Source organism: Carassius auratus, chromosome 46 (assembly GCF_003368295.1).
Source record: "Carassius auratus strain Wakin chromosome 46, ASM336829v1, whole genome shotgun sequence".
Taxonomy (NCBI): domain Eukaryota; kingdom Metazoa; phylum Chordata; class Actinopteri; order Cypriniformes; family Cyprinidae; genus Carassius; species Carassius auratus.
The window spans coordinates 1-137,500 of record NC_039288.1 but is presented as its reverse complement, the minus strand read 5'-3'; the positions used below and the strand labels follow the sequence as shown (position 1 = coordinate 137,500).

General features: G+C 38.5%; 5 protein-coding genes across 8 annotated transcripts in view; all 5 read left to right on the top strand.

Moving 5' to 3' along the window:
- The window catches only part of acsl6 (acyl-CoA synthetase long chain family member 6), a 20,466-nt gene extending 14,706 nt beyond the window's left edge, over positions 1–5,760 (top strand). For all 4 annotated transcript variants that reach the window (XM_026234103.1, XM_026234104.1, XM_026234102.1 and 1 more), the window contains exons 16-21: positions 2,220–2,308; positions 2,863–2,979; positions 3,257–3,400; positions 3,481–3,582; positions 3,656–3,727; positions 4,414–5,760. In XM_026234103.1, the coding sequence (XP_026089888.1) occupies positions 2,220–2,308; positions 2,863–2,979; positions 3,257–3,400; positions 3,481–3,582; positions 3,656–3,727; positions 4,414–4,554 (665 nt within the window). In that variant the 3' untranslated portion in view covers positions 4,555–5,760. The remainder of the gene's footprint in view (positions 1–2,219; positions 2,309–2,862; positions 2,980–3,256; positions 3,401–3,480; positions 3,583–3,655; positions 3,728–4,413) is intronic.
- A 2,060-nt stretch (positions 5,761–7,820) lies between these two features.
- LOC113063784 (polypeptide N-acetylgalactosaminyltransferase 10-like) lies at positions 7,821–32,011 on the top strand. The gene is made up of 12 exons (XM_026234100.1): positions 7,821–8,107; positions 14,765–14,849; positions 14,926–15,064; positions 16,273–16,439; positions 16,749–16,934; positions 17,075–17,258; positions 18,081–18,198; positions 22,401–22,508; positions 29,919–30,140; positions 30,478–30,594; positions 30,789–30,938; positions 31,334–32,011. Exons 1-12 carry the CDS (start codon positions 7,961–7,963, stop codon positions 31,499–31,501), a joined length of 1,791 nt encoding a protein of 596 aa, XP_026089885.1. The 5' UTR covers positions 7,821–7,960; the 3' UTR covers positions 31,502–32,011.
- A 5,314-nt stretch (positions 32,012–37,325) lies between these two features.
- On the top strand, positions 37,326–45,876 carry LOC113063783 (histone deacetylase complex subunit SAP30L). Its single transcript, XM_026234099.1, has 4 exons — positions 37,326–37,834; positions 38,176–38,298; positions 43,467–43,565; positions 44,116–45,876. The coding sequence occupies exons 1-4, from the start codon at positions 37,649–37,651 to the stop codon at positions 44,242–44,244; spliced, it is 537 nt and encodes a 178-aa protein (XP_026089884.1). The 5' UTR covers positions 37,326–37,648; the 3' UTR covers positions 44,245–45,876.
- Positions 45,877–57,741: 11,865 nt separating this feature from the next.
- slc22a4 (solute carrier family 22 member 4) lies at positions 57,742–73,667 on the top strand. The gene is made up of 10 exons (XM_026234098.1): positions 57,742–58,233; positions 64,924–65,027; positions 65,576–65,730; positions 65,816–65,987; positions 66,794–66,920; positions 67,039–67,139; positions 71,997–72,211; positions 72,743–72,925; positions 73,044–73,179; positions 73,368–73,667. The coding sequence occupies exons 1-10, from the start codon at positions 57,841–57,843 to the stop codon at positions 73,444–73,446; spliced, it is 1,665 nt and encodes a 554-aa protein (XP_026089883.1). The 5' UTR covers positions 57,742–57,840; the 3' UTR covers positions 73,447–73,667.
- A 1,438-nt stretch (positions 73,668–75,105) lies between these two features.
- Positions 75,106–121,540, top strand: slc22a21 (solute carrier family 22 member 21). The gene is made up of 10 exons (XM_026234097.1): positions 75,106–75,666; positions 76,245–76,348; positions 93,256–93,410; positions 93,871–94,042; positions 95,335–95,461; positions 109,148–109,248; positions 110,935–111,149; positions 119,414–119,596; positions 119,889–120,024; positions 120,716–121,540. Exons 1-10 carry the CDS (start codon positions 75,262–75,264, stop codon positions 120,789–120,791), a joined length of 1,674 nt encoding a protein of 557 aa, XP_026089882.1. The 5' UTR covers positions 75,106–75,261; the 3' UTR covers positions 120,792–121,540.
- The last annotated feature ends 15,960 nt before the right edge of the window (positions 121,541–137,500 follow it).

Sequence of the window (137,500 nt, the reverse complement as noted above, 5' to 3'; positions counted from 1 at the left end):
AATATTATAATTACATACACTGGATAACTTTACTGATCGCACAAACTGCACTGTAAATACCTACACGTTACCTCAAAGAGCTATTTTAACATTTAAAAACAAAAGATAGTTTTGTTGGTACAAATTTATATATAGATTGGTTCAGTTATAAATAATATAAATAAATGGGAAACACTAAACAGAAACAGGTAATTTAGATGTTAATAAATTACTAATACCAAATCAATAAAAAGCCACAATGCATTGAAAAAAATGGTTTAAAAATTATTATTAACAGTTTTTTTTCTGATGTTGTTTTGATGGTACAAAACAGAAAAATGATGCATAAGGTCTAGAAGTTGCCTCTATTTACAGTAAGTAATCCAAATTAAACTGTGACTAACAAAATATGTTTTTATTAATATAAAATCCAGTTTTAAGGATTAAACAAAACCAGGAACTAATGTAACTAATTGAAGTATGATTTATTTCAGTTTGGTATTATTATAAGGTCTAACAAAACCAAGAAAATCTTTCACTGCATCACTGCTGACTGAAGGTTTGTTTTAATTTCTGTTTTTAATTCTTCACTTAACATCAGTTCACATGACAAGAGAACCTGACTTTTGGAGCGCAGTGATCTTGTTCTTAGAGTAGCGATCAGACATAGGCCTGTAATAATCTAGATTATATCCTCCAAAGACTGAGGTGATGTGCGTTCAGTCCAGCTGTGCAGCAGAATGAAGTAATTGTGAGAAGCAGAGTGTGTCAGCGAACACAGCCCACTGTACGGAAAGCTCTCCCTCTTCTGGCTGGCTCCTATATCACACTTCATCTGAGTTTTGCTCTCAGTAATGAGTCCTCTCTGTTTTTCCACTCATTATCTCCTTTAAACAGTCATTTGCAGAATCATCTGTAACTCACACTTGTTTGTTGAGGACATGGAAACACACAAAGACAGCTATAATAAATTCAATTCTAAACTTTACAGGGAGCCAATGTAAAGACGCTAAAATTGGAGTAATGTGATCCCTCTTTTTTGTTCCAGTAAGGAGCCTCACTGCAGCATTTTGGACAATTTGCAGACCCGACATTGCTGTTTGAGGCAGGCCACAGTAAAGGGAATTACAGTGATCCAGGCCTGATGTTATGAAAGCATAGATTACAGTCTCCAGATCTTTGTGAGGCAAAAACTCTTTCAGTCTAGCAATTGATCTCAGATGGAAGACCTGCCCTTTACCTCTGTGCTAATTTGATTCTTAAACTTGAGGAATGAATCAAATGAGATTTCTTACATGGGTTTGAACATTGGCAGAGAGAGACCCTAAATTAAAAACAGATTAAGTCCTAGATTGGCCCAAAATCTGAATTGAGCTTACATTTAATTGCAAAAATATGATTAGCCATCCAAACTTTTATCTCCTCAAAAGAGTCACTGCGGTCAGTTTTTGCTGGAAGACAGAACTGTATATTGTCAGCACAGCAGTGGTATGACAACCAAGGGAAGCATGTAAACTGAGAAAAGAAGAGGGCCTAAAATGGGTCTTTGGGGGACACCGCACAATGAAGAAAACTCCCCAATGCTCACGGAGAAGGATCGATCTTTAAGATAAGAGCCGAGCACTGCAGAGCAACACCCTGAATACCCAGCAACCTCTACAACCGATGTGACACAATACTACGATACTGTATCAAAGCCGAACTTAAATCCAACACAATAAACACAGCATATGAACCAGTGTCAAGCACTTGCTAAAGCTCATTACTCACTCTCGGCAGTGCAGTTTCTCTGATCTAAAACCTGACTGGAAATATCTAAAACATTGAACATACTGATAAAGGAATTCAACTGACGATAAACAACTCTCTAATAGCTTTTAGATAAAAGGCAACTTAGAGACAGGTCTAAAGTTACTGAGGATGGGTTTCTTAAGCAGAGGGTGAACCACAGCATGTTTAACCCTAGCTGGTACAACTCCGTTTGCTAAAGAACTATTAATGATGGCCGTTACGACCGGACTGAGGTTTGCAAACACTTCAACACCAGACAAATGCTTCAGTAACAGATCAGGGCAATCAGGGAGAATCAGAACAGCTGTGGAGCTACTAAACAGATTAACAAGAGAACACAGAAACTGAACCAAAACAGAACTACACATGACAGCTAAAGCATATCCTTAGCTAACTGTGATGAAGTTATTCAGGTCTTTGGTCCTCATTCTCCCGCTGTGTTTCTGCAGGTCACGTAGGCGCTCCGCTGCCCTGTAATCTCATCAAACTGCTGGATGTGGCTGAGAAGAACTACTTTGCTGCTAAAGGAGAAGGAGAGGTGTGTTAACACGATCTGTGCTTCATTTCATGATGATCACTGAGCAAGGAGAAATCCTCTCATAAGCTACTTCACAGTAGAGAAAGAGAAAAGTACATACAGCACTGCATCAGTGTCTCATCAATGGATGCTCTGCAGTGAATGGGTGCCGTCAGAATGAGAGTCTGATAAAAACATCCCAATAATCCACAGCACTCCAGTCCATCAGTGAACATCTGGAGAAGACAAAACCTGAAACACATCCAGCATTAAGATGATTTTAACATCAGCTGTTTGGACTCTCATTCTGACGGCACCCATTCACTGCAGAGCATCCATTGATGAGACACTGATGCAGTGCTACATTTCTACAAACCTGATGAAGACACACACTCCTCCTGATCTCTGATGATCTGAGAGTGAACACAGTTTCAGCACATGGAGATGTTTGGCTGAACTCTTGCTTCCTCACCACTATACATCTGTCTCTGAGAAGAGAAGAGATCTGCTTTTCATTCACCAAACAAAACTAATAACATTCAGTATCAAACATCTCTTATTCTTTCTTGATTCAGATTTGTGTGAAGGGCCCAAACGTGTTCAAGGGTTATCTGAAGGATCCTGTGAGGACGGCTGAGACGCTGGACGCAGACGGATGGCTTCACACTGGAGACATTGGCAAATGGCTGCCGGTACGTTACATGAGAACCAGGATGAACGTGACCTTCCCTTCCCACTAAATATCTGCATTCTGTGTCCACATGTTGTGGTGTTATGATCTATCCATATAGAGATCTGACAGATACAGCTTGTGCTTCACGGCTGAAACATTAACCAGAACACCAGCCCTGAGCAGTATTTTACCAGCAGAGAGATGATCTAGAACCTAAAACATCAACACTGCACATTATGAACCATCCATGGCCCTCGGACAGCTGAATGATGGCTTCTTTCTTTTGTTCCCATCAGAACGGCACGCTGAAGATCATCGACAGGAAGAAGCACATCTTCAAGTTAGCTCAAGGAGAGTATATTTCCCCGGAGAAGATCGAGAGCATCTACATCCGCAGCGAGCCCGTGTCTCAGCTCTATGTTCACGGGGACAGCCTGCAGGTCAGTGGCTCACGCTCCGGTCACACAGAACCAGGTCACAGCGCTGACCGCTTCATAACGCCTGATGATTGTGTGTGCAGTCGTGTCTGGTGGGAGTCATCGTCCCCGATCCTGAGGTCTTACCCTCCTGGGCTCAGAAGAAGGGCTTCGTGGGAAGCTATGACGAGCTGTGTGGAAATAAAGTAAGGCTCGCTCTGAACACTTGTGGCACCACACATGCGTTTACTGACCACTGTCTCTGTTTCACGTCTGAAGGAAATTAAGAAAGCCATTCTGGAGGACATGGTGTGCTTGGGAAGAGCTAGTGGCCTCCATTCATTCGAACAGGTGCGTTTGCAACACAGATATAGCACAGGGTAGTTACAAAGTTAGAAACTTTTCATTTTGAGTTGAAAGATGAAGTGCATCAGTGCCTGCTCTTTATGAAACAGCTGAGATGCTGTGACATCTTCTAATCTTGATCAGTCATCTCTTGCTGATGATGGTTCTTCAAATGCATTTCAGATCTTCTAAGATTACTGCACACTCTTGTGTTCAACGGAGAGAGCAAAGTTACTGATTCTCTAAACCATGATCAACAGTGTAACGGCGAGACAGAGGTGTAATGACCTCAATAATCATAAAAACACACATGCTCTCGTCTAAATTGGAACATTGCATCATTACATTGTTTTAATAAACAGCTAGTTATAAATATTATATTTAACCCTTAACCACACACTCTGCATTTGTACAACTTTATTTACTTTATACCATTTTTACAATAATACCCATTAAAAATAAATGTTTTTCAAAGCAGTGCCACAGAAGAAATATATTTGGTTCCACTTTTAATGAACAGTTCTTAAAATAACTATTTTTTTTCCTGAGTGTGAATATTTTATTCTAATCTAAAGTGCACTTTTCCATTATAAAGAACCTGTTTCGATGGAGGTTAAAGGTTCTTCATGCGAACACAGAGTGTGGTCCTGCTTGACGTAATAATCCACAATGATTTCTCTGACCCCTGGCAGGTTAAAGACATCCACATCCATAAAGAAATGTTCTCCGTCCAGAACGGATTGCTGACCCCCACTTTAAAAGCCAAGAGACCGGAGCTGAAGCAGTACTTCAAGACAGAAATCGAGCAGCTGTACAGCAACATCTCCATGTAGTCGCTGGTCTCCAGCAGATGAGGACGCTCCAGCATTCCTTCACTATTTGTTCTTCTTCATTGAAAACTAGCTGGCACTAAACGCTCCGAACGAGCCACGGGCGTCAGGGCCGAGCATGAGCTTTACTCGCTATAAGAGTATTTAAACGAGCTGTGAATGTCAACGGGTGGTGTGCCTTTAGAAACGTGGCAGAGCTGCAACCAAATCCAGTCGTGCTCCGAAAGCGGAAGCGTCCCAGCTAGCATGCATGCTTCATTCATCTCCGGTGGGCCGAGGAGGGCAAAGGTCACCCGTTTCCATTCATCTTTCCTTTACAGGTCTGAAGGGAAATCCAGCACATTTCGGGCTGTAAGCCATGCATGCTGTTTGACATTCCCAGCCTCATACAGAGCTCATGCACAACAATCACATACGATGCTTGTCTAGATAGTGAAGCTCTACCTGTGTCTCACTTCATCAACGTGAGCACGTCACACAACCTTGGCCCGAGTCGATGGATCGACCAGCTTCTCAGTTCCTTTCCATCCCAAAGTTTTCAATAGTAGCTTGTTGAAGAAAACTAGATGTGAAACTATTTAAGCAACGGTTTGAAGTGTAGAGAAACCAATAAGATTTGAACCTGCTCTTGAATGATATCAGAACTTTATCTTTGTATTTCATGAGGGGATATGAATGGGGACGAATCTGCAGAGATGTTCCTTTATTCTCGGTTACCTTAGCTTTAGTTTTCTGCCATTATTTATTTCACCTGCCCCTGTTCAGACTCTGTTGTGTTTTTGTCTGTTTGCTAGAATGTTGTTGACTTATTAGCTAATTTAACGATCAGGGTTGTTCTGTTACTCGTTTATTTATTGTGATCAGAGGCTCTTCTCCATTTGGATGCTCTTTATGCTTCCAGATCAACACAAGTGTACATTTCTCCTAATTTCAGTCAGACTGAAGAATAATGACCAAAGTCTGTCTTCACATCATTATAGTGTCTTCAGTCAAACAGCTATTAGACAGAACATCTGAGCCTTACGAATCTGAAGACATTTTCCCCAGTTTTGACCAACAGTTTGTTTTTTGTGTTTATGAATCTGTTCACTTGCATCTTTTCCTGATAATAAAGTCTTTTACGCGCATGTACATCTCTGCATATACACAAAAATAGTGATGAGTGTGTGCAAAACATGTAAAAATAAAGAAAAATGATTTGTAATTCTATTGGTCTGTTTATGAAGCCTCCTTGTTCGATTGAATCTGTTGATGAGGTGCTTCTCAATCACTGTCCTCCTGTCGTCCAGCCGGAAGAATCAGATTCCTTTCTTCTAGGACGGATGCTCTGACACTTTTCATCTTTTAATAAGAACTGCTTGATTTCATCCACACTCCTGAGGCTGCTTCCCATCCATCATGGAGATATGGTGAGTGTTTTGATCCCATCATTCATAAATAAATGGGCTACAAAGTTTGAAACTATAGTGTGCAACTTTAATAATCCAATAATTGCTTTAGTAAGAGTGACTGCAGCTCTCTATGACCTCCTAAAACTATTGGAGCTGTCACATCCATGTCCTCTTGTTCAGCCGCTCGATGATGTCACCGCTGGAATGTGATTGGATGTCCAGGCATTAGTGTTTCTCCAATGGCAGGTTGGTACTGCATCTCCCCATAATAATGTCTGCCACTGCGTACATGTAATACCTGACAGATGCATAACAAGTTCTGTAGAAACCAAAGCGTGTTACAGAAGTACAGAACCTTCTTTAAATACGAGCTGTTAGTGCACTTACAGCTACAGTTTCTGGTCTCAGATTTTAGCTTCTGTATTTCCTACAGTTTATAACTTGTTGATTATGTCTGTCATGATGATTTTTTTCTTTGATAACATTTGTCTGTGTGATGGGGAAAATCCCATTCAAACCCAGTCCTAAACGGTTTACAGGGGATTCACAAACGTTATCTTCTCTTCAGAACAACATCATAAACCCCATACTATTGACTGTTGAATTGATGTAAAAAATAAAACATTCTGACATCTCAAAAACTGTTGCAACTCTATTTAAATATTGTTTTCCTTTCCTGCTGAAGTATTCTTTGAGTTATTGGTGGATGCTCTTAATTCAGAAGTTTTAAACTCATTATCCAAACCACATTTATTTCAGTTTCTCTTCCAACAGACTTGCAGAAATTTCGCCAAACTTGGCCTTCTGTACTTTTAATGATCTGCTCTTTTCCTGTAGTAATCTGTGACTTCTTCCTGTCTCTGATTGCTCTGAATAATATAATATAATATAAACATTTCTGATGTATTTTATTAAATATAAAATTATATAATATGTGAAATGTTCTTTGAATAATAGAATAGAATAGAATAGAATAGAATAGAATAGAATAGTCAAACCTCATGTCTTGAGTCTTTGCAGGGTTTTATGTCCAGTGTTGGGCTAGTTACTCAGAGAATGTAATATATTACTTGTTACTCAAAAGTAATATTGTTAATTTACTAATTATTGTCTGTCAACAGTAATTAATTACACTACTAGTTACACTACTTTTATCTTCCACATTGTAGTTTCTCCGTTACCCATATACGATTATATTTCATTATGTAGGCTATTTTATGATATAGAATCAAAAAAGTAAAAAAAAAAAAAAAAACTTTAATTTTCCAAAAAGATTTTTAATTATAGAATAATGTACCACATGCTGCTCAGAGAGATGTGGGTGGGATGTAATGACAGAGTAAAGTAAAGCCACAACTTTCACAACAGTGTTCAGATCATCTTTTTTATTGACAAAATCATATAATGCAATATTTAAATCTGATGAATGTAAACTTTTCCATATTCCTATCTTGTCTGCTGCATTGGAGACATCACATACATGTGCGAGTCGTGACAATTATGAAAATAAATATAGAAATTATTTGATTGTTTGATTTTAAATCAGCGTGGTTGAGGCATCAAAAGTAACTGTTTTATAGATAGCAACTGTAATAGTATTACTGAAATCTTCTCAATAATCAACAGGACGTACAGCTCACAGCGACCCGAGTTCGAATCCTGCCTCGAGGTCCTTCCTGATCCCGATCCCTCTCTCCTCTCCTGTCATCTCTCCACTGTCCTCTTAACATCATTAGCTCGTGTTCAGTCTGCATCTCACGTTTTACATCAAATCTATTTTACCATATTCATGTTAGGATTCTCTCGAAGTAACCGAGTATATTCTAGTTTTAAAATCCTATTAAGTGAAGCTCGTGCTGAACTTTCTCCCCCCGTCGAGGAGGCTGAAGTGGTTCAGTCCATGATAGCGGAAGTGCTGACAGCGGACTGGAGAGAGAGCAAGTAAAGTTCCAGACACTCGGTCGAGTTTGTGTTGATTTGTGTAGACGACAGCAGAAGCGCCACAGAGAGACCCCGAGATGCGGCGAAAGCAGAAGAGACTGCTGCAGATCGCGCTGCTGCTGCTGCTGGTCTTTCTGTTCCTGCCGAGCGTCGGCTTGTGGTCCGCGTCTCTGGAGCGAATGTTTGACAGCTCTGTGGACGCCGCCGCACTCTCGCGCGCACAGGTACGACAGCGCTCACTCAGCTCGCATACACTCTGTTTCTACAGTATCATAGCAGGTAATCTTTACTCGCTGCTGCATGGTAGTGCTGCGAGGCTAGAAGTGTCTTTGACTTCTTGACGCTCCGAGTGAACGACAGATGACGAACGCGACGCGACTAGAGCGGGAACGCGTTGTAGTTTTGTCGCGACACTCGCGCTGCACACAGGCTTATCAACGTGCTAGTAAGTTATTGGCTGATCAGTTATTATATGGTACTTTGGACAAATATCACAGACCGATAATAAACTGACGTAAAACATTGTTTGAGTTCTATCATGTAATTCTGCTGTGGAAATTAAAACATGCAGATCCAGTATAAAGAAATAAACACTTTCTGGTAAAACAAGCATTAAACTTTTCTGTTTTTATGGTTTTTGGGTCAAATAGAATTCTCAGTATAAACCTTGACATTAAATATGTAAATGAAAGAAAAGCATAATTTAGCTCCCTCAAAAGTGATGTGGAAATATCAGTGATTGACGTCCTTTGGTTAAACTGAGTCTGTGACTCTCTGCAGTCATACACCATCCCAGCATGTCATCAGATCAGGGGTGGGAATCACAGGGTACCTCACAATACCCATAATATCACCATACAGCAATTCTGAGATAATCAATATAATGCTAGGCGTCACATAGATGTGTGATGGGTGTGTGTGTGTTATGTTTAATGGGTGGGTGTGTGTCGGGCAGACGTGTGATGGGTGTGTGTGTGTTGGCCAGATGTGTGATGGGTGTGTGTGTGTTGGGCAGATGTTTGATGGGTGTGTTGGGCAGATGTGTGATGGGTGGGTGTGTGTTGGGCAGATGTTTGATGGGTGGGTGTGTGTTGGGCAGATGTTTGATAGGTGGGTGTGTGTCGGGCAGATGTTTGTGTTGGGCAGATGTTTGATGGGTGGGTGTGTGTTGGGCAGATGTTTGATACACTCTAAAAACTGCTGGGTTGAAAACAACCCAATTTGGGTTATTTTGACAACCCAGCGCTGGGTCAAAAAGGGACGAACCCAGCGCTGGGTTGTTTTAACCCAACCAGTTGGGTTATCATATTTAACCCAGCCTGCTGGGTTGCCTTTTTTATGGTTTAAAATGACTATATTGCAGGGTTTAAAAAAACAGAGCGGGTGTTTTTTTTAGATCACTGTATTTCAGAAGGAAAACTACTGTATTTAGAAAATGTTCGATATCATTTTGTTAGAAGAAATGCAGAAAAGGATGGCATTAACAGCTACAGAGTTCATAAAGCATTGAACATTTGATGAATATAACTTAAGATCAAATTGGACTTTGTTCAATTGTATATATTGTATAAAAATATATGAAAACACATACAATAAATTTACAATTAGTTAGTTTTTTTTCCAACTATTCTGGCATGACAGTACACAAATAAATCACATTAACTTTGATATTATAACCTTTAACAGACGCATGTGTGTGTGTGTGTGTGTGTGAAAGAATGTGAGCAGGTGTATGAATGACAGAGTGTAAACTTTTCTACTAAACAACACAGAAAAAGCATTTAACTTTTTTTTTTTAACAAATTATACACTTACAGTTTGTTTCATAGTCCATGAATACAGATCATGCATCACGGTCAATTTTCATGATCTCTTTAGCATAACTGACGTAATCATGAAGAAACCCCATCAGCACAGCATGTGACATCTTCTACATCATCCAGGCCAGCATCCTCCTTTAAAACCACCGCTGCATCAGTTTAGGGGAAAGAAGATTCTCCTCTCTGACCATGATTCATCCCAGTCACCGCCTGTTCTTCATCAGTGGCCTAAGACAAACACATTTGAAAAAATTTAACATTTAATTAAACTATCCATTTTCAGGTAGAAATATTCTCACAATATACCTCACAATATTCACGTACATGGAGGGCTGCTCTTCAAACCGTTAGTTCACCAAATAATTAAAATGTTCATAATTTACTCTCCCCATGTTTTTCCAGACTCATACAAACTCTGTTCATTTTTTGGAAAACATATGAATATATTTAATATTCTCTTTTTGTGTCCTCCATTGCTGGTCTGGGAGACCAATATTTTATTTTGAACATACATGTTTGTTTATCATATAATTTAAGATGTATTCATATATAAATATCAGAATTTACTTCTACAATAACTCTATATTTATGAAGCTTGAAAATACTGATTATCTAAACTATAAATAGATTAACAAATATTATGAGAAAACTAAAAATATATCAATTTATGTTGTAAAGACAGACAAAAGTCTTATAGGTTTGGAATGACTTGAGGGCAAGTAAACGATTTTTTGTGTGAACTTTACCTCTAAGAGCGAAGACCAAGAATAATGACTCTCCAAATCAGACAACTCCAAAGTTGGTTTGAGTTCTGCAATGAAAAACACAGACATCAATGGTCTTAATGAAATGAGCACGTAATCACACTGTTGTTGCATCAAAATGTGAAGTAAACTGGCAGGAGACAACAGAAAAATTTATTTTCTAAAAATAACTTACATAAAATCTCAAGGGAATGATGATCTCCCATGTCTCTTGCTTTTAACATCTACAAAAACAAAAAACAAACATTATTTTACTCTTAGTAAAAAAACAACAACTGATAACATGAAATTATGAAGTTTACTTGCCTTATACGATCTTTCCCTCTCTTCAGAAGAAGCTGAGAAAACCACCTCCTCACACAAGCAGACTTGTGTGTCCTTAACTCCAGTTAGTTTGAGTTCTGCAAAGAGGGACATCAATGGTTTCAATAAAATATTAACATATACATACATACATATATAAAATCACACTGTTTTTGAATCAAAATGTGAAGTTAACAGGCAGGACACAACAGAAACATAAATTTTCTAAAAAAAAAAAAAAGTAATAATAATTTAACTTACATCAGTCTCAAAAGAATGAAGTTATCTTGTCTCTGGATTTCAACATCTAAAAAAAACACACACATTATTTTAGTCTTAGTAAAAATAAAGATAACTTGATGTTATTCTGAAGTTTACTCTCCTTAAACCGTCTGTCCCTCTCTTCAGAAGAACACCTCATCCTCACACAGGTCTGTGACTCCTCACACAAACAGCTTCTGTGTCTTTAACTCTCAGCACGAGGACAATGAAGACAGGAGCTGGACAAGTCTGAAATATTACATGTAAAACATACTTTTAACAGTTACCACTTCAACAGCCTCAAAATAATTATGCTAGTCTTTACTACACAATGCCGTTTCCTTTAGGAGACAAACATACATTCAGTTTAACCGCGAAAAAAAAGACAAATTCACATGAGCGTAACCGTGACCATAACCGTCTGTTAACGCCTCAAAGAGAACAGATAATGTAAAATCTTATGTAAATATGACAAAATACATTCACAGACGTTATATTAAAAGTACATCCTCCGTTCAGTAACGTTACATGAGGCAGTTAAGACCTCCGTGTCCGAGGCGAAAACCGCGTCCGTTTTTTTTTATATAACGTTAGATATAACGTTAAGCTCCTTTGTTTCCGCCTTTCATAAAACCTTCCGCCTTTCATACAACCGGGTAAACAATAAAAGATAACTTTACATTTTGAATATTTAACGTTACTTACCATAGTCTTTCACTCGCTTCTCGCTTCTATCACGCTGAGAAAATGGAGGCTGCTCGCACTGGAGAGACGTACGATTTTGACGTGACGTGCGTGCTCTCCTTCACGTCCGCGTCCTCAACCCACCCCCGCTGGGTTAAAAAAGATAGTTATTTTCAACCCAAACTTGGGTTAAAACATCCCAAAGTCCTATCCAACGGCCTCAACCCAGCAGTTGGGTTGAAAAAACAACCCAGCGTTTTTTAGAGTGTAGGTGGGTGTGTGTCGGGCAGATGTTTGTGTTGGGCAGATGTTTGATGGGTGGGTGTGTGTTGGGCAGATGTTTGTGTTGGGCAGATGTTTGATGGGTGTGTGTGTGTTGGGCAGATGTTTGATAGGTGGGTGTGTGTTGGGCAGATGTTTGTGTTGGGCAGATGTTTGATGGGTGTGTGTGTGTTGGGCAGATGTTTGATGGGTGGGTGTGTGTTGGGCAGATGTGTGATGGGTGGGTGTGTGTCGGGCAGATGTGTGATGGGTGGGTGTGTGTTGGGCAGATGTGTGATGGGTGGGTGTGTGTCGGGCAGATGTGTGATGGGTGGGTGTGTGTTGGGCAGATGTGTGATGGGTGGGTGTGTGTCGGGCAGATGTGTGATGGGTGGGTGTGTGTTGGGCAGATGTGTGTTGGGCAGATGTTTGTGTTGGTCAGATGTTTGTGTTGGGCAGATGTTTGATGGGTGGGTGTGTGTCGGGCAGATGTTTGATGGGTGGGTGTGTTGGGCAGATGTTTGTGTCGGGCAGATGTTTGATGGGTGGGTGTGTTGGGCAGATGTTTGTGTTGGGCAGATGTTTGATGGGTGGGTGTGTGTTGGGCAGATGTTTGATGGGTGGGTGTGTTGGGCAGATGTTTGTGTTGGTCAGATGTTTGTGTTGGGCAGATGTTTGATGGGTGGGTGTGTGTCGGGCAGATGCATGATGGGCAGATGCACAATGGGTGTGTGTGTGTCAGGCAGATGTTTGATGGGTGGGTGTGTTGGGCAGATGTTTGTGTTGGTCAGATGTTTGTGTTGGGCAGATGTTTGATGGGTGGGTGTGTGTCGGGCAGATGTGTGATGGGCAGATGCACGATGGGTGTGTGTGTGATGGCAGGAGTTTGATGGTCGGATATGTTTTTAGGCAGAAGTGTGATGTGCGGGTGTGCAATGGGTGGATGTATGTTTGGTGGATGTTTTTCATCCAGGTGGACACTGCATGCTGCTGATACTTTCTCCTTCTCACAGTGCATCTAATGCACTCTGAGTGAAAAATGCTCACTGGCTACTGGAACATAATTTTAAATGATTGAACTACCTTATTTTAGTCTGACTACGTCAGTAGTTTTCATTTTGCTTCTGTACTCAGTCTGAGATAGCGACCTCAAAATAGCCAGCCTATCTTGGAACAGGGGGCGGCCTGAGAGCCGTGACGTAGACGCTAAACGCCGAATATAAGATTGTAGTTTAGGTTAGGGAAAACGACAGCGGACACGGAGACACGAGATGCTGTTCGCAGAGTGTTTGTTTTACATTATGAATGGAGGTGATGTTGTGGCCCTAATTGCGACAGGTTTTGGGAAAAGTTTAATATATCTACTGTTACCAATCGTCAGCGAGAAACTGGAGAGGCTAAAGTCCGGCAATAATTGTGATTGTGTCCCCCAGCGAAACTCGCTGTTTTTTTTTTTTTTTTTTTTCGTAACATACCTGTGTTTACTACAGAAGTTTGAGGAGACTGAGACTGCGCATAACACACATCATAACCAAACATTATGTGATTGGCCCCCAGAAAGACAACTCTGGTCAGTTATGCCATTCCAGACTCTGTCTGCGAAGCAAAGCGAAGTAGTAGAATTTGGAATTACAAGGCTAATTTCTATCAGTCTGCATTTACACATATTATGGACTGTTGACAGGAATTTCTCTCAGACAAATATCTTGACCAAGACGTGCAATCGACCACATCGCATGCATCTCACACAACCAATTTATATAGCCAAAACACATCTGGTGCTGTGAAAGGTCATATAGTTTTGGAATGATGTGAGAATTATGATTGTAATATATTTCCTTCTGGTGCCGCTGTCACATTGAGCAGTTATGATGGGAAGAGATGGTCTTCATAGGGAAAGGCTGGACGTGGTGTTGTTGAAAGGCAGCATTGTTCAGGCTCTTGGTTGGCTGTCGTCCAGGCCTCGGGTCTGATAGCGCCTCTGTTTCCCGGTGGAAGAGCCTGAGCTTAGCAGGTGCAGGAATCACACACACACACACACACACACACATTCACTGTCAGCGTGGCCTCACTCACACTCACTATTCACACCTGTAAGAACCGTTTCATATCACCTCGTGCACAGAAGCATCATTACATTCAGAATCGTCACATCTAGCTCATTCTTCTGATTTATCACAGTTTGGCTTCTTTGGCAAGAGATTTTTACAGTGAGACGTGCTTGTTGTTAAGAGAGATGCAGCTGTTTGCATTAAACATCAGACGCGTGGCAGAAGACAATGCTGTGTCCCAATTCACATGGAGTGTGTAGCAGAAGAGCAGAGGAGCTTCGTGACACACTAGCACCTCATAAAACCTGTCGTGATCCTTTCAGAAATGAGGATTCCTGATCCTGACAGCTCCATTGATGATTCTTTTAGTTTCTGTGTTGCCACATGATGAGATCATTTCACATTTCAACAGAACAGACGTAACAAATCATCTTTTTCATTCTTGCAAAGGGTTACATACAGCCCTATTATACAGGTAACATTGTTCTAATAATTAGCCCTAACTCTATATTACTTAAAGTAATGCATTTCATTCTTTCATTAATTCATTAATCAAGTTCTGGTATTTTCTAAAAGATGGTTTGTTTGGTTCTCATGTTTAGACACAAGGGTCGGTCTTTCTCTCCGTCCTCTTTTCTGTTTGCTCTGGTATTTTTGTACTGATCCATTACAGTTTAGCAAAGACTAGCACACAGTCCTCCTCATAACATCACATCACACATGCTTTGTGCTTTCAGAAAGTGAACAAGGTGCAGAATGAGGGCGTTCGGAGGAAGGACTGGCACGACCATGCCCTCATTAGGAGCGAAGCGGCACGTTCAGGTGTGTCACATGATGCATGAGGTGTAATAGAGCTGACTGTAGATGACTGTGATGGTAACGCTGTGGTGTGTTGAAGGTGTCGGCGAGCAGGGCCGGCCGTATCCGCTGACCGACTCGGACCGTGTGGACCAGGCCTACAGGGAGAACGGATTCAACATATTCGTCAGCAATCGCATCGCCCTCAACAGATCCCTGCCTGACATCAGACACCCGAAGTGAGCCGCCTCCTTCCTCCCCAATCTAAACCTGTGTCATGATTCCTGCTGCTCTTTAATGTGTCTCCATTAATTACTGCACATGAACCGTAGACATGGGTCATTCTTGAACGATTCCTTCATTTTGAATAAATCTTGAATGTGACTCAGAACGAACGAGTCATCTCGGGGAGTAACTCGTTCTGTCTCGCATGCACAACGTCCTATGGGTTCTGTACTGAAATTAGTTAACCTCTTTCGAGTCTCAAGGTTTTTTGAATCATTAAGATAACAATAAAAATAAAGATAAAGATATAGTTCTAAAAATCATTCTCAGTTTTAAAGAATAGTCCACATCACCACTATAATGATAAAGGCACGGAGAAACGATATCGCTGGACTCACTTTCAGAATGATTTTTTTCCAGCTGATGAACAGAAGAAATACTGACAGCCAATCAGAATCCTTCCTGCTGTAACGAGCTCAAGTATTTAAAGAGACAGACCTGCGTTTGATTAGAATAAACACACGATATCGCCCCACTTCAGTGTGGGTTTGATGTGCACATTATGACTTTAATAACTGGACAGCAATGTCTTTGCTATACCTATATTACACATTAATTCCTGAAAAATATAGATATAAGTCTTGAACTATGCTCTAGTCTTGAATATTTTCACTCTTAAACTTGTCTTCTAGAATACAACTTTGATTCTCATTGCACATATTAAAAAAAGATTCTGGTCAGGATGTATTCATCTAGGTAGACAGAAATGTAATGTAATATTAAAATGTTTAAAACTCACAAAAGAAATGCATTTACAGGTCAGTCTGGCTTGTTTTCCATTTCCCTGTATTGTGGTCATACTAAGATGCCTGACGTGTGTTTAATTTGACAAATAGGGTCTGGTTCCAAGTCACAATATATTTACATAGTAGAGGGCAAACCGGTTTAACCAGACATTTAGTAAAAGGTTGGGAAAAGAGAACTGGCAGTATTACTGATGACCACGGTCCTGTTCCTCACGATCCCCTCCACAGACAGAGTCCTAACACATGTTTACTAGACTAGACTGATGTGTTTAGGAAGCACTCATCAGTGTCAGAATGACTGGAACATTGTGATATAGATTTAATGCAGCGGTTAATATCCATAACTTCAGTGGGAGACTAATCCAGCTGTATCTGTCACGAGTGCTTCTGACGGACGGTTCGTTTGTGTGTCGCAGCTGTAAGACGAAGCTGTATGCAGAAGATCTTCCCAACACCAGCATCATCATCCCCTTCCACAACGAGGGCTGGTCGTCTCTGCTGCGCACCGTTCACAGCGTCCTCAACCGCTCGCCTGCGCAGCTCATCGCCGAGATCATCCTCGTGGACGACTTCAGCGACAAAGGTACGAGCCTTCAGCAGCTCGGGATGTTCTGCTGGGATCATGCTTGTATAGTGCGTGTGGACGAAGATCATCTGCCGTCAGAAACGTTAGAAACACAGTCATGATAGATCACTGTCAGCTCAGATGATCCTCGCTCGTGTCTGAACTGCGTCACACGTATGCAGCGTCAGATCATGATCATGACAGCCCTAATCTGAGATCTGGTCAAATGAAGCTGCTGAAGAGTAAAGCCATCAAACAGATTGAAGGCAGGTGTGGAGCTGCTTCTGTAAGCGTGTGATGGATGGGGGGTGTCTCTGTGTCTTCTAGAGCATCTGAAGGCTCCTCTGGAGGAGTACATGGTGCGGCTGCCGAAGGTTCGAATCCTGCGCACGAAGAAGCGTGAGGGTCTGATCCGGACCAGACTGCTGGGTGCCGCGGCGGCGAAGGGTCAGGTCATCACCTTCCTGGACTCACACTGCGAGGCCAACGTCAACTGGCTCCCGCCGTTACTGGGTGATCATGAACACTTTTATTATTATCTGTTTATTATTAAGAAGATGCTCTGCTGTGCATAAAGCGCTGTAGAAGTAAAGGAGGCATGATTGGATTGTTCAGCTCCTCAAACTGTTATTTGATTAATGATTGGTTTTCAGATCGCATCGCAGAGAACCGGAGGACGATCGTGTGTCCGATGATCGATGTGATCGACCACGATAACTTCGGCTACGAGACGCAGGCCGGCGATGCGATGCGAGGGGCTTTCGACTGGGAGATGTACTACAAACGCATCCCTATCCCAGCTCAGCTGCAGAAACCAGACCCCAGCGACCCGTTTGAGTGAGTGAGTGTGTGGGTGTGTGTGTGTGTGTGTGAGAGAGAGAGAGAGAGAGAGAGAGAGAGAGAGAGAGTGTGAGAGAGAGAGAGAGAGAGTGTGTGTGTGTGTGTGTGTGTGTGTGAGAGAGAGAGAGAGAGAGAGAGAGTGTGTGAGAGAGAGAGAGAGAGAGTGTGAGAGAGAGAGAGAGAGAGTGTGTGTGTGTGAGAGAGAGAGAGAGAGAGAGAGAGAGAGAGAGAGAGTGTGTGAGTGTGTGTGTGGGCATGTTTTTGTCTCATATCAGGATCTGTATAATGACATGGGTATGACACAGGTATTACAAGGAGAGGGTTCTTATGAGCACATAACCCATGTCCCCATTTTTCAAAACACTTATAAATCATACAGAATGAGTTTTTTTGAGAAAGTAAAAATGCACAAGAGTGTGTGTGTGTTGCGTATTGCATGCTGTTAATGTCTCCATAAAATATATTATTTCTAACAGTGGAGGGAAGAAGTTTTGAATATGCACACTTGGTGACTTCCTGCATCTTGTTCAGTCGTGTCATTATCCGATTAAGTTTAACTGACACTTCACAGACTCAGCAACACGTGTTACGTGTTACGTGTTACGTGTTACGTGTTCTGTCATCAGCGCTGCATCAGAGTGAGTCCGGAGGAGAATATTGTGCTCTGCATCTGAAGGGTTGCATGAGCAGCTGAAACAGTCGATCGTATTAATATTCTCAGTTAAGGTGTTTTTCTGTGATCTGCTCTCTGATTCAGTGCTTATGTTTTACTCTGTGTTTTGAGTTTAGTTTGAGCGGTGTCTCTTTCTTCTCTGTAAGGTCTCCGGTGATGGCAGGCGGTCTCTTCGCTGTGGACAGGAAGTGGTTCTGGGAGCTGGGAGGATATGACATGGGTCTGGAGATCTGGGGAGGAGAGCAGTACGAGATCTCCTTCAAGGTAATCACTGTGGCACAATGCACCTGCTTACCGTCGACAGCCAATCAGATCACAGCGATATGGATGTGACGGTTATAGCTCTTTTAAGAAGGAAATACTATGAATGAAACTTGATCAGCAGTTGCTGTCATTATCCTAGTGAACAGACTAGCTTTAATTAATGTGTATTCACCAGTACACTGTTATTTTGCTCTCTCACATTTCAGCCATTTGTCATCCATTAAACGCATGATAAACTCGAACACATAATCGGTTGTTTTCATAAGGAATAACAGTAGTAAAGAAACATCCTTCATCTGAGGCTGAACTGTGTGTATTATATTTCTGTGTTGTTTTTGGCCCCGTCCACACGGAGATGCATTTCGATGTATAAGCATGCATTTTGTATCATCTTTCGTCCACACTGATCTGGTGTTTCAGGAGAGTGAAACTGAGATTTTTTGAAACCGTGTCCCGGAGTGGATAAATCTGAGGCTGCGTCTACACCAGTGGTTTTCAACCTGTGGTCCACGGCCCCCTAGTGGGCCGCGGTGGTATTGCAGGTGGGCTGCCAATTATTTTCTGTTAATTTCCAGTCCATTCTAGGGCTGTGCGATTAAAAGAAAACGTCCTAAAATCACGATTTGAGCGTGCGCGATTTCTAAATCGCTTTATACCATAATTTTCCGCGGCCCTGACCTCCCGTATCCGATCCCATCAGAATGCATTTCGCCTAGCGTGAGAACAGAGACTGGGCATATGCCTAACTCCAGGTTCACACACTGTCTGTGATGCGCCTTTTTTCTGAGCCAATGTTGACGGATCAGAGCGTTCTCACTGCGGTAAAAGGCTAGAAATAAAAACGTGCGATAATTCATGTCTAACACATGAGCATAGAGTGAATTTGTTAGTGAACAGGATGCAGTTTAAGTGAGAGGAGACACATTTTAAGTGTGCACACTCTCTCCTCGAAAAGCAGCGTGTATCTGAGCAAGCACGACTGGTTATGTGACAGAGCAAAGGAAATCTGCTGCGAACAGATAGATTCACACTCGTGCATTATTTTAATGTGCTTTCGCGTTATATTTATGCGCTCTCACTGCTGAGCGCATACACATACTGTATACACACTGCAAACACCTGAGGCGCCGCTACAATTAATGAGCTCTATGAATAATGCATGGCAAAAAAGAAAAAAAAGTCCCTGTATACAGGATTTTTTTTTTTTTGCCACAAGTCTATACATTTTTTTACATCTTCACTATAGTGATAATTTTGAATTATGTCTGTTCTAGAGATGACTTTTTGATAAAGCTCTGATTGGTTTTCTTTTGGAAATATGTTTCAAATTAATCCTGAATGCATTTATGACTGTAAAAGCATATCGATGTGTGTCACAATTGCAAAATTGATAAAAAGAATTGCGATAGTTTTTTTTTTTTTTGTCCATATCGCACAGCCCTAGTTTATTCAATAAATACTGTTTAAAATCTAGCTTCGAAATACTAAGTTATTAACCCAACAATAGCGGGGTCAGTTAATTTTTTTGAAGTGGGCCGCGCAAACATATGTGTTTGGTTGTGTGGGCCGCGAGTTGAAAAAGGTTGGGAACCACTGGTCTACACGAACCCAGATCTTTCCTTATCTAATCTTTTTTTTTTCCTTCATCTCAAGAAATATCAGCGTCTACACGAAACCACAAAACTGACACGAAACGATGTAGTATATATGCCAGACCAGCATGTGGCGCTGTAATTCTGCCACAGAGATACACTAAAAACAGAGAAGAAGACTTGGACTATGCTCATAAACCTTGCTCGCTGTATACAAACGAACATGGAACAATACATTTGTTAATCAGTGTTAATGTTAGTTAATAAAAAGACAATCGTTCAGTGTTTGTTCATGTCTTTGTTGCTGTTACGTGACGTAGCGGTGTCTGATTAGGGTCGAGACGTGGGCTGATGATGTCATCGTTCAGAAAATATGGTTTCGCCATCCACAAAAAAAACACTTTTTTTTTTTTTTTTTTTTTTTACATTTATTAAAAAAATACATTATTTACATTTATTTCAAATCTATCTACTCTGTGACTCGGTTTAAAATAATATCAGTTTCACTCTCACAAAACGGCGGATCCGTGGGGATGAAACACCTGTACGATATAAAATGTATGCGTACACCGAAACACTTCTCCGTCAGTGATGCGCGGGTCAGTGTATAAAGAACCCGCACCCGACCGATGTTTTCGACTAACCCGCCCGCAGCTCGGACCGCAAAAAAAGAAAAAGAAAATATTTTACCCGACCCACTTCCTGACCCGCATTTTTTAAAAGTAGTAAATGTGTCGCCCCTTTATATTAATATGATTATTTAAATAGGCTTTAGCCTACAGGATAATAAGCGTTATGACCGCACACATAAGGCTTGCCACAAAGAACCGGTTAAAGTAATGATTATGCATGTGTCTAAATTAGCAAGGAGACATTTAATGGTTTAGTAATAAACTTGTGTTTTCTGTGTCGTTGCTAAGATGAAGTTGACGATGCAGACTCACCATGAACACCAGAGAGAAATGCACATTTCATATGGATTACATAATCAGAGAGTAGCCTATTTATTAAAAGTAAACATTTCAAGCTTTCTGTAATATATTACCTATATTTCTTTTTAAACCCACCGACTAAAAGATTAAGACACTACCTGATCCTAAATATCACCCATAGTTTCTACAGCTTTTTTCTTAGCTATTTCAGAACTTGGAAAAAGACTGGGGCAAACTTGTTACTGCAGTCATACATGGCATGATAAATGCTCGTCCCTTCTGTGGGTCATTTGGTTTATTGAAAAACGATTGCACTGATTTGTATGTTTCTTGAAGATGTGATTTTTCTCTGTGGTAGCCTACTCACATGCACCATGTCGCTTCACGTCGTATTCTCCTCCATGCCCCACAGAAAATAAGCTCTCTCTGCTTCTCCATCTACAGGTCTTAATCAAGGGTATGCTGCGGTCAATTCGCTAAAAAATATAGTGCATCTTCTCTTTTTCGTGGCCACAGCTGCTTAACCTGACCGAACAGCGCGCGCTCCTATGTGAGATTGTTCAATGTTGAGCAGGCGTTCATGCTCAGCCTATCGACTAACGCTTTTATTTCTCTCCTCTGAACTATTGGACATAAGTTAACAGTACACCTATGGACGTATCCGTGTATTTATTAGGCAGGGTCAAATGAAAAAGTGGGACAGATGCTCAATTTGTGTGAGGCGGGACAAAGGGTTAAATTGCTGTACAACGTAAAGCGGGACAGGTGGCGACTCTATATTCACGCCAGTTATTCAGCCAATAAGGTGTAGGCCTATGTATTTAAAAGTTGTGTCTAGAACTATAGAAATTGCAATGGTTTAATTGGCATCTTTATTTCAAACGACCCGACCGACCGCGACCCGAATATCATTAAAAATATTTTGGGATGACTCGTAACCGCAGGCACCCGCTCATTTCGGATCAACCCGCGCATCACTGGTCCCCGTGTGGAAGGACCGCATAACAGCAACAAAGACATAAACAAACACTGAACGATTGTCTTTTTATTAACTAACATTAACACTGATTAACACATGTATTGTTCCATGTTCGTTTGTATACAGCGAGCAAGGTTTATGAGCATAGTTCAAGACTTCTTCTACGTTTTAGTGTATCTCTGTGGCAGAATTACAGCGCCACATGCTGGTCTGGGATATATACTACATCGTTTCGTGTCAGTTTTGTGGTTTCGTGTAGACGCTGATATTTCTTGATGAAAGATTGGATAAGGAAAGCTCTGGGTTGGTGTGGACGCAGCCTCAGATCAGTGTCAGTCGCAGCATTCACAGTGAAGTCAGATACAGCGACCCCTAGTGGCTTCAGGAAAACACACTGTCAATCTAAGCAGGCTTCAGAGTGAGTTTATCAGCACTACACAGTGCACATACAGTACGTTCCTTATGGAGTGTAATAATCATTGGCTCTAAGCTGTCTGATGACGAGCGCAGGCCTGAATGTGTGACATACATTCAGTCATGTTTCATCTCTAATTGTACAAATAATTCTACAGTGTACAGAAAAACTACAAAAGCAGAACCAGAAGCACACATTTAGTTATGTGTGACCGACGGTTCAGTCTCTGTGTTTGCCGTCTGTACTTGTGTCACTGTAGAAAGACTGTTTTCATCTTCCCTGAGGTGTGGATGTGTGGAGGCCGAATGGAGGACATTCCCTGCTCACGCGTGGGTCACATCTACAGGAAATACGTTCCCTATAAAGTGCCAGGTGGAGTGAGCCTCGCCAGGGTGAGTTTGACAAACACATCCAGACCCAGATCATTTGAGTGGGTGTGTATTGCAAGGGAAGAAGTTTAGATATTTATATTGTAGATATTACTATATTCACTATATGCTGTTATATGTACACTGAAGAATAAAAATAGCTTTCATGAGCAGCCTAGAATATCATGCAGTTTCACAACAAAATAAACATTTTTCTTTATTTATAATAATAATAATAATAATAAACTCATTGTTTCTACACTGGTAATTTTTTTTCAACTAACTTTTTAATTTTTATCAAACAAGGCCATAATCATATCTAGAACATTAGGAGGACTATTGTTTTGAAAATATTAAGACCAGACCACTATGGTAATGGTAAAATAACTAAATAAGATTTTTTTTGGTAAAGTAAACATTAATGTGAACTGCAAATCATATTTTTTATTTTAAAAACAATTTAAAAGTAATGTGATCTGTATGTGTGTGATCTATATGTAGTTATTTCATGATTGTTTGGGCAGGCTCAAGATAGCTTACATTTCTTTAAAATACAGTCCACTTCAGATGAAGGATTGAGGATTGAGGGTGATCCTATGCATCCTTCAAAATAATGAAGGATGTTAAAGAAGGGCCTTTGGAGCCTGATGGCGCTGCCTTACTTTAAGGATGAGAAACACTCCTCAGTGAGCTGCCATTACACAGAGTAGAGGATTAATGACCTTAGAAAGCAGTCACACAGCATCCTTTATATGTGTGTGATCTATATGTGATCTGTGTGTGTGTGTGATCTATATGTGATCTGTGTGTGTGTGTGAGATCTATATGTGATCTGTGTGTGTGTGTGTGTGTGATCTATATGTGATCTGTGTGTGTGTGTGATCTATATGTGATCTGTGTGTGTGTGTGTGTGTGATCTATATGTGATCTGTGTGTGTGTGTGATCTGTGTGTGTGTGTGTGTGTGTGTGTGTGATCTATATGTGATCTGTGTGTGTGTGTGATCTATATGTGATCTGTGTGTGTGTGTGTGTGATCTGTATGTGATCTGTGTGTGTGTGATCTATATGTGATCTGTATGTGTGTGATCTGTATGTGATCTGTGTGTGTGTGTGATCTATATGTGATCTGTATGTGTGTGATCTATATGTGACCTGTGTGTGTGTGTGTGTGTGTGTGTGTGTGTGATCTGTGTGTGTGTGATCTGTATGAGATCTGTGTGTGTGTGATCTATATGTGATCTGTATGTGTGTGATCTATATGTGACCTGTGTGTGTGTGTGTGTGTGTGTGTGTGTGATCTGTATGTGATCTGTGTGTGTGTGATCTGTATGAGATCTGTGTGTGTGTGATCTGTATGAGATCTGTGTGTGTGTGATCTGTATGTGATCTGTGTGTGTGTGATCTATATGTGATCTGTGTGTGTGTGTGATCTATATGTGATCTGTGTGTGTGTGATCTATATGTGATCTGTGTGTGTGTGTGTGTGTGTGATCTATATGTGATCTGTGTGTGTGTGATCTATATGTGATCTGTGTGTGTGTGTGTGATCTATATGTGATCTGTGTGTGTGTGTGTGATCTATATGTGATCTGTGTGTGTGTGTGTGTGATCTATATGTGATCTGTGTGTGTGTGTGTGTGATCTATATGTGATCTGTGTGTGTGTGTGATCTATATGTGATCTGTGTGTGTGTGATCTATATGTGATCTGTGTGTGTGTGATCTATATGTGATCTGTGTGTGTGTGATCTATATGTGATCTGTGTGTGTGTGATCTATATGTGATCTGTGTGTGTGTGTGATCTATATGTGATCTGTGTGTGTGTGATCTATATGTGATCTGTGTGTGTGTGATCTATATGTGATCTGTGTGTGTGTGTGTGTGATCTATATGTGATCTGTGTGTGTGTGTGATCTATATGTGATCTGTGTGTGTGTGATCTATATGTGATCTGTATGTGTGTGATCTATATGTGATCTGTGTGTGTGTGTGATCTATATGTGATTTGTGTGTGTGTGTGATATATATGTGATCTGTGTGTGTGTGTGATCTATATGTGATCTGTGTGTGTGTGATCTATATGTGATCTGTGTGTGTGTGTGTGATCTATATGTGATCTGTGTGTGTGTGTGTGTGTGTGTGTGATCTATATGTGATCTGTGTGTGTGATCTATATGTGATCTGTGTGTGTGTGTGTGATCTATATGTGATCTGTGTGTGTGTGTGTGTGTGATCTATATGTGATCTGTGTGTGTGTGTGTGTGTGTGATCTATATGTGATCTGTGTGTGTGTGTGATCTATATGTGATCTGTGTGTGTGTGATCTATGTGTGATCTGTGTGTGTGTGTGTGTGTGTGATCTATATGTGTCTGTGTGTGTGTGTGATCTATATGTGATCTGTGTGTGTGTGTGTGATCTATATGTGATCTGTGTGTGTGTGTGTGTGATCTATATGTGATCTGTGTGTGTGTGTGTGTGTGATCTGTGTGTGTGTGTGTGATCTGTGTGTGTGTGATCTATATGTGATCTGTATGTGTGTGATCTATATGTGATCTGTGTGTGTGTGTGTGTGTGTGTGTGTGATCTGTGTGTGTGTGTGTGTGTGATCTATATGTGATCTGTGTGTGTGTGTGATCTATATGTGATCTGTGTGTGTGTGATCTATATGTGATCTGTGTGTGTGTGATCTATATGTGATCTGTGTGTGTGTGATCTGTATGTGTGTGTGTGTGTGATCTATATGTGATCTGTATGTGTGTGATCTATGTGATCTGTGTGTGTGTGTGTGTGATCTATATGTGTTCTGTGTGTGTGTGATCTATATGTGATCTGTATGTGTGTGTGTGTGTGATCTATATGTGATCTGTGTGTGTGTGATCTATATGTGATCTGTATGTGTGTGATCTATATGTGTTCTGTATGTGTGTGATCTATATGTGTTCTGTGTGTGTGTGATCTATATGTGATCTGTGTGTGTGTGTGTGTGTGTGATCTATATGTGATCTGTGTGTGTGTGTGTGATCTATATGTGATCTGTGTGTGTGTGTGATCTATATGTGATCTGTGTGTGTGTGTGATCTATATGTGATCTGTGTGTGTGTGTGTGTGTGTGATCTATATGTGATCTGTGTGTGTGTGATCTATATGTGATCTGTGTGTGTGTGATCTATATGTGATCTGTGTGTGTGTGATCTATATGTGATCTGTGTGTGTGTGATCTATATGTGATCTGTGTGTGTGATCTATATGTGATCTGTGTGTGTGTGATCTATATGTGATCTGTATGTGTGTGATCTATATGTGATCTGTGTGTGTGTGTGTGTGTGATCTATATGTGTTCTGTGTGTGTGTGATCTATATGTGATCTGTATGTGTGTGATCTATATGTGATCTGTGTGTGTGTGTGTGTGATCTGTATGTGATCTGTGTGTGTGTGATCTATATGTGATCTGTATGTGTGTGATCTGTATGTGATCTGTGTGTGTGTGTGATCTATATGTGATCTGTGTGTGTGTGTGTGTGATCTATATGTGACCTGTGTGTGTGTGTGTGTGTGTGTGTGTGTGATCTGTATGTGATCTGTGTGTGTGTGATCTGTATGAGATCTGTGTGTGTGTGATCTGTATGAGATCTGTGTGTGTGTGATCTGTATGTGATCTGTGTGTGTGTGATCTGTATGTGATCTGTGTGTGTGTGTGATCTATATGTGATCTGTGTGTGTGTGTGATCTATATGTGATCTGTGTGTGTGTGTGTGTGATCTATATGTGATCTGTGTGTGTGTGATCTATATGTGATCTGTGTGTGTGTGTGTGATCTATATGTGATCTGTGTGTGTGTGTGTGATCTATATGTGATCTGTGTGTGTGATCTATATGTGATCTGTGTGTGTGTGTGTGTGATCTATATGTGATCTGTGTGTGTGTGTGTGTGATCTATATGTGATCTGTGTGTGTGTGTGTGTGTGATCTATATGTGATCTGTGTGTGTGTGATCTATATGTGATCTGTGTGTGTGTGATCTATATGTGATCTGTGTGTGTGTGATCTATATGTGATCTGTGTGTGTGTGATCTATATGTGATCTGTGTGTGTGTGTGATCTATATGTGATCTGTGTGTGTGTGATCTATATGTGATCTGTGTGTGTGTGATCTATATGTGATCTGTGTGTGTGTGTGTGTGTGTGTGTGTGTGTGTGATCTATATGTGATCTGTGTGTGTGTGATCTATATGTGATCTGTGTGTGTGTGATCTTTATGTGATCTGTATGTGTGTGATCTATATGTGATCTGTGTGTGTGTGTGTGTGATCTATATGTGATTTGTGTGTGTGTGTGTGTGATATATATGTGATCTGTGTGTGTGTGTGATCTATATGTGATCTGTGTGTGTGTGATCTATATGTGATCTGTGTGTGTGTGTGTGTGTGTGTGTGTGATCTATATGTGATCTGTGTGTGTGTGTGTGTGTGTGTGTGTGATCTATATGTGATCTGTGTGTGTGATCTATATGTGATCTGTGTGTGTGATCTATATGTGATCTGTGTGTGTGTGTGTGTGTGTGATCTATATGTGATCTGTGTGTGTGTGTGTGATCTATATGTGATCTGTGTGTGTGTGTGATCTATATGTGATCTGTGTGTGTGTGATCTATGTGTGATCTGTGTGTGTGTGTGTGTGTGATCTATATGTGTCTGTGTGTGTGTGATCTATATGTGATCTGTGTGTGTGTGTGTGATCTATATGTGATCTGTGTGTGTGGTGTGTGATCTATATGTGATCTGTGTGTGTGTGTGTGTGTGATCTGTGTGTGTGTGTGTGTGATCTGTGTGTGTGTGATCTATATGTGATCTGTATGTGTGTGATCTATATGTGATCTGTGTGTGTGTGTGTGTGTGTGATCTGTGTGTGTGTGTGTGTGATCTATATGTGATCTGTGTGTGTGTGTGATCTATATGTGATCTGTGTGTGTGTGATCTATATGTGATCTGTGTGTGTGTGATCTATATGTGATCTGTGTGTGTGTGATCTATATGTGATCTGTGTGTGTGATCTATATGTGTTCTGTATGTGTGTGATCTATATGTGTTCTGTGTGTGTGTGATCTATATGTGATCTGTGTGTGTGTGTGTGTGATCTATATGTGATCTGTGTGTGTGTGTGTGATCTATATGTGATCTGTGTGTGTGTGTGATCTATATGTGATCTGTGTGTGTGTGTGATCTATATGTGATCTGTGTGTGTGTGTGTGTGTGTGTGATCTATATGTGATCTGTGTGTGTGTGATCTATATGTGATCTGTGTGTGTGTGATCTTTATGTGATCTGTATGTGTGTGATCTATATGTGATCTGTGTGTGTGTGATCTATATGTGATCTGTGTGTGTGTGATCTATATGTGATCTGTATGTGTGTGATCTATATGTGATCTGTGTGTGTGTGTGTGTGATCTATATGTGTTCTGTGTGTGTGTGTGATCTATATGTGATCTGTATGTGTGTGATCTATATGTGATCTGTGTGTGTGTGTGATCTATATGTGTTCTGTGTGTGTGTGATCTATATGTGATCTGTGTGTGTGTGTGTGTGATCTATATGTGATCTGTGTGTGTGTGATCTATATGTGATCTGTGTGTGTGTGATCTATATGTGATCTGTGTGTGTGTGATCTATATGTGATCTGTGTGTGTGTGTGTGTGTGATCTATATGTGATCTGTGTGTGTGTGTGATCTATATGTGATCTGTGTGTGTGTGTGATCTATATGTGATCTGTGTGTGTGTGATCTATATGTGATCTTGTGTGTGTGTGTGTGATCTATATGTGATCTGTGTGTGTGTGTGTGTGATCTATATGTGATCTGTGTGTGTGTGTGTGTGTGATCTGTGTGTGTGTGATCTATATGTGATCTGTGTGTGTGTGATTCTATATGTGATCTGTGTGTGTGTGATCTATATGTGATCTGTGTGTGTGTGTGTGTGTGATCTATATGTGATCTGTGTGTGTGTGTGTGTGATCTATATGTGATCTGTGTGTGTGTGATCTATATGTGATCTGTGTGTGTGTGATCTATATGTGTACTGTGTGTGTGATCTATATGTGATCTGTGTGTGTGTGTGTGTGTGATCTATATGTGATCTGTGTGTGTGTGATCTATATGTGATCTGTGTGTGTGTGTGTGTGATCTATATGTGATCTGTGTGTGTGTGATCTATATGTGATCTGTGTGTGTGTGATCTATATGTGATCTGTGTGTGTGTGATCTATATGTGATCTGTGTGTGTGTGATCTATATGTGATCTGTGTGTGTGTGTGTGATCTATATGTGATCTGTATGTGTGTGATCTATATGTGATCTGTGTGTGTGTGATCTATATGTGTTCTGTGTGTGTGTGATCTATATGTGATCTGTGTGTGTGTGTGATCTATATGTGATCTGTGTGTGTGTGATCTATATGTGATCTGTATGTGTGTGATCTATATGTGATCTGTGTGTGTGTGTGTGTGATCTATATGTGTTCTGTGTGTGTGTGATCTATATGTGATCTGTGTGTGTGTGTGTGATCTATATGTGATCTGTGTGTGTGTGTGTGATCTATATGTGTTCTGTGTGTGTGTGATCTATATGTGATCTGTGTGTGTGTGTGTGATCTATATGTGATCTGTGTGTGTGTGATCTATATGTGATCTATGTGTGTGTGATCTATATGTGATCTGTGTGTGTGTGATCTATATGTGATCTGTGTGTGTGTGTGTGATCTATATGTGTTATGTGTGTGTGTGATCTATATGTGATCTGTGTGTGTGATCTATATGTGATCTGTGTGTGTGTGTGTGTGTGATCTATATGTGATCTGTGTGTGTGTGATCTATATGTGATCTGTGTGTGTGTGATCTATATGTGTTCTGTGTGTGTGTGTGATCTATATGTGATCTGTGTGTGTGTGTGTGTGATCTATATGTGATCTGTGTGTGTGTGTGTGATCTATATGTGATCTGTATGTGTGTGATCTATATGTGATCTGTGTGTGTGTGTGTGATCTATATGTGTTCTGTGTGTGGGTGATCTATATGTGATCTGTGTGTGTATGTGTGTGATCTATATGTGATCTGTGTGTGTGTGTGTGATCTATATGTGATCTGTTTGTGTGTGATCTATATGTGATCTGTGTGTGTGTGATCTATATGTGATCTGTGTGTGTGTGTGTGTGATCTATATGTGATCTGTGTGTGTGTGATCTATATGTGATCTGTGTGTGTGTGATCTATATGTGATCTGTGTGTGTGTGTGTGTGTGTGTGATCTATATGTGATCTGTGTGTGTGTGATCTATATGTTATCTGTGTGTGTGTGTGTGTGTGTGTGTGATCTATATGTGATCTGTGTGTGTGTGTGATCTGAGTGTGTGTGTGTGATCTGCTGGATGTTTTTGTTTAGAATCTGAAGCGTGTGGCCGAGGTGTGGATGGATGAGTACGCAGAGTTCATCTACCAGCGGCGGCCGGAGTACAGGCACCTGTCTGCTGGAGACGTGTCCACACAGAAGGAGCTCAGGAGCCGGCTGAACTGCAGGAACTTCAAGTGGTTCATGAGGGAAGTGGCATGGGATCTGCCCAAACACTATCCTCCGGTGGAGCCTCCGGCCGCTGCGTGGGGAGAGGTGCGTGCTAATTTCCCAAAACACATTCGGCTCACAATCAGACACACTTACATCGCTTTACTAGCCACTAATTTTACACGTTACAAAGATGGTGAGACCACTCTGAGTGGCCAGGTGATTTAATCTGGTTTCAGATGTCTATGTTTAGCAGGATGGCCCAAAACCCTCTTAATCCAGCCTAACCAGGCTGAGAGACCTGTTAAGCCCTGCAAACCAGTTTAGACTGGTTTCAGATTAATTACATACATAATTTGACATAAAGCATATTTTCTTGGACAAAGCTGAAAATGAGTGGCTCTGGGTAAGTGACATGGCACTGATGTGTGCTTGCTTCCAGCTGCGTAACAGCGCCTCGGGTCTGTGCATGGAGAGCAAACACTTGTCCTCGGGTTCCCTGATCCGTTTGGAGAAATGCCTGAAGGGACGAGGCGAGCCGACCTGGAGTCATGGTCAGGTGAGAGATCCGTTCCCAGGGAATTCACTGAAGAATGTGTTTCTCTAAAGATGAAGGTAGAATCTGTCTTTCTCAATGCGTTATTTGGATGAGCTGATTTCACTTTGACAGATGTGTTATGAATGTTCAGAGGATGCAGTGTTGCTGAATGCATTAATTCAGTAACCATAATAGTCTGTGTGTATATTGTGCAGGTCTTTACGTTTGGTTGGAGAGAAGACATACGGGTGGGAGACCCGCTGCACACTAAGAAGGTCTGCTTCGACGCCGTGTCACACAACAGTCCTGTGACTCTGTATGACTGCCACGGGATGAAGGGGAACCAGCTGTGGGCCTACAGGAAGGTACAGCAGCATTACATCTGTGCAGACATGCCATTCTGTACAGAAAGAGCAATCTCAAAAGTTAAGCGTTCATAACAAAGTCTATTTTGAACTTCCTGCCCCTCCCACATCTCAACATCCAATCAACAACCAATGTTCTGAAACAAGTCCCGCCCTACATTTTTCATTTTGATGAATGACCTTTTTCACAGAAGTAAAAGTCGTCCTAGAACAGCAGACTACTTCAAATTTGAGCAAGAGAGAAACTTCACGATAGTGTTTATGACTTTCAAAAAGAGGAAAAATAGAGAAAGATTGATAACGGCAGTCAGAAGAGAGGACGACGTTAGATTTACTGTCATTTTCAGCTGAAACTGTGGCGTACTGATGTGTGTGTGTGTGTGTGTGTGTGGCAGGATAAGAGCCTCTATCACCCCATCAGTAACAGCTGCATAGACTCTGATGCTGCACAGAAGCGGATCTTCATGAACTCCTGCGATCCCTCGTCTCCCAGCCAGCGGTGGCTCTTCCAGAACACCAACACCACAGTCTTAGACTCCTTCAACAGCCATCACAATGTGTAAAGCTGCCACTATGAGCACGAGAATCCACCGGGAGAGTGCGACAGCTTCCTGATCATGGAAGTGACGCTGCTCTCTGTGCCTTTACTGAACTGATGTGCGTCTGGAAACTCTGTTCTGATCTTCTGACTCCAAACCGCTGGAAAAGCTGAAGCTCTGTCCTTCCCTGCGCTCTCTCATCATCATCACTTCTGCTGAACATGATCAGTAACAGTGTTTGCAGGGCAGCGTTTGACCGATGCTCTTCGCCTTCGGTGCATCTGAGGAACGACTCAAACACTGATGATGCAGTCTGTGATTAGATGTGCATCTGTTCATCATCATCATCATCATCATCTTCACAGAGAACTTGCAAACATGCCACAGTTTGTCCTTCAGAAATGCGAATCTGATTGAGAGGTTTATTTATTTGACTGTTCGGAGTCACATGGGGTTCCTCATGAACAACAGCAGCCTTTACTGAGCGCTGCTTTATTAAAACTTGATTTTATTATCCAGATTCTCTGTTAACAAATTTAGATGTACTTGTTGTTTTCATTTTAGAGGATGAAGTTTTATTACAAAGGCTTCAAGGCGGTTATGTGTCGACCCTGTAAAATCATATACAGTTTCTTCATTCATTGGGGAAATCTGAAAGAGTCAGTCCTGTTTCCATGATTTTTAGCGTAATGCTGTTGATTAAGGATTACTTTAGAACTGCGTTGCACAGCAGAAGACTATATCCTACTAGATACTTTTCATTTTATGCAGTTTTTTCTTTCTTTCTGTGATGTAACCAGCTGGGATCCTCTGGTTCTCAGTAAGTGCTTGCACCCAAAGACAGATCCGTTCATGTGTCTGTGACTGAATGATGCACATGAGCAACACAAGGGAAACTTGAATCTAGTCGCCGTGCCTTGCTGGAAGATGCTGAAAGCACACAGTAGTCTAGTTTTCTAGGTTCGGTGCTGCTGAGCGTTTGACCCATTTCTACCATGAAATATTTTTACAAGCACTTTGAAATGTTTCTTTGATCCGAAGGAGATTTAAAGTGGATCTGTCCAGCACTTTCAGACGTGTCTTTGTCCAGAGCCTATTTTCAGTATCAATGATTTTGTAATGTCTGCCGATTCTAAAGAGAGCCCTGGTTATTATTATGATTATTATTAATTCCCTGGGAATTATTGCTCCACTGTTATTGTGTCAAACACATGTGAATAATTGAAGAGTTTAATACCGGACTCACTTTTGAGCTGAATGTTTAAAGACCAGCTGTAGGTTTGGTGTTGTGTGAAACTCCTGCTTTGATGGGTTTCCAGAGGTGTGTGTGTGTGTGTGTGTGGAATATGAAGATATGGTAATTAGTCTCATGTTGAATCTTGGGAACCGTAGTATTTTTACACTGATGCATTAACACGGTTCGGCCATTTTTTAAACTGCTCATCATAAATGATTATTATTCAGGAACGGATGTGGTAGGTTCAGTTCTGTTATTTCTCTTTTAATTTGTATCAATAATGTTTTTGTCTCAATTCACGTTTGAATTATGGCAAAATTATGCCATCAAGAAAAACCATTACATCGTTTTTTCTTTTAGTACAAATGCTACTGTAAAACTGTTCTGGTCTTATTTTGAATAGTTTGTATTTACTTAAATAATTTATCTGAATTCAAATGGCGTTTTATAGCTTCTTTAGGAAAATGTTGAAAAAGAAGGTTCTGCAGTGATGGAGACATGTTTTACCTGAACACACAAGGAAAGGTGTTTCCTGAAATCATTCATTAGTTTTGTGTGCATGATTGTTCAGATCTGCATCTGCTGTTTGTGTGGAGAGAAAGGAGGACTGGATTCATTCAGTGAACTCCTCTTGATTTGTGTTAAATAAAGACCCTCAGAACCCACGTGTGACACATTAGCCATGTATCCTCAACAGTTTAACATCAGTGCACAGAACTCAGGAAACATACACAACACTTACTCTTCCCTTTAAAACTGCTTTATTTGACTATTTCCTGGATGTCCAGTCATCTGTTCTCTGTGTGTGTTCTGGACGAGCAGTGACCGTATCAGATGTCCAGTTTCAGATGCTGGACACTATAAAGAGCACACAGCGTCCCGTCAGCTGCCAGAAATGATTATACTCGCAAAACAATCAGAAACACAGAGATCCAAATAATACAGAGATCCGCCGCCTTTACTGTGAAACACTAAAACAATACAAACACACTCAGAACCAAAAAAACACAATACACCCAAAAACAAGTCTGTGAACTCAAACCAATTTTGGAATAACTGGAACAATCTGAAAAAGAAAAAAAAATGGATCATGGAGAATTGGCAATCCAAAATGGAGAAATTTTGAGTAATATCCAAACATTGCTTAATAAAGTACAAACTAAACAAAACTAGAAAAGCAACCAATTGGGAAAACTATATTAGCAATCAAAGATAGCCAAAACCCATTCGATTTCCCAATAACTGATAAAGAACTTAAAGAAAAAATCTAAACCCTCCAACTCAGAAAAGCATCTGGACCTGATGGGATATTAAATGAAATGATAAAACAAGTAGTGAATTTCAGTTGGACATTCTAAAACTATTCAATGTGATTCTGAGTGTAGGTCACTTCCCTGACATCTGGAATTGAGGCTTGATCACACCAATCTTTAAAAACGGAGATAAATTTGATCCTAACAACTACAGAGGCATCTGTGTGAGCAGCAACCTGGGAAAGTTATTCTGTAGCATAATAAACGCTCGACTATTAGACTTCATCACCACACACAAGGTACTGAGTAGAAGTCAAATTAGATTTTTACCAAATTACCGTACATCTGACCACATCTATACATTACATACTCTAATTGAAAAACATGTCAACCAAGAAAAAGGTAAAATATACGCATGCTTTATTGACTTTAAAAAAGCTTTTGACTTAATTTGACACCAAGGACTGTTTTACAAACTTATTAAAAGAGGCACAGGAAGTAAAACCTATGACCTTATCAAATCAATGTACACTGAAAGTAAATGTGGCGTAAAAATCGGCACCCAACGTACGAGGTATCTTTCCCAAGAGCGAGGTGTGAGACAGGGCTGCTGCTTAAGCCCAACATTATTTAACATCTACATCAACTACCTGGGTTTGAAAATCACATCCACAGGAAACTTTAATCAAGCTGTGAATGAACTGAGAGATAAAGCACGCAGGGCCTTCTACGCCATAAAACGGAAATGTCCTTTAGAAATCCCGCACTCTATGGCAGTGAGGTGTGGGGTCCACTGACCAATCCAAATCAAGATTTCACCAAATGGGAAAAACATCCAATTGAGACCCTGCATGCAGAACTGTGTAAAAATATATTACACGTGCACCGGCATACAACAAATAACGCATGCAGGGCAGAATTAGGCAAATATCCTCTAATCGTAAAGATATAAAAAAGGGCAATTAAATTCTGGAAACATCTGAAACTCAGTGACCCCCAATCTTATCATTATAAAGCCCTTCAATACCAAGAGATGAGTAAAGAAAGCAGTCCCCTCCTTCAGCTGATCCAGAGCTTCAGTCCTGATCCTTCTGCTATGACCCTGTCTGAGGTAAGATCACAACATAAACTGAAATCAACAACCAAAGATCCTTTATACACAGTACCGCCGCTCCGCAGTCTGCAGGGCACCATCACATTTTATCACTCTCAGGCACATTCCTGGTTCCCTTCAGGTTATGAAAATTACCCATGGATTTAACAATAACACCTCAAATCATCGTTCTTGTAGCCATGGTAACTGCAAATTAACCATGGATTTGTTACTTCAAATAATAATTTACAAAAGAATAATAATTTTTGTTGTTGTTGCTATAAAAACAGACCTAAGCCATCAATAGCCTTTAAAATGACTTAAAATGCATTGTGTGTATATATATATATATATATATATATATATATATATATATATATATATATATAAACAATGAGGCATAATGATTGGTTAATAATAACACTGTTAAAATACATAATGTAGGCAAATACAAAATAAACTATTTATGTACATGTTATTCCAAATGCCATGTGATTGCTGCTGTTACTCTTACAGGACGATCAAATCCTTGATTAAGCTACTGACCAAACATTTCATTCATATTTCATTCATATTGACTCAATCTTTCATTTTTGGCCACATTTCTGCTATAGATGACACCGCCTTTATAATTTCTTCAACAAAAACATGGATATCACAACCCTTACAAAAATAAACCATGGATTTATCATAGTAAAACTGCTTAATTTCCTTTTGCATTATTTCTGAATGCTTGAGAATATAAAATAAATTGGAGTCATAATAAAGTTATAGGTAATAATACAATTTATTCATTTAGTTTTTAATTTGATTAAAGTGCTATTTTCACCCTATAGTATGTGTTTATTTCCATCATCGTATTTGAGGAAGGGGGCACAACAACACAATCCTGCCCAGGACACCCATCTGGCCAGCAGCGGACCTGATTATACATTTATTACAGAAACACAGAGTAAAAGCACAACTTCAGGAGTGAGCAAAGGCCAAAACAACAAACAAACCGCAAGTCAGCTCCTAACAGAAAAGACTAGATTCCCTAACACAAGAAGAACTAAATAAAAACACAATATGCTACCCTAACTAAAAACAGGAGAAAACAATATTTGCAAAAGAAAATCACACTCACCCCCTCCAAGTGTGGAAAAGAGTATTTACAATACTTTACAAAATATACAAAGTGTCAAATGAGATTGACAACACCTTATCAACTCAAAACCAAAATCCTCACAATAGACACACAATAAACAGATGAACAGCAAGCTAAGAGCATCAACACACAACAGCACATGTACAACAGGACAACAGGAAATGACACATCCAGCAGAACAACAGGAAATGACACGTCCAGCAGAACAACAGGAAATGACACGTCCAGCAGAACAACAGGAAATGACACGTCCAGCAGAACGCCCTCCTCAGGAAGCAGATCCTTTTACTGCTGCTCCTGGGTCATTCACTGGCAAACACAAACACAAACACAACAACAGAGTCAAATGCGATGCTATCTGACTCTAAAGAGAGAGTAGAGTATGTCAGAGTATCTGTACACAGAGTCAGATCAGAAACTGAGAAGCACACTGACCAGATACAGACTCAGCGGACACAAGCTGATGATAGAGACGGCCAGACACAGAAAAACTGCTCGGTATGTGTCTGTCTGTCATGATATTAGAGAAAACACTCATCCTGATGTTTCCAGCACATGTAGATTATGTTATGCCATATTACTCTATTGTATTACTTAGATGTATATTTTGCTTCTGTAAATCTAATACTTTATCTTATTTCTAACTTATACACTTACATACACTCATTCATTATGCACTACGTTTAATACTTTTTACTATTTTTTTAATTATTACTATTATTCATTTTCTTTCTGTTAATACATATGTGCACTATTTGTAAGTGGCCCAGCTCCAGCTGTTTTGGCAATACAAATATTCAGTTTTTGTCATGACAATAAAGCCCCAAGTATCTCAATAAAGCTAACCCTGACTGAAATTGAAGTGTGTGTGAGACAGAGATAGAGAGAGAGAGTGTGTGTGTGTGTGTGAGAGAGAGACAGAGATAGAGAGAGTGTGCGTGTGCGTAAGTGTATGTGTGTGTGTGTGTGTGTGTGTGTGTGTGTGTGTGTGTGTGTGTGTGTGTGTGTGGGGCGATAGATGACATCGACGGTCAGGAAGTGGCGTTTGATGGACGCGTGCTCTGACCAACCGAAATCGAAGACTCAGCCTCGGAGGCCCGCCTTGGTGTGAAACTAACCAATGGGCTTTCAAAGCTAAAACTTCCGGTTTCTGGCAGGAGTTGTTTCATTGTGTGTACATTGTTGAAATGGGCTCGTAGTTTGTAGAGCGTCAAATCTGCAGTTTCGGCGCGGACACGGTCGGTTCTCCTGCATCGGATGTGACAGTTCGGCTGCTTCAGTCAAGTCCCGGGATCTTCAGCGAACCGGATCCGAAGCTTCGCGGAGATTCTCGTTCTGGACGCTTCGCTCGTTCATCCGCGGCGCGCTCGGCTCTTCGGAACGCATCTAGTTTGACTTCAGCTGCGTTCAGTTCGACCGCCTCTCCCTGGAAGTGCCCGTTATGAACGGGTTCAGCACGGAAGAGGACAGCCACGACGGCCCGCCCGCGCCGCCCTTCTTCGGCCAGAGCTGCTGTCTGATCGAGGACGGAGAGCGTTGCGGCCGCGCGGCGGGGAACGCGTCCTTCAGCAAGCGCATCCAGAAGAGCATCAGCCAGAGGAAGCTCAAGCTGGACATCGACAAGAGCGTAAGAGTCCGCTCCGAGGGCCTTCCGTGTGTGTGTGTGTGTGTGTTTGTGTGTGTGTGTGTGTGTGTGGTCGAGGCCCTCAGCACTGGTCTCAGATGAGAGGTGCAGTGCGCGTCAGGCCTGGGACGCGTTCGCGTTCATAACGTCTGGTTTATTGTCATGTCAGTGGCCACTAAAGCTTGTCCGATTCGTGGCCTTGTGCTTGTTTTTAGTTTGGTAAATGTCATTTTATGGGACGTAAATCAAACTGAAAACATCCGATTATATTTTCTTGATCTAGTAATGTGTTCCGTGTCCTTTTAATCTAGTATTCTGTTTTCTAACACTAGTTTCCCCCTCAGGTTCGTCATTTGTACATCTGTGATTTCCACAAGAACTTCATCCAGAGTGTTCGTAACAAGCGCAAGAGGAAGACGAGTGATGACGGAGGAGAGTCCCCGGATCATGACGTGGAGGTGCCCGAGGTAAAGCTCCAGATGTTTACTACAGTACTACAGCATTTCTGATGGATCCAGCACAACACTGTTTGCTATGCTAGAACAGGGGCGATTCTAGGATTTTTTCAACTGGGGGGCACAAGAGGGGCCACGATTAATACAGAGGGGCCAATCTTGTGTTGTTTGAACTGTATATCCAAATCATTTCAAGAGTTCAGTAACCTTTAAAATCAGTAATAAACAGTGATACCCTATTATATTTTAATAGCAGTCATTCACTGCTCTAAATAAAAAAAAAATCAAATACAATTTGTATTAACTTTTCACTTTACAAAAGTGAAAGAAAAACTGTAATAAATACAATAATCCAATGTATGAATAGTGTACAACTCACAAATAATAATAATATTATTTATTTATAATAGCCTTATATAATATATATAATAGCCTTATTTATATAAATGCAGAATAACATTAATAATTCATAGAAATAAATACACAATTAATTAATTAATATAACTAATATAAATTTAATATAATTTCATTATATGTTTTTGTTTATTATCCACATCCCATTCAATTTGCATAGCAGCAGTTGCAGTAAATTTGCATTGATAAATAAACAAAATCTACTTATGTCAAGGCTAATTCATCTTGAGCATATTGATTTAAAAATATCATATATCCATACTTTGTTAGAAAGCTCCTTGTTCAAAAAGGTAAAATGTAAAATATGTGGATCCTATAAAACAGTTTGGAATAGCTTAATTAGTCCAGTGTTATTTTAGTATTAGTTATTTATTTTGCTATTTAATCATGCATTAAATAATTATGTATGATTTTTTTGAGAATGTTTCTGGGTGTCATCAAATGACGTTTTGTCAATTCTGTGAAAAGAGGGAGAGAGAGCTAGAGAGAGAGCTTTCCAGGGTGCAGACAGCAATAGCGGAGCACCATGGTGATTTAGAACGCCAACTGAATTTATGAGAAATCTACAGACGCAAATAGACTAAAGGTGTAGAAAAATAAAGACCCATATGTGTATTTTGGAGATTTTTGACATGTTACTGAAGACAAACAGCCTCAAATCTCAAAATTGACCAGTAAAAAAACCCGATGTTTTTGCATGTGTCTCACCCATATAGACTTTAAAAAAAAAAAGTCTCAAGTGTGGAGCGTTAGATAAACATTACACGATTTGTTTCGTCACCTCACTTGAGTGAAAAAAGTCGCTAATCAGCTGCATGATTCAATAATGACTTTATTAGAATTGCTATTATAGTTTTTTTTAAAACCATTGCTTTAAATTGCGTTGTTGCCTATATCGGCGCTAGCAAACACTTCTTGCACTGCAACAACTCGCTAATCGAAAAACATAAGCTATTTAAAATAGGTGCTTTTTTCGTTGCAAAACAGCAGCTCGCTATTCTTGGTCCTCGTTGAGAAGCATCGCGACGCAATCATGAGTTATTTACTAAACTGAAAGATTATAATTTGAATTTGTGAGTGACAGACAAGTAGAAGGGTGGGGGCACACTGGGGGGCCAATCAGTTTTCAGGAGGGGCCAGTGCCCCCATGGCCCCTCCCCTGGCTACGCCACTGTGCTAGAAGATCATTATTCTTGTTCCATGCATTTCCAGATCTACTGTTTTAAAAGGTTTCGAAACGTATTGCTTTAGAAAGGATGAAAAAATGGTAAAGCACTTTTTTTATTCATCTTAAAATCCAATTACAATCTATGCAGCAAGAATGCAAGCTGTTATTGAGACCAAATGAGGACATCCAAAATATTACCTTATTATTTGTTATTATGATTTTTTTTTTTTTAAGGAAAATCAATGTTATATATTTTTGTTCAATAATATTTGTTTATTATTTATTTGAGGGAATTTTATGATAGTATGCAATATTTATACAATTTTAATTATCCATTTTCTCCAGTAGAATTTTTTATTTTCTTTTAAATATATTTACTATTTTTTAATGAATGCAATATTTCAAATTAAAATGGGGTGAAAGGCATTTAAACTCAATTTAAGTGAGAATTGGGCCATCTGGAGGCATTAAAAAGAGAGAACTTTTCTAATGTTGCATAATCTCTTTTTGTCTGTTTTTTTAGACATAATTTCTAAAAGACCTTTTTGTCAAGGTTTAGATATTTTTGGTTAGATAAGAAATAGGTTTACATTATTATTACAGTAAAACATTAAAATATTGATAATTCAAAAGACTTTACAAACATTTTGTAATTAATATTTTATTAAATGTAATTCAAAAAAATGTTTCTCACATATTTTCAATATGTGCTCTGGTGCAGTTTTACAAGTTTGTTTCTGTGTGTATGTGTGTGTATATATATATATATATATATATATATATATATATATATATATATATATATATGTATATGTGTGTGTGTACATGTGAGTGTGTGTTTGCGTGTGTGTGTGTGTGTGTGTGTGTGTGTGTATTTGCACTCCTGATATTCTGGAGAGTCACCCCTTGATTGCTGCACACGTTTCTTCGTAGTTTGAATGGTTTGAGCTGTGAATGTAGTGACTGTCTGACATCGCTTCTTCAGGGTCTTCCTCAGCTGGACTCTGGCTCTAAAACTGTCCTGGATGCTGGAATAGCATTTGAGGAAGTTACTGCTGCTGTTCGACAACTTAATTCAGGACGATCCCTGGATTAGATGGACTGCCAGCAGACTTTTATAAACGTATTTGGGACTTCATTTGACATGATTATTTTGAGGTTTTATGTGGATCTATAAGAGAAGGTGTTTTACCAACTTCCTGTCAATATGCGGTCTTATCACTGTTAGCAAAGAAGCGGGATTTAGCCCTTTTAAAGAACTGCCGTCCTGTTGCCCTTCTTACAACACAATATAAAATATTGGCAAATAGATTAAAAAATGTTTTAGGTTTGATTGTACACAAGGATCAGTCATATTGCATTCCAAAACGGTCCATTATGGATCATTTGTTTTTAGAGCGAGACATTGTAGATATTTGTAATGGTTTCAATGTAAATGTTGGGTTTATTGCCTTGGATCAAGAAAAGGCTTTTGATCGTGTGGATTATCTTTTTAATGTAGTGAAGGTATTTGGTTTTGGTGAAACTTTTTAAAATTTGATACAGATATTATATAATGGTGCATCATGCATGGTTAAGATGGGGGCACGCTGAGTCGGCCAGTTCCTATTTTAAGGGGTATTCGGCAAGGCTGTCCATTGTCTCGCCAGTTATACAGTTTAGCAATTGAGCCGCTGCTTTTTTAGACTTGGAGAAAGACTGTCAGGTTTTAATGTGCCTGGTCTATCTTTAGAGTCAAGAATGTCTCTCTCTGCCTATGCTGATGATATTACAGTTTTTGTGAACAATGCTGAAGATATTAGCTGTCTATCTGAGGTACTTAGTCTTTATGAGAAAGCTTCATCAGCTAAAGTGAACTGGGCTAAAAGTGAAGCTTTTTGGGCTGGTAAGAGGGAGTTTGAGAGTCTCCCAAAGTTACCTGGAGACCTGAAGTGGGGCAGAGATAATTATCTGAAGATAAATTGGGAGGGTCTAGTGGAGAAAGTGTGCAGCAAGTTGTCTAAATGGAAATGGAGGATTTTAGTGACCAATAATTTGGTTGCTTCTACCCTGTGGCATAAAATAACTGTGTTACAGCCACCTGTTGGACTTATTGTGGAGATTCAAAGGCAACTTGTGAATTTGTTTTGGTCTGGGCAACACTGGATGTGTGCTGCTGTGTTATACCTTCGACATCAGATCCAGAATCTGAGCTCAGAGACTTGTATCACACGGATGCTCATGGATCAAGACAGCTTCTGCTCTTCTCAGGAGGGTCAGAGGTATGGGTTTGGACAACATCAAGCTGGGACATATTTTGACCAAGAGCTTAGAGGAACTTAGTGAGAGGACTGGAGTGAGATCTCTGAGATTGCTGAAACAAGCTACAACTGGAATCTTAAAGTGTTTGCAGGCGGAACATAAGGTTTTTACAAACGACTCTATAGCAACTGATCAATGGAGAGAGGGGGTTCCTTATGTTTCCCTTCTCTGAATGTGACTGTTGCTGTGGGAGAATGGCAAGATGATGAGAACTGTCTTATGAAACCATGTGAAAGCATCCAATGCTGGTCGCTTGCGTGGACTGTAAAGAGGTTGAAACGGTTTTTCATCCATTTGTACAGTGTGCTCGGCTAAACTATTAGTTTTCATTTTTATCCCAATGGTTCATTGAAATTGGTGAAGCTTTCTCTTATGAAATGTTTAAATATGGTCCAAGGTATAGGGAGAAAAGGAAAGGTCAGTTGACTTTACTCAATGCTACACTTGCTATTTGGAAATCCAGAAAGAGTAAGTTCTGTCAGGACAGGGTTCTCTGGATCTGTTGATGATAGAGCATGTCTATTATAAAATGGTAAATTGTGAAGAATCTTTCATGTGTATTTTGAGGATAAGTGAGGTCACAGTAGATGATGATGATTTAATGCTTGCTTTTTAAAAGATTTCTCATTTTAGCATTAATAATATAGCTGTTCTTGTTTTGTGAGTGTGTAATATTATGTGAACACATTATTGTTTTAAATAAGTGTATTTTTAATAAAAACACACTCACACACACACACACACACTGAAGGTTGTTGATGGATTCAGATGATTTCTGGAAAGTGGTCTAGACACCAGCAGGACAGACTCATTTTTAAATCCCTCTTTCATTCGTTCACAGCGCTGTTGATCAGTCATCGATCAACCTAAACATATCACCAACCCTTGCTAGACGCTAGCTCTACTGAGACTAGATTACAGCGCTTGCATATTCTGTGGCTTTGGAAGCAAGCGTCTTCTGAATGAGTAGATGTAAATGTTGTCTTCCTGTCTCAAGCTGAGACCAGATCTGCTGCTGAAAACATTTCACGTATGCTTCAGTTTGTATGGAACTGGGTGCATGCAGCTGCGTGGATGTTGCTCAGTACTCGAGCATGGATTTAAGAAACTTGATCTTGAGAGAGAGTACATGATGAGGGTGAACTATCCCTTTAAACTTCATTTTATTTCCACATTTAGGGTCCAGGATTAAATGAAGTAGAATAAATGTGTGATGGACCGTGCAGCAGGTTGTTTGTGAAGTGAGGCAGCTTCAGGGCTTGATGTGAGACTGATGCTGGATCTGCTCTCTCCGCAGGTGGATCTGTTCCAGCTCCAGGTCAACACACTGAGACGCTACAAGAGGCACTACAAGATCCAGACCAGACCTGGACTCAACAAAGCCCAGCTCGCCGAGGTACAGCAGCAATCCTCCTTCACAAGTTCAAGAGTCACCTGTTCTTTCAAATACTATTTTAAAACTCATACGACACATTATTTATTTTTCCTGTGAATCTCCGCTTGATGTCCAACAGCACATCTTTCCTCCAGGTGCATATGTAAATCAAAAGCAAGCATCTGCATCTGCTTACATGTGCAAAATATAGAATATGACGTGTGTAACGCAAGTTATGGACATCAAACCCTGCACTTATGACATAAAACACACTCCTCGGGTTCAGCGGGAGCTAGTTCTCAGTCAACTGTTATTAACTAGCAGGTTAATATTGTGGACAAACCTTTGGTCTGTCAGTGTTTGGAGAATATGATTTCCTACATATTAATGGTGCTTTGGATTTCAGTAAAATAATTTAATCAGACTGAATTTTCTCGTGATGGATGTGGAGCTTCTAGACATTTGATCTCTGAACATCTGTCAGCCAATCACAGCGCAGCTCTCATCTGTTCTTGTAAAATCAATGAATTCAGTGGAGTTTTTTTAACAATCTTTCATCCTTCTTTTCCAGACCGTGAGCCGCCACTTCCGAAATATTCCAGTCAATGAGAAGGAGACGCTCACGTACTTTATTTATATGGTGAAGAGCAGTAAAAGCCGGCTGGACCAGAAACCAGACGGGAGCAAACAAGTGGAATAACGTTCTCTGGCGAGTGGAGGAAAGCCATGATTTATGACGTGCAGATGTTAGCTGGCTTTGCAGTTCCTTTTTGAATACTAACTGTGTTTTTGTCCATACGGGAGTCACTACAGTCCCACGCGTGTGTAGTGATGATGATGATGATGTGCCAAACCTCACAGTAACTCCATTAAAGCGCTAGTGTTTGAGTGACGGAGAATCCGGCGTCTCTAATGCTCTGATTTCTCTGCTTGTCCAGTGAGGACCTGATTGAAAGCATGAGAGAGACTGAAGGACTGCAGATCTGCTCTCTCGTGTCAAATGTTTCCCAGAAGAGTGCTGTCTAAGGCTCTTTGGTTTGAGTTGTGCTCATCTACTCTTTCACATCCGTCTCTGCTTTTATAAGACTGCTGCATATCTGCTCTTCATGGTGTTTATTTGTAGGTTGTAATGTTAGTTTTCTTCCTTTTTTTGTTTGAAATAATCGGTCTAAATACAGTTCTTGTGGCACTATTCCTGTTTGTAGTGATGGTGTGAATGTGTCTGATGCTGGAGGTCAGATGTGTATTAGAGAGAGTCTAGTAATCAGTCTACACTGTCTCTGTTTGATCATCAGAACTCGAGGACAGTGTCTCGTGGAAAACAGCGGAAGGGACTGAGGAAGAATGAATGATTTGCATCAAGGGCTGTATTTTCATTTATTTGTCTATATACATACTGATGAAGATATTAAAATCAAAACATTTTTAAAAATGGAAATTGTTAACATGAGCTTGTTTGGTGAGAGCTCTGAGGATGAATGTGTGGCCCTTCATCAGACATAATCAAAAGTACAACTCTCAACAATAATATTACTGTCATTGAAACAATGCATTTGAATTATAATTTATGACAATGTGCATAACGGTAACGAATCGCTCAGAAGTCTGTCAGTATGAAGTGGCATTGTTGTGAGTGTTTTGCTCGAATGAGCTCAAATTTCATCAGACAATGTGAAGTGCAGCTTTAATTTCCAGCTTTTAGTCATGAATTGGTTGAAGTATACGCAGCCACTCAGTTTTCAGTCTTTAACGAATTTGTAAAGAAAAAGTTGCATTAATTGTAAGCAATGTTTAATAATAATTTACGTAGGAACTTCAGGATGTTTCCTAACATTTTAGATTATCAGAATGTATCTTAGACAAAGGGTTCTAAAAATATGGCTTCTTATTTTAAAATAAGGTTGGGTGGCTCAGTTTGCCCCAGGGTGAGGGTAAGTTGACCCAGTCAGTGGGTAAAATGAGTCAGTGGGTAAGATGAACCGTCTGGTTGTAAACTGACCATCTGACTGAATCTGGTTTAAACACGTGTTGAATTATAAAATATATATATATAATTTACCTCTTTTTAAAAACTAATTTAAGAATCAAAATGTTCAATTCTTCAAACAGCCTTATTTATTTTCTTAAAGCTAATGTAAACAACATAAAAGCAATGAAATGAAAATTTCAATCTTCAATTGTTTGCATTTCTGAAACTGTTTAACCAACTATATAAAAAAAAAAAAGATGTATCTGATTATAATGTGATGGAAAAACAAATTGTGGTTCTTTTGAGATAATTTGGTGCGCTTGTACAATGTCCCTATCAAATAAAACTACAAATAATAATGTTTATATGATAAACTAAATCATTTGTGTCCTATCACTACTACCAGTTTATTCTTATATTTTAATATAACTTAGTATGGTAGGGTAAGATAAAGTGCTGGCTCAGTTTCCCTACAGTATTTGGCTCACTTTGCCCCATAGCTGCCATTTAAAAAAAAAAAAAAAAAAAACTTTCTTACTAATTCAGACTAATATTTAGCTAAATGATTTACATGGTTTTATACATTACTAAATCAATATGCATGTGAAGTTAAATGTTTTTATTTTATAAGTAAATTAATATTATGCACACAAGTTAAACACATTTATTTATTATTAGTTTTAACATTATTGGATTAATGTTTAAACTAGACTGAAGAGTTTGTATGCCGAATTAATTGTGGTTCATCCAGATGACGTCATTCGTCGGAAAAAGCCGAACTCAACTCATGATGAATCTATTTAAGGTTGTAGATGAATGGAGAGAGAAATTTCCTGACGGAAGATCCTTTACTTGGAGCAACAGGTCAGGATCCAGCCAGTCTCGTATTAATTTCTGGCTATTATCCAGGAACATTGATAAAGAGAAAGTTAGAGTTAATATCCATGCCACACTCCTTACTGACCATAGAGCAATTCATATAAACATTCAATTTAGTGCATCTAATACATTTTATAGATCTTGCTACTGGAAATTAAACAATTCACTGTTAAAACATGAAAAGGTTAATGCTGAAATGATTAGGTTAATAACTCGTTTTTTCAACAAGGCTAAAAAGGAAAACTCCTACAACACTAACTGGGAACTGCTTAAGTTCGAGTCAGGAATATTCTTGAGACAGAAGAAGATGAAGTCATAAATACAGTTTCCTCATTTCATCAGAGACCACCCGAGGAAGTTTCAGAGGAGGATAGACTACTTCTTTTAAAACAAATTAGACTAATTATATCGACAAGAAGCAGAGGGAGCCTTCGTAAGGTCTAGAAACAGATGGCTAGAAACAAATTCTGCTTACTTTTTCTGTCTTGAAAGATACTGATCTAAAATGAATTCCATCTACAAGTTAAATATTAATGGGGTCGTTACTGATGATGCTAAATTAATTTCAGATTTTTGTTCAAAATTCAATAGCAATTTATACAGCACAAAATATAATAAAGAAGTTACATCTCATTTTCTTAACTCAATAAATAAGGTAAGAAAGATTGATGAGGCAGACAAAGATTATTGTGACACCCCTCTTACATTGGCAGAGGTCACTGATTTGATCGCTCGACTTACAAACAATAAACCCCCCGGCACTGATGGGTTAACTGCAGAATTTTACAAGGCGTTCTCAGAGCTTTTGGCCCCATTTTTACTACAGGTTTTTATGGAGAATATAGAGAATAATTCCCTTCCTCCTAGTCTGATTCCCAAGCCTAGGAAAGATCCGCTCTTTATTGACAGATGGAGACCCAATTGTCTGCTAAACAATGATTACAAAATAATGGCGTCAATATTTGCCAATAGAATTAAAGAAACTCTTGAAACTATTATAGATGAGACACAATCAGGCTTTATGAGAAACAGGCATATCTCTAATAATATTAGACTAGTATTAGATATTCTTGACTACTCTGACTTAACATCTGAAGATGGCTTCATCCTCCTCTTAGACTTCTACAAGGCCTTTGATACAATAGAACAGCAATTTATTTTTCTATCTTTAGAGAAATTAGGTTTTGGGGACTTTTTCAGCAAAGCAATTAAAACCTTATGCTAATGGCAATAGCTCTATAAAACTGAAAAAAGGAACGAGGCATTCCTCAGGGATGCCCAATTTCCTCTTATTAGTTTCTACTTTATACACAGATTCTCACAACTTATATATGTAATAGTGCTATACAAGGAATCTCTATTGCGGGTAGGGATATCATCATTAGTCAGCTTGCTGACGATACCACAGTCTTTTTAAAAAATGCTAGCCAGATACCTGTCACCATTCGAGTAATAAACCAGTTCTCAGAGGCCTTTGGTTTATGCCTAAATATTAATAATGTGAGCTGCTGCCTTTAAAAGACTGTGATATACAAACTATTTGCTACATTCCGATCAAGAAATAAGTCATGTACTTGGGTATTATTATCTCTAAAGATTTAGATAATTAGATGTCCGTTAATTTTTTCTCCAATCATTAAAAAAACTCAGAACAAACTGAACCAGTGGTTGCAAAGGGACTTATCTCTAAAAGGCAGAGTGTTGCTTACCAAGGCTGAAGGGATATCACGGCTTACATACGCAGCTTTCTCTTTACATTTGGACAGTAAAATCTGTAAAGACATTGATAAAATGCTTTTTGACTTCATCTGGAAAAATCGTATCCACTATATCAAAAGAAGTGTTGTTATGAATAAATATGAACCTGGTGGACTCAATTCTTTGGACTTCAGTACTCTAAATAATACCTTTAAGATTAATTGGGCTAAGCATTTTCTTAAAAACCCTGTTTCCATTTGGAATTTTATTCCCCATTATATATTCTCTCGTTTTGGTGGTCTGGACTTTATTTTGAATTGTAACTACAATGTAGACAAACTCCCTGTAAAACTCCGCTTTTCACAAGCAGGTCCTTTTAGCTTGGTCTCTTATTTACAAGCATAATTTCTCACCCCACAGGTATCTTATTTGGAATAACAGAGATATTTTATATAAGAACAAGTCTTTTTATTTTGAGAGTTGGGTACATAATCAGATTCTGCTGGTGGACCAGCTATTTAATGCAGAAGGGTAACTTTTCTCCTATAGAGAATTTCTATCAGCATATAACATTCCTGTTACGCCAAAAGAATTCGCAATCGTATTTGATGCCATTCCATCATCACAATCATGCTTTTTAAGTATTCTGACAGACCTTCAGCTACTTCTGTCTCCCTCCCTGATGTGGCTGAATCACCAGTTGGAAGAATCTGTTTTTCACATCTTCCACATAATAATAAGAACATTTGTGCAGTATTTCAGAAAGAGATTGTTTCTATTCCAAATGTTACATTTTATTGGAACCGATTTGTAAATGACATTGACTGGAAAAAGGTTTGGATGATTCCTCACAGATATTTATTAGTGAACAAGGTGAAAGAAGTATCTTTCAGAATAATTCACAGATATTACCCTGCGAATCATTACATGATTAAATTTAAAAGGGACATCAATACAAACTGATCTTTTTGTGAAGACCACCCCGAAACTGTTTTGCATCTCTTTTGGTATTGCCCCCACACCAGAACATGTTGGCAAAACTTATTTAACCATATTTATTCAGACTTTGCCTTATTGTGGAAGGATTTTTATAAAAGTCAAAGTAAAGAAAAAACGTACTTCATTATAAACTTATTAATTCTTTTGGCAAAATTTCACATTCATAAATGTAAATTCAGCTCTAAAAAACCTTGTTTTGTAATTTTTATCCATTAAGTTGAACATTATATTAATCTGATTTCTGGCTCAAACAACAAAAAGGCTGTGAAAACTATCAACATATGGTCCTCCTTCAATTTGTAATGATTGTAAGCTTCCCCTGGGTATTTTATTTTATTTTCTGTTTACCTCTGTGTTTTTTGTATGTTATGTATATTTTGGCTAATCACATGTGATTTGTACCCTTTTTGCAATAAAAAAACAAAACAAAAAAACAACAACGATAATAATTATAATAATTCATTACATTTATATAGCACTTTTCTAGGCACTCAAAGTGCTTTACATAGTCAGGGGGTATCTCCTCATCCACCACCAGTGTGCAGCATCCACCTGATGATGCTCCAGAACGCCCACCCCACACCAGCTTTCTGGTGGAGAGGAGACAGAGTGATGAAGCCAATCAGCAGATATGGGGATTGTTAGGAGGCCATGATGGCCAGAGGCCGATGGGTGAATTTGGCCAGGATGCCGAGGTCACACCTCTACTCTTTTTGGAAGACATCCTGGGATTTTTAATGACCACAGAGAGTCAGGACCTTGGTTTAATGTCTCATCCGAAGGACGGTGCTTGTTGACAGTATAGTGTCCCCATCACTACACTGGGGCACTAGGACCCACACAGACCACAGGGAGAGCGCCCCCTGCTGGCCTCACTAGCACCTCTTCCAGCAGATACCTAGTTTTCTCAGAGGTCTCCCTGACCAGGCTCAGCCCTCGTTAGCTTCTGTGGGCAACCGGTCTTGGGCTCCAGGGTGATATGGCTGCCGGCTTTAGATGAACCTCACGATGAACCTCTATCAGGTGCGCTTGTAATTAGAGCATATTAAACAACAAACATGGACAGAACCAAAGAGTGAGAGCACTTGTCCTGTGGTTTATCCAACTTTTCTCCTTTTGAAGAAAAACTTTGTGACTGGAAAAAATAATGAGGTGTGAGTAAATGAGTCCAACAGGAACTGGATGCGCATCAGTGATTAATCAACCCCAGACGCTGCTGGTAGAATGACTGTTTAAAGCTAGATTAGTTGTTTTAATCCCAGTAGAAGAGCAATCCAAAATATTTGGAAGAAAGGAGTTGATTGTGACCTCTTGGATTCAAGAATTTCAAGTGGGAGGTGTGAAGAAACGCATTTATTTATTTTATAAATGAATATTAAGCACACAAGATTAGTTTAAACATTATTGAGGATGACTAAAGAGAAAATTTGTATGCCAAATTAATTGAAGCCACGAAGAGCATATTTTGATGATAGGCTATGCTAAGTGGAGATAAACTCTCAGACAAGATGACAGATGAAATATGTAACTAAATAAAAACACAATTGTGATAGAGAATAAGAAGCTGACATCTGATTTCTCCAAGTGGATGCATGTACCATGTTTACAATGGTAACGTAAATGTTTAGGGTGCATATTCTTTGACATCACTTATAAATATTTCTGCCTTGTGTAGTGATTATAATCCACATCGGATCGAGTTATTTCAAACACTCGCTGCTGACTAAGAGTGAGTTTTGAGCTCAACTTGGAGTTATAGCTGTTATCTTTCTGAAATTATCTGCAGCGCTGAGCTCTCCAGACGCGGAGGAACCCCGCCTTTGTTCATAACTCCTCCTCTAGCCCTAGCTGGCCTGCTTTGGCCCAAAGTTTTTGTTGGGCCAAAAAACCCTATCCGTTGGCCCCGAGGAAGCCCCGATGAGGCACGATCAAGCCCCGGAAGTGACTGGCCCTGGCATGCACTAGCACGCCCGGCTTAATGCCCGTTTCACACATACTCCGTCTGCAGTGCGTATGCGTTGCATATTTTTTTTACGCACCCATGTTAACGGATTCCAGCGTTCACACTGCACGCAGTTGCGGTCCGTCAGTGCGTTCCAGGAGCAGTGCGTCTGCAGCAGTGCAGCGATCGTTTACGTACCGACTCTATTTTTGCTGTTCTGCATGCGCTGAATTAAAGTGACAGCGCATTGTTCGCTGCAAAAATGAACATGGATTGACATGGAAATGCAGTCATTTCACAATAAATGTATACTAATCAAAGCCTACTGTGTTTCACACGCAACACATAAGATATCAGTCATGTTTGCAAGAAGCTGCTCTTTCAAAAGATCGTCAAAAGTTCTGCCACTGAGCTTTGCTATCCTCTTCAGTTCAGCAAAATAATGGGTTGTGGCACTCTCAGTTACTGCTGAAATATAGACATCTGATAGAAGCCTTATGTGGTAAGTAACATTGAGTGTGCTCTTGAAAGTGTAGGGCAACAGGGGTTTGAGAGCTACTATTGCAGAACAACTGCCATACTCTACGATGGCTTCTTTATGGTAAGGCGATTTGGGATGGTCTATGATAAGGTGTCTATGGATACGACCATATTTATTCAGGAAGTCAGTTAGATCTTCGTCAATTTCTGTGTCGGTCAGTCCACTTATTATTACTGAGTTTTCAATTACAACATTTTCATGCTCAGTTACTTCCATTTTGAATATTTGCACCACTTAGTTTGATTTATCTTTTTTTTTGCCCTTCAATTGTTTTTAATTTACAAACTATACCACTCCTGGCTGGCTCGCCACTTCTGTAACAAGAAGTTACTTGACACAGGGACAGGTTACTCTAAGCACCTGATATTGGACCAGTAATTAGGTTTGTTACAGGAGGGTAAGTGATCAAGGCACACAAGGACACAGATAATAGGTGGGAATGACTCACTGTATTTTGTTGGTGCACAAATAATAATAAAAGACAAATGTAATACAACAGCAACAATTGAAGAAAAATAAATAAAAACAAATGAAATAATTGTTCTTTTCAATCCCTTGTTCTTCTTTTTGGCATCTTTGAGCTTAATGATTTAAATAGTTTTTTCTATTTGCTTCTAGTTATTCAATTTATATTTCAGTTGTTTAGTTTCTATTTTGGTTTATAGATATTTAGTTTAACTAACTTTTAGTTTAATAACAGCTTTTCTTATCTTTATGTTTTTCTCTTTTTTTGTTCAAGCCTTTATATCAAAGATCATAGAAAAGATTAACCCAAATTAAAACGATTGAAATAAGAAAAATAAAAACAGTATCAAAATAGTTCATTTTGATAACAATTCCAACAATATAACCGTCAATAACTTCTCAGTCTGTGTATAAATTAATGTATCTTTGTCATCCAAAGTGGAAAAATATGTTAGTGTGTGCAATAGTCTCTTGGTGTAGATGAAAGCTTTGTTTCCACAGTCAATGGTGCAAAATAATTGCTTAAGGAAAAGTCAGATCCTACCGATCAGAATATATTCAATGAATTGGATTCCACCTGATCAGTAGAAGCACTAATCCACTGGAACACACAGGATTACTCCATCTGCATTTCTCAAATCCACAGAAGTTCGGTTTAGAAGCTCGCCATCTCTTTGTCTGAAAGGTTTGATCCAATCACACCAAAAAACCTGACCTGCTCATACAAACAGCGCCTTAAGTTTCAAAAGCATCTGCACACCATTTCCTTTAGGACAACACAATATACACACTACACATTCATCAAGTAACCATCAATCTATATGAAAATAGTATTCAAAAACCCTTTTCTCTCATATTCAACATATATAAAACCAGAGGTGGGTAGTAACGAGTTACATTTACGTCATTACATTTACTTGAGCAATTTTTTTGGGTAACTAATACTTTTGGAGTATATTTAAATATGGATACTTTTTACTCTTACTTGAGTACATTTTTGGAAAAAGATCTGTACTTTTACTTCGTTACTGCTTGCGACGCTCCTCTCGTTACTTTATCTTAATGCAATAAATGTTATAAATGGTTTAGTTTATTCCAAACGCGACGTCTACTTTTCTCTTGACAATGAGCAATGCTCATTCGCGAATGATTCATTCTTTTGAGTCAATTCTGTTCAAAGGCTTGATCAAACCAATTGGCAAACAAGTGAATTGGTTCATGAATCAGTTTGAATGATTTGTTCAGTTCACTGCGCTGAGCGTCTGAAGCGGTTCACTCAGAGTTGTAATGTTTTAACATCAGCAGCGTTGAAAACGTGGCTATGGAACTGCACTGAATTGAAAGCAAATCTGCAAAGGCTATTATTTGCTAGCGATGAAGATATTTATTAGATGAAAACCGTGTGTGCTGTCTACTGGTCAACAGGTAATAACTTGGGCTACATTCGATTACAGTACACGATACCACTGTGACATTAGTTTGTTGTACGTGTGACTTATAACAGAAGGGAACCAAGTTGAATGCAGCTTCCAAAAGACAAAAAATAGGCAATTCATATTTTATTAATTTTAATTCAACCACACCAGCGGGAGAACGTTCAGCGAGTCATATCATCAGCTGCTGAATTCAGATCTGTGTTCGCTGGCTGGTGCTGAGCCAGAGACAAATGCATTTTTACAGCACTGCACATTATAACCAATCACACAAGATTATGTTGAGCTTTTGAATGCAATGGCCAATCAGAGGTGTTCAGATGAGTCATCACTAAAATCAGGTGCTTCCTTCACTCGCTCGCTGACTGGAGACCTATTTCTGGCGAATTCTCTTGTCAGAAACGACAAAGTGCAGATGTGTGTACGAATCTATAATTAAGATATTGATTTCACAGTGTTAACAGTTTCAGTGATTTTAATGGGAGTTTCTGAGAGTGATTGAACTCTAGACTGTCAGTGAAAATTATCTTTGATAATGTAAATGTTATTTGCTCTCTTTCTGAACAATGAAAGATTAGTAGCAGTTTTTATATCACATTAATTTTCATTGTTAAATTCACATTTAATATAAAGTCAGCCGTATTAAAAATATGTTCTGGCATGACACCTATATCTGTTACTTAAGTAAACAGGCAGGGTTTTATAATAAATTACATAATTAGGCTACTATGACCATCGCATATTATCATTAATAACAATCTATGAAATGTGAGAACCGAGATATTTCATTATATACAGTAGTTCATGCATCTGGGAATGTTTCTAATAAAAAATAAAAATAATAATAATGCCTAATAATAATTTGCCAATATGCTGTTGTGGATGCTGTGTGTCACATGATGACCCCCATATGCCTAGACACAATTAATTATTTTATTTCCACAATATTTACGCTTGCAGAAATATACTTCTGCGAGCAGACAGAAGAAGATCCGTCAATGTGTATTTGGTTCGTTATGTTCAGATGTTCAGTAACTTAGCGGCCATGTTAGGAGTTTTCACTCTTCTCTGTGTCAGAGGTTATTTATACACATATAATACATACTTTAAAATATAATTTACTTTGTGATGCAAATCAGAATTTTCATCAACTGTTACTCCAGTTTTCAGAGTTATGATCCTTCAAAATATAAATCTAAAATTGATTTATTACCAGTGCTGGAAACCGTTTTGCTGATGAAATATATATATTTATACACACATACATATATTGCATACATTTTATCTATATATCTAAATAAAAATAGACTCCGTATATATGACCCAAAGTAACTATTAACTAACTACTTGAGTAGATTTTTTATCCGATACTTTTTTATTCTTACTCAAGTAACTATTCAGACTAGTACTTTTACTTTTACTTGAGTAAATATTTCTATAAGTACTTTTACTTTTACTTGAGTACAGTTTTTGGGTACTCTACCCACCTCTGCCTACAGCTGACCATAGGCAAATTCAGAGGCCTAAGCAAGGCTATTGCTTTCGATGTGGCAAGGATGGACACATTGTTTCAATTTGTGAAAATGATCCAAACCCGTCTCTTGTAACTGATAAGAGAAAGCAGTTGAAAGAACGTCAAGTCCTATGGGATAGTCAGTATGGTCCAAGTGCCTCAGTAACTTTAAATGCCACCCCGCCCTGATAGCAAAAAATACGAGGGCTGTCACCTGTCAGAATAGTCTCAAGAAACCAGTGAATATAAGCAACTTGAAGTCCCATTGTAAAAAACGTCTAGTTGGTCTATCCAAAGGATTAATTGGTACAAAAGGCACTGCTCAAGTGAACATTGAGGGAAGACCTTGTTCTTGTCTACTCCACACAAGGTCGCAAGTGACCACTATTTCCCATTCATTTTATGAGCAGAATTTGCCTGGACTAAGCATAACTTCTTTAGATGACCTACTGGAAATAGAAGCAGCTAATTGTCAAGCAGTACCCTACCTGGGGTTTGTTGAAGTAAAAATTGCATTCCCCAGAGACTTTCTTGGATCTGACATTGAAGTGTCTACTCTTGCCCTGGTTATTCCAGAAACCAGAGGCACTGCTCAACCAAAGGTGCTAATAGGCACGAACACCTTGGATCTCGCATATGAGAAACATCTTGAAACAAATTATTCTGTCTGTCGAGCCGTTCCATTTTGTTACCAAGCTGTAATCCAGACCATCGAGCACAGACGCCAGCAGAAAGTAGACAGCATCATAGGAATCGTTAGACTTCCTGATGTTACCCTTACTGTTGTTCCTCAGAAAAAAACGGGTAACCAGACGAAACGAGATGAGGAAACTGATGAATGTCAGGAAAACTATCAAAGTTCTGATGAAGATGACTATGTACCCCAATTCTCTGAAGTTCCAGCCATTCCTACACAAAGGGTAGTCAGAGAGTACAATGTGATCAGGAAACCTAAAGACGTTTCTACTAACGCTGATGCTAAAATTCAATTATCTGTCGCAAGTCATGATACAGAGACTGTGAATGCAGGAAACGTACTCAGAAGAGATGATTAATCTTAAATGGAACACTTACCTGATATTCAGTACTTACCTGAAACTCAGTCTTCATCATGTGGAACAGGACCTGTAAAGGAAAACCTGAAAGAAAGAAGCCACTTACCTCAAGTAGAGCAGCAAACACTGGATGTACCTGATGGAAACAAGAAGGACAATGTCACACAAGCTGTGCACGTTGAGGAAAGTGTACCTGATGTTCCACTGAGGAGAAGCAGAGAAGAATCCGCAGAATCTGCTGAACTTACTGAATCTGTAGAAGAAACAGATCAAAGTACAAGTGAGGATGAAATTCTGTTAAGAAGGTCCAAAAGAGTGAAGCAGAAGTCAAAAAGACTGACTTACCCGGAAATGGGAAACCCAATGATATCCATTATCCAATCCCTGCTTCAAAGACTAAACACTGCTTTTGTAGAAACACTTGCAGAACATCCCAAACCAATAAGACACCCTAAGCTTTAAGTCTTTGGTTTTAGCTATACAAAGGGACTTGCACAGATTTAAGAGGGGTGGGTGTAACACAGGTTAGAATTCAGCTATATAAGAAACAGAGAGAAAGAATATATAATTTTCAAAGAAATTATAATTTTCAAATAATTACATTTCTAATAAAATACTGAAAGTATTAAACAAAAAGCTGAATAAAGTCATTGCGGTTTAAAATAATAAAATAATAAGTTGATAAAATGACTAAATGCCAAATTAACATTCAATCTGGACGGAGACTGTGCGTGACGTCATTGAGATGTGTCCTTATTCCTTGTGTGCCTTGATCACTTACCCTCCTGTAACGAACCTAATTACTGGTCCAATATCAGGTGCTTAGAGTAACCTGTCCCTGTGTCAAGTAACTTCTTGTTACATTATGCATTAAGCAAGAAAAATAAAATACATACATAAAAAATAAAAACAATTCTCAATTATCAGAAATATTGACACAATTTTTCTATTTGAGTAGGTTACATACACGTAGGAATTTATGCAAATGAGCTGCAGCTTCCTGTCCTCTTTTCCAGAATAGGGTAGAGCCTTTACAGCTCATACCTCTTGTCTGTTTGGTTTTGATTATTATGTCTATCGTGCTGAAATAATGCATTTTAAAGCCAGATTAGTGTAAACTTGTGGTACATCGTTGCCACTTGCATGGTGGCATTGTGTGTCGAAACGTGCATATTAAGTGGCAGAGATATTATAATAAGATTCTTATCTATGTCACAGAGGGAGTGAAATCTGAAGCGCTAGTTTGTTTGTTTTGTTCAGAAAAAGCCTTACCAACACAAAGTTACTGGGTTAAACTTTTTCAGGTTGCCTGGGTTGGTAAATGCACCAGGGACCTGATTATAGCACTTAATCACGGAAAAAATAAGATTTTCATGATATGTCACATAATAGCAAATCAATTGTTTTACTATTTATTTTCATACTTTGTTAATTAGGTTCACACACACTGTTCTGTTCAGTAAGTTATAAGATTACAGTTGAATTCATCATGTCATGTTTAAATTGATCTCCAGCCACACACAAGAACACCTGATTTTTTTCCCTCTCTATTCCACTCATGGAGTTACAAAGGTCCCAGAGTTGCTCATTTCTTGAATTCAAAGATCAGTAACTGATGTAATGTTTGATAAAGGATCCCTTGGTCATCATGTGAACTTTAAACAGCCAATGAGGTGAACCTTGTCAAAGTATATCATAAACCTTATATGCCAGATTGGTGTGTTGCAATATTGTGTAAACCTGAATTATAAAAGCAAGAAGTCATTGCTAACAGTGGAGAAACTTGATGGTTTGGTCAAAAAATGAGGGACTATGATGACATCACAAGTTTTTTGGGAACATGGGGTCCATTCCAGCTGACTGTTTTCTTTGCATTAGGTATAAGTATCCTTCCAAATGGTTTTGTGGGCCTCTACATTGTTTTTGTGGGGGACACGCCATCTCATGAGTGTCTGATTCCTGAGGAGTACAACATCAGTGATGTTTGGAGAGAAGCTGCAATCCCAATGGTGATTCAAGATGGGGTTTTAAAACGCAGTTCCTGCTCCAGATACAAAATGGAAACAGTGAGGAATTTTTCTGTGCTTAACTACACCCCAAATGTGGAGGTCAATGTCAGCGAGATTGAGGTCGAGTCCTGTGTGAATGGCTGGAACTACAGTAAAGAGATTTACGAGTCTACAACAGTGACAGAGGTGAGTTGACTGCTGATGTACTATCACTCTACAGTCTAATGTCCAACTCCCCTAATGCTTCTTGAGATAAAGCTATGGAGAGGTTTGTAGATGATCATTCAGACAAATGAAAAATTGCATTAAATATTTTCTATTAAATACTCTCAGTCCAATAACGTTTAAATAAGCATTAGTATTTATTTTAAATACTCAGTGCCTATAACCTATTCTTAAATATCTTCTGTTGAAGTCACTGCCACCATTGACTCGCTAAGAACAAATTCTGATTAACAAAGGACAAGAAATTTGAAAAATAGATACACTCATAAAGAGCACAAGAAATATATGAATATAACATTACTGGTGAGAACATAAAGAACTAAAATTAACTGTAGATTAAAAAAATAAAATAATTATATCCATTAATACTTAATTGAATCCTTCACGTTAATGACATTTCTTAACTACTGTAATGTGTTTACTGGGAAGCAGATAATATTTAACTGCATACCTCCAACTTAATAAAATATTACGTGAAACGATATATAAAAAAAAAAAGGTTGCACAGACCTGCTGCTGGAAATCTAGCTCTCTGCAGACTTCAGCTCCAGTCCTGCTGTGTGCAGGGATCAAGAGCTCTTTGAAGAGCTGGTCATATGAGTTTTTGAAGTTTATAATGTAGCTATCATTAAATGAAAACAATCTGCAAAGTTGCTAATCAAAAAAAGTGCATGATAAATAAAGATATTGTCTCTCAAAAGAGAATGTTGGATCTGAATGGCCTTAACAAGTTGTTATATTTTCAAATCTTTTGCCTGTCACTGGTATACGTCACTTGGAAACACATTCTCCGTCTGACCGCGAAATACGAACACTTTGACATGCCGACAAACACTTACGCTATTTAATGTGTTTACATGATGTTGAGAAGACACTGTGTTCAAGGATACCACAGAAATAAAATTCAAATCTTTTGTTGTGTGCTTGTCATTTTACCAAGGATTTTTTCTCTAATTTTGTCTTTTATCTTCGTTGGCTTCTAATCTTTTTAAGACTACCAAGCTCTTCGAACCACAACCTGTAAGTACGATTGATACATTGTGAACATTTTAAATTGAGTGCTCAAAAAAGGTTTTGTGCTAATATGAGATGTATACCTAGTGCAGATTTAGGTTTCCAGGTAAAGCACAATATCACTGTCTTACTGAAGGATTTCTGATCATTCACAGTGAATATACTATTTGCTAAGAATGTGTCGATTATTGTAGACTGATGTTGTTCTAATTACTTAGTTTAATAATAAAGAGTATAATCATTATGAAATGTTTGTGTATTGTGCTGCATCGGCAGTTCTATGGTTAATGCTGGAGAGGTTAGGTTAGGTTGGTGCTCCTGTGATACAGCTGTTCTGTGTTCTGATTAAAAGTTAAGACTGTCTTTTGTCTGTCATTCTTCAAACATTACAGTAGACATATTTTGGTTCACAAGCTGTATTGTTTCATCAGTAAATCAGGTTAGCACTCGGCTAAAGTATCCACCAAGTGTTCACAGTTTAGCAGCTAATCTTTAGCATTGGACACGATTTGTTTGCATAAGTGTTGTATTTTATGTCATTATTATAAGAACCGATTGGAGCACTACAGGTACATCTCAATAAATAAGAATATCATAGAAAAGTTCATTTATTTCAATAATTTAACTCAAATTGTGTAACTCGTGTATTAAATAAATTCATTGCACAGAGACTGAAGTAGTTTTCAAGTCTTTGGTCATTTTAATTGTGATACATTTTGGCTCACATTTAACAAAAGTCCACCAATTCACTATCTCAGCAAATAAGAATATTTCATAAGACCAATAAAAAAAGTTGTTGGGGTTCTGGAAAGTATGTTAATTTACTGTACTCAATACTTGGTAGGGGCTCCTTTTGCTTTAATTACTGCCTCAATTCGGCATGGCATGGAGGTGATCCGTTTGTGGCACTGATGAGGTGGTATGGAAACCCAGGTTTCTTTGACAGTGGCCTTCAGCTGGTTCAGGTCTGGTGAGTTTGCTGGCCAGTCAAGCACACCGACACCATGGTCATTAATTAAACCAACTTTTGGTACTTTTGGCAGTGTGGGCAGGTGCCAAATACTGCTGGGAAATGAAATAAGCATCTTCAAAAAGCTGGTCAGCAGACTTTTTTTCAGAAAACACAATGGCCCAACACCAGCAGATGACATTGTACCCCAAACCATCAAAGACTGTGTCAAGTCAAGTCAAGTCACCTTTATTTATATAGCACATTAAACAAAATACATTGCGTCAAAGCAACTGAACAACATTCAGTTTGGTCTCCCAGAAGACCCTAACACCACACACACACACCCTAGTTCATCTCCCGTGTATGGAAGGCTTTCTTTTCTCTCATAGATGTGACCGTAAGCCTCTCTTCAGGTTACTGACCCCAACCAAATGGCCAAACAGAGCGGAAGATACAGGAGATAAGACGTTTTTTCCAGACCTTCTGCCATGGTCACCAGGACTTCTGGAACCAGTTCCTGGGCTGGGCCGAGTATGCCCAGAACTCCCTCCACCAACCATCCACAGGGCTGACACCTTTCCAATGTGTACTTGGTTACCAGTCTCCTCTCTTCCCGTGGTCATGGGACCCCTCTGATGTTCCTGTTCTTAATTACTGGTTCTGGGAGAGCGAGAGAGTCTTTGATGAGGCTCACCACTGCCTCCAATGGGCCGTGCACAGACAGAAGATGGCAGCCGACCTTCGTAGGGCACTAAAGGGCATTGTGTCTGTCAATAAATCTCACTCTTACCTTCTGTCTCAGAGTACTTGTGTTACACCGGGTTCACACACACACACATACACACACACACATATATATATATATATATATATATATATATATATATATATATATATATATATATATATATATATATATATATATATATATATATATATATACACACTCACCTAAAGGATTATTAGGAACACCATACTAATACTGTGTTTGACCCCCTTTCGCTTTCAGAACTACCTTAATTCTATGTGGCATTGATTAAACAAGGTGCTGAAAGCATTATTTAGAAATGTTGGCCCATATTGATATAATAGCATCTTGCAGTTGATGGAGATTTGTGGGATGCACATCCAGGGCACAAAGCTCCTGTTCCACCACATCCCAAAGATGCTCTATTGGGTTGAGATCTGGTGACTGTGGGGGCCATTTTAGTGCAGTGAACTCATTGTCATGTTCAAGAAACCAATTTGAAATGATTTGAGCTTTGTGAAATGGTGCATTATCCTGCTTGAAGTAGCCATCAGAGGATGGGGACATGGTGGTCATAAAGTGATGGACATGGTCAGAAACAATGCTCAGGTAGGACCATGGCATTTAAACGATGCCCAATTGGCACTAAGGGGTCAAAAGTGTGCCAAGAAAACATCCCCCACACCATTACACCACCACCACCAGCCTGCAAAGTGGTAACAAGGCATGATGGATCCATGTTCTCATTCTGTTCATGCCAAATTCTGACTCTACCATCTGAATGTCTCAACAGAAATTGAGACTCGTCAGACCAGGCAACATTTTTCCAGTCTTCAACTGTCCAATTTTGGTAAGCTTGTGCAAATAGTAGCCTCTTTTTCCTATTTGTAGTGGAGATGAGTGGTACCCGGTGGGTCTTCTGCTGTTGTAGCCCATCCGCCTCAAGGTTGTGCATGTGGTGGCTTCACAAATACTTTGCTGCATACCTCGGTTGTAACGAGTGGTTATTTCAGTCAAAGTTGCTCTTCTATCAGCTTGAACCAGTCTTTGTAAACCCTCGAAATGGTTGTGCGTAAAAATCCCAGTAACTGAGCTGATTGTGAAATACTCAGACCGGCCCGTCTGGCACCAACAAACAATGCCAAGCTCAAAATTCCTTAAATCACCTTTCTTTCCCATTCTGACATTCAGTTTGGAGTTCAGGAGATTGTCTTGACCAGGACCATACCCCTAAATGCATTGAAGCAACTGCCATGTGATTGGTTGATCAGATAATTGCATTAATGGGAAATTGAACAGGTGTTCCTAATAATCCTTTAGGTGTGTGTACACATATATAGTATATTTGATAACTATACTGTAATCTTATATACTATTGTAAGGACACTCATGTGCTGATAGCGATGAAGTAAACTAACTCTGAAACACAACATACTCTGGAGCAGGTTGTGAATTCAGGGAATCAGTTGCAATGGCTACTAACATACCCTGAGAGAAAGTTAACCTCCGTTTTTGGAACTAAAAGCTGAGATTATCCGCTTACATATAAACATACCCAGGTATATATCATAACCTGCTTTCTGGAATACTGCCCTGGTTCCCCTGTGTTTTTCCCCCATGGACTCCATAACCCACAATCCTTCACACTCCCTCACCTGTCCCTTGTTATACATCACCATCCACTCTCATCAGCTTTCTAATCACCCACAGCTGTCAGCACTCCTATAAAGCCACTGGCTGGCCTCACAGTTACAACTAGGGACATGTACTGGACACTATTTACCTTTCTGTGTTCACCTGAGCTTCTGTTGCTATCGAAAGACTCTGGTTACTCAGCTAAGCTTCCTTGTTTGCATTACTGGACTGTTGATACTTCCCTTCTCCTGGGGCCTGTACCATGATGGTAGCTGAACAAATTCAGAGTTATAGGATTAGTTTTGAGTTGACAAAACCAAACCTCTCCAATCCGGCTTTGTTGGTACCATGATGCTGTTCATCAACTTTCTTTGTCAATTCAGGCTTTGATCTTGAGTTTGTGGAGCACGTGCACATGAATGTGTGACATCACTGACGAACAGCCAATCACGTGCCTTGCAATACAAAGCAAGTTTGATTTACTTCTCGCGAGAGACCCAGCGAGATTCAAAACTAAAGGTTAAAGGTTTTGCTAAAGGTTAAGAGATTGAAGAATATGACAAATTTAAAAATCATATAAAAAATGAAGGAGGACTAATAAAATAAATGATCTTGCTCCATCAGTGTAGTCACAAGTGTAACTTGTTAACTTAGTTTATACATTTGAAAATATATAGTGATAGAGACTTGAACATGTAAGTTCAGATTTGTAATTTTTAAAATAGTTCAATATTTTGATACTACAGCTTATTTATATTACATGATCTGTATACATTAATATTTATTTAAAATAATTTATATTAACTGTTAAACTAAAATTGTTTGTGTGTAAGAGATAAATAATAATATGAATCACAATAATTCTATAAATCCTAAAATGACTCATTTATTATCATTAAAGCCAGACTTCTATTTTTTTTTTTTTTTTTTATAAGCATTAGTGACCTTTAATTTGGAGCAAGATAAACTGGAGTGAATTTGTGTCAGACATGTGTCACTTCTCTCACATCTGATTGGTTCAACTTCAGTTTGAGATCTCTAACCCAGAACATAACCTGCCCCGGAGCAGGTTAGCCGTGCAGCATAAGATACCAAGGCAACGAACACCGATTAAAGCCAAGCTACTTTCATACTACCTAAAACCCAGGGTTGGCGGAAACTAAGCTGAAACATAGCTTGCTAGCCAGCTAATCCAGCTTCATGGTACAGGCCCCTGCTGTCTCAATCCTCTGCTCCTAACCATAATAAAGCCGGTTGTCTTTGCCTCTTACCTGAGTGTTCCCTTTGTGTGTTGCTGATAATACTGAATAATACATAAGAAATTGCTGCTTTTCATACATTGAAAAATCATAATGTGTAATAAACTAAGAATACATGTCACACCTCTGTTTATCAATTTGCACTGGCTACCAATAGCTGCTTGCATAAAATTCAAGGCATTGATGTTTGCCTACAAAACCACCACTGGCTCTGCACCCATTTACCTAAATGTATTACTTCATATTTATGTGCCTCTAGAAGCTTGTGTTCTGCGAATGAACGTCTCTTGATTGTGCCATCCCAAAGAAGCATTAAAAAGTCACTTTTACAGACTTTTTAATCAAATGTTCCTCCTTGTGGAATGACCTGGCCAACTTAATCCGAGCAGCTGAGTCCTAAGCCATCTTCAAGAATCTTTCTAATCTTTTTGTATTCTATTTTCTTTTCATTTATTATACAAATATATAAAAAAGACCTTTAACCCTAGCTTGCTCTATTCTTTTTCTATTCTATCTGATCTTTTTATTTATTATATTATTTAAAAGCCCTTGCTACGTGTACTGTGTTAAGCTAACTGAGACTTGTTATAGCACTAATATATCATTGCTCTTTTTGTTGTTTTTGATTGATTCCATTGTCCTCATTTGTAAGTCGCTTTGGTTAAAGCATCTGCTAAATGACTAAATATAAATGTAATGTAATGTAAATGTAAAACTAAACTAATTTGATGTTCAATAATATCCCTCATAATATATAGAAGATGTGATAAAATACCATACTGTGTACATATATTTTAACATGTGAACGTTTGTGTTTAGCTATGTCAACCCAAGCATTAATTAATAAAAAAATACTGACTTGGCAACAGTCTGCATGAGAAATAACACAGCTTGTTTTATAGTAATATTTAATGACATACTGTATGTGCTTAGTAGACAAAAATGTTTGAAAACTCTGACACAGACCAACTTCTATCGACCGAATTTAAGCAACATATGAGTTAACTTTTATAAAGTTACTTTTCTTTGTTCATGTTTTTCAGTGGGACCTGGTATGTGAGAATGAGTACAAAGGGCCTCTGACCTCATCGATATATTTCTTTGGTGTGTTGGTGGGGACGTTCCTTTCAGGACAGATGTCTGACAGGTTAGCGCCTCCTAGAGCAGGCAACTAAGATAAACCTTTGATTTTAAATATGTGAAATTTAAATATGGCTCTAAAACGGCAGTTCTCAGTTCCAGTCCTTGCGATTCCCTGCCCTGCACATTTTGTATGTATCTCTTAAGGCTTCAGGCGTTTGTATTATTTCAATGTAAGTGCCCTGCAATGTGGACATCACAGAATATTCCACCATGATTCCAGTTCAAAGTGCATTGAAGTGTTCGAGACGTGAATTTATATTGTATTTATTTACAGAGATATATGATGTCACACTTATCCGTGTGTGAAGACATGCAGTGCAAATCCGTGAATTAATGTTCTGAAGTGAGGTAAACTTCAACAGATTTCCACTGTGTCGGGACCATGTCAATGGGAACACAGTTCATGCACAGAGCTCACTTCTAACGAGCTGATTGTCTGAACAAAGAGAGACATGCAAAATATGTAGAGCCTGGGGGTGCGAGGACTGGAATTGAGAACCGCTGCTCTAAGATGCTTCCTAATTTATGATTGTATATATCTGATATGTGCAGGTATGGCAGGAGGCCTGTACTTTTTGTCATGATGGCTATGCAGACAATAACTATCCTTATCCAGATGTTTTCTCCAAGCTGGGAAATCTTCACTGCCATCTACTTCTTTGTGGGATTCAGTGGTTTTTCTAATTATGTTGTAGCATATGTCCTAGGTTAAATAATTAATTTCCTTCCAATCATTAACACAGTTTCAGAAATCATCTGTCATGTGAATCACACATTCCTTTTGATTAACAGGCTGTGAAATTCTCAGTCCAGCCAGTCGGGTGATGTTTGGTTCTCTGGGAATCTTCATGGGGTCTGGAATCGGTCTGTTGTTCTTTCCATTAGCAGCTTATTTCATCCGTAGCTGGCGATGGCTGGTGCTTACAAACGCCCTCACTGGCCTTCTGTATCTACCATTGTGGTGGTAAGTGTGTTGAGAGACAAAATTACAGCCACAGAGTAACATCATTTTATAACAATTAAAATTGCTGAAGATTAATGTAAATTTGACAAAGGTGTGACTAATCAAGATAACACACAAATGAAGATTTATCATTGTGGTGTCATAAACTGGGTATAAACCAAGAATAGAAGACTATAATCCAGTGGTCCGAGCTGTAAAGAGTGTGGACATATTTAATCTGATTCAGAATAGTCATTAGTTGTGTACAGTTCACTTCATGTTCGGTGTCTTTAATGACTTAACCCATAAGCAAGGAAAGCGGTCGCTTAGGGCCTCGAGTATCAGGGGCCCCATCTGATTTTGGCTGCAGTCTTTGATTCCTGCCCAAAATAATTCATTTTAAATAACACAATGATTAAATATTTCATTCAATTATTAAATTAGTTGAAGATTAAATCATTTTAATTATTAACACCCACAAAAAGAATAAAAAATAAAATACTTAGGTATAGCTTACAGTATCTTATTCATTAACATGACTGTCTCAACAGAGATATTCACCGCAGAGAAGAAAGTAAACCTAAAATTTTGAAGTTTATAGTCCTCTTGTCTTGTGTTATGATTTTGTCTTGATTTCTCAAAATGAATCACTTTTGGTGCTTTTCTTGTTTTGCCGGTGACAACAGTTAAAGTTGACCCACTGTGGTGTTTTCTAAACCCCAGTGTTGGCCAACCTAAAGCCTATGTGGTACAGGTCCCAGGTTCCCAGAAACTAAACTAGTAAGATAACTAGTATTTGTGTTTTTGTTCTGTTTTTCATGCACTAGGTTCATTCCCGAGTCTCCTAGATGGCTGCTCTCTCAGGGAAGAATTGCAGAGGCTGAAGCCATACTGAGACGTGCAGCTGCACAGAACAAGGTCACCGCACCTGAAATCATCTTCACATCCTCTGAGGTAACACTTCCATGCACTTGAGGTCTGTAAAAAATATGAAATTTAGTCAAACTAGCTCTAAATAAACAGACTCGCTTCTCAATGCTCAGTTTCTTTGATGCTTTTTATGTTTCCTTAGATTGAAGAAGCAGCAAACATGAGGGAGAAAAAACATAATATTCTGGATATTTTAAGGAACTCTAATGCTGTTTTAACAATCACGATATGTTCACTTCTGTGGTATGCTCTTTGTTTTCATTTTCCTTGTTTTTTTTTTTTTTTTTTTTCTACTTGGTCACAGTTACTACCTCTGTGATGCTATAAAAACAAATCTTGCTCTTGATTGAGTGTAAATTAACGCTTCTCAATCCTGCTTCATCTGACACCACAAAGAGGTCTATAACAGCTGTTCTCAGTCCTGTTCCTGCAGTCTCAAAACTGCACATTTAGTGTGTCTGATTCAGCACATCAGTAGAGACTCCAAGACCTGACATCTCTTACCAAAAAGAAGTATAGTTCAAGTTTATTTTATTAAATATACTTAAGTAGTTCATATACATTAAAAGTATACTTTATTTAGTAAGTATACAAATATCAGTGTACTAGTAGTACATTTGTAGCTATACCTTTTCAGTACTCCTTCAGACTATATTTACCCATTTTCAAGTATAAGAAAGTATACTTTTAAGTATATTAGCAGTCAGCTACACAACTAGTTTACATCTGTTTTTAGTTTGTACTGCAATTATACTAAAAGTGAACTTCTAGATGTACTGATAGTTTACTAATTAAATACTTGTAGCATTTTAGTACACTTTGAAGTATAGTCTCAGTAAACTAGTTTAGTAGTTTTATACTGCAAGAATACTCGTAAGTTTTCCAAGTAGTCCCTATTTAGGTATTTATTTGTTTATGTTTTGTTATATATCTGAACATACAAAACATCAAAAGAAAGAACAGGTCATCTGCTTGTAAACAAAAAAAAATTATTCTAACTTCATGCATTCTTTTTTATTTTTTATTTTATATAAACAGTTCAGTATGGGTAAGTTTCATATAAAAAAATCGAAGAAATAAATTAACATTTTGAACAAAAAGCTGAACAAAAAGACTGAATTGGATTCAGAATAATAATCAAAATGTAGAAGTCGATAAACACTCCAAACCTCTTCATGGGACGACATTTTATTCCATAACGTTACACAGCTTTGATGCTGTTTTATGTCTGATGATCGTGTTAGATTACACGTGGAATCATCTGTTGTTTCAGTTTCATCTTCGCTTGTGTTTTGAAATTTATGTACAGAAGATGTGTAATAGCGCTCCTTAATGTACAACAATGAAAATATGGATTCCTAGAACACAAGTATAGATAGCTAAATATATCTATATCTAAATAAACTTTTTCTAAGTATAAGTCAAGCCATTTAAATATCATTTAAGTTTATTTCTGAGAAGTACATAAAAAAATAGAGTGGAAGTACACTGTTAAAAATCGCTGTAAAATAATTGCCAAATTTTGACAGTAACATACACTCAAAAAAATAACTCTTTGAACGAACATAAAAAAATCATGGAAAGGATTTCCACATGATTAATTTGCTTTATTTCAGCATTATGCAATTCTGTTACTCCAATTTAATGTACTTACATTGGGTCAACTTAATTTATTAAGGTTGATTCAACTTATTTACTATGGTTGGGCAAAGCTTAATTTAATAGTGTCAGCCCAACTAATCTGCAATGTTTTGGACAATGTTTTTAATAATTAAGTTCATTTTACAAAATAAGTTTAAGTAAACTTATCAACCCTTAATAGAGTCAACAAACAACAAATGAGTTAATTGTACCTGAAAATGTTAAATAATGATGACACAAAATTTGAAAAATGCCATTTTAGGAATGCCACCCCCAGCATTAGGATCATGAGCAGCTGATTAATATTACTTTTCATTAAAACCTTTCTATAATTACAGCTTATCAAGCTTATCACAAACACATTTAAATTACAAAACAACATTTCAAACGTTTGTTTCTTTGTTTGTTTTGTTCTAAAACTTATTAGAACAACTTAATTGCTATACCTTGTATTACTCATCTACCTATCTAATGGTGCTACACTTCTCCAAGAGGGTGACAGAATAACAATTACCCATAATACACTGCAGAAATCCTCAGCCAATGAGATGCAAGTCTGTGTTGGTTTCACTAATATGTTACCTTTACGCAAAAATGTTATGTTGGCTGAACAAATAATTTTTAAGTAAAGCTGACAATACAAACTTTTTTGTTGAATGAACTAGATTAAATCAAGTTCACATTGTTAAATAATTTTTTTTAAGTAATCATAACATGAATGGATTAAGTAAAATTAGCAAAGGTGAAAGTACATTTTTTTGAGTGTACTGTTTTTCATCAAAACAGTGCATTCTGGGTAATATTCATAATTTTTGAGAAGGTAGCCTGCTGCTATATATCGTAAATTAACAACATTCAAAGTTGACACTCAGCGGCTGTGTTTCAAATCACACCCTAGATGAACAGCTTTAGATGAAATCAACTGAAGATTTAAACAATCAACAAACAGCTTTACCAACTTCATTCGTTACTAACCAAACTGACATTATTTCTATCAGATCAGAGATCAGAGAGCAAAAGATTTTATTGAGAATTACAGAGATTTAGATAATAATGTTACTGTTTCGTTTGATGTCACCATTGTGGAGATCAGTGTTTGCTTTAATTCGGCTCCTGACCCTTGACTTTTGCACTTTACATTTTGTTTCATTGCCGTATTTGTATTATTATTGATAGTCAAGTGATTGTGGCTGTTTCTGTCAGGCATGATCTACTCAGCTGACTTAAAGTGTTGCTTTAGAATCAAATAATTGGTGTTGAAGTATGTGAGTGAATTACAAAATTTTTTGTTTCTTCAATTTTATAAACTTGAACAGTAATGTGATAACCAGAACATATGGATTTAACGACAGTTTGCATTTTAAATATTTTGGGCAGCAGTGTCCACAACAATCACATCACAAAGACATCAACAATCAGCATATGAATCTCAACAATGGTGACAATCAAAAGGTTCATGATGCAATGCATGCTGGGTACCAGCACAGGGTAAAAGTCATCCATGACTCCCAGCATGCATTGTGGCATGAATAAATTATGCCCCTGAATTGTTCACTTATTTGAACAATGAATGAATTCTTATTGGCTTACAATTTTGCTTTTGTCTTAAGCTTAAGCATGTTTTGTGAAGTTCAGAACTTATCTGTTTATTATTTTGTAGATTGTCACCATTGTTGTGATTCATACGCTGATTCTTGATGTTTCTGTCTAAATTTCAGCAAAGGGTTTTTTTTAATGAGTTAAATATTCTTAATAGTCTTTCCTAACTTAAGGCTCAGCAGTGTTTCTTATTTTGCCGTAGTATTAATATTCAGTAAGAGAAGGGACGCATAATTGAATCAGAAATAATAGTGTTTGTTCTTGTCAATCTATGAACAACAATACCAGATTTTTTTCTTCTGTTTACTATTTTTTATTTGCTATAACAAGTTCTAAAGATACATTGTTACAGCATGTAAAAAAAAAAAAACTTAGTTGTTGAAAAGTCATGTTCAAGAGCCCAACTAAAGTAAACACTGATCTCCATCATGGTAGTGAAAAAAACCACAACCTATTTAACTCTCAATAAGATCTTCTGTAGACATCTGACAGAAATAAAGTCAGTCTGGTTAGTAATGTGAATCTGGTGAAGCTGTTTTAGGAGTTGTTTAATTAGATCTTGTTATTTGTAGTTTTTGTGTTTCTCTTTCCTTTAGTGATTCTGTTTTTAAATAGCAGGTGTTCATCAAATAAAAGTGAATTTAACTAAAATATTTGTGAACATACATAGAAAAAAATGTATGCAAAGTCATACACTGATAATGAGAGTAAATACTGAACTCAACTGTTTTAATGTGTGTTTGCACAAGAGAGATCTGTTGTTTAATGTAGTTTTGTGGTTCACCATTGTGCTGGAGAGTAGAGCCTGTGCTTCAGTCAATGATGAGCCACAAACACTGATCTTCTGTTGCTTTATATAAAGACAGTGAATATGGAGTCGCTGATACAGTGGTGATCTCTGTGTTAAGTATTTCTGCACATACATGTGAGCTGCAGTGATCTGAGTAAAAGTCATGCGTTAGTTACTTTACTATTTCACATTAAGTGTTTGTAGTTTTATATTAAGAAATATTCCTTCTCAGTGGACTCAGATGAAATAAGTTCATAGTACTAATATTGTATGAATGCTAGCTTTTTAAGTCGAACTGTTTTAAGCAGTGGGAGTGGAGTTAATTTCCATGGTAGAATTTATGGTAAAATACTCTATAAAAAAAAAAAAAAAAAGAGTGGTAAATTAATGGTTGAAATCTGTAAATTAACAGTACTTTACTGGCACCCCTGCTGCCAGTAAATTACTGTTATGTAACGGCACAATTTTTTACAGTGTATTCTTTCCTATTTTTGAGTTTAAAAGTATACACATGCAAAATGTACAGTGCCAGGAACATGGTTGGTAGTACTGGTTTAATGCATTAATTTAGTGTGATTAATCATAAAAATATACACATATAACATTTTTTTTTTCATGTCTGACTTTCAAGCTTGAAGTTCCACCTTCATGTTTGTAATCAGCACAGTCCAGCAACTCGATGAATCACACCTGATCAAACAGTGAGACAAACTGTGTGAAATGTCAGTCTGCAAGATAGAGATAGACCAGCCATAAACATTCTCACCACCAAAGTCCATTATTGTTTTGTCAAGACAGTGATTAAATTGTCTTATCTTTTAATTATCATTTGGGGCAAATACTGATATGCAATTAATTATTATTATTAATATTATTATGATTAACTGTGATAATTGCCATATGAATGTGTCAGATGGATGTGTCCTTATTTAACCCACCTGATCCATTCCTGAATCAGATGTGTCCGGTTAGTGAGACTCCTAAAATGTATTATGAGAAGAAAAGCTCTAGCTGCAGGATGGAGAACCTAGTAAACTGAACTGATTTACAAAAGCTGTTTTCCTCTTTAGGATGGTCATCACCATGTCTTACTATGCTCTCATTCTGAACACCACAAACCTTCATGGCAATCCATACCTGAATTTGTTCCTGTCTGCAGTGGTGGAGATCCCAGCTTTCATTATAGCCATGCTGTTGCTCAGATACTGCAGCAGGAGATTCTGCCAGTCCTCCACTCTTCTCATGGGTGGAGCTATGATTTTCATTATACAGCTTATTCCCAAAGGTATCTGCATCACACATCTGACACACATATAATTAGTCCTTAGTTTGGATCATGTAGAGGGATCTGATGTGTTTTGCTGCTGTAAGATCCAAGGTCTCATTCCACTGAGAGGTTGTTCAGTTATTTGTCTTTGGGCTGGTCTTTGTCTCTCTAGGTCAATCACTTCTCTGTGTCTCAGGTCATTCTATATTCTGTATGTTGTTGTGAGTCATATTAGAGTGGTCGATGCTTTTCTAATAATTGTCCTCCTATAAGCAGAACAGGTTAAAAGAAGGGTACTGGTTAACTTCTAAAACGTGTCTGCAGGATGCTGACTAGGGATTGCTGTTGTCTTTTGCTACAATAAATATTGTCTTCAAACAAACAGGCAATGTGACCAAGCTTTTGCCAAAATAAGATCTGAACCAGAGTGGCAGATATGATAAATACATTTACAGTGTAGACTTTTTTTTATTTATTTACATTTTGTTACAATTTGTATCAGTTTTGTATGTGGTTGTTTGTTAACATTAGTTATCTGTCTATCTGCAGACCTGATGGAGTTGGCAATTTTACTGGAGATGCTGGGAAAACTTGGTGTCACAGCTGCATTCTGTGTAGTTTATGCAGTGACTTCAGAACTGTTTCCTACCGTGGTGAGAAACATGGCGATGGGAACGTGCTCCATGACCGCTCGCATAGGCAGTATAGTTTCTCCTTTCATCATATACTTGGGTACATCAGGTTTTATCTTGCTTCTATAGCTTGAACTATTCCTTTAAATATAGCCACTAGTAAATCTGAACATTGCACAAGTCTGTATTTTGATAATTGATTATTTTTCTCTGCAAAGGTAACTACTACAAATATATTCCTTATATTGTCATTGGAAGCCTGGTAGTGTTTTCTGGCTTAATTACGTTACTGTTGCCAGAAACTAAAGGAAAGCTTCTCCCTGAGACCATTGTGCAGATGCAGCGAATAAAAGGGTAAGTGCATTATTGCCCAGTCATCTTACCTGAGACAGTTACCTGGCATGTTTACCTTTAACACTGGACTCTATATTCAGTTCAGCATTTGGGGCTTTTAGATTAAATACATGTGATTAAAGTCTGATTTTCATCAGAACCACACTGAGATAAAATACAATATCTTATATATTTTTTATCTCACTTAGACTGAGGAGCCCCAAAAAACAGGATGCAATGATGTGGACAGCAGACAAAAGTAAAGTCTTCAAAGAAGTGAAACTTTAACAACTGGACAGTGAAATAAAAACATTAATGTCATGTTAATCAAATGAGTGACTCTAACCCTAAATTAATTACACTGTTGAGCTGGCATGGCAACATCAACTTGTCTTGCTTTTGTTTAACTTTTATAGGCAGATCATGTATGCAAGACAAATCCACCACATGAGGAGCTTTACTGCCTTTGATGTGTTATCATATTGTCTGCAATAAAGCTTGTGCCCCCCAGCCATACCTGACCAAACGTTTAGATCTTTCCCATGTGTTTATCAGGAACAAAAGTCACTGTATTAAAAAAAAAAAAAATGCATGTAAATAACTCTGGAGCATATTTTATGTTGGATTATCAGAGATTCTCCAGCTAGAGCAGATGCACAAAGTGTACGGCACAAAACAGTCCACAAAGACACAAGGAAAGGAAATACTATAAAAAGAGAGGGAGCCCCATGTGGAACAGACAAGGAGAACAAGACAAAAGCTGAAGGTAGAAAGAATCCTGCTCCTGGAGAACTACTGTGCAATCCTGCAGATTTCAGCTCTAGCCCTAATCAAACACACCTGAATCAGCCAATCAGTGTGTTCAGGATTGCTCAGACGTTGCTGGCCAGTGTGTCTGGGCAGTGTTGGGACTGAAGTACACATCTAAACAATAATAATACGGTCAAAAAAACAATGCATTTGAATTTTAATTAGTATGACAATACATACTGTACTAAATGGTAACGAATCACTCAAAAGTTGGAAAAAATTGTTTGTTTTTTTTACAATATGCATGCAGTACTGTTTTTCAGTGCCCATGTTCACAGGTTGCAGCATTCACACTGTACAGGGATGCAGTCCAGCGATGTGTTGCAGGAGCATTTCACCTCTTTGTGTTCTGGACAGGCTGTCAGTCAGTGTGTTAGTGCTGGTTAGTTTGCAGTGACTTCAGTTCAGGCTACATTGTTACAGCAAGCTTTTATGAGTAAATCAGTAAACCATTCATCCAACCAGTTTACTCAGAAATGCTGATTCAAGAAAGAAACAAAGTGTTGAAACTACTGAACTTTGAACAATTTTCTTATATGGCTTAAATAATGTGTAACATGGCTTTGGGGTAACGCTGAAGATCAATTTATTGGCCAGCACTGACAACTTTCATGTGAATGTACTTTCTTTAGCAGACAACTGGCAAACTGTTATTCATGCATATGTGACTGGCGCTGAAGAATGAAAGCTCTAACAGACTCAGGTAACCGTCTGATGCATCGAAGCTTGTTGTAACACTATGTTTTTGCATTAGTACCTCAGGCTTGAAGGCATACATAATTATAAAAGCTAATTTCCTCTTTTGCTCCAGAAAAATCAATATTTACAGTTAGAAATTAAATTTTAAGGTCAATGCTGAAAACGTGGTTAACAGGAAATAAACTGATGGTAACTGTTGCATAAATATTATTTAGAACCATAAAATCCCCTAAAATACAAAATATGATTAAATAAAAATAAATGTAAATATATTACATAAATAAATACATACGGTGCTTTTTCGATGAGCACAACGCCAAAGGGATTAATATATATATATATATATATATATATATATATATATATATATATATATATATATGTTGTTTATTGGACACCAACACTATCGTGTCTGCACTACAACTTTATCTACATCAGCACTGTTCAGAGAAACAGCTCCGTTACTGAAAACATGCGGAGCTGTCGGTAAACGAACAGATGCGAATCCGTGTGTTTGTCTCCTCCCTCCCATCTGAGTCTGAAAGCCGGACTGAAGCCACTGAAAGCGCATTTACTCTGAACGCTTAGACAGCCATGAACTTCCCAGACTACGATGACAGCACCGCATTCCTGGGAGACTGGGGCCCTTTTCAAAAAACAGTCTTCTTTCTCTTGTGTTTGAGTATTATTCCGAATGGCTTCACGGGTCTATCCATGGTTTTCATGGGCGACACACCCGCTCATCGCTGTCTCATCCCCGCAGCTCTGAATATCACGGACGAATGGAGAAACGCGACTATTCCTCTGGAGGAGGACGAGCAGAACCGGGATTCTCGTTTCAGTAAATGTTCTAGACACCGAATGGACGTCGTGAAAAACTATTCGGACCGAGGTTTGATCCCGTGGGTGGATGTGAATGTCTCGGATATTCCTCGAGAGGGCTGTCTGGACGGCTGGGAGTATGATACAGGAACATACATCTCCACGATCGTTTCAGAGGTTCGTTTCAAATCCAACCTATAGTGTTTTCTATTACTGTGCGAGGCGGAAGTTCAGGTTCGGATGTAGCGGCAGTTGTGACGCTTTATTCCGGTCAACATTTGCACGAGTAGCCTTTTTTATTTATTTTTTTTTCTGTATAAATGCATGCCTTAAGGTATTGAATACAAAAGCGATTGAACTTCCACTGTTGCTGACCTGGTCAGTGAAAACATGCTGACCATGATGCGTGGGGCATGTTGTCACAATGGGAACCTGCTTATTTATTCAAATGCATGCATTTAAATCAGTTATAGGGTATTGTTTTTACAGCTATATTTAAACAGTAAGTAAATTATTTGAATATAACAAGTCATAAAACAGCACAAATGTAAAGGACAACATAAAAAAAAATCAAACCATTTTTTGGAACAAATGAAAATTTATAACAAAGATAAATGTGATCGCTGTAATTTGTCACTTCCACACACATAGGCTTTCATGAGCAATACTCTTGTGCTGAAAACAGACTTCATTATATAATGTTTACTTGTTAATATTTTTTATTTACTTGTTAATATTTTTTATTTTTTTCGCAGTGGGACCTGGTGTGTTCAGATGACTGGAGGGCTCCGTTGACCTCCTCACTCTTCTTCTGTGGTGTTTTGACTGGTTCAGTGATGTCTGGGCAGATGTCGGACAGGTTAAAAACATCAAATCTTTTTTTCACATATGAATACTATAATTCATAAATGATTGGTAGAAAGATCCCATTTAACAAAGAACATCCTGATGGTGTTGTTATTTCACTAGTAGTGCTGAAATGATTAGTCGATATTATCAACAACACTGACAATAAAGAAAGAAGACTGATTTTGTCTCCTACTGTGACAGCTGCCTGTAATGAGCATCAGTAATGTTTGCACCAGACTGAAATTTCATCTAACATTTGGGGGCACAGTAGACAAAATCTCTCAAGAGCAATATTTGAATGGGACACAAATAATCCAGCAAAATTTGTACTTGTAAGGATATGTATACACAGAGGAGAGCCATACTACTATTAGTGCACCAGCAGACCATAAAACATTAGACAACTTCAAGCTGTTGTGGCCGCGCCGAGACAGCGCTCTGTGTCTGTTGTAGACAGTACTATCTGTCACAGTGTTGTTAAGTCCAGGTTTTCTCGTGGAATTGGGCTACTTTACAAGTTTTGTTGCAGGGTTTTTTCCATATCTGGCCCCGGGTTGAAGTGACCCCAATTATGTGTATTTTAGCCCCCAAAAAGCGATTGTTACTGGGGGACCCCTCTTTTAGTTTGTTTTGTTGTGAACACTTGGCAACCCTTTCTGTCAAGCAGGTACTAACGGACTCATCAAAAAATACATTGGCACCATGTATTAAAGAGAAAATAATAACTTCTTCCAATTTTTAAGTGAATAAAATAGCGATAAACAGTCTTACGTACTGGAGTTCCACAACTATTGACACCTTTCTCACCAAACATCATATATATATATATATATATATATATATATACAGGGCTGGACTGGGACAAAAAATCAGCCCTGGACTTCATCCAGACCGGCCCACCATGCATGTAAACACACACACACACACACACACTACATGTCTATACATACATTAATCTGCATGTAAAATTACCGATTAGAATGTATTACTATCAAAACCAAGAAAAAAATATTAAAATAATAAACAAAGAAAATGCAAATTATTTCATCAGGCTTTATTTTAAATATCTAAAGGTCTTTATTTATGTGCTTTTTATTAATCTAATAGTGCAGCAACATACATTTTTTTTTGTATTTATATTAATTTACACATATTACCTCTGACCTGTTAGCTGCTATAGTAGGCTAGTATTAAGACCACTGAGCTACAGTAAACGTGATTTATAAAGACCACTGATCTACAATAAAATAATAGAGTAATTAAGACAAAGATCGTTGTGTAGTGATTTATTTTAAATTGTTCTTAGTTAATATAATCAAAGGCCTTTAAAAATCCTTGAAGTACACTGGCTTATATATTCAAACGCAGAGCTCAATGCTAGGGTTCAAAACTGTACTTGCCCTGCTAAAAATAAAAACATAAAAATAAAATTGCTATTGTTTTCTTTGTAAATAAGCTGCAATCTCATTTCACAATTTCAATTTCAATACCACAATAAACACTATTAACACTATTACAACTATTAGGTTCAAACATTAATGAAGACAAGTGAACAGTCAGTAATAAAATAAGAAAAAAAGATCATAAATAGCACCATTTTCAGGTACATATACTGCATATCCAAATATAAAATACTTCACTTAACAAACACACACACACACACACACACACACACACACACACACATACATACATTTCTATATATATATATATATATATATATATATATATATATATATACTTGTTAAAGCTGTTATTCAAGAGCAGTGAGTTATTTCTCTTTGTCTTATGTTCACAATGACACAGACCAAAAGTAGGTATAAGGTTTCTCCCTGGCACTTTAAGAGATTTTTTTCTCAATTGATTACAAATTGAAAAAATATATCTCACATAAATTCTGTAAATATATAGAGACATAGCATGAGCTGGTATTATTAAAGGTTAAAAATAATTAAATGTAATGCAGTTTTCATTAAAATGAAAATTATTTAATGACAGGTGAAGATAATAAATATGTACTATAGTGCACATATTTAGCAAAATTCTCCCTTTCTTACGGCTATTTTTCAATCTCAACTAACCTTGCTATCGTCTTTAAACGGCTTTCTTGAGGTAAATGTAACGTGTGACATAATTGTTCTTCTGCCGTTTTGACTGATGACTGATTGATCGATATTATTTATGAGGCATATATACATTTCTGTAAGTTGTTCTGTATCTTTAAACAGAAAGTAACAGATAATTGGTTTACTTGAACTGAGGCGGTAAAGCGATCTGTCATGTCACATTTTCTAACGCCAAAACGGTATTGTCTGAATTTTGTAATAAAATGGATAGAACCTGAGAGCTGAGAATTTTAAATGTAATTTATATAGATCAGTGAGTGGTGGCATATTACAGCTGGAATATCCTAACTTTTTGAAACAAAATAATGCAGTAGCTTACGTGTATCATTACATTTCTGTCTCACCTCAGCAGTCAAGTCCCGCCCTGCTGACGTCTTCACGTAAGTCTTTTGCCTTCCAGCAATGATTTATATATCTTAACACATTTGGTGGCATCTGCCTCAAGTGCTTGTCGTTTTCTCTCTCTCAACGTTCGGCCCCTCCTTTAAGCTTCGATATTTTATTATTTAACATATTGAATTTCGTTGCAGCTGTAAAGCGGCCGCTTTTCAAGGCTAGAACTTGATTCTGATTGGCCAATGAGCAGTGAACACGTCACGTCTCGGAGCCGCATCAGCATCATGCGCACGCGTTGTTTTATCTGTTCTTTATACTGCTTTTTTTATGTTTTAAATAAATTATTGCGACTAACGTAAATAAATAAAAAAAGCATCATGCAGGTTAATGGGAGAGACACATAAGACCGGAATTGTACCATACAACAATATAATTACGAATATATTTGCGATTTTTAATGATTTAAAAACAAAATACATAACGCACCGGCACAACCAGACCGTGGCCCACCAGGAATCTCCCGGTAGTCCCGATGGCCAGTACATGCCTGTGTATATATGTATATATAATACTCACTGTAATCTAGCATTTTCTCTAAAAAAAATCCTATCATCATCAGCGCACATTGAATCTTGGGATCTAGTCATAACCCTGACCCTGGGCCTAAAGGATCCATCAGTTGTATTCTACATTACCCAGGATTCTTAGTAGGACTGGATGTTAAAGATCCCTAACTTTCAGCACAGCAATTGAATGGGGATGTCATCTTGTGTGGGGTGAAATTTCTCATGGTGCCATCAGTGTGACACATCTTCAGTTGTGTGCCCGACCTCATTGGGTGTTTCGGCCACTTATCACAAGACACCCTCTGCCGGGGGTTGGCCCACCATGGTTTGATCAGACCCGGGTGTGTGTCGCACGGTGGTGGCACCATGCGATCATTTGGCAGCCCATGTTGCATCCCTACGTTTCAGCCACAGCCAGTGACTGCTCCGTTCCGCTACAGTGGCAAGTTCTTTGATTGCCCTCCGCATATCGCAGCCTCTTCCGCTCAAATGCCTCGTCAATGGCATCCTCCCATGGGACAGTCATTTCAAGGATGAAGACACGCCGGCAGGACTTGGACCAAAGGACAAGGTCTGGGCGCAGATTGGTTGCTGCTATTTCAGGTGGCAAACACCTCAGCACTTGGTTGTGGCGCCAGGTGTACCTTCCTTGAGTTAGGCTTGTCTTACAACCCACCAGGATGTGTTTGAGAGTTGCTGGGGCTGCACCTGCACACAGCGGACAGGCTGGGTCCTCTTTATACCAGAGATGTAGGTTGGTTGGGGAGGGCAGGACGTCGCATGTGGCCCTGATGATGAAACTTAGTCTATTAGCCTCCATACCCCACATCTCACTCATGTGATTTTTCTCCTCTCCACGCCATCCCATTTCATCCAACGGCCTTGCTGGGCTTGGGAGACAGACTTGGCACACCTGGCTGCTTCCTCCTGGTGGCGCACCTCCTCCACCACCATGTGCTGCTGTTCGGTTGGAGTAGCCTTTTGACATTTGGGTGTTGCTGCTTCGAATCCAAGGCCCCCTATGCCATGTTGGACCTGCCCCAATATATCCCGGTGTTTGAGTGCAGCCTTTGCCGCCGCAACCGCTGCCGACAGCTTCCATTTCCTCCCCGTTGCTAGGGTAGGAGCAGCACCTCTGACGACTGGATCCCGGAATTCTGTGAGAGTCATTTCCAGCCTTGATTTGGCACATTTTGATTGGCAGGGAGAGGGCTCCATTGCCATACAGGCCAATGCTGGTAAGGCATCTCGGCAGTCCCAGCCACCTCCTCATTTGTGCATTCATTAATCTCTCCAGTTTACTGGCATGGGAGAGCGTGACCTCATAGATAGAAATTGGCCACATAAGACGGGGCAGCAGCCCAAACTGAAAGCACCACAGCTTCAGCTTCCCTGGGAGAGCAGTGTTGTTGATCTTCTTGAGGCCGCTGATTGTATCCTGCCTGAGTTGCTCCACCTGCTTCGAGTCTTTGAGTTCTGCGCTATACCAGCGGCCGAGGCTTTTGATGGGCTTCTCCAGAACTGTTGGTATTGGCTCGTTGTTGACCTGGAACCTTTCATTGGTAAGCTGGCCCTTGACAATGGAGATACTGCGGGATTTGCTGGGTTTAATCTCCATTCTTGCCCATTTGATGTTGCCTTGGAGTTTATCCAACAGGCGTTTGGTGCATGCATTTGTTGTTGTTACTGTCGTCATGTCGTCCATGTACGCCCTGATTGGAGGAAGACGCAGCCCGCTCTTCAACCGCTCCCCTCCTACCACCCATCGGGATGCACGAATAATGAGCTCCATTGTAATGCCAGTGGAGATATAGTGCAGCCCACCATTATGCCTATCTCGAGGTGCTGCCAGGCAGTTGTACTGGCCTGTACTGTCACACAGAATTGAAGATCCTGGAAATAGGCTTTGACCAGCCTTGTGACACCCTCTGGGACTTGGAAGAACTTGAACGCAGTCCACAGAATTTCATGCGGCACTGACCCAAAGGCATTGGCGAGATCCAAGAAAACCACATGCAGGTCTTTCTTCTCCTTCTTGGCTGTCTGTATCTGGTGCCAGATGACATTTATGTGTTCCAAGCATCCTGAGAATCCACTTATCCCTGCCTTCTGCACTGAGGTGTCGACAAAGTTATTCTTCTGCAAGAACACAGAGAGCCTCTGGGCCACGACACTAAACAATATCTTTCCTTTCACATTCAGGAGGCTGATCTGGCGGAACTGATCGATGGTTGAGGAATTATTTTCTTTGGGAATCATGATTCCTCCTGCTCGTCGCCATGCCTTTGGTATAATTCCTTTTTCCCATGCCACTTTCATGAGCTTCCAGAGGTACTTCAAGACTCCTGGCGCGTTCTTATAGAGCCTATATGGAACGCCATTGGGCCCAGGGGCTGAGGCTGTTCTTGCCCACTTTACTGTGCTCCTCACTTCACTCACCCACAAGTTGGAGGTCTTGCTTCCAGCTGGTGCTCGGGTGGTTGAATTGGCGGCATATCATCCGGGATGCTGGCTGGCACAACCCTCTGATTGTCAGAGTAAGTCTTCCTCAGGTGTTTCTCTAGTTCTCTTAAGGGTACTTTGAGGGTCCCAGTTTTCTCCTTGACAAAGAGGTCTTTGACAAACTTATAGGGATCTCTGTAGAAGGTAGTCCTCGTTCGTTCCTTCTTCTTATGCTGCTTTCTAAGACATTCTGCTCTTCACAGTGTTGCAATTCGCTGCTTGATGTCTCCCTGTAGTGCTTCAAGTCCTTTCCTTTCCACTTCTGTGGCCTTCCTCCATTGTTTTCTCAAATTCCTTCTTTCTTTCACCAATCGCTCAATCTCTTGTTGTCTTCTAGATTTGAGATTGACTGATGGGTTCTTCTGCGTCCCAAGGTTTTGGGTTGTACTTTTCACCCCAAATCTCACTGCTCCATAGCTGTAAATGATCTCTCCGATCTTGTCCAGTTTTCTTTCCACGCCCCCTTTCAGACCTTCTAGAAGATGGACGATGTCTGTGTCTGTGGTTTCCCACTCCTTTTTCTGGCAGGATTTAGGCCACAAGATTTGAGGCTTCCGTCCATTCATCTTCTTCTCTACTGCTGTCTGTTGTTGGATGGGCTCTGGACTCATGTCCGTTGGTGGCTCTGTGCTTGGTTGAGCTTCATCTGGGGTTCTGATACCCTGTGGACTGTGGTGAATATCCTGCCACTGGGCTTCACTCGACTGAATTGCCCTACCTCTGAGAAAGTAGTGGTCAATGCGAGGCCCCTCGCTAGGCTCTCTCAGGCACTTTTTTCTGCCCTGGTGGATTTTGAGACCCTTCTCTGATGTTATCTTTTTCCAGCCACAGATGCAGCTTTGAAGCTTGTGTCCTGCCAGTACTGTTACTCCATCAACTCCCGTGCTGAACATTTGATTCATAGTCGTTTCCATTCCAGGGTCTGTTACCGTGTGATCTACCGACGAGTCATCTTCCGCCCCCGCTCTCGCAGACTCAAGAGGCATTTTTTCTTTTGAACTTTCCGTAGCCATAGTTGGGTGGGTCCAGGTCACTATGTAGTGCAAGGACCCTGCTTACATGGGTAGCTAACCCATGCTAGCCCCGTTGGGGTCTGTTCCCTCCTGCCAGCAGTCTCTTCAGGCCGTCACCAGGTCTTTCCTGGGATACAGAGATAATTATTGCACAATATAGATTTCCTCGATAAACGATAACAAGAGTTAGATAAAAGTTTGATATAATGTGGCAAAGCCAGAATGAAAGGTGCTAGTCATTTGAAGCACGACACTTGGAGCGTATATCTGCTCGGATTAAAGTACAACAGAAGAAAAGTGATATGTGCTGTTGATTATATTTTGATCGAATCATCATGTGGTGACCTGAATGAGAGAGTTAGGCTTTCTTTATTATGTCAACAAGGTGAAAAATACAAGATCTGGTGTTTTTGGCATTATCAGAAAGATGTTTTAAAAGTTACCTTGATGTAAAATAAAATGTGCAAAAAACTTGAATTTAGACACACAGACATGAAGAATCAGAATCACAATAATGCACTCTTAGCCCAAATTAGTTGACTTCACTTGAAATTTGTGTGGAAATCCCCATATATATATATAAACAAATAACATTAACAAATGAACAAGCAGAATTTGAGATTTATTCGATTAAACATTGTTTCAAATAAATTGAAAAAAGAAAAGAAAAACTGATTTCAAGTGTTTTTTATGATAACATGACAATACATTAACCTTGTCAGCCACAGGAAAAGTAAATATAATCTTTGAAACAGCTTACTAACAATTGTAACTATTTTGTAGAAGAAACAGTATTCAACAGTATATGCAAGCCTCTGTAACTTTAAACTTGGCTGAAGAATTGTGTGAACACACATTAGCTGAGCGCTAAAAGCACTAATATTTAGTGAGAGAACACACTTTAATGTCTTATACAGAAAACACAAGTGGCTTCTCATGGATGCTTCTTGGATTTCCTTACATTGTAAGCTGTTTTGTTCTGTGTCTGCAACCTGGGTTTGGCACAAAATGAGAAGTACCTGTTGGATGAACTGGAATGTGTTCTTTATAGATTTAGGGTACACTGTAAAACCCGACAAGTAACTTAACTCAAACCGTTTGAGTAAACAGATATCCTTAAAAACCTGAAAAATTAGGTTTACTCAAACCGTTTGAGGAAACCGATTGCCTTAAACTGTTTAAGTACTCATTACTTAATTCAGTTGAGTTCACTGAAAGAAGATTTACATTGCAATTAAATAATTAAGTGATTAATTGAGTGATAATTGAGCATTAGTGATGAACACCTGCTGTTAACAAACAGAATTAATGAAGAAAAGAGAGAAAGGAACTACAGCTGACTTCAGACACAGCCTCACTCAAACCTGACAAGTTATGTTAACTCAAACCATTTGAGGAAACCGATTGCCTTAAACCATTTAAGTTTTAAAACTAACAGTTATAAGTACTCTTTATTTAATTCAGTTGAGTTCACTGAAAGAAAATATACATTGCAATTAAGTAATTAAATGATTAACTAAGTGCTGATTGAGAATTAGTGATGAACAGCTGCTGTTAACAAACAGAATCACTGAAGAAAAGAGAAACACAAGAACTACTACAACTGACTTCAGACACAGCCTTAGATGAAATCAACTGAAATAAAATACATGAAATCTCTCAGGATCTGATTAAACAACCCCCTAAACAGCATCACCAGCTCCACTTATTAATAACCAGACTGACTTTAATTCTGTCAGATGTCTACAGAAGATCTTATTGAGAATGAACTAAGGTTTAGATGTTGATTTATTGTTTCATTTAAAGTAACCATGTTAGAGATCAGTGTTTGCTTTAGTTGGGCTCTTGACCCTTGATTTCTGTCTTAGTCTTTTTTCTGGTTGTTATAACTATGTGTTTCTAAAACACTATGTTGTAATTCAAAAGCCCAGAAAAAATGCCATCAGGTGTTCACATGTACCTAGGTGTAGGTTGTTATACTTTATATAGGTGATTTATAGGGAGCAGTTTCTCCCTATTGCTGGAGTTTGGTCTTCAAAATAATTATTTAGATTTTGGTAACATGGGCTTTTAATGTAGGAACAAAAGTTTATGATGTTCCATTAAAAACAGTTGACAAAAATGAAAAAAATTAAAAAAACAAACAAACAAAAAGAAAATCTGCTGTTAGTTTACAAACCTGATTCCAAAAAACTTGGGACTCCCTTACAAATTGTGAGTAAAAAGAGAATGGATTTACAATTTACAAATCTCAAGGTCTCAAAGGGAGACACTTTTTGAAATGTCATGCCAAATATTGGCTTATTTTGGATTTCAAAAGAGCTACACATTCTAAAAAAGTCAGGTCAGGTAGCAATAATAAGCCGGAAAAGTTAAATGTACATATAAGGAACAGCTGGAGGACCAATTTGCCATTTATTAGGTCAATTGGCAACACGATTGGGTATAAAAAGAGCCTCTCAGAGCGGCAGTGTCTGTCAGAAGTAAAGATAGGCAGAGGATCACCAGTTCCCTCAATGCTGCGGTGAAAAATAGTGGAGTGTGTTGCCCTTTAAAAAATGTAAGTTTCAAATATCAGCTTTAATTATTTTTGGTAAATATTTTCAAGTGAAAATTTGAAGCTCATAATTACTTTTTCTTTGTCTAACTCATTTGTAAAAATTACATTTTTTGTTTCATGTGATGAAGTCACTTCCTGTTTAGTCACTTCCTATTAGTTAGTTCTGCATGAAAAACAAAGAGACAGACATGCTGTGCTCTCTCTGATAATCCGTAGCATCCACTTAAAAGCATCATAGAGGCAACGCCGTAAGTTCATTATGACACTAGATACATTAAAGATCACATATTAGTGATGATTTTGTTAAAAAGTTAAGTTTCGAGTTTTGATAAGTTACTAAAAATTGTTTTTTACCATTGTATACAATCTCTCAGCAATGCTATAACCAATGTAATCGCTGCTATAAAAGAGAACAGTAGTTTATCTTTATGTTTAAGTAATTTATAATGCTATGTTAGTCAAGACACTGGACACTGAATATTTCTGTATTGTTTTATTACAGTTTTCACCACAAATTTTAATGAGGAAGAGTGACCGTAAATGATCAAATTTAATACGACTCTTTCTTCAGTAGCTATGGTTTAACTTGGTGTTTAGTCAGAGTTTCAACACACTGCACGAGAACATTAAAGTGAAAAGGCAACATTTGATGTTAAAGTGGTTAAGATGGCCACAAGCAGCAAGTCGTCTGTGTGCAGTGCAAGAAGTGGCAAGTCATCTGCGTCACCGGTGAGTGCACCCCGGGCCTGAGCCAGAGCTGAAGCCGCCAAAGTGACAGCATCATATGCCAGCCAAGAGGCTAAACTGAAAATGGAAAAGGCCACGAGAGAAGCTCAAAATCTGCTGAAAACAGTATGAAGAGACACCGAGTTGGAAGTGTTAACGCTACAACGAGAAGCTGAAGCAGCTGCTGTGGAGGCACAAGTGTTGGATGATGCTGAATTAGCAATGTGTGCTGCAGTTGAAAGAGGAGGCTCTGAATCTTAAAAGTTGAAAGTTAAAATTGAACCTACCAGTGAATTTGTCAATTCTCAGATTAACCTACAGGATCATGCTCCCCCTCCACTCTTATCAGCCTTACCTGCGCTCCTCCATTTCATGCTGACTCACATACCAGCTTTGTAACATGGAGTCGAGCTGCGAAAGACACTTCTAGAGCATAGGCTATCATAAATGAACCAAAGTCTGAAAAAGGTGAAATGCACATACCTGCAACAAACTTATCTTATCTGTCTTCAGGTGTGATTAAATCTGTAGTTGGGAGGACCACCCCCATAATGGATACACCTGCTAAGCCTTACTATGCTCAATACATTCCTCCAGCTAACACACCACCTCAGGCAGAGCCTTTGGCACAGTATTTAGCTCGACGAGACCTCGTTAGTTCCGGACTATACCAATTTGTCGATAAGCCTGAAAATTATTGGTCATGGTATTCCTTATTCACCATTGCAGCTTGTGTAATTCACCTCACAGCAACCCAGGAATTAGACCTCATGACTAAATGGCTGGGAAAGGAAACTAGTGAAACGGTGAAGCGGATCCGCTCAGTGCATGTCAGTAACCCCAATCTTGCATTACACAAAGCATGGGAAGGACAACGTGAGTGTTATGCAGCACCAGAAATCATTGAAAGGTCACTGTTTCAGCGATTGGACAGTTTTCCAAGGATTTCAGCTAATGACCACATCAAATTACGTGAACTCTTGGATTTGCTTATGGAAATCCAAGGTGCTACAGAAGATGGTTATCTAACAGGTCTGTCATATCTTGACACTTTCACGTGGAATCGCATCAATTGTAGATAAGCTTCCATATGGGCTTCAGGACAAGTGGGTGACTTCTGGGTCATGGTACAAGGAAGAAAATCATGGTCGCTTTCCTCCCTTTGAGTATTTCTGTAACTTTGTGTGCTGCGAAGCAAAGAAGCGAAATTACCCTAGCTTTATGCATCAAAGCAGTGTTATAACAACTACAAAAGTATTCCAAGGACTTGGCCATCAAAGCCTACGTAATTCTGGAAGACCAGAGCAATCGTTCATTAGCTAGACCAGAATTCTTTGAGCTGTTCAATGTGGAGAGTGAACAATGCTCATATCATCTCAGAACTTGCTCTGGCACCATAGAAACATCTGGCAGGAAAGCATAAGGATTTCTGATCGAGTCCCTGGATGGAACAGTTCTCATTTCCCTTCCATCACTCATTAAGTGTCATGACAACATGAACAATCGATCTGAGATTCCAACGCCAAGTGCAGTCCTTCACCAGCCTCATCTCCTTCACATTGCCAAGCACATTCCAGAACTAGAACCAGAAGCAGAAATACTTTTGCTACTCGGAAGAGATGTTATCAGGGCACACATAGTTAGGTGGCAGGTTAATGGACCAAACAACGCCCCCTTTGCCCAATGACTAGACCTGGGCTGGGTAGTAATAGGAGATGTGTGCCTGGGTAATGTACATAGGCCAACGGTCAACACATTCAATACCAATGTGCTGCAAAGAGGTCGCCATTCAATTTTTCAACCCTGTACGAGCTTTATACAGATCAAGGAGATGCAGCAAAGTAGTAGCATGTCTACCAAAGCAACTGAAAAGACGATTGGACAGACAGTGTTCAGTAGAACTGAACATGACAACAAACCTGGTCCATCCATGGAAGACACAGCTTTCCTAAAAATAATGGACACTAATGTCAACAGAAACGATGCTAAAAGCTGGGTAGCTCCTTTACCGTTCAGAGAACCACGCTAAAATAAAACTAGCCGCTGAAAACCTTCCTAGAACATTAAACATTTCTAGGTGCACAGCAAAATCTCCAGTGTTAATTTAACACTCTTAGTGTGGAGTCTGTGGACTCAAATAAACTCTGAAGCAGTGTTAAAAGTAAAACACTGAAGCAGAGTTGAAGTTATTGGGATAATTAAGAAATTAATTGGGTCATGATTGACCATTATTGAAAACACCTGATGTTAACAAGCAGACTCACCAAACGAGAAAATCACAATTTGTGTGTCACCATTATAGTGCTCAGTGTTTACTGTAGACTTTTTTGTTGCTGTGGTAACAGAATTATAACATACAGACCAGAGCAAAGTCAATCATGTGTGTTATTGTTTGTGGTTTGAACTAATTGTCATGTAGTGATCTGAATGCATGAGTTCAGATTTCATTAATGTATACATAAATTAAGTGAAAAAAAAAAAAAGATAGCAGTCCATAATTTTTGGCACAATATGACGTGTTTTTAAAAGTTAGTTCTACATAAAGAAATAATTATTTAGTTTAGAAACACAGGCATCAAGATTCAGTGTGAGCATCAAAAAAAGCATGTTGTAGCCAATGTCATCCATGGCTCCCATCATGCATTGCGGCATGAATAAATTATGAGCTGAAATGTCTTTTTAACGTTTTATTCTAACTATATTTTATTTTTGCTGTTTTTATGTGAATTTTTAGTATCTAGTTTTGTGATGTTCAGAGAAGATCTGTTTAAAAAAAAAAAGTGACATGACATTCAGCCAAGTATGGTGACCCATACTCAGAATTCGTGCTCTGCATTTAACCCATCCAAAGTGCACACACACAGAGCAGTGAACGCACACCTGGAGCAGTTGGCAGCCATTTATGCTGCGGCGCCTGGGGAGCAGTTGGGGGTTCAATGCCTTGCTCAAGGGCACCTAAGTCGTGGCATTGAAGGTGGAGAGAGAACTGTAAATGCACTCCCCCACCTACAATTCCTGCCAGCCCAAGACTCGAACTCACAACCTTTCGATGGCAAATCCAACTCACTTACCATTATGCCATGACTTCTCAATGCTGTTTTTCTCGGTTGGTGATGATGCTTGTTAACATCAGGTGTCTTCAATAATGCTCAATCATAACTCAATTAACTTCTTAATTATCTAATTAACTTCAACTCTGCTTCAATGTTTTACTTTTAACACTGCTTCAGAGTTTATATGAGTCCACAGACTCCACACTCAGAGTGTTAAATTAACACTGGAGATTTTGCTGTGTGGGTAGAGGAAGTTGGAACAGAATCAGATCCTGCTACAACAGGTTTACTATTGACCCTGATCATTTCTTCTTAGGTCACGGTTTCCGTATAACCCTTTATGGGTTAAAGCAAACTCATCAGCCATCACAGCTGCATCAAACAATTTGGAAAACTTTTGTTCATTTATGTAGCCAGAACTGCTGGGACACAATTTTTTAACTCCTCTAAGAGAATCAAGTCCCTAAGCTGCTCTTTAGTCTCAACTTGCTTGGAAGCACTCTACCTAACAAACATGTTCTCCTTTTCCCAAGCAAACTTTACAAACATCTACCTGTCGCTTTTGGTGTAATTTCAAAAGCGTTGTCGATATGCTTCAGGTACTAGCTCAAAAGCATGAATGACATGTTTTAACTGTATCATGCACAGCACTCTATTCTAAACTAAGTGATGAATAAACCTCTTGAGCTTTACCTGTAAGCACACACTGTAAAAGCAACATCCAAACGTCTTTTGGCCACTTCAATGATGTAGCGACTCTCTCATGTAGAGAAAGGAGGAACCATTTTAATATGCTTGCCAATATCAAAAACTTGCTCTTTCCTTTCAGAAGACTCAGAGGATAACACAAAAGGTGAAAGAGGTGGCTGTCCTTCAGGTGTCCTGCCTGCCAAATCCAACAACATTTTTTTAAGGACAAAAGCACACTCATGCTCTCTTTCCTGTCCCTCAAGTTTCCTCAGCTCCAGTTCCCTTTCCAACTCCTTTTCTTTCAAAGCTTTCCTATCATGTTTTAGATGACACTTCACTACCTCCGGGTCTAACTCTTCTTCTCGTAACACCATCTCTTTTAACTTTACTTTACTGTCAACAATACCTGGATCCTGTAATTTTGCATATAAAACTCCCCTATCCTCTAAATTGCCCTTCAAGCTTGTTATGATAGACTCCTTAAGTTTTGTATCACTGCTACTGAGCTCTTTATTATAATGAGCAGCAATCAGCTGCTCTTTGGTGCACTTCTCAAGTGCTTCCTCCGAAAGGTTCTTTCAGAAATTCTTCCACATTGGAAGCCATGGCTAAAAAATCTAATCTTTCAAACCAGTAGCCACTTTAGGAGTTCACACTTATCTCCACAATATCCTTCAAATATTCTACACAAAAAAAGATTGAATTTACCCACAAAGCCATTTCCACAGAGCTACTGAAAGGTAATTTAATCTACACCAGTTAACACATCATAATCTCCTTCATGGAGTACTAATTCAAAAGTTTTACAAAAACCCTCTCCACAGGTAACATGTTAACAATTTAGTACTCTTACCCAAAAGAGACTTATTCATAAGTCACACAATCATACCCGAACTGCTGACAACATACAACAACATATTTACCACAAAACTTGTTACCTAATATATTGACATGTCTACGTACTTTAATTAATGGTGTAAAATTACTTTCCAATTTGAAGAAAGTGGGGATGAAAAAAAAGCTCTCTCAAATAAAATGTTTCACAAGCTCCCAGCATTAGTCATTGATTCTAAATACCACACCGATTGGCATGGATATATTAGAGAACAACTCTCTACTATACACACAATACTATACACACAAAAAACTAACCTCTCTAATCTTCAAAGGGTTACCAGGCTCTGGACCACTTTAAATGCTGAACTTTGTTACACCTGGTAAATACAAGGCCCTGAACAGCAACCCCCATCAGAGATTGGAACGTGCAAGTACTTCTGTCATTTAAGTGGGTAGAACAAAAGTCATCAAAATAGTTATTTGAGAATTGTCTTACTAGTCATATGGAGCGAAGTGTCCTGGAGATGTTGTCAGAGAGGAGTTCTGCTCTGAATCTGCTTGGGTGCAGGCCAGCAGCGTGAAAAAGCCTTGGATGCCCCCAGAAAAGATTCCAATTGTTCTTTACATCATGACAATAACCATTCATTTAAAGCAACAGGTGTACTGAACCTTTTGTGTCCTCATCGATACATGGGGAGTGGTCCTGACACGATGATCTTTGTCCTGGCAACAACAAAAGTGAATTTTGCATTTGATGACCCCTTTAATAATAATAAAAATCAATCCTTTTGTGTGGAGGCACAGCTGGCAATAAAGCTCTTTCTTATTGTGCATATCTTGGACTATATACAGGAAGTAAGCAAAAAGCACTCCCATTATAATCACTGAAGCTGTCAGAAAGTTATAGTTATAATAATACAAACCCGATTTCCAAAAAACACTATACAAATTGTGAAAAAAAAAAAAAACAGAATGCAATGATGTGGAAGTGTAAAATTTCAATATTTGCTCAGGTTTAGGAATAGGAATGTTGTCCCATTCTTGTCTAATACAGGCTTCTAGTTGCTCAACTGTCTTAGGTCTTCTTTATCGCATCTTAGAAAATGTTTCACCCATAGAAAATGTTTTCTATGGGTGAAAGGTCTGGACTGCAGGCTGGCCATTTCAGTAACCGGATCTTTATTCTATGCAGCCATGATGCTGTAATTGATGCAGTATGTGGTTTGCATTGTCATGTTGTAAAATGCAAGGTCTTCCCTGAAAGAGACGACGTGAAGGGAGCATATGTTGTTATAGAACTTGGATATACCTTTCAGCATTGATGGTGCCTTTTCCAGATGTGTAAGCTGCCCATGCCACATGCACTCATGCAACCCCATACCATCAGAGATGCAGGCTTCTGAACTGAGCATTGATAACAGCTTGGGTTGTCCTTGTCCTCTTTAGTCCGGATGACATGGTGTCCCAGTTTTCCAAAAACTTCAAAACTTCAAAGTTAAAAACAAAAACTTCAAAAGAACTTCAAATTTTAATTGCTCTGACCACAGAACAGTTTTCCACTTTGCCACAGTCCATTTTAAATGATCCAATATTTGGGATGAAATTTCAAAATGTCTCACTTTCAACATTTAATATGGTATCTATTTTCCATTGTGAATAAAATATAAGTTTATGAGATTTGTAAATTATTCCATTCCTTTTTTACTCACAATGTGTACAGTGTCCCAACTTTTTTGGAATCGGGTTTTTTAATTATAATTGAAAAAAAGTCCATGCTTCTCAATGAATTAATTTTTTCAGTGTTGTTTTTAAACTTTTATGCTCTGAGGATTTAATTTCAGTACCTAACAGCTGTAAGGCTCATACAACCCTCATGGAGTCTGTTCAGAAACATGCACATCAGTCGCCTGCTGGAGGTCATTCTGTAGGGTTCTGGCAGCGCTCCTCCTGTTCCTTCTCACACAAAGGAGCAGATACTGGTGCTGCCTGGTTCTCCTTGAGTAATGGCCCATCTCCTGGTTTCTTCTCATGGTCTTCATGGTCTCATGTGCTGGGAGACACACAAAACCTCCTTTTGATCGCACATAAGGACGTGCCATTCTTCAGGAGCTGGGCTACGTGTGCATCCTGATTGGGGTGCAGGTTTTTTCTCATGTACTGGGAGTAGCCACAAAGAGCTTGATAAAACACAAAACTAGAGACAAATTAGTGGGGAAGGGTTAGGAGAAAGCGAATGTCTGCAGGACCATTGCTGTTGTGGCGATTGTCCTGCTGTTGACTCTCCAGTGCACCTGTTTTCACTTTCATTCTCACCAAGGGAGGAGAAACTGATTAAAAATCACTTATGATTCCTAACTAGACAGACTGATATCCCTGATGTTTAAATGACCAGGTGTTATACTGTGAAATATTGTGAGCGTTCCCTTCATTCTATTTTATTTTATTTTTTTATTATTTTTAAACTCTAGTCACCTATTTTAATTAAACTTGTTTCTTCTTGGTTTTCAGGTTTGGTCGGAAAAAAGTGCTGTTTGTTACCATGGGGATTCAGACGGTATTCACCTTTATTCAAGTCTTCTCCCCATCTTGGCAGATTTTTTGTTTGTTGTTTTTCATTGTTGGAATGGGCCAAATATCAAACTATGTGGCAGCATTTGTCTTAGGTAAAGACTTTTGTTGTGATTTGATTTTTAGTGTATAGTTTGTATTAATACTGAATTACATTATTGTGTTATAGTTTCAGTCTTGAACAGTGTATTATTGATAATTATGAAAGCTTGTTTCTGGGACGAGATAAGAAAAATGAAAAAGGTAACAGACTTTTAATCGCAGAATTTTTACTTTCTGAGTTTACATCTCAACCTTTTTTCAGAGTCAAGTCAGTGTCAATTACCATTTTGTTCTATTTTATATTTTATATACATGAGCTTCCATATGTTGAGCCAAACCATTTATGCATTTATAAGATGTGTTATACTTATACATTTTTGGGTTATGTTTAAAATATGTTTAAATAAATGCATGTTTTTGATTTAGAATCTATATTAAAATTATTCTCTGAAAATAATTCAGACTGTAGATCCTGGATTGACCCCCCCTCAAAAAAAAAATCTCTTCTCCTAGGAATGGAAATATTGAGCCCATCCATTCGTGACATTTACTCCACTCTTGGCGTGTGTCTTTTCTTTTCAATCGGGTACATGATGCTTCCATTGGCTGCCTACTTCTTGCGAGACTGGAGAATGCTGCTATTGGCCTTCACAGTTCCTGGTTTCTTCTGCATGCTGCTTTGGTGGTAGGTGTTTGCTTTGGGCCAGACATGATTTAATAATACACTAGACATGGTGACCAGAATATTGACCAGAATATTAGCTCAAATGTACATTTAAGTAAGACAGCTTAGACAGGTTATATAAAATATATTTTTTTGGGAATTTATTGCATTCTCATAGAAGGCCCATAGAATGCATATTGCCTAATCTGCTAATAAAAAAAATTACAATAAAAAATGATGTTTTGCATCATTTGCAGGAGCAAAATATTAAGCATATTTGCAGCAATATGAGTTCCTCAAAAATTGCCCTGGAGGGCCAATGCGCTCCATCTAAAAAAATCTAAACAGGGTTCCTCAAAACTTGCCCTGGATGGCCAATGCGCTGCAGAGTTTGGCTCCAACCCTAATCATAGTCACCTTCCTGTGATTTTCGAATGATCCCAAAGATCAAAAACAAAATTTGAAAAAAAAAAAAAAAAAACTCAGGTGTGTTTGATTAAGGTTAGAGCTAAACTGTGCAGGAAAGTGAATCTCGTAGTCCAGATTTGAGAATGCCTGGTCTAGACTCTAGAGCAGGCATGGGCAAACTTGGTCCTGGAGGGCCGGTGTCCCTGCAGAGTTTAGCGCCAACCCTGATAAAACACACCTGCCTGTAGCCTTCTAGCAGAGGTGGGACTTTAAAGTCACACGCAAGCCTTCAAGTCATATTTTAAGTCCTCAAAGAGTTAAAGTTAATGAGTTCTGTTAATGTTGTGCTCTTGATCCTTGACTTTAATTTAATTGTGCCTTTTCTCTTTGTGACAATAAATGTGGTGTTGTAAAGCAGAGAGGAGATGTTTGCTGTTTTTATGCGATGAGCCTGTCATCATGAGCTGGCCTCATTACAATGAAAATAAACAGTTTTGCCACAGTCAGGACTTGACTTTCTGATATCAGACTCTTATTAGACTCTTATCTTGAATAAAGTGTACATTAATGATATTTGCTTTGTTCTGTTCTGTTTACCCAAGGGAAATTATTTTGCTGCTCTCCCTGCTCATTCATGACAGGCTACATGGATGGGCAGGAAGTTTTAGCCCAGAACAGAACCATACCACCAAACCAAACTTCATGCTAAGTATCGATCATTTTGACAATAGTGAAACTTATTCATGTAGTGAATTTCAAATGAGGAACATCACAAGTTATGTATCATGACAGTCAAAATTTAAGAGCCTTTCAGAGCCATTTTATCATTCATATTGTATTATTAGATTTCAACAGCTCATTGTCATCACTGAAGTTAATTATTTATCAATAGTTGTTGTTTGTAGGTTTATTCCAGAGTCTCCGCGATGGCTGCTGTCTCAGGGGAGGGTCGATGAGGCAGAGGCCATTTTGAGAAAGGCTGGCCAGATGAATGGGGTGAAGGTCCCTGATGTCATTTTCCCCCTAACTCAGGTGAAATACACATCTATCTGTGCTTGTCAAATGACTCATGCTACTTTGAACAGTCTCATTTAGCTACTCATATGGTTGTCAGCGACATAAGCTCTTGAACCTTTCTTATTTTCTGATAAACTCAAACTGATTGTCTAAATTTATTTACTAATAGAGGGGCCTCACAATGAATTAATTTTCTTAGTTTTTTAATTAAAATAGTTTAATGCACTATAAAAACATTGTTATTTAGGCTTGTTTTATCCATCTTACACTTGCTGCATATGCATACCCTTAGCAAAAAGTAGTATACTTCAAGTTTATTTTATTAAGTTTACTTAAGTAAAGTTTAAGTATACTTTTAAGTATACTTTATGTAGCAAGTATACAAAGTGTTCTAGTAGCATACTTGTAAGTGTACTGTTTCAGTACTTCTTGGGACTAAATTGGCCCACTTTCTAGTATATGAAATATACTTTTAAATATACTTTAAATATAACAGTAGCAAACTTTGAGTACAGAACTAGTTTACCTCTATGTTTGTAGTTTGTACTGCAATTATAATAAAAGTGAACTTGATTTGCTGATAGTTTACTAATTAAATACTTTGTACACTTATACTGCAAGTATACTCATAAGTTTTTAAGTGAAAATTGATATCATACTTTAAGACTACTATGTCCCTATTTATGTTTGAATTTGTATACATTTTGTTATATGAATATCTGAGCATGCAAAACATACAAAGAAAGAACAGTGTATCTGCTTGTAAACCAAAAAATTTCATTCTAGCTTCATGCATTCTTTTTTTAAACACTTTAATGTGGGTAAGCTACAAAAAAAATGCAGACAGAAATCCTTGCAAAATATGACCTAGATGTACATTTTACTAGTTGTTACCTACAGTTAATACAAAAATTATGGTCATCGACCAGTGATTGATATTTCAAACAGAATAATAGTGGTTAGACGTTGGATTTTGGTTGAAAATGAAAATCGGGTTGACGTCTAAATCCAACGACTGTTTGACATCAAGTTCCAATGTTAGGGAAGTCTTGGCCTAATGGTTAGAGGGTTGGACTCCCAATTGAAGGGTTGTGAGTTCTAGTCTCGAGCCGGACGGAATTGTGGGTGGGGGAAGTGCATGAACAGATCTTTCTCCACCTTCAATACCACGACTTAGGTGCCCTTGAGCAAGGCATCGAACCCCCAACTGCTCCCCGGGCGCCGCAGCATAAATGATGAACACTGCTCCAGGTGTGTGCTCACAGTGTGTGTGTGTTCACTGCTCTGTGTGTGTGCATTTCGGATGGGTTAAATGCAGAGCACAAATTCTGAGTATGGGTCACCATACTTGGCTGGATGTCACTTCACTCACTCACTCAATGTTGGGCAGATGCAGAATTTTGGCCGGAATAACCCCCCCCCAAATAAAACATAAAAAAACGGTGAAATGCATGGCAGTACACATATTACCAGCTTCCCTTATTACTAACACGTTTACAGAATTCCTTTTTGAGAATTAACAGAGGTTAAGATGTTGATGTTTTATTTAATAATGTATGGTCACCATTATTGTGATCAGTGTTTGCTTTAGTTGGGTAGTTTGACTCTTGGCTTAGTAAGTTTGTGCTTCCTGTAATAGTGTTTATCAAAACCCGTACTTTGTTATAAAAGGAGCCATATACAAAGATAAAGTGATATAGTTTCCATCATCATGAAGAAAAAGGATTGAGGACAATCATTTTTATTGTCATTTACCCAAAGTGGTTATTTATTATTAATGGACAATATTCAAGAGACTTTACTTTCTTCCCTCAGATCAGACATTCTAAATTTTAATTTTTAAAAACATTTTGGGAGAAAACGCTTTCGTGACACATATACATCAATAATCAGTATATGAATCTCAACAATGGTGACAAGCTTCATGCAGTATAAAACGCATGGCTCCCAGCATGCATTGCTGCATGAAGCATGTTACCATTGTTGAGATTCATATGCTGATTGTTGATGTCTGTGTGTGTCAGCGTAGGTTTAGTTTTTGAGCTCATGTTTGTTAAAAGATTTTAACTGATTGTTATAATACTGCTGGATCTCATGTGGTAGAAACACGGGGTTTGTAATATGAATGTTCTAATGGAACAACATAATTGTTAGATTAAAAAACATTAGCGAATAAGGTTATTTCACGATGATTATAAAACCATTAACAGGTAACAGCCATCACTTGATCTCACATCACTTTAGCTTTCTTTGATGCTGCAAATGTGCTCGACAAACAAACTTTCACAATAGCCAAAACATATAATAAGTGTTAAGAGCTCAGCTGATGGAAACACTAACCACTGTTGTGGTGTTTAACTGTTATGCTGTTATGGAAATTAAACACATTAGAGTTAAACCCCTGTTAATTTTCAATAAGAGCTTTTGTGGACATCTGACAGAAATAAAGTCAGTCTGGTTAGTAATACGTGAAGCTGGTAATGATGTTTGTGGAGTTGTTTAATCCTTCTCTGCTGAGATATTTAATGTGCTGCCATGCATTTCACCCTCTGTTGCAGTGTGGTGCTTATTTCAACCAAAATTCAACGTCTGTCTGATGTCGGAGTTTGATGTCAAACAAAGTTGGGTTTAGACGTCAACCCGACTTTAATTGAAAAGTAATTTTAAGTATATTTCTGAGAAGTACATAAAGAGCATTTCTGAGAAGTATATAAAAAGTAAACTAAAAGTATACTTTCCTATTTATAGTTTAAATGAAGTATACTAATAGCACACTTGAATAAAGATCTGGCCATCAGAATAAATTAGGCAGCAGCAAATAAAACCCACAAATTCACACAGCAACCAGCTGGTGCTCACCATCGGCTTAAATGAATCAATAGCAGCCTGGAGCTTTGAGATGCAGTCATTTACTATAGTGACACTGAAGATACAAAGCCAAATCCTCCATATAGAACAGGGAAGTATGATGCATCATGCAATAGCATGCTAGTCCACCCAGGAATCATTGTTGAAACAATCATTTAATCATTGAACAGTTTTTTTTTGTCCAAAGTTCATAAACCCAGAGTTTTCACAGTGTTCCCAGATAATCAGGATATTTAAAAAATGAAAAGCACACAGATCTAAACACTTACAGTATTGTTCAAAATAATAGCAGTACAATGTGACTAACCAGAATAATCAAGGTTTTTAGTATATTTTTTATTGCAACGTGGCAAACAAGTTACCAGTAGGTTCAGTAGATTGTCAGAAAACAAACAAGACCCAGCATTCATGATATGCACGCTCTTAAGGCTGTGCAATTGGGCAATTAGTTGAAAGGGGTGTGTTCAAAAAAATAGCAGTGTCTACCTTTGACTGTACAAACTCAAAACTATTTTGTACAAACATTTTTTTTTTCTGGGATTTAGCAATCCTGTGAATCACTAAACTAATATTTAGTTGTATGACCACAGTTTTTTAAAACTGCTTGACATCTGGGTGGCATGGAGTCAACCAACTTGTGGCACCTCTCAGCTGTTATTCCACTCCATGATTCTTTAACAACATTCCACAATTCATTCACATTTCTTGGTTTTGCTTCAGAAACAGCATTTTTTATATCACCCCACAAGTTCTCAATTGGATTAAGGTCTGGAGATTGGGCTGGCCACTCCATAACATTAATTTTGTTGGTTTGGAACCAAGACTTTGCCCGTTTACTAGTGTGTTTTGGGTCATTGTCTTGTTGAAACAACTATTTCAAGAGCATGTCCTCTTCAGCATAGGGCAACATGACCTCTTCAAGTATTTTAACATATGCAAACTGATCCATGATCCCTGGTATGCGATAAATAGGCCCAACACCATAGTAGGAGAAACATGCCCATATCATGATGCTTGCACCTCCATGCTTCACTGTCTTCACTGTGTACTGTGGCTTGAATTCAGAGTTTGGGGGTCGTCTCACAAACTGCCTGTGGCCCTTGGACCCAAAAAGAAAAATTTTACTCTCATCAGTCCACAAAATGTTCCTCCATTTCTCTTTAGGCCAGTTGATGTGTTCTTTGGCAAATTGTAACCTCTTCTGCACATGCCTTTTTTTAACAGAGGGACTTTGCGGGGGATTCTTGAAAATAGATTAGCTTCACACAGACGTCTTCTAACTGTCACAGTACTTACAGGTAACTCCAGACTGTCTTTGATCATCCTGGAGGTGATCATTGGCTGAGCCTTTGCCATTCTGGTTATTCTTCTATCCATTTTGATGGTTGTCTTCCATTTTCTTCCACGTCTCTCTGGTTTTGCTCTCCATTTTAAGGCATTGGAGATCATTTTAGCTGAACAGCCTATCATTTTTTGCACCTCTTTATAGGTTTTCCCCTCTCTAATCAACTTTTTAATCAAAGTACGCTGTTCTTCTGTTCATCCTTAAATAGGGGCCACCTGATTCACACCTGTTTCTTCACAAAATTGATGACCTCAGTGCTTGAATGCCACACTGCTATTTTTTTTAACACACCCCTTTCAACTAATTCAACTAATTGCCCAATTGCACAGCCTTAAGAGCGTGCATATCATGAATGCTGGGTCTCATTTGTTTTCTGAGAATCTACTGAACCTACTGGTAACTTGTTTGCCACGTAGCAATAAAAAAATATACGAAAAACCTTGATTATTCTGGTTAGTCACATTGTACTGCTATTATTTTGAACAATACTGTACATGTAAATTATGTTTCTATCATAATTACACAGAAACACAAGACTCATAAGGGTAATACAACCAATTACTTTCCAAGAAATCCCTTACATTGACAAAGGCATCCATTTATCGCTATAGCTGAATAACATGGAGAAAGAAATATTTGACTGGTGAATTTTTTTTTTTTTTTTTCATGAAGATAATTTACGTACTGTAGCCTTTCTCATTATAGATGTAACAAAGAGTCAGAGACATTCGGATCCATATGCAGTGGTTTATTATCAGAATGGTCAAACAGGCAATGATCAAAAGACAGTGTCAGGTATGTCAAGGGATATCCAAAATCGAAAACAGACTCAAGCAGAGGTCGGGGCAGACAGCAGAGAATCACAGTCGGTATAAACAATCCAAAGCCAAACACAGAATTAACAAACGCAATGCTAGGAACAAACACTAGGAAACAAACACTAGGAAAGGAACAGGAGCCCGCCGAGGCTTTAGCTCCGGGAACAGAAGCTCGCCGTGGGCTAGGATGAGAGTTCATGGATGTATACTACTGACACCTCAGAAGGTTTTGCAGCAGTTGCCGCCACCTCTGGAGGTTCCACAGTGGCAACAGTCTCCTTGACAGCAATACAACAGGCTGAGAGAACATTGCTGGGTGCAACAGACAGGATGTGATGGGCTCTGAAAGTTCAGCTGAGATATGACGAGGATCTGGAGGATCTGTTGTGGTATGATAAAGCTCTGAAAGATCTGTTGAGACTTGAAGTTCTGGAAGATTGGTAGTGATTTGACTGGGCTCATAAAGCCCAACTCTGACTTGGCTTTTCTCTTAAAGATCAACAGTGACTTGACTTGACTCATGAAGTTTAACTGTGGTTTTACTTGACTCATGGGTGTTAATGGTGACTTGACCTGACTCTGGACAGTCGGCCGTGACTTGAGCTGGCTCTGGATGGTTAGCAGTGACTTGACTGGACCCTGATTCTGGAAGATCGATGGTGACTTGACCTTGTTAACGAAGATCAACAGTAACTTGACTCATGAAGTTTAACTGTGGTTTTACTTGACTCATGGGGTTTAATGGTGACTTGACCTGACTCTGGACAGTCAGCGGTGACTTGACCTGACGCTGGATGATCAGTGGTGACATGGCCTGGTGCTGGATGGTCAGCGGTGACTTGACTGGACCTTGATTCTGGAGATCAATGGGGGCCTGGCTTGACTCTGGAAGATCAACGGGGGCCTTACTTGACCCTGGAAGATCAACGGGGCCTCACTTGACCCTGGAAGATCAACGGGGACCTGACTTGATGCTGGAAGACCAACTGTAGCTGCCATTTCATGGTGGAATTCTGGATTGGCAGCCATCTTGTGCACACTGTAAAAAGTGTTTCCCTATATTTATTCAGTAAAATTGTGTCAAAATTTTACAAGCAATATTATTAATTAAGTTTAAAATATTTTAATTAAGTAGAAATAATCATTAAAAATTAGTAGAATAACATGAAAAAATTTAGTAAAATTTACATAAAAATATTGATTTCATTGAACAAAAAACAAACAAACAAAAAAACACTATGCTAAAGAATACTATGTTATGCATGCCAGGCCAGTAGTTGGCGATCATGAAACATTATATGCATGCACATGACATCAGCCTTTTTACAAATTAACATTTTTGTTGCTTACATAGATATGATACAGGCATCATGTTCAAAAGGCTGTGTCTTAAGGCCCCCCAAACAGAGTTATTGAAGACACCTAAAGTTCACAAACAGAATAAAAGGGTAAATTGTTGGTTCCCATTACAGTAGTCAGTGTTTGCTTTAGTTGTGTTCTTGACCCTTGATGTTTTAATATTACATTTTGCATTGCTGTTGTAACTCAGTTATAACAGCTAGACAAACTAAGAATAAAGATGATCAGGTAGTGTTGGTCATGCTATTACATAATCTTTTTTCTTCCTGAATATCTGAACTCATTCAGAGTCTGATCTCTGAGACAAGATAACATTCATTATGGCAGCCCTGTTATTCAGCAAAAAGAAAAAGTGGAATTTTCAGTGTAAACCAGAGTTTGAGAATTCTGTTTAAAACAGAGAAAGGGAACTTTCTTTTGACACACAGTCACATCAAGAACCAGCGTATGAATCTCAAGAATGGTGACAAACAGCATATTCAGACAAACTGTAAGAATCAGAAAACAAGCTACTATATAATTGTTGCTCATTATTTATTCATGGCGCAAAGCATGATGGGAGCCATAAAATGAGTTTTGATTGGTGGCACCCAGAATGCAGTGTAACTTGCTTTTTGATGGTCACCATTGTTGAGGTTCTCAGGCTGATTCTTGATGTCTGTGTGTCTAAATGAAAACACTTTTCTTTTTTAACAAGGTTTTGATCAGAGGTGCTTCTAAGAATTTCTCTGATAATGCTGAAAGCACCAGAGCTTATATTGTTCAATCACAGGACACATGTTATTAATAAGACACACCCAACTCAGACCAAATGATGATGTAAAGACAAATAACACCACCTGGTCACATTGCCTTCTTGGTTTATTTAGCTGCTGTATCACAAACTAGCAACCAAAAAAAAATCTGTTTTAAATTTTAAGGGGTCAAGAGTCCAACTAAAGCAAACACTGACCACTACAATGGTAAGCAAATTATTTTTTTTTTTTTTCATTCAGTGATTCGTTGTGTGAACTTTAGGTGTCCTCAATAACTGTTTTGGGGGCATTACAACCTTTTGAACATGATGCCTTTATCATATCTATGTAAGCAACAAAAATGTGAATTTGTAAAAAGGCTGATGTCATGTGCATGCATATAATGTTTCATGATCGCCAACTACTGGCCTGGCATGCATAACAGTATTCTTTAGCATAGTGTTTTTTTGTTTGTTTGATTTTTGTCCAATGAAATCAATATTTTTATGTAAATTTTACTTAATTTTTTCATGTTATTCTACTCATTTTTAATGATTATTTCTACTTAATTAAAATGTGTTAAATTTAATTAATAATATTGCTTGTAAATTTTTGACACAATTTGACTGAATAAATATAGGGAAACACTTTTTACAGTGCAGAGGCACTTGGCTGGCGACCATGTCATGATGAGACTCTGGAGTGGCAGCCATGATGCAACGACACTCTGGAACGGCAGCCATTTTGTGGAAAATTTCTCGACTGGCAGCCATCTTGAGAAGACACTCTGGAGTGGGAGATAATGCAGGACTGCTGGTGGCCATCTTGTGCAGAGGTGCTTGGCTGGTTACCATGTCATGATGAGACTATGGAATGGCAGCCATGATGCAACGACACTCTGGAACAGCAGCCATTTTGTGGAAAATTTCTCGACTGGCAGCCATCTTGGGAAGACACTCTGGAGTGGGAGATACTGCTGGATTGTGGTGTTCCTCATCCATAACACCCACAGTAAAGGCAGAGCCACAGTTGAAGTGCCAGATCTATGTAAAACTCCAGTGTCCAGTTTAGATTGTGCAGTGGCATAATCGATTGCAGTGGTTCAGCTAGGCCTCCTCTGAAAAATATAATGTGGCACATCTCGTCAATTGATGTTAAATGAGCCAGTTCAACAAAGTCCATCACATAGTCCTCAATGGGCCGATCTCCTTGACGTAGACACATAAGTTGTGCTACTGGATGCGTGACTGACCTTGATGTATTCCTTAAAGTCATTGGATACTGGTTTGGCGAAGGCTTCTGTAACAAGGAGACAGAGACGTTTGGATTCATATCCAGTAGTTTATTATCAGAATGGTCAAACAGGCAATGATCAAAGGACAGTGTCAGGTATGTCAAAGGATATCCAAAATCGAAAACAGACACAAGCACAGGTCGGAGCAGACAGCAGAGAATCAAAGTTGGTATAAACAATCCAAAGTCAAACATGGAAGGAAAAAACCCTAGGAAAATGCTCAGAAATGCCAGACAGAACTAAACAAGACCTCACAATGTGAGTGTGGATGAGTGCAACCTTTATAGTGTCATTGATAGGAAACAGGTGAGGTTCATGGTGTGTTCCTAGGCAGGGGTTTATGGGAAATTAAGTTGGGAATGGAAATACAAGAATGCCAGACTCCTGAGTGGAGTGCCCTCTATTGGAGTTCATGGGCACTCCAGCTGATGATCGTGACAATAGAATAATATAAAATAATTTGTACCTCATTCTATGTTAAGAAATCTCATCAGTTCACAGAGTGAAGTTGAGACGCTGATGATATAACAGAGGTGGGACTTTCAAGTCACAAGCAAGTCTTCAAGTCATATTCAAGTCCTCAAAGGGTTAAAGCTAAAGAGATAATTAAGTGACTAATTAAATGATGATTGTGCATTAGTGATGAACTTCTGCTGTTAACAATCAACATCACTGAAGTAAAGAGAAACACAAGAACTACAACTGAATTTAGCCACAGCCTTCAACTGAAAAAAAAGTAAAAGAAAAAAAAAACACTATGCCACCATAATTGTGGTCAAAGTTTGCTTTAAGTAGTGTCTTGACCCTTTTACTAATTCAAACCAATTTGATTCAAAACAATTGCAATATTGTTTTTGCAACAATCATGTATGCATTGCTGAGTCGTAACATATGATCTTATGCTTTTTTTTTTGAGAGATTTAAAGTCTTGTATCTTCAGTTCACCTAAGGCTGTGGTGGAAGAAAGTTGTAGTTTGCGTCCTTATTTCTCTTTCTTTCTTGCTTGATCACAGCAGGTGTTTGAATGAGTGAGAGAATATTGCAGGAACATTTTATTAAACTTAAAATAACATTATACTAATATGGAAACTGGACCTTTTTATGTTCTTGGAATTTTACAAATCAACGTTCCTAGAATGTAAATTTTTAAATCAAAATTAAGTTGAAAGAATGTTTGAGGAACATCATACCTTTAAAAAAAAAATTAACGTTAAGAAACTGGATTTTTTTATGTTAGAAAGAATATGAAAGTACCAGTTTTAATGCTATCCCAAAATGCTTTGTGGTGGCTGTAAAATAATGCTTCTACAGTGTAGTTACAGTAATATTACAGGACTGTCCGTTAATTTCCCATCATGCATTTGCATTTACAATAAAAACCATGAATACAGTGCATTGTTGTAAAATGTATTGTAAAATTACATCAATTGCTAACAGTGTAGACAAGATAAGCTTTTTAGGTTAAAATTATATAAATTGTATACAATATAAATTTATTACAAAATTTATAAAAGAGCAATTTTTAAAATATAAATTTTACTAAATAAATGATTGTTTCACTATATAAGACCTCCTTCTTTGGCTGTAATTGTTTAGACCCTTTTGAAGCTGCATGTAAACTGCATTTTAGAAGTTCAAACACCATAGCAGTCCATTATATGTAGACAAATCCTGAAATAGTTTGCTCAAAAAACATTATTTCTTTAGCATTGAAGAAAGAAAGACACAAACATGTTAGGTGAGTGCATTATTTGTACTTTTTTTTCCTGGAAAAAAACTACTCCTTTAATGCTTTAAAATCATCAGACTTGATCTCCGTACAGAAGATTACGGCTGGATGAAAGTGCTACAAAGCAGAGGCCTATAATATCTTGTTTGGGCTCCAAAACTTCAGTTTCATCCTGACCATCCTTATGTCTATCAAGTTTTGTCTCACATTACAGGCATCACAGTCAAGCTTCCATCGTCCCAACATGGCTATTCCTTTAATAGACATCCTTTCCTTTCCTTTCCTTGTCATCTTGGAGTCATCTTGAATACAGATTTCATCTACTATCTGTAACTGCATCAAAGCTCCTGGGTCTAATTCCACCTATACAGTGCAACTCAAATGTGACAGTGAACATCTAACTATACCAAGATAACTTACCTTCACCAGAGCTGAATGACAAGGAACTGAAAAGCTGGAAACTGAAGTGGCAAAACAAGTCTTCAGCACAAATGCCAACTTCATGTGCTGAGGCTGATCTAGCCAAACACCTTAAAGTTTCTTAAAGTAGCTTGTCTAAGTAATGTGAGCGGTCAGCAGCACTCCAAAGACTGAACATATTCATGTGTAGCAGCATGGGAGAAGACCGCTTGTCATCTCTGGCCCTCATCCATACACTCTATGACAGGGCAGTCGACCAGAAGCTGTGAAGATATTCACCAAATGTTATCCAAGAATACTGGAACTGAGCAGAGTTCTCATCCCATAAGTGTCAAGACAAATACAGCAACAAGTGAAGAGGCATTGACAGAGATACAGGAGTACAGGATGATGAGTGGTTCTTTTGTATGGAAGTAAATTAATCCAGCTTAATGCATTGTACTTTGACAAAGGCCGGGCAAACACTGCAATTTCAGCAGTTCTCTCGTTACCCGCTGTACATTGCATGTTAAAAGATGCACACTTAAAAAAAGAGATGCACGAGTCATAATTTGGCTCAAAATTGGACAAAAATCACACAGTGAAGATAAGCTACGGCCACGCAAAGCCAGAGCTTTCCCTATTCAATCTTTTTTGCCCTCATCTTAAGAAATATCTGTGTTTACAAGAAACTACAGAACCGATACAAAACGATGTAGTATACATGCGAGACCATGTATGTGGCACATTAAAAATGGATAAGACTTGGATAATACGCATAAACCTTCCGTGCAGTTTACAAACGAACATGGACCAATACATTTATTAATCTGTGTAAATGTTGGTCAGTAAAAAGAAAATGGTTCAGTGTTTGTTCATGTTTTGGTTGCTGTTGCATGATATAGTGGTGTCTGACTGGGACAAGATGTGGACTGATGACTGACAGACTCTGTTCCATGTTGTGTTTGTGTTTTTTCTCCCTTTGGACCAGTTTTCATCCTCATACTGATTATTAATTTGATAACCTCGTTTATTTTTTCATTAGTTCCAGGTGTTCCTCATCTTCCCCTCATTGTGCTCTGTGTATAAATAGTGTTCCCAGTTTAGAGTTCCATTGTTTGCTTTAATATGTCTTCTGAGCTTACCCTTTACTAATTAAAGAAATTTACAAAGGAATCTCCAGTGTCTCCTTTCTCTTTGTTCCTTCCTCACCTCAGAGGGAATTGTGACAGAACAGCAGACTGACACAGAAAGTAAAGTGGCACCTTTTCTCCCTACGTTTATTTTCAGTTTTTTGAAAAGTGTTTTTTTTTTTTGTGTGTGTGTGTGTGTGTGTGTGTGTTTCTCCCCGCCATAATGGAAGAATAAGCACTGTTTATCACAGTGGCTCGAGTGAGCCCAGACCCTATTTTCTTTGCTTAGGGCGATTATGCCACTCGCCCTTGCCAGCTCACTCGAGAAGGAAACCCTTGCGATGCTGTTCCAGATCTCTGACACCACCGACCATGACTGGAAGGAGATACAGCAGTCATCCTGTATTTAGAGAGTCTTCGATCCGGAACCCTCGCGCAGACAGTTCCCTAGTCAAATCAGCCAGCAGTTAATATGGCAAGGCCACCAAATAATAATACGGCAAGCCCGCCAAGAATTCATGTGGGCCCTATTGTCGATTCCAGCCTCAGTGCCTGTTCCTCGTAAGCGCCTTCCTGAGTGCCCTCAAGTGCAGTGGAGGTGGAGATGGGGGTTGTGACCACGGCCTCTGGGGCAGCTCCATATTGCCTCCCGAGTTCCCTGCTCCGCCAAGACACCCCACATGGTTACCATTCTGGAGGCCCACTGTCCTATATTTGTCCCGAGGAACCGCCAGATCGCATGCCTTCTGGAGGGGGGTCCATGTTATGTCTATTATGTCTATGTTTCATGTTGTGTTTTTTTTTTCTACCTGTGACCCAATTTTCACCTTCATTTTGATTATTAATTTGATTTCAGTTGTTCCCCATTTAGTGTTTCATTAGTTCTAGGTGTTGCTTGTCTTCCCTTCATCATGCCTAATTAGGGTTCCCAGTTTAGCGTTCCTTTGTATGCTGTTATGTCTTCTGAGTTTCTGAGTTTACCTTTACTAATTAAAGTCCATGTTTGAATGAATCTCCAGTGTGTCCTGTGTTTCCTTAGTCCTTGATCCTTCCTGGCCCTTGAGGGAATCATGACAATGACATCATAGTTTCAGAAAATAAATAAATTCACTGAAAAAAAGGCAAGGGCAGTGTTTTCAGATTCATCTACTCTGTGACCCGGTTTCCAAAAATATTGACGGGCCTTAGTTTCATTTGTTCACATTTCAGTGAATTTCAGTGTATCCTTGATTCTCACTTATTTTCCCTCAATGTAACTTACAATGAAAGGTACATTAAAATATAATACCACTTAACTGTAAATAATTCTATATATAGCATATTCTACTAGTAAGCCGCTTCCATCAAAAGGACCAATTTTAGTCTTTTGTAAGTCATTTTGGATAAAGGCATATGCAAAATGCATAAAAGTAAATGTAAGTCTTGGGGTGTGAAAAACCCTAGTAGTCCTAGACACTAGTCAAATGAAGATTCTGACATTGCATTATAGAAAAAAAATACAGAAACTAAATGTACCTATCTGTGGCTGAAAGTGACTGACCTACAATCATACTTGATGATAGCTAATTTCACTGTGAAAGGGAGCTGTGTCTGCACTTCGGTTCAGTTCACTGTTTGTGGAAGATATTAATGAAATACTGTATGTTAGTCTAATTTCAGGCCAGTGTGAAATATTTTGTCTGTTCCTCTTTTGTGAGGTGATACTTTTATATTCGGTGGATATGATTAATTAGTGACTTTTATAGACTAACTTATAATTTTATTTAACCATGAATAAAAGTGCATTGTGAATATGACTGAACTGAGACTTTACTGAAGAAATGTAGGATCTTCAAAAAAGAGAAAAAATTCGGGTAATTGGCTTTGCAGATATCAGGTAAATTGTATTTGTGTTTTTAACGACTGTAAACTTTTTAGCTGTGGATAACAGCTGGTCTTTTGCTTACAGTGTTGTGTTTTGATTTTAAAATGGTTTCCAGTGCTGTGTAATAAAATATGTTTGTTGTGACACGTGCACTAAAGACAAGGGAAACTGCTGGAAGGTTGTTGCGGACCTACAGTCTCTGTGACCTGGTGAAGTCCTGCAACATCTGCTGCATAACTGTCCTGCTGTGCCTGGTCTGGTGAGAGAACTTTACTTCCTAGACATTAACCGGTTCAACACATGGATCACTGCATATACAGTCTTGTGAAAGTATTCATACCCCTAGGTTGCTGACTTTTGTTATACTGCTTTAAATTACTTTTTTCCACATCAATCTAAACTCCATACACCATTTTTTTAATATTAAAAACAGATTTGTCACAACTTCATAAATTAAAAACTAAAATAAGTACTTTGCAGAAGTATTCCTACCCTTGGCTAAACATTTTTTTGAAGCACCCTTACAGCCTCAAGTCTTTTTTGTTTGATGCAACAAGTTTGTTTGATGCAACAAGCTTTGCTCATCAGCATTTGGCAATTATCTGCCAATCTTCTCCTCATTCTTCACCTCTCAAGCTCTTTCAGGTTAGATGGAAGCAGATGCTCATTTTCAGGTTTCTCCAGAAATATTTGATTGGGTTCAACCCCAGGCTCTGGCTGGGCCACTCAAGGACATTCACAGAAGCTACTCTTGCTATGTGCTTAGGGTCATTGTCCTGTTGGTGAACCGTCTGCCCAGGCTGAGGTCCTGAATACCCTGGACTGGGTTTTTATGAAGGCTATCTTAATAATTTGGAGCATTTAACTTTTCTTCTACTCTGATGAGTCCCTTAGTCCCTGTCACTGAAAACCAGCCCCACAGCATGAGGCTGCTAACAACACACTTTACTTTTGGGATGGTACTCGGCAGGTGATGAGCAGAGCTGGTTTCTTCCAAACATGATGCTTGGAATGTTTCTCACAGTCTGAGGGTCCTTTAGGTGCTTTTGTGTGTCTTCACCCTGCCATAAATCCCAGATTGGTGGAGTGATGCAGTGAGGTTCTTGGTAACCACTCAAACCAAAGCCCTTCTCCATCAATTGCTCAGTTTAGCCAGGAGACCAGCTTTATGAAGAGTCCTGGTTGTTTCTAACTTATTCCATTAAGGGTAACAGAGATTACATGCTTCTGTCACCGTTCGGTGAAGCAGAATGCTTTTCTGAACTCTTCTCCAGATGTATTTCTGAGCTCTATTTTTAACCTCAGGGCATGGTTTTTGGTCTGATATGCATTATTTGCTGTTAGACCTATTATTAAGACATGTATCTTTCTAAATCATACACATTCAAATGAAATAGCCACAGGTTAACTTCACTCAAAGTTTAGTAACATCTATAAGCAATATGAAGGAATGCTCCTGAGCTAAATGTCAACTGTCCCAGATAAGTGTATAAATACTTATGCAATGGAATCATCAAAAGTTTTTCATTTTTAATGTTAAATAAGATGTTCAATACATATTTTTTGCTCTGCCATTATGGAGTATGTAGTATAGATTGATGTGGTAAAAAAGTAATTTTTAAAGCAGTTTAACATAATATATATAATACAACATAATTAGCAAGGAACTGTGTTAATAGCCCATTAAATCTTCATTGCATAATCATACCATACATTGTAGCATATACATGTACATGATATTTAGTCACTCAGTACTTTGTATGTCCAATCATTGCCATCAGGTTTTTTTTTTTTTTTTATAAGAAGCGTAGTGTAACAGCCAATATTTGTTTTATGGTAAGACTGAGATGGTTATTGTTTTTTAGTAATGTGGCATGTCAATAATAATTTCAACAAAATGCCCATCTTATAAACCCACTGTTCACGCTCTTCTTTCTTCGCTTAGGTCAGCCATTTCAGTCGGATACTGTGCCTTGTCTCTGAACACATCCAGTCTGCATGGGAATATCTACCTGAACTGCCTCTTGTCAGCAGCTGTGGAAGTGCCTGCCCTCATCATGGCCTGGCTGATGCTCCGCCATTGGCCTAGACGTCTCTGCTTGTCTTCCACCCTGTCATTAGGAGGACTGGTTCTTCTCTTTATACACCTCATACCACAACGTGAGGAATCACTGCTTCTTTAAATGTAACATTAAATGTATTTAAATTATTATTAAAATATTGGGGCTGTCTACACTGTAAAAAATTGTGCCATTAAATAACAGTAATTTACTGGCAGCAGGGGTGCCAGTAAAGTACTGTTAATTTACAGCTTAACACAGAGATCACAACTGTATCAGCGACTTCACATTTACTGTCTTTATATAAAGCAGAAAATCTGAATTTGTGGCTCATCATTGACTGAAGCACAGGCTCTACTCTCCAGCACAATGGTGAACCACAAAACTAAATTAAACTTAACTTATCTCTCTTGTGCTTTTTTAAAAACTTTTTTTTCATTTGGTAAATCTGACATTTACATTTTACAGTATATTACTGTTTTTCCTTGACTTAACGGCAACAAACTGTAGAAAATAACTTTTTTTGCTGGCAACCATTAATTTACGACAACAAACTGTAGTAAAACAGTTATTTACTGGCAGCAGGGGTGCCAGTAAATAACTGTTTTTCTACAGTTTGTTTCCTGTAAATTAATTACAGTTTATTACTGTTAAATTATGTTTCATGCTGTTTTTCTTCATCTTAAATCTTTAACCCTTTAAACCCCACAACAAAATCCTCAGTTTTAACTGAACACTTATAATGTGTGCACACTACAGAGTGTTTGAGTAACACTGAATCAGTGAAGTTAATGAGATAATTATGTGATTAATTGATGATTGAGCATCAGTGATGAACACCTGCTATTAACAAACAGAATCACTAAGTAAGTAAAGAGAAACACAAGAACTACAACTGACTTCAGCCACAGCCTTGAATTAATAAAATCTCTCATGATCTGATTAAACAACCCTTACGAAAAATAACCATGGTTTAATTATAGTAAAATTGTAGTAATCCATGGTTTTTTGGCATATTGACTCCCATTTGTCTAACCACAGATTTACTACATATACCGTGGTTAAACTATGGTTAATATAGCAAAACCATGGTTATTACCGTGGTTTAACTATAGTAACCATGGTTTTTTGGTTTCATTTGTAGTAAAACCATGGTTAATTTTCGTAAGGGAACTCCTAAAACAGCTTCACCAGATTCACATTATTAACCAGACTGACTTTATTTCTGTCAGATGTCTACAGAAGATCTTATTGAAAGTTAAATAGGTTTGGGTGTTTTTTTTCACTACCATGATGGAGATCAGTGTTTACTTTAGTTGGGCTCTTGAACGTGACTTTTCAACAACTAAGTTTTTTTTACATGCTGTAACAAAACATCTTTAGAACTTGTTATAGCAAAAGAAAAAAAAGGCAACAGAAAAAATAAATCTGGTGTTGTTGTTTATAGATTGAGAAGAACCAACACTATTATTTCTGATTCAATCCTATGTTCCTTCTCTTATTTAATATTGATATTACAGTAAAATAAGAAACACTGCCGAGCTTTAAGTTATGAAAGACTGTTAAGAAAATTTAACTCATTAAAAAAAACCTTTGCTGAAATTTAGACAGAAACATCAAGAATCAGCGTATGAATCACAACAATGGTGACAATCCACAAAATAAATAAACAGATCAGTTCTGAACACCACAAAACACGCTACTAAAGCTTAAGACAAAAGCAAAATTATAAGCACATAAGAATTCAAGAAAATAAGTGAACAATTCAGGGGCATAATTTATTCATGCCACAATGCATGCTGGGAGTCATGGATGAGTTTTACCCTGTGCTGGTACCCAGCATGCATTGCATCATGAACCTTTTGATTGTCACCATTGTTGAGATTCATATGCTGATTGTTGATGTCTCTCTTTGAGTGTTTTGGACACCACTGCCTAAAATATTTAAAATTCAAACTGTTGTTAAATCCATATGTTTTGGTTATCACATTACTGTTCAATTTTATAAAATTGAAGAAACAAAAAATTTGATTATTCATTCACATATTTCAACACCAAATTAACATTTGAGTACTAAAGCAACTCTTTAAGACAGTCTAGCAGATAATGCCTGACAGAAACAGCCATAATCACTTGACTATCAATATTGCTGTAACAGATGTACCATAAAGATACAAATACAGCAATGAAACAAAATGTAAGGTACGAAAGTCAAGGGTCAGGAGCCCAACTAAAGCAAGCACTGATCTCCACAATTGTGACGTCAAACGAAACAGTAAAATTATCATCTAAATCTCTGTAATTCTATATAAGATCTTTTGATCTTTGATCTCTGATCTGATAGAAATAAAGTCAGTCTGGTTAGTAATGAGTGAAGTTGGTAAAGCTGTTTGTTGATTGTTTAAATCTTCAGTTGATTTAATCTAAGGTTGTGGCTGAAGTCAGTTGTAGTTCATGTGTTTGTCTTGTTTTTTCTTTTTTCTTCAGTGATTCTACTCATTAACAGCAGCTGTTGATCATTGTCTGAATTTACTCATTAGTTTTCATTCTCTCTGTCAGGCGGACTATATTAGTAAACTCATGTAGGGAATAGTGAATGAGTTTAGGGTGTGATTTGAAACAACCGCTGAGTGTCGACTTTGAACGTTGTTAATTTACGATATATAGTAGCAGGCTACCTTCTCGAAAATGATGAATATTACCCAGAATGCACTGTTTTAATGAGAAACAGTATGTTACTGTCGACATTTGGCCGTTTTTTACAGCTATTTTTAACAGTGTAGACATGTTTTTTTTATTAATGAAAAGACAAGAAAAAGAATATGTGTTAGTATTGGTTGGTTATAGTTGGTTATTAGACAAAATCAATGTCCGGTAATCTTTTGGAGGGTAATTTCTCAGCCCAAAACAATGTCTGATTAATTTGCAATTAACTTGATCAAAATCATTCAAACCTCCGAAAGGTTAAATCTCGTATTGGTTTTCTTTTTCGTAACAAATCTTCTTTTACACATTCTTCAAAACAGCTTTTGGATAAAATGTCAGTTATTCCAATCTTGGATTATGGTGATATAGTTTACAGATCTGCTTTAAAAACTCTCCTTCATAAACTGGACATTATTTACTATGCAGCACATTGTATACTTACCATTGCCACTTAATTTTTATTGCCACTTTTATTCTTTATTGAACTGGTATTCTCTTCATTGTCAAAGTGAAATTCATTGGTTTCTGTTCATTTATAAAACTCTTGTCGGGAAAACGCCATTATAATTAAAGTGACTTCTTAAAATTCATAATACAAGTCATTAAATGTATTCTAGTAGTTTCATTAACTTCTGCATACCTTTAGTCCATAGCTCCTTTGGTAGTTGCTCTTTTCAGTTACCAACTTCACTCATTACTAACCAAACTGACTTTATTTCTGTCAGATCAGAGATCAGAGATCAAAAGATCTTATTGAGAATTACAGAGATTTAGATGATAATGTTACTGTTTCGTTTGATGTCACCATTGTGGAGATCAGTGTTTGCTTTAATTAGGCTCCTGACCCTTGAGTTTTGCACTTAAATCTATTATACCAATATTATTATTGATAATCAAGTGATTATGGCTGTTTCTGTCAGTTGTTATTTACTAGACTGACTGCTGTAGTAATCAAATATTAATTTGGTGTAGAAATATGTGAGTGAATTACACATTTTTTTGTTTCTTCAATTTTATAAGATTGAACAGTAGTGTGATAACCAGAACATATGGATTTAACAACAGTTTGAGTTTTAAATATTTTGGGCATCAGTGTCCACAATGCTCAAAGAGAGACATCAACAATAAGCATATGAATCTCAATGAGACTTAAAACTAAGTATTTTGTTGTGGGGTTTAAAGGGTTAAAGATGTAAGATGAAGAAAAAACAGTATGAACCATAATTTAACAGTAATAAACTGTACTTAATTAACAGGAAACAAACTGTATAAAAACAGTTATTTACTGGCACCCCTGCTGCCAGTAAATAACTGTTTTTATACAGTTTGTTGCTGTAAATTAATAGTTGCCAGCAAAAAAGTGTTTTTCTACAGTTTGTTGCCGTTAAGTCAAGGAAAAACAGTAATATACTGTAAAATGTAAATGTGAGATTTACTAACTGAAAAAAAGTTAATTTAACTAAAATAGCAAAGTCATACACTTATAATGAGAGTAAATACTGAAATCAACTGTATTAATGTGTGTTTGCACAAGAGAGATCTGTTAATGTAATTTTTTTGTTCACCATTGTGCTGGAGAGTAGAGCATGCGCTTCAGTCAATGATGAGCCAGAAATTTTGATCCTTTTCTGCTTTATACAAAGACAGTAAATTTGTATTCTCCTGATACAGTGGTGATCTCTGTGTTAAGTATTTCTGCACATACGTGTGATCTGAGTAAAAGTCTTGCATTTAGTTACTTTACTAATACACATTAAGTTTTTGCAGTTTTATATTAAAAAAATATTTCTTCTCAGTGGACTCAGATGAAATAAGTTCATAGTACTAACATTGTATGAATGCTAGCTTTTAAAGTCTAACTGTTTTAAGCAGTTGGAGTGGAGTTCATTTCCATGGTAGAAATTACGGTAAAATACGGTAAAAAAAATAAAATAAATAAGATTGGTAAATTAATGGTTGAAAGTTTTAAATTAACAGTACTTTACTGGCACCCCTGCTGCCAGTAAATTACTGTTATTTAATTTTTTACAGTGTATGCGCTCTGTACTAGACTAATATACACTGTTAAAAATCGCTGTAAAAAGACGGCCAAATTTCGACAGTAACATACTGTTTTTCAGTAAAACAGTGCATTCTGGGTAATATTCATCGTTTTCGAGAAGGTAGCCTGCTGCTATATATCGTAAATTAACAACATTCAAAGTCGACACTCAGCGGCTGTGTTTCAAATCACACCCTACTCCCTCATTCACTATTCCCTACATGAGTTTACTAATATAGTCCACCTAACAGAGAGAATGAAAACTAATGAGTGAAATCAGACAATGATCAACAGCTGCTGTTAATGAGTAGAATCACTGAAGAAAAAAGAAACAAGACAAACACAAGAAATACAACTGACTTCAGCCACAGCTTTAGATGAAATCAACTGAAGATTTAAACAATCAACAAACAGCTTTATCAACTTCACTCATTACTAACCGGACTGTCTTTATTTCTATCAGATCAGAGATCAGAGATCAAAAGATCTTATTGAGAATTACAGAGGTGTAGATGATAATCTTAGTTTCGTTTAGCATCACCATTGTGGAGATCAGTGTTTGCTTTAGTTGGGCTCCTGACCCTTGACTTTTGTACTTCAACTTTTGTTTCATTGCTATATTTGTATCTTTATGATACATCTATTACAGCAATATTAATCTTGATGATCAAGTGATTATGACTGTTTCTGTCAGGCATGATCTACTAGACTGACTTGTTGTTATAATAGTCAAATAATAATTTGGTGTTGAAATATGTGAGTGAATAACACTTTTCTTTTGTTTGTTTCTTCAAATTTATAAGATTGAACGGTAATGTGATTATCTGGATATGGATTTTTGAGCTTTAAATATTTTGGGCAGCAGGCCTCACAACACTGAAAGAGAGACATCAACAATCAGCATATTAATCTCAACAATGGTGACAATCAAAAGGTTTATGATGCAATGCATGCTGGGTTCCAGCACAGGATAAAACTCATCCATGACTCCCAGCATGCATTGCGGCATGAATAAATTATGCCACTGAATTGTTCACTTATTTTCTTGAATTCTTATGTGCTTATCATTTTGCATTTGTTTTAAGTTTTAGTAGCATGTGTTGTGATGTTCAGAACTGATCTGTTCATTTATTTTATGGATTGTCACCATTGCTGTGATTCATACGCTGATTCTTGATGTTTCTGTCTAAATTTCAGCAAAGGTTTTTTTTTATTATGAGTGAAATTTTCTTAACAGTCTTTTATAACTTATGGCTCAGCAGTGTTCCTTCTTATGCTGTAGTATCAATAGGAGAAGAGACATGGGATTAGATCAGAAATAATAGTGTTTGTTCTTGTCAATCTATAAACAACAATATCAGATTTTTTCTTTTGTTTTGCTATAACAGGTTCCAAAGGCGCATTGTTACAGCATGTTAAAAAAACAAAAAAAAAAAACAACGTAATTGTTGAAAGTCACGTTCAAGAGCCCAACTAAAGTAAACACTGATCTCCATCATGGTAGTGAAAAAAACACCTAAACCTATTTAACTCTCAATAAGATCTTCTGTAGACATCTGACAGAAATAAAGTCAGTCTGGTAAGTAATGTGAATCTGGTGAAGCTGTTTTAGTAGTTGTTTAATCAGATCTTGAGAGATTTGATGTATTCTTTTATTCAGTTGATTTCATCTAAGGCTGTGGCTGAAGTCATTTGTAGATCTTGTGTTTCTCTTTGCTTCAGTGATTCTGCAGGTGTTTATCACTAATGCTCAATCATCAATTAATCACCGAATTATCTCATTAACTTCACTGATTCAGTGTTACTCTAACACTCTGTAGTGTGCACACATTACAAGTGTTCATTTAAAACTGAGGATTTTCTTGTGGGGTTTAAAGGGTTAAATATTTAAGATGAAGAAAAAACAGCATGAAACATAATTTAACAGTAATAAACTGTAATTAATTTACAGGAAACAAACTGTAGAAAAACAGTTATTTACTGGCACCCCTGCTGCCAGTAAATGACTGTTTTTCTACTGTTTCTTGCTGTAAATAAATGTTTGCCAGCAAAAAAAGTGTTTTTCTACAGAAAAACAGTAATATACTGTAAAATGTAAACGTCAGATTTACCAAATGAAAAAAAAATTAATTTAATTTAACTAAAATATTTGTGAACATCCATAGAAAAAAAATTAGGCAAAGTCATACACTGATAATGAGAGTAAATACTGAACTTGACTGTATTAATGTGTGTTTGCACAAGAGAGATCGTTTAGTTTAATGTAGTTTGGTTGTTCACCATTGTGCTGTAGAGTAGAGCCGGTGCTTCAGTCAATGATGAGCCACAAATTCTGATTTTCTGCTGCTTTATATAAAGGCAGTAAATGTGGAGTCGCTGATACAGTGGTGATCTCTGTGTTAAGTACTTCAGCACATACATGTGTAATACAGCTGACAATGAGCTGCAGTGATTTGAGTAAAAGTCATGTATTTAGTTACTTTATTACTGCACATTAAGTGTAAGAAATATTCCTTCTCAGTGGACTCAAATGAAATAAGTTCATAGTACTAACATCGTAGGAATGCTAGTTTTAAAAACTCGAACTATTTGAAGCAGTGGGAGTGGAGTTAATTTCCATGGTAGAATTTACGGTAAAATACTGTTAAAAAAAGAGCGGTAAATTAATGGTTAAGAGCTGTAAATTAACAGTACTTTACTGGCACCCCTGCTGCCAGAAAATTACTGTTATTTAACGGCAAAATTGTTTACAGTGTAGACTCGTCATGGCACTTGTATACTCTTGTTGTTCTCTTGTTTACCTGACTGCTTCTATTGTTCTCATTTGTAAGTTGCTTTAGATAAAAGCGTCTGCTAAATGATTAAATGTAAATGTAAATGTCAATAATGAAAATTACAGTTAAAGGCAGTTCATCATTGAATTCATTGATGTCATCATTAAGCTCAGTTCAGTTTAAATAGTATCTGTGCAATCAAAGTATTTGCAATCAAGTCAACAATATTAGCATAGATGACATTCTTCTCAAGATGTAGCAAGTACATCGGGTGTTATGAGAAGTGTTCCCAGTTCTGGTTTACCTAATTAATGCAGCCTAAAAACGGATTTTCATATTAGAAGCGTATTAGTGTGTTATGTGTAAGCCAGGTTAAAGAGATAGGTCTTTAAACTAGATTTAAACTGCAAGAGTGTGTCGCCTCCTGAAAAAAATTAGAATTTTACACATTTACGTTTAAGGCTAAAATGTGGCCATGAAATTGCTTTCAGAAGCTGCATCTGAAGTGGCATTTAAGTGTTTAGAGGTGGCATGAATGAAATTGATTGGGTTTACATGAACATTAATGTTTTTATGGAATGTAAAAAAATGTCATTATGCTCTAAATATGAAACTGAAAATGACCGTCTGTTTAAATGCTTACTGAATAATTTACACACTCGATTTGTTCAAAAACATGGATTCATTCAGATTTTAGTGTTCACTTTTGATTTCATTTAAACATATTGTCACCATTTGCTGTTGTTTTTTTGTTTTTGTTTTCTGAAAAACTTTGGCATGATAAGTCATTTTCTGTTTTGGTTTTTTGACTCTTGACCCTCTCTGACCTCTGTTTACTTACAGATATGAATTATGTTGCCTTTTCACTGGTGATGCTCGGAAAGTTTGGTCTGTCGGCAGCATTCTCAATAATTTACCCTGCTACTGCAGAGCTTTACCCAACTGTACTGAGGAACACGGCTTTAGGAGCCTGCTCAATGGCGTCAAGAGTTGGCAGCATATCAGCACCATACTTTCTCTACTTAGGTTACTAAACCCTAGTCTGTAAACTCTATTCTTTCTATTTTAAACTCTATTCTTTCTCATCTCACAAATTCAGCATATTCTGTTATTTATCTGGTTCCGCAAGTAAGCAAAAAGTTTAAATGTAAAAACAACAACAACAACAACAAAAAAAACTTCTGATTTTGAAAAATTCTTTAGTTCAAAATGTGGTCAAACTATATGTTTATATGTTCATAATTTCTCAAACATGCCTTTAAAAATAATGTGTTTAAGTGTCACTTGTTGTTTTGTTTTTTGTGTGTGTATGTTGCAGGAGGCTATTACAGATCTTTGCCTTACATCTTAATCGGCAGTGTGAACATTCTCTCTGGGTTACTCAGTCTTCTGCTTCCAGAGAGTCTAGGATCACCTTTACCAGAAACTATCAGTCACATGCAGACAGTATCTGGGTAAGAGCAATGCCCTCTGCTGTTAGATGTAGCGTTAGCTTTGTGAAGCAGCTTCTGTAGGCTTTGCCTTCAACTGTATCTCAAAATGGGTCATTACTAGAAACTTTTCAACACATTGTACACTAATTACATCTTGTGGCCAAAGGTGGAAAGGTGCCTTTGTGCCCCAGCCATGTTTGGAAGGTTTCATGAGAATAAAAATATTTGTGCTACGAAAACCTATAAAGTAATAAAAAAATGTAATTGTACTTACACAAAGTATGAATAAATGAGTCTGTGAATAAATGTATGAGAAAAAAAGCATGTAGGCTTACATGGAATGGAATGGTTAGTTAAAGTGTTTTTAAAGCGGGGATTAATACAAACTGAACATGCACAAAATGCACATGTAAATATTTATTCTTATTATTATTTATTCTTATCAAAGATGTGAATGACACTAGAAACCTGCACAAGGGGTTTTGCGTTATTTAAATCAGCAAATGAAGCAGTCACGTGGTGGCTTTGCACGTCACAGATCATGTTGCTATGGCTAAATGAATCAAGCTCCAATACAGCGCTTCACTTTGAGATACAAACTTCAAAGCCTCTGTGCTGAACGTCACATCACTACAATTTTAAATCATTTGACATTTTAGTGATATTGCATATTTTTGTTACATACTGTAAATAATATTATATTTTTTTTCAGGTTCAGAAAAAGATATTCTTCTAACAGTCCAACTGACAGAAAATCTGATGAGGAGCACGAGTCTGAACACTTGTAATGGACTATTTAGGATTTTAAAAAGTATGCAAGATTATAAATCCTTGACTCCAAGGCTGTAACATGTCTTGCCATTTAGGGTTGACATTACAATGTAATGGTCCTTTATGGTTCTAAATGTAATAAAGGCCCACATTTTAATACATTTTGTAATAACTATTTTTATGTTAAACTTGGTGAAGTTAATTTATGGAATGGGCTTTGGTCTTAAATATGATAAAGAGTCACATACATCATGTATAAAATTTTGGCTTTTGGGAAAACTTGTCAAATAGAGCTGTTATTGAGGGGAACAAAATGGTGAAAAATGAAATTAGATGGATATAGAAAAATAGTTAAACTAGAATTTATTAGAAAGTAATTTTTTAAAATAGTTTTATTTTAATAATCAATTATGTCCTAATATGTTTTAACCATGTTCTAGTGTATGTCTTGTTTATGTAACTCTTCCACTTTGTATTTTATGAGTCATTCTTATGCGAAATCAATTTACTGAAAGGCTACTCTTAAACTTAAAATATTTTTAAATCACATTGACAATTACAAAAGGCACAAACTAAACTTAAAAAATAGTAATTTTAACAACATACAAAGTAATATGAAAAATAAGGAGAACAGTTTGGACATTTCTGATCACCTCAATATATCACTTTTACTTAAACACTGGATTGTAAATTCACTTTAAACTAACCATTATTGTACTACAATATGTATTTTTAAACAATAAAAATTGAATGAAAACCATTCTGATTGAGATTCTGATTGTTTTACATTGCATATACAGGTTCTAGTCATATAATTAGAATATCATCAAAAAGTTGATTTACATTTACATTTATTCATTTAGCAGACGCTTTAATCCAAAGTGACTTACAGATGAAGACAGTGGAAGCAATCAAAAACAACAAAAAGAGCAATGATATATAAGTGCTATAACAAGTCTCAGTTAGGTTAACACAGTACACGTAGCATGGGATTTTAACTAATATAATAAATAAAAAGAAAACAGATGGAATAAAAAATAAAAGAATAGAGCAAGCTAGTTAGAGGTCTTTACACAAACACACACACACATATTCAATTGCATAATAAATGAAAAGAAAACAGAATACAAAAAGATTAGAAAGGTAGTTAGATTTTTTAAAGAATAGAATTGGAATAGTGAGTAAAGTTAGAGGGTCAAATAAAGATGGAAGAGATATGTCTTAAGCCGATTCTTGAAGATGGCTAAGGACTCAGCTGCTTGGATTGAGTTGGGGAGCTCATTCCACCAGAAGGGAACATTTAATTTAAAAGTCCGTAAAAGTGACTTTGTGCTTCTTTGGGATGGCACAATCAAGCGATGTTCACATGCAGAACGCAAGCTTCTAGAGGCATATAAGTCTGAATTAACAAATTTAGGTAAATGGGTGCAGAGCCAGTGGTAGTTTTGTAGGCAAACATCAATGCCCTTGAATTATGCGAGCAGCTATTGGAAGCCAGTGCAAATTGATAAACAGAGGTGTGACGTGTATTCTTTTTGGCTCATAAAAAATTTATCTTGCTGCCACGTTCTGGATTAATTGTAAAGGTTTGATAGAACTGTCTGGAAGACCTGCCAAGAGGGCATTGCAATAGTCCAGCCTGGACAGAACAAGAGCTTGAACAAGGAGTTGTGGAGCATGTTCCCAAAGAAAGGGCCTGATCTTCTTGATGTTGAATAAAGCAAATCTGCAGGATCGGACAGTTTTATCAATGTGGTCTGAGAAAGTCAGCTGATCATCAATCATAACTCCAAGGCTTCTAGCTGTTTTTGAAGGAGTTATGGTTGATGTGCCTAACTTGATAGTGAAATTGTGATGAAACGATGGGTTTGCTGGAATCACAAGCAGTTCTGTCTTGGCAAGGTTGAGTTGAAGGTGATGGTCCATCATCCAGGAAGAAATGTCTGTTAGACAAGCTGAGATGCGAATAGCTACCTTCGGATCATCAGGATGGAATGAGAGGTAGAGTTGAGTGTCATCAGCATTTTTATTTCACTAATTCCATTCCAAAGGTGAAATCTGTATATTATATTCGTTCTTTACACACAGTCAAAATGTTTATTTCCTTTAATTTTGATGATTATAACTGACTAGCTAAGGAAAATCACAAATTCAGTATCTCAGAAAATTAGAATATTACTTCAGACAAATACAAAGAAAGGATTTTTAGAAATCTTGGTCAACTGAAAAGTATGAACATGAAAAGTATGAGCATGTACAGCACTCAATACTTAGTTGGGGCTCATTTTGCCTGAATTACTGCAGCAATTTGGCATGGCATAGAGTCGATCAGTCTGTGGCACTGCTCAGGTGTTATTAGAGCCCAGGTTGCTTTCAGCTCTTTTGCATTGTTTGGTCTGGCATATCGCATCTTCCTCTTCACAATACCCAATAGATTTTCTATGGGGTTATGGTCATTTGATGGCCAATTAAGAATGGGGATACTTAACCAGGTACTGGTAGCTTTGGTACAGTGTGCAGGTGCCAAGTCCTGTTGGAAAATTAAATCTGCATCTCTATAAAGTTGGTCGCAGCAGGAAGCATGAAGTGCTTTAAAAGTCATGTCAAGTCACCTTTATTTATATAGCGCTTTAAACAAAATACATTGCGTCAAAGCAACTGGACAAAATTCATTAGGAAAACAGCGTGTCAATAATGCAAAATGACAGTTAAAGGCAGTTAATCATTGAATTCATTGATGTCTTCTCTGTTCAGTTCAGTGTCTGTGCATTCATTTGCAATCAAGTCAACGATATCGCTGTAAATGAAGGGACCCCAACTAAGTAAGCCAGAGGCGCCAGCGGCAAGGCACTAAAACTCTATCTATGACAGAATGGAAAAAAAACCTTGGGAGAAACCAGGCTTTGTCGGGGGGCCAGTTCTCCTCTGATCAGATGTAACCAGTAGTTCAATTCCATGCTGCAGCAAAGTCAGATTGTGCAGAAAAATCATCTGTTTCCTGTGGTCTTGTCCTGGTGGTCGTCTGAGACAAGGTCTTTATAGTGGATCTGTATCTGGGGCTATAGTTGTCCTGGTCTCCGTTGTCTTACAGGGCTGTAGAGATCCTTTCTAGGTGCCAATCCACTATCTGGTCTGGATACGTAATTTGTAATTTTTGTAATTTCTTTATTTGAAAGGGGACAGTGTACATTAATAAACATTAAAACAATGTAAATGTACCCGAGTTAGCTCAAAAGTGCTAATTTTCATCTGTAGTCCCCCAGCCAGATTTAAACAAGGCAACCTTTAAAAATAATCACAAGTACGAAATCACACACAATAATAAAAATAAAATTGCATACAACACATTATGGTTAATAAGTACAATTCATATAAAAATTATATAATATTTAAATACACACATAAAAGCATTAGTGCCCACAAATTTGGCTCTCTAAAGCCATTTTTTTGCATTCTTTTTGAATGAAAAGAATGACGAGGACTCTCTAATGGTTGCCGGCACTGTGTTCCATTGCTGAACTGCTCTTACGGAGAAGACAGCCTGACCAAAAGCTGTTTTTCTCCGGGGTATGATGCAGTCTTCCCTCACTGCCCCTCTAGTTACCCTAACCTCACTGGATCTAAAATGTATAAAATCACATAGTGGAGGAGGTGCTAAGCCATATCTAATTTTATAGATTAAACAAATGTTTTTGAATTTAATTAGATTATCCCAGGTAAGTAACTGATATTTACTCAGAATACTACAGTGGTGGTAGTGATATGGTTTTTTTATCCAGTATTTTTAATGCTTGTTTGTATAATCTTTCTAATGGTTTTATTGTTGTAGAGTGAGTATTAGACCAGCTTATTAAACAATATGTTATGTGGGATAAAATCATGGAAAAGAAATATAATTTAGCAGCTTCTGTTGACATGAAATCTCTAATGAATCTGAAATTCGCTAGACTGAACTTAATCCTATTACTAACTTTTTTGATGTGAGTTTTGAAATTGAGATTTGAATCTATATATAATCCTAAATATTTATATTCTGTGATGACCTGTAACCTTTCTCCAGATATAAAAATGTCAGGTTCTATATTTATATTGTTTTTAGAAAAAAAACATGGTAACTGTTTTAGATATATTCAATTGCAGACAGGATTGTTCAAGCCAGATTGAAATCGATGACATGGCCTCAGTAAGTTTAGAGGCAACTTCCTCTGCAGATTTTCCATAGGCCAAAATAACTGTGTCGTCTGCATACATCAAAGTGTCACAGTTCTTACACAAAGATGGTAACTCATTAATGTATAAACTAAAAAGAATTGGACCTAAAATTGAACCCTGTGGAACTCCAGTTGATAATAGTAAGGGGGTGGAATTATATTGGTCAATTCTTACACTTTGTGAACGAGATAAAAGATATGAGTTAATAAGACTAATAAATTTTGAAGAAAAATTAAATGCATGAAGTTTGTGCAGTAAAACTGAATGGTTAACTGTATCGAATGCTTTACGAAGATCTAAAAATATTCCTCCCACTATCCCTCCTTTGTCTATATTTGATTTAACCTTTTCCAGAAAATAACATGTTGCTGTCTCTGTAGAATGATATGCCCTAAACCCAAACTGCATTGGATGGAAAGGAAAAGAACTGCAATTAAGATGATTGATGATTTGTTTAGCAACCAATTTTTCTAAAACTTTAGATACTGTTGGCAAAATGCTAATCGGTCAGTAATTAGATGTAAGAAGGGAGTTGCCACCTTTAAATATAGGAATGACACTAGCAATTTTCCATGACTCAGGAAATTTCCCTTGATCTAGTGACACATTGATGATATGTGTTAATGGACCCTTAATTGACTGACCTATTTGTTTTAGCATAAGTGTATCCATCCCATACACATCTTTAGCTCTTGAAGATTTAAGCTCTGTAATTGCCTTTTCCACATCGGATATAGATACAAATTTTGGATATAGTGGGGGCTCAATTAACACATCTAAAGTAATGACAGGTAAGTTGTTATATTTCACAGGGAAACTTTTAGCTATGGTATCCACAGAATCAACAAAATACTAATTTAGTGTCTGTGCCACATCAGCTGGATCCTGCAAAAGCATGTCATTATTCTTTAGCTGTATTAAATTATTACTAGAATAAGTTTTACCTGTTAATTTATTAATCTAATTACGTACTGTATCTGGGTAACTGCAGTGACCCTCTGATCTGGAGACAGACTGGATCTGGTGGCTACAGTGATCTTGTAATAAGAGAGAAACAGACTAATTTTAGAATAGATGCCATTCTTGGAAGGATGTAGCATATACATTGGGTATTATGGGAAGTGTTCCCGGTTCTGGTTTACCTAATTAATGCAGCCTAAAAATCATTTAACGGTTTTGGATATTAGAAGCATATTAGTATTTAATGTGTAAGCCAGAGATCAGCCTTTAATCTAGATTTAAACTGCAAGAGTGTGTCTGCCTCCAAAACAATGTTAGGTAGGTTTTTCAGAGTTAGGGTTAGGGTTAGGGTTAGAGTTAGGGTTAGGGTATATAACCCTAACCCTAACCCTAGCCCTAACCCTAACCCCCTATAGGGTGGGGTGCACTTCGTTTCTATAGGTCCTAGAGGGCTGAAATTCGGTATATATACTATTTAGAGGTCGCCCAAACGTTTGCACATAGTTTGGTAGCTCTAGCGCCACCAGGTGCTGAGATATGGTATTGCACCCCCAGTTGTTTTGCAGTTAGAGGTCTGAAATTTGGTGTCTATACTAATTAGAGGACGCCCAGTCGATTGCACTTGGTTTCATCGCTCTAGCTCCTCCAGGGGCCGAGATATGGTACTGCACCCTTACTTGAGTTTCGCAGTGCTAGGGTTGAGTTTCGCCTTGCTAGGGTTAGGGTTAGGTTTGGAAAAATACAACAGCTCCCCCCAACCTAGCCCTCGTCTAGGCCGGTTTGGGATAGGGAGACTGAGGGAAAGGTGCACGGGCCCACGCTTGTCAGACTATACCATATCGCATGAGATCATCTCCGGTCTAGGAGCTGCGCTTGTCTAAGCATTGGGCCTAAAAAAATGAAAGTTATGTTTTTGGTTAAATTTAGGCTCTGAATTTTTTCACCCTTAAGTTTCACAGTGCTCGAGTTGAACCGGCTGGGTTCATAATTGCTGAGGTTATGGCGGTTAGCTTGAGAGTGCAGTTTGTTCCAGCACTCAATCTAGATCTAAGTAGATATGAGAACACAAAGTTCTTGACTGAACTTGTTCCAGATCGGCGAACCAGACCACAACTCGAAGGTCGCAGACCGGTAATCCCGACCCAGCATCGTGCTCTGCCAAAAAGTATTGTTTCAGCCAGACTGCCATGTTATCAAAGACGGTTAATGTCATAGTTAAACTATAATCATTGGGTCTGTGATTGTTAAGTTTAGGGTGTGTTTTAGTTCAGCCTTAAATTTAGCTGTGTTAGAATTAAACCGACTAGGTTTTTAAACCGCTGGGTCTGTGATGGTTAAGTTTAGGGTTAGGGTTAGGATTAGGGTTAGGTATATAGATAAAAACGAGTTTCACCCTCATTAATTCCACCCTCGTTAGCATATGCGATCTGATTGGCCAAAGCTTACCTGTCCGTATCTTTTGAAGCGTAGGTCCGATGTGCACATAACTGGTATCGTTGGATTCAGAAGGCGGCCTTCTTTCAGGTAGCGTGGATCTATGGAAGAAAGGATGTCGTTTTCAAATCCAATGTGACCGTACATCAGTCTAAAGCGTGACAAAAAGGAAGCCAGTCATCGATAAAAACAAGAAATACATCCAAACGAAATAACCCGTGAAATCATTTGTCTTTTTAGGAACAAGGTATCACTAGCCTGAATAAAAATAGTTTTCCAGCCAGTTCGTGTGCGTCTGTGTGTTTTGACTGCATATGCGTGTGAGTGTGCACACGTGCGTGTGAGTGTGCACAGGAGTGTATGTGTGTGTTTGTGAAAGAGAGAGAGAGTGCATCATTAAAATTAGACTGGAAAGATGTCTTTGAGTGAAGTCATCCGCTCAAGAGCTCCGCCTGGAGTGTCAAATCCTGCTAAAATATTGGAATCCTAATCAGTTTTTTACACATGGCTATTCACAGTTTTATCCAGGAGAGGGCGACCGAGAAGCCAAGGGTTATATCCTGGAGAATATGATATTAGTTTTATGATATTTCTGTACAGAATTTGATGAAGCGTCTGGTTGATAAAGGTTTACAGAGTCTAGGGACTGGCACGTTTAAAAACGGTGGGGCCAGGGGTCAGTGGGTTACGGTCAGTGGGGCTAAGGCTAGCAGTTTTGTTTGGGGCTAAGGCTAGCAGTTTTGTTTGGGGCTAAGGCTAGCAGTTTTGAGGGTTAAGGTTTAGGGGCTAGTTTGGGGTCAGTTGCAGCTAGGTATATAGATAAAAACGAGTTTCACCCTCATTAATTCCACCCTCGTTAGCATATGCGATCTGATTGGCCAAAGCTTACCTGTCCGTATCTTTTGAAGCGTAGGTCCGATGTGCACATAACTGGTATCGTTGGATTCAGAAGGCGGCCTTCTTTCAGGTAGCGTGGATCTATGGAAGAAAGGATGTCGTTTTCAAATCCAATGTGACCGTACATCAGTCTAAAGCGTGAGAAAAAGGAAGCCAGTCATCGATAAAAACAAGAAATACATCCAAACGAAATAACCCGTGAAATCATTTGTCTTTTTAGGAACAAGGTATCACTAGCCTGAATAAAAATAGTTTTCCAGCCAGTTCGTGTGCGTCTGTGTGTTTTGACTGCATATGCGTGTGAGTGTGCACACGTGCGTGTGAGTGTGCACAGGAGTGTACGTGTGTGTTTGTGAAAGAGAGAGAGAGTGCATCATTAAAATTAGACTGGAAAGATGTCTTTGAGTGAAGTCATCCGCTCAAGAGCTCCGCCTGGAGTGTCAAATCCTGCTAAAATATTGGAATCCTAATCAGTTTTTTACACATGGCTATTCACAGTTTTATACAGGAGAGGGCGACCGAGAAGCCAAGGGTTATATCCTGGAGAATATGATATTAGTTTTATGATATTTCTGTACAGAATTTGATGAAGCGTCTGGTTAATAAAGGTTTACAGAGTCTAGGGACTGGCACGTTTAAAAACGGTGGGGCCAGGGGTCAGTGGGTTACGGTCAGTGGGGCTAAGGCTAGCAGTTTTGTTTGGGGCTAAGGCTAGCAGTTTTGAGGGTTAAGGTTTAGGGGCTAGTTTGGGGTCAGTTGCAGCTAGGTATATAGATAAAAACGAGTTTCACCCTCATTAATTCCACCCTCGTTAGCATATGCGATCTGATTGGCCAAAGCTTACCTGTCCGTATCTTTTGAAGCGTAGGTCCGATGTGCACATAACTGGTATCGTTGGATTCAGAAGGCGGCCTTCTTTCAGGTAGCGTGGATCTATGGAAGAAAGGATGTCGTTTTCAAATCCAATGTGACCGTACATCAGTCTAAAGCGTGACAAAAAGGAAGCCAGTCATCGATAAAAACAAGAAATACATCCAAACGAAATAACCCGTGAAATCATTTGTCTTTTTAGGAACAAGGTATCACTAGCCTGAATAAAAATAGTTTTCCAGCCAGTTCGTGTGCGTCTGTGTGTTTTGACTGCATATGCGTGTGAGTGTGCACACGTGCGTGTGAGTGTGCACAGGAGTGTATGTGTGTGTTTGTGAAAGAGAGAGAGAGTGCATCATTAAAATTAGACTGGAAAGATGTCTTTGAGTGAAGTCATCCGCTCAAGAGCTCCGCCTGGAGTGTCAAATCCTGCTAAAATATTGGAATCCTAATCAGTTTTTTACACATGGCTATTCACAGTTTTATCCAGGAGAGGGCGACCGAGAAGCCAAGGGTTATATCCTGGAGAATATGATATTAGTTTTATGATATTTCTGTACAGAATTTGATGAAGCGTCTGGTTGATAAAGGTTTACAGAGTCTAGGGACTGGCACGTTTAAAAACGGTGGGGCCAGGGGTCAGTGGGTTACGGTCAGTGGGGCTAAGGCTAGCAGTTTTTGAGGGTTAAGGTTTAGGGGCTAGTTTGGGGTCAGTTGCAGCTAGGTATATAGATAAAAACGAGTTTCACCCTCATTAATTCCACCCTCGTTAGCATATGCGATCTGATTGGCCAAAGCTTACCTGTCCGTATCTTTTGAAGCGTAGGTCCGATGTGCACATAACTGGTATCGTTGGATTCAGAAGGCGGCCTTCTTTCAGGTAGCGTGGATCTATGGAAGAAAGGATGTCGTTTTCAAATCCAATGTGACCGTACATCAGTCTAAAGCGTGACAAAAAGGAAGCCAGTCATCGATAAAAACAAGAAATACATCCAAACGAAATAACCCGTCAAATCATTTGTCTTTTTAGGAACAAGGTATCACTAGCCTGAATAAAAATAGTTTTCCAGCCAGTTCGTGTGCGTCTGTGTGTTTTGACTGCATATGCGTGTGAGTGTGCACACGTGCGTGTGAGTGTGCACAGGAGTGTATGTGTGTGTTTGTGAAAGAGAGAGAGAGTGCATCATTAAAATTAGACTGGAAAGATGTCTTTGAGTGAAGTCATCCGCTCAAGAGCTCCGCCTGGAGTGTCAAATCCTGCTAAAATATTGGAATCCTAATCAGTTTTTTACACATGGCTATTCACAGTTTTATCCAGGAGAGGGCGACCGAGAAGCCAAGGGTTATATCCTGGAGAATATGATATTAGTTTTATGATATTTCTGTACAGAATTTGATGAAGCGTCTGGTTGATAAAGGTTTACAGAGTCTAGGGACTGGCACGTTTAAAAACGGTGGGGCCAGGGGTCAGTGGGTTACGGTCAGTGGGGCTAAGGCTAGCAGTTTTGTTTGGGGCTAAGGCTAGCAGTTTTGAGGGTTAAGGTTTAGGGGCTAGTTTGGGGTCAGTTGCAGCTAGGTATATAGATAAAAACGAGTTTCACCCTCATTAATTCCACCCTCGTTAGCATATGCGATCTGATTGGCCAAAGCTTACCTGTCCGTATCTTTTGAAGCGTAGGTCCGATGTGCACATAACTGGTATCGTTGGATTCAGAAGGCGGCCTTCTTTCAGGTAGCGTGGATCTATGGAAGAAAGGATGTCGTTTTCAAATCCAATGTGACCGTACATCAGTCTAAAGCGTGACAAAAAGGAAGCCAGTCATCGATAAAAACAAGAAATACATCCAAACGAAATAACCCGTCAAATCATTTGTCTTTTTAGGAACAAGGTATCACTAGCCTGAATAAAAATAGTTTTCCAGCCAGTTCGTGTGCGTCTGTGTGTTTTGACTGCATATGCGTGTGAGTGTGCACACGTGCGTGTGAGTGTGCACAGGAGTGTATGTGTGTGTTTGTGAAAGAGAGAGAGAGTGCATCATTAAAATTAGACTGGAAAGATGTCTTTGAGTGAAGTCATCCGCTCAAGAGCTCCGCCTGGAGTGTCAAATCCTGCTAAAATATTGGAATCCTAATCAGTTTTTTACACATGGCTATTCACAGTTTTATCCAGGAGAGGGCGACCGAGAAGCCAAGGGTTATATCCTGGAGAATATGATATTAGTTTTATGATATTTCTGTACAGAATTTGATGAAGCGTCTGGTTGATAAAGGTTTACAGAGTCTAGGGACTGGCACGTTTAAAAACGGTGGGGCCAGGGGTCAGTGGGTTACGGTCAGTGGGGCTAAGGCTAGCAGTTTTGTTTGGGGCTAAGGCTAGCAGTTTTGAGGGTTAAGGTTTAGGGGCTAGTTTGGGGGTCAGTTGCAGCTAGGTATATAGATAAAAACGAGTTTCACCCTCATTAATTCCACCCTCGTTAGCATATGCGATCTGATTGGCCAAAGCTTACCTGTCCGTATCTTTTGAAGCGTAGGTCCGATGTGCACATAACTGGTATCGTTGGATTCAGAAGGCGGCCTTCTTTCAGGTAGCGTGGATCTATGGAAGAAAGGATGTCGTTTTCAAATCCAATGTGACCGTACATCAGTCTAAAGCGTGACAAAAAGGAAGCCAGTCATCGATAAAAACAAGAAATACATCCAAACGAAATAACCCGTCAAATCATTTGTCTTTTTAGGAACAAGGTATCACTAGCCTGAATAAAAATAGTTTTCCAGCCAGTTCGTGTGCGTCTGTGTGTTTTGACTGCATATGCGTGTGAGTGTGCACACGTGCGTGTGAGTGTGCACAGGAGTGTACGTGTGTGTTTGTGAAAGAGAGAGAGAGTGCATCATTAAAATTAGACTGGAAAGATGTCTTTGAGTGAAGTCATCCGCTCAAGAGCTCCGCCTGGAGTGTCAAATCCTGCTAAAATATTGGAATCCTAATCAGTTTTTTACACATGGCTATTCACAGTTTTATCCAGGAGAGGGCGACCGAGAAGCCAAGGGTTATATCCTGGAGAATATGATATTAGTTTTATGATATTTCTGTACAGAATTTGATGAAGCGTCTGGTTGATAAAGGTTTACAGAGTCTAGGGACTGGCACGTTTAAAAACGGTGGGGCCAGGGGTCAGTGGGTTACGGTCAGTGGGGCTAAGGCTAGCAGTTTTGTTTGGGGCTAAGGCTAGCAGTTTTGAGGGTTAAGGTTTAGGGGCTAGTTTGGGGTCAGTTGCAGCTAGGTATATAGATAAAAACGAGTTTCACCCTCATTAATTCCACCCTCGTTAGCATATGCGATCTGATTGGCCAAAGCTTACCTGTCCGTATCTTTTGAAGCGTAGGTCCGATGTGCACATAACTGGTATCGTTGGATTCAGAAGGCGGCCTTCTTTCAGGTAGCGTGGATCTATGGAAGAAAGGATGTCGTTTTCAAATCCAATGTGACCGTACATCAGTCTAAAGCGTGACAAAAAGGAAGCCAGTCATCGATAAAAACAAGAAATACATCCAAACGAAATAACCCGTCAAATCATTTGTCTTTTTAGGAACAAGGTATCACTAGCCTGAATAAAAATAGTTTTCCAGCCAGTTCGTGTGCGTCTGTGTGTTTTGACTGCATATGCGTGTGAGTGTGCACACGTGCGTGTGAGTGTGCACAGGAGTGTATGTGTGTGTTTGTGAAAGAGAGAGAGAGTGCATCATTAAAATTAGACTGGAAAGATGTCTTTGAGTGAAGTCATCCGCTCAAGAGCTCCGCCTGGAGTGTCAAATCCTGCTAAAATATTGGAATCCTAATCAGTTTTTTACACATGGCTATTCACAGTTTTATCCAGGAGAGGGCGACCGAGAAGCCAAGGGTTATATCCTGGAGAATATGATATTAGTTTTATGATATTTCTGTACAGAATTTGATGAAGCGTCTGGTTGATAAAGGTTTACAGAGTCTAGGGACTGGCACGTTTAAAAACGGTGGGGCCAGGGGTCAGTGGGTTACGGTCAGTGGGGCTAAGGCTAGCAGTTTTGTTTGGGGCTAAGGCTAGCAGTTTTGAGGGTTAAGGTTTAGGGGCTAGTTTGGGGTCAGTTGCAGCTAGGTATATAGATAAAAACGAGTTTCACCCTCATTAATTCCACCCTCGTTAGCATATGCGATCTGATTGGCCAAAGCTTACCTGTCCGTATCTTTTGAAGCGTAGGTCCGATGTGCACATAACTGGTATCGTTGGATTCAGAAGGCGGCCTTCTTTCAGGTAGCGTGGATCTATGGAAGAAAGGATGTCGTTTTCAAATCCAATGTGACCGTACATCAGTCTAAAGCGTGACAAAAAGGAAGCCAGTCATCGATAAAAACAAGAAATACATCCAAACGAAATAACCCGTCAAATCATTTGTCTTTTTAGGAACAAGGTATCACTAGCCTGAATAAAAATAGTTTTCCAGCCAGTTCGTGTGCGTCTGTGTGTTTTGACTGCATATGCGTGTGAGTGTGCACACGTGCGTGTGAGTGTGCACAGGAGTGTATGTGTGTGTTTGTGAAAGAGAGAGAGAGTGCATCATTAAAATTAGACTGGAAAGATGTCTTTGAGTGAAGTCATCCGCTCAAGAGCTCCGCCTGGAGTGTCAAATCCTGCTAAAATATTGGAATCCTAATCAGTTTTTTTACACATGGCTATTCACAGTTTTATCCAGGAGAGGGCGACCGAGAAGCCAAGGTTATATCCTGGAGAATATGATATTAGTTTTATGATATTTCTGTACAGAATTTGATGAAAGCGTCTGGTTGATAAAGGTTTACAGAGTCTAGGGACTGGCACGTTTAAAAACCGGTGGGGCCAGGGTCAGTGGGTTACGGTCAGTGGGGCTAAGGCTAGCAGTTTTGTTTGGGGCTAAGGCTTAGCAGTTTTGAGGGTTAAGGTTTAGGGGCTAGTTTGGGGTCAGTTGCAGCTAGGTATATAGATAAAAACGAGTTTCACCCTCATTAATTCCACCCTCGTTAGCATATGCGATCTGATTGGCCAAAGCTTACCTGTCCGGTATCTTTTGAAGCGTAGGTCCGATGTGCACATAACTGGTATCGTTGGATTCAGGAAGGCGGCCTTCTTTCAGGGTTAGCGTGGATCTATGGAAGAAAGGATGTCGTTTTCAAATCCAATGTGACCGTACATCAGTCTAAAGCGTGACAAAAAGGAAGCCAGTCATCGATAAAAACACAGAAATACATCCAAACGAAATAACCCGTGAAATCATTTGTCTTTTAGGAACAAGGTATCACTAGCCTGAATAAAAATAGTTTTCAGCCAGTTCGTGTGCGTCTGTGTGTTTTGACTGCATATGCGTGTGAGTGTGCACACGTGCGTGTGAGTGTGCACAGGAGTGTGATGTGTGTGTTTGTGAAAGAGAGAGAGAGTGCATCATTAAAATTAGGACTTGGGAAAGATGTCTTTGAGTGAAGCTCAATCCGCTCAAGAGCTCCGCCTGGAGTGTCAAATCCTGCTAAAATAATTGGAATCCTAAATCAGTTTTATTTACACATGGCTATTCCCACAGTTTTATCCAGGAGAGGGCGACCGAGAAGCCAAGGGTTATATCCTGGAGAATAATGATATTAGTTTTATGATATTTCTGTACAGAGATTTGATGAAGCGTCTGGTTGTAAAGGTTTACAGAGTCTAGGGAGCTGGCTACGTTTAAAACGGTGGGGCCAAGGGGTCAGTGGGTACGGTCAGTGGGGCTAAGGCTAGCAGTTTTGTTTGGGGGCTAAGGCTAGCAGTTTTGAGGGTTAAGGTTTAGGGGCTAGTTTGGGGTCAGTTGCAGCTAGGTATATAGATAAAAACGAGTTTCACCCTCATTAATTCCACCCTCGTTAGCATATGCGATCTGATTGGCCAAAGCTTACCTGTCCGTATCTTTTGAAGCGTAGGTCCGATGTGCACATAACTGGTATCGTTGGATTCAGAAGGCGGCCTTCTTTCAGGTAGCGTGGATCTATGGAAGAAAGGATGTCGTTTTCAAATCCAATGTGACCGTACATCAGTCTAAAGCGTGACAAAAAGGAAGCCAGTCATCGATAAAAACAAGAAATACATCCAAACGAAATAACCCGTGAAATCATTTGTCTTTTTAGGAACAAGGTATCACTAGCCTGAATAAAAATAGTTTTCCAGCCAGTTCGTGTGCGTCTGTGTGTTTTGACTGCATATGCGTGTGAGTGTGCACACGTGCGTGTGAGTGTGCACAGGAGTGTATGTGTGTGTTTGTGAAAGAGAGAGAGAGTGCATCATTAAAATTAGACTGGAAAGATGTCTTTGAGTGAAGTCATCCGCTCAAGAGCTCCGCCTGGAGTGTCAAATCCTGCTAAAATATTGGAATCCTAATCAGTTTTTTACACATGGCTATTCACAGTTTTATCCAGGAGAGGGCGACCGAGAAGCCAAGGGTTATATCCTGGAGAATATGATATTAGTTTTATGATATTTCTGTACAGAATTTGATGAAGCGTCTGGTTGATAAAGGTTTACAGAGTCTAGGGACTGGCACGTTTAAAAACGGTGGGGCCAGGGGTCAGTGGGTTACGGTCAGTGGGGCTAAGGCTAGCAGTTTTGTTTGGGGCTAAGGCTAGCAGTTTTGAGGGTTAAGGTTTAGGGGCTAGTTTGGGGTCAGTTGCAGCTAGGTATATAGATAAAAACGAGTTTCACCCTCATTAATTCCACCCTCGTTAGCATATGCGATCTGATTGGCCAAAGCTTACCTGTCCGTATCTTTTGAAGCGTAGGTCCGATGTGCACATAACTGGTATCGTTGGATTCAGAAGGCGGCCTTCTTTCAGGTAGCGTGGATCTATGGAAGAAAGGATGTCGTTTTCAAATCCAATGTGACCGTACATCAGTCTAAAGCGTGACAAAAAGGAAGCCAGTCATCGATAAAAACAAGAAATACATCCAAACGAAATAACCCGTGAAATCATTTGTCTTTTTAGGAACAAGGTATCACTAGCCTGAATAAAAATAGTTTTCCAGCCAGTTCGTGTGCGTCTGTGTGTTTTGACTGCATATGCGTGTGAGTGTGCACACGTGCGTGTGAGTGTGCACAGGAGTGTATGTGTGTGTTTGTGAAAGAGAGAGAGAGTGCATCATTAAAATTAGACTGGAAAGATGTCTTTGAGTGAAGTCATCCGCTCAAGAGCTCCGCCTGGAGTGTCAAATCCTGCTAAAATATTGGAATCCTAATCAGTTTTTTACACATGGCTATTCACAGTTTTATCCAGGAGAGGGCGACCGAGAAGCCAAGGGTTATATCCTGGAGAATATGATATTAGTTTTATGATATTTCTGTACAGAATTTGATGAAGCGTCTGGTTGATAAAGGTTTACAGAGTCTAGGGACTGGCACGTTTAAAAACGGTGGGGCCAGGGGTCAGTGGGTTACGGTCAGTGGGGCTAAGGCTAGCAGTTTTGTTTGGGGCTAAGGCTAGCAGTTTTGAGGGTTAAGGTTTAGGGGCTAGTTTGGGGTCAGTTGCAGCTAGGTATATAGATAAAAACGAGTTTCACCCTCATTAATTCCACCCTCGTTAGCATATGCGATCTGATTGGCCAAAGCTTACCTGTCCGTATCTTTTGAAGCGTAGGTCCGATGTGCACATAACTGGTATCGTTGGATTCAGAAGGCGGCCTTCTTTCAGGTAGCGTGGATCTATGGAAGAAAGGATGTCGTTTTCAAATCCAATGTGACCGTACATCAGTCTAAAGCGTGACAAAAAGGAAGCCAGTCATCGATAAAAACAAGAAATACATCCAAACGAAATAACCCGTGAAATCATTTGTCTTTTTAGGAACAAGGTATCACTAGCCTGAATAAAAATAGTTTTCCAGCCAGTTCGTGTGCGTCTGTGTGTTTTGACTGCATATGCGTGTGAGTGTGCACACGTGCGTGTGAGTGTGCACAGGAGTGTATGTGTGTGTTTGTGAAAGAGAGAGAGAGTGCATCATTAAAATTAGACTGGAAAGATGTCTTTGAGTGAAGTCATCCGCTCAAGAGCTCCGCCTGGAGTGTCAAATCCTGCTAAAATATTGGAATCCTAATCAGTTTTTTACACATGGCTATTCACAGTTTTATCCAGGAGAGGGCGACCGAGAAGCCAAGGGTTATATCCTGGAGAATATGATATTAGTTTTATGATATTTCTGTACAGAATTTGATGAAGCGTCTGGTTGATAAAGGTTTACAGAGTCTAGGGACTGGCACGTTTAAAAACGGGGGCCGGGTCAGTGGGTTACGGTCAGTGGGGCTAAGGCTAGCAGTTTTGTTTGGGCTAAGG

Excerpts from the sequence above, each read along its gene's own strand:
- LOC113063784 (XM_026234100.1), top strand. The coding sequence starts at position 7,961 with ATGCGGCGAAAGCAGAAGAGACTGCTGCAGATCGCGCTGCTGCTGCTG. Across the intron at positions 14,850-14,925 it reads GAGCGAAGCGGCACGTTCAG|GTGTCGGCGAGCAGGGCCGG; the intron begins GTGTGTCACATG and ends GGTGTGTTGAAG. Across the intron at positions 17,259-18,080 it reads GACCCCAGCGACCCGTTTGA|GTCTCCGGTGATGGCAGGCG; the intron begins GTGAGTGAGTGT and ends CTTCTCTGTAAG.
- LOC113063783 (XM_026234099.1), top strand. The coding sequence starts at position 37,649 with ATGAACGGGTTCAGCACGGAAGAGGACAGCCACGACGGCCCGCCCGCG. Across the intron at positions 38,299-43,466 it reads ATGACGTGGAGGTGCCCGAG|GTGGATCTGTTCCAGCTCCA; the intron begins GTAAAGCTCCAG and ends CTCTCTCCGCAG. Across the intron at positions 43,566-44,115 it reads ACAAAGCCCAGCTCGCCGAG|ACCGTGAGCCGCCACTTCCG; the intron begins GTACAGCAGCAA and ends CTTCTTTTCCAG.
- slc22a4 (XM_026234098.1), top strand. The coding sequence starts at position 57,841 with ATGAGGGACTATGATGACATCACAAGTTTTTTGGGAACATGGGGTCCA. Across the intron at positions 65,028-65,575 it reads TCAGGACAGATGTCTGACAG|GTATGGCAGGAGGCCTGTAC; the intron begins GTTAGCGCCTCC and ends TGATATGTGCAG. Across the intron at positions 65,988-66,793 it reads CTGTATCTACCATTGTGGTG|GTTCATTCCCGAGTCTCCTA; the intron begins GTAAGTGTGTTG and ends TTCATGCACTAG.
- slc22a21 (XM_026234097.1), top strand. The coding sequence starts at position 75,262 with ATGAACTTCCCAGACTACGATGACAGCACCGCATTCCTGGGAGACTGG. Across the intron at positions 95,462-109,147 it reads TCATTTTCCCCCTAACTCAG|ACAAGGGAAACTGCTGGAAG; the intron begins GTGAAATACACA and ends CGTGCACTAAAG. Across the intron at positions 111,150-119,413 it reads TATACACCTCATACCACAAC|ATATGAATTATGTTGCCTTT; the intron begins GTGAGGAATCAC and ends GTTTACTTACAG.